This window comes from Neoarius graeffei, chromosome 22, assembly GCF_027579695.1.
Source record: "Neoarius graeffei isolate fNeoGra1 chromosome 22, fNeoGra1.pri, whole genome shotgun sequence".
Lineage (NCBI taxonomy): Eukaryota > Metazoa > Chordata > Actinopteri > Siluriformes > Ariidae > Neoarius > Neoarius graeffei.
In genome coordinates this window covers 40,989,705-41,130,500 of record NC_083590.1, presented here as the reverse complement: position 1 = coordinate 41,130,500, position 140,796 = coordinate 40,989,705, and the positions used below count along the sequence as shown (strand labels likewise).

At 41.9% G+C, this 140,796-nt stretch overlaps 1 protein-coding gene across 3 annotated transcripts; it reads left to right on the top strand.

Annotated features, from left to right (window-relative positions):
• The first annotated feature begins 70,359 nt into the window (after positions 1-70,359).
• On the top strand, positions 70,360-127,785 carry LOC132870878 (uncharacterized). 3 transcript variants are annotated; one of them, XR_009651214.1, is made up of 3 exons: positions 70,360-70,455; positions 126,817-126,867; positions 127,211-127,785. XR_009651214.1 is itself a non-coding variant. In XM_060904808.1 (2 exons), exon 2 carries the CDS (start codon positions 82,815-82,817, stop codon positions 83,478-83,480), a length of 666 nt encoding a protein of 221 aa, XP_060760791.1. In that variant the 5' UTR covers positions 70,360-70,455; positions 82,732-82,814; the 3' UTR covers positions 83,481-83,883. The 3 variants fall into 3 exon arrangements, 1 of the variants encoding a protein (XP_060760791.1); XR_009651215.1 differs by having other exon boundaries at positions 126,813-126,867; XM_060904808.1 differs by lacking the exons at positions 126,817-126,867; positions 127,211-127,785 and adding an exon at positions 82,732-83,883.
• Positions 127,786-140,796: the final 13,011 nt, after the last annotated feature.

Sequence of the window (140,796 nt, the reverse complement as noted above, 5' to 3'; positions counted from 1 at the left end):
GTCCACGATGCTCTGTATGTCACTGATTCAGTGAGCTTTTAAGCGGTAGTCTCACGACCCGAATAGTAAACAATAAACATGGAGGACATGGAGTCGTTAGTGTTGCTGGTCTTGGTGCTGTGGCTTGTTGTCACCGACAACGCGGACAGATACTGGCAAGAGCGTATAGATGAGGCGAGGCGCATAAGGCTTCAGAAATTCTCGTAATTCATAATTATTCTTCTTCCGGGTTTGCGGTGTTTACAGATCCCAGCGCGCTCGCGGGGCGTGTGTGGGCATGTGAGGACACGCCTCCTAACCAATCAGTGCACAGGGGAGTGTCTGCTCACGCCCCCAACCTCAGTCGGCACGGTTTGGCTCGCTTCAGCCCCACTCCAAAACGGTGCGAGTTTTAGGGGCTAAGCAGGGCTGAAACGAGCTGAGTCGTGCTGGTTTTTGGTAGTCGAAACGCGAGCCGTGTCGGGCTGAAGTGAGCTGAAGCGAGCTGAAGTGAGCTGAAAAAGGGTAGTGGAAAAGGGCCATTAGAGTGACACTTTGTGTTTTTGTCGAACATTGGAGCTTTGTATTCATTCTGAAGGTTTATTGTTAATATTGAATAAAAAGTTACTTGGATATATCATTGCTAATTATCATTCAAATTTTAGGTAAATTATTTTAATTTGCATCTTATATGGATTTTATAAGGGAAATACGGATTTTGGAGGTTGGTTATACAGGTTTGGTTGACCAAAGGTTGACATGTATGTGAGGTTAACAGGCTACTCTAAATTACCTGTAGGTGTGAGTGGTTGTTTGTCTCTGTGTAAGCCCTGTGATTTGATTGGTGACCTGCCCAGGGTGTACCCCGCCTCTTGCTCGAAGTCAGCAGGGTCCAGCTTCCCTTGCAACCCTGATGGATAAGCAGGGTGGATGGATAGCTGAAAGAAGTGGTGTAGATGTCTGATAATCTGTTGATCAGAAAATGTTCTGTATGCCTTTGTACAATGATGGCATTGTGACCTTTTTTATGAAAGGGAGAAACATGGCAGCATGTGATGGTAATAACTGGTTGAAGGCGAAGACAAGTTTACTTTTAAATATAATTAAAGATTTGGTTGGATGGGTACAAAGTCCACAACAGCAACTTGTTTAACCAAGTGTGGGAATGTTTCTTTCCAATTTTTAATGAAATAAAATAGATAAAAGAAACATGATTGGCAAAATACTCACCATGTCCATCTTTACGGAACAGAGTAAGGCAGCTATGTGGCACTGTGCACATATCAGAAATTCTATTCCAATTGTACGCATGAGACACAAACGCATGTCTATCTGATCACTTTCAATCGGAACAAATTCATTCCGAATGTAAAAAAAAAGACCTGTGCGTGTAAATGTAGCTACTGACAAGTCTATACAGGTCATGCCATCAGATCTCCCTCAGCACCACTCTTCCTGTTCATGTAGACTTTCCAGACCTTGAACTTGCATCTGTTGTTTGGCTGCTCGGGGTAGGAAATGGGTAATGAGAACATACCATGCTGCATAAGCTTAATACTTGAATATATGATTTTTTTTTTTTGTGGTGCTATAAAAATGAGCACCGTATATTGGCCTAATACAACCCCGATTCCAAAAAAGTTGGGACAAGAACAAATTGTAAATAAAAACTAAATGCAATGATGTGGAAGTTTCAAAATTCCATATTTTATTCAGAATAGAACATAGATGACATATCAAGTGTTTAAACTGAGAAAATGTATCATTTAAGGAGAAAAATTAGGTGATTTTTTTTTTTTTTTTTTCCATTTCATGACAACACATCTCAAAGTTGGGACAAGGCCATGTTTACCACTGTGAGACATCCCCTTTTCTCTTTACAACAGTCTGTAAACGTCTGGGGACTGAGGAGACAAGTTGCTCAAGTTTAGGGATAGGAATGTTAACCCATTCTTGTCTAGTGTAGGATTCTAGTTGCTCAAATGTCTTGGGTCTTTTTTGTCGTATCTTCCATTTTATGATGCGCCAAATGTTTTCTATGGGTGAAAGATCTGGACTGCAGGCTGGCCAGTTCAGTACCCGGACCCTTCTTCTACACAGCCATGATGCTGTAATTGATGCAGTATGTGGTTTGGCATTGTCATGTTGGAAAATGCAAGGTCTTCCCTGAAAGAGACATCATCTGGATGGGAGCATATGTTGCTCTAGAACCTGGATATACCTTTCAGCATCGATTGGTGTCTTTCTAGATGTGTAAGCTGCCCATGCCACACGCACTAATGCAACCCCATACCATCAGAGATGCAGGCTTCTGAACTGAGCGCTGATAACAACTTGGGCCGTCCTTCTCCTCTTTAGTCCGAATGACACGGTGTCCCTGATTTCCATAAAGGATTTCAAATTTTGATTCGTCTGACCACAGAACAGTTTTCCACTTTGCCACAGTCCATTTTAAATAAGCCTTGGCCCAGAGAAGACGTCTGCGCTTCTGGATCGTGTTTAGATACGGCTTCTTCTTTGAACTATAGAGTTTTAGCTGGCAACGGCGGATGGCATGGTGAATTGTGTTCACAGATAATGTTCTCTGGAAATATTCCTGAGCCCATTTTGTGATTTCCAATACAGAAGCATGCCTGTATGTGATGCAGTGCCGTCTAAGGGCCCGAAGATCACGGGCACCCAGTATGGTTTTCCTGCCTTGACCCTTGTGCACAGAGATTCTTCCAGATTCTCTGAATCTTTTGATGATGATATGCACTGTAGATGATATGTTCAAACTCTTTGCAATTTTACACTGTCAAAGGGCAATTCCATGTAAATGTCAACCTCACCATGCAAAATTAAAGCAACATGTAATACATCAAAACCACTCCCAGAGATATCACCTAGGCCTGTATTTTACAGATGTGAATAAGTTGAACCAATTTGTAACCAACCTAATATGTCACTGTCAGTCTTTCTTTCTTATAACGTAAAACCCAAGCTAAAACCAACTTTGATCATGTACAATTCTATATTATTGCCACAAGCCACAGAAATGTATGCTAAAATCCACAAAACAGCAAAACAATAGCCATTCTAAATATTATTTAAGAACTTTGATAGTTTTAGCTGATATTTAGAGAGTTTTTCAAAGGGTTATGGTGGTTAAATTGCTGATTTTCTAAACATATGCCATATCTATTTCAGACGCGTCACATCCATAACGGAATTTCGTCACATCCATAACGCTGACTTTTCCTTCCGAAACTCTGCATGAAATACAAAATATTTTAAACAAAGATTTTTTAATATTCACCTTGGACCCCTCTATCAAATGGATATCTCCATTTCGACATTAGGTTTACAATTTCACAGAGTTTGATAAAAATGTACAGTCACCCAAGAAAAGTGATACTTTTTCTGTCACATCCATAACGCATCTTTTATTGGCACTTTCTGGCATGCCCTAGATGTACTATGGGAATTGTTCTTGTTCTATCACTTCTTCAGTATGGTACAGCCTTAAAATATGCAACACCTGTTTAAATACTGGGAGACAATAAAACATGCACTGGGTCATTTGTTGCCATTTTGAGTTCAAGTGTCACGTCCATAACGCTGGAATTGCTCCAAACTCCTTTCTGATATTGCTCCACTATTTGTCGGCGCAGAATTGGGGGGATTGGTGATCCTCTTCCCATCTTTACTTCTGAGAGCCGCTGCCACTCCAAGATGCTCTTTTTATACCCAGTCATGTTAATGACCTATTGCCAATTGACCTAATGAGTTGTAATTTGGTCCTCTAGCTGTTCCTTTTTTGTACCTTAACTTTTCCAGCCTCTTATTGCCCCTGTCCCAACTTTTTTGAGATGTGTTGCTGTCATGAAATTTCAAATGAGCCAATATTTGGCATTACATTTCAAAATGTCTCACTTTCGACATTTAATATGTTGTCTATGTTCTATTGTGAATACAATATCAGTTTTTGAGAGTTGTAAATTATTGCATTCTGTTTTTATTTACAATTTGTACTTTGTCCCAACTTTTTTGGAATCGGGGTTGTATTAATCTAAATAGTATTGTTTATTTTGAAATGGACTTTATTTAATGGTCAGTCCTTTTTGTTGTCCAAACCCCATTTCCAAAAAAGTTGGGATATTTTTCCAAAATGCAATTTAAAAAAAAATATTTTTTTTAATTCACATGAAACTTTATTTAGCTGACAAAAGTACAAAGAAAAGATTTTCAATAGTTTTACTGACCAATTTAATTGTTTTTTGTAAATGTAAACAAAGTTAGAAGTTGGGACAGTAAGAAAAGTTTATAGGATATTCAAGTAACACCATTCTGGAAGATTCAACAATAAGCAGGTTAATTGGTAACAGATGAGGGCATCATGATTGGGTATAAAAGGAGCATGCACCAAAGGCTCAGGCTACATCCACACGACAACGGCAATGAGGTGTTATTTAAAAAAATATCGCGTCCAAATGGGCAACGATCAGTAAAATATCAGGTCCATATGGCAACGCAACGTTTGCTGAAAACGATGCAATACACATGCCACACCTCTAGGGGCACTGTAAGACGGTCCCTTCGGGGACACCAGAACAATAGAAGTAGTAAGGACACATGCGCATAAACTATTATGCGCGAGACTTCATATTAGCCACAAAGTCAGAAAAATCTGTTCGTAAAATTACATTATAATGACCAAATACAATGAAAAGTATTTTTCCAGTCTCACCTGTGAAAGGTAATCCCATGTGATCTCGTTTGGACGGCAAACCTCTTGGTACAGTTAAACGCAGCACATGAATGAGGCATCTTTATTCTCCGCTTTGACCCATCCAATATGGCGGCGAGGATGACGTATGATTCTACGCGGAAGGCGGTGTCTTTAATGGTCCGGAATAAATTGAATGCTACACGTTGATGGATTAATTTGTTCTTCTACGCCCTTTTTGAGGAATGTATTGTAGGACTTAAACCAACATCTGAAGAGGTGAGATCGCTCCTTTTTTCTCTATTTTTGCTGGCGGGATTGACTCTGCCCTAAGGGCTATTCTCTCTCTCTCTCTCTCTCTCTCTCTCTCTCTCTCACTTTGCACCATTACACAAATATTCACAGTGAAAAATATTTTGTAAGCGCGTTTCATGAACCAAGTTATAGGATTTGCTGACAACTCGCATCGAGTTCGTTACACTTCTACCCGGCGTGAAGCACTCACAGTCATGTGGTTGTGACGTCATCGTAAACAAATCAGTTCTACTCATCCAGACGACTTCACAACGGCAACGTTGCCAGATCTTTCCACTCTGGAACCCGTTCTCAAAAAGATTGCGTTTTGGGCACCCAAAACGCCGGTGCCGTGTGGACGCCAGGCCTAAACGATAAGCAGTTGTATCGGAGTCACCTGAATCCGTTGCCGTGTGGACAGGGCCTGAGGCTACGTTTACATTACGTCGAATCAGCGGATCATCAGATTAATGTTCTTAAAACGATTCGCGTTTACACTAAAACCGTTAGCCGTGCACACAGCAACGCCAATACGCGGATACGCTAATCACATGACTTTAGACGGTGCATAACATGATCCCAGTGCATTTCAGACGGCGTGTAACATGATCCCAGTGCATTTAGGGCATGCACAAGGCTCACCACTTGCAAGTAGAAGGATGGCAAGCCTAATACACGGATACGCTCGGATCCGCAGGCATCCTGCGCTCCAAATCACTCCGCCCTGAACAGCGAGTGCCCTCTGGAGGGTGCGCACTCCGGCCCTGCGCAGCTCACACAGCGCGCGAGTGAAGTGCACAAGCCACGATTCGGGACTGAGCCGCTGTGTGTGTGATCCCAGCGCATATCACTTATTACTTGCAAGTGGAAGGATGGCAAGCCTAAAGACAATCATAACTACACAATGGGCAGTATTTGCATCAGTATTTGCAGCACACACGGACTGGCCAGCGGGAGTTTTCCGGTGGTTCACTGTGGGCCGGCGGAGAAAAAAAAAAAAAAAAAAACAGTTGCGCGCTGGCCTTTAATATGATAAGCAATGTTAACAGTTTCTTTAAGAAACTGTTAACATTGCTTACCATATTAAAGGCCAGCGCGCAACTGTAATAAGCAATTTTAACTGTAATAAGCAATGTTAACAGTTTCTTAAAGAAACTGTTAACATTGCTTATCATATTAAAGGCCAGCGTGCAACTGTTTTTTTTTTTTTTTTGTTTGTTTGTTTTTCTCCGCCGGCCCACACTGAACCACCGGGAAAACTCCAGCTACTCCCGATGGCCAGTCCGTGTGTGATTTGCAGTATTTTCATACTTTTATACTCTTTAATGAAAGGTGATACAAGGCGGAAGTCCGCGCCGTTTTTCAGCAGTCGCCTCACATGACCAACGCCAGTGAATCAGGAAGGTGGATGTCACAGTGACGTTGTCCAATGAGATGCCAGCTAGAGCTCAGCACAGCGTATTCGCGTATTCTCAATGTTTACACAGCACCGGAGCTGACACGATCTGGATTGAATACGTGGACGCTGGCGGATTCCCGTTTCCTGGCTTTTCCAGGGGGTTTAATGTAAACGGACAGTGCATCTGCGAAGAAAACGAGACAGATACGGTCTAATGTAAACGTAGCCTGAGATGGTCAACAACCCATGTGACTTCAATGACTCTCCTTAGGGTTGCTTTTGGTCCACTAGAAGATAAATACCTGGAACTCTCCACTAATCAGACAGAACTGAAGAAGCCTTTTGGATGAGAGGTGAAAGATCATCAAGGATTTCAAGCAAGTCTGGTTGTCTTCTTTAGGACCTACAGTGCCAGGCCTCATATTGCACAGGCTACAACAGTGTGGCTTTGTAGACACACAGTGCGTTTACATGCACATAGAGAAAATCGAATTTCTGCCGTTGCTCGACTGAAATCGAAGTTCTAAATGCCATGGAAACACCTTAGCTCGGCTGAAATAGAACCAAACTTGATTTCTCGTAATCGAGCTACACGACCTAGATTATGCGATTTTAGCCGAGCTAAAGCTAAAGTGCATGTATATCCTATCAAGCTACGTAGTCGAGCTACTTACTTCAGCACTGCCCTTTCCAGAAGTGACGAGTGACGAGACCACAAGCGGGAAACACAACAGCCTCGGTCGGCATGACAACGGCATGAATCTTTTCTTTTTGTGGCATTGTTTGCACTGTTAAAATTTAGCTCACTTACTGTATCACCAAATACATCTGCACAGCTGTTGCATAGCTGTGAATTGTGTACATAAACAAGTATGCGTCCAACATCTGAAGGATGTCAATAAAAACAAAACAATTGAACTCTGTGTTTATTAAGACACAAGTTAAATTGTAAGCAAAAAAAAATATTTTTTTGTAAGCAAAAAATGGACTTTAGAAAAATATACAATTGTGCAAAATAAGTTGTCTTACAAAACAGTGGTCTGCGCAGGACAGTTTGTAGCCATACAGTCTGTTAGAGCAAGCCTAACAGCTTGAGCACGGAACTTGTGAACACGGAACTGCCAGTGTTGCCAGATTGGGCGGTTTTAAGTGCATTTTGGTGGATTTGAACATGTTTTGGGCTGGAAAACGTCAGCAGTATCTGGCAACACTGCTGATAACTTTGTTTATACTCTTGAATAGCTCTTCATGACGACAACCGGAAGTGTACCAACACGATGGGGCGTGTAGCGCCACCTGTGGCTCGGGTGCACAATGTACCTCACACAATAGCTCGATTTCCTTGTGTGCATGTAGGATTGGATTTCTCTGGCACCCCTGCTGGGACCCTTAGCTCGATTACCGACAGTAGCTCGATTTGGATGTGCATGTAAACGCACTGACAGAGTGCATGTGCTTGACTGGCCTGCTCCCAGTCCAGATATCTCCTATTGAGAATGTATGGCACATCATGGACTCGAGAACCAGACAACGGCGACCATGGACTGTTTGACAGCTGAAGTCTTGTATCAAGCAAGAATGGACAAATTCCAGTTGCAAAACTGCAACAATTAGTATCCTCAGTTCCCATTTGATTAAAAACTGTTATTAAAGGAAAGGTGTTGTAACCTCTGTCCCAACTCTTTTTTTTTTGTGTGTGTGTGTGTGTTGCAGGCATCAAATTCTAACTTAATTATATTTTGTAAATATAAATGAAGTTGTGATAAAGATACGTGTTTGGCATGCTTGAAACTGGTGCAGGCTGTTCTAATTGCTACTTGTTTTGGTTAGTTAAATCCTTGAGATTTATCTTCGCTCACACCAGGCTTGTAGTACTCAAGTCCAGGACTCGGACTCAAGTCTGACTCGTGCCCTAATTTTAAGGACTCGTGACTCGACTCAGACTTGAGCACTGATGACTTGGACTCGTGCATTAACTGCATTAAGACTCTGAAAATGGAGACGAGGACTTGGATTTTTTTCTTTATTTTTTGTAACATGCCATAATAATTTAGCATAAGATATTTATAACTGCATGAATTTTGTACTAATTTCGTCTGTGTCACACCTGTGCGCCTTGGCGCGTGCATCAGATAGTCTCTCGGGTGCACTCCGGACAGCGCGCGCATGCCATAAACGACTCACACCTGCACAGGATTAAGGTGCAAACAGCGCACCGATTTTAAAAGCTGTGAAAACACACTTACTTTGCGAAGTATTAAGTTGCGTTGCTGACACATTACCGAACCTTATTTCCTTGTTTGGTTTCCTGATCCCTGATTTCCTGTTTCTCGTTTTTGATTCTACCGAGTCTACGATAGCCTGTTTTACAATTTTGCCTGCCGTTCTGGATTGTTTACCTGTCTTAACTTGTATCTGTCTTCTAACCATTTCTGACAGAATACTTCAGACTCCCTGACAAAGAGACGCATATTCACCTGTTCATGCGTCATGTTCAGGAACAAGCGAGCATTAATGGGGCTAAAACAGCCACCGTCAAATGGTGTGGTTGGAGTGTTGGACTTGATTCGGACTCTTTTTTTTTTTTGGACTTGAACACTGGGGATTCGAGACTGGACTCGGACTCGAGGTTTAGTGACTGGACTACAACACTGGCTCATGGTTATGTTGACCTTTTTATAAGATTATGATCATGACAGGTGATGTAATGGTGTATATAATGTCTCTCTTCTTTCATAGTGTAGTCTAAACCAGTGATTGTAATGCTTCATCACCCATTTACATTATACATACCGGTAGATAACTTGGCTTCGTCAATTAAATCATCATCCAATGACAGAGCTACAACACATTCTTGAATGTGAATATATATTCATGTTTGTCCTACAATAAATTGAGAAACATCTCTGAGCAGCTACGTCTGTGTCAGAAGACTGCTCCCAGATCGATCCGTGAGGCAGAATCCCTTAGCCGGTAGAGGTATACATTCCTACATCATACTTTTGTCAATTCAACCTCCTTCCTTTACAGACAGATCAAAACCTAACAAGTTGGTCCGTAAAACTATTGAAAATCTTTGTACTTTTGTCAGTTAAATAAAGGTTCACATGAATTAACAAATCACAGATTTTAGTTTTGACTGCATTTTGGAAATGGGGTTAGTATTTTAACAGTGTACCGGTAGGCTCCTGTCTCAAAGTTTTGTTTTGTTTTTTTAAATCATACTACATTGTAAAGTGACCTAAGTGGCAATAGATGTAAGTAACTCAGTGCCAGGGAGGCAAAACTGCTGATGTCGTGATGAAATGGCAAGTTCATAGAACTCTTTCTTGTGTCATAGTATATAGAATCAACTTGCCTGACCCTTTTCCTCCATATTGCTCATCACCTGCATGAGTTCTCTCCTAAGTATTGCTGCCTGCCATCTCCAAACTTGCTTGTTTGATGTCTATGTAATTTTTTTTTTTTTTTTGTCACTGGCTGCTTTAACTGCTTATACTTTCACCTCTCTGTCCATTTGGATATCTTTTGTTTAATCATCTCTATCTTTTCTGCTTTTACCAGTCATTTCTCTCTCTCCACATATTCATCTCCATCTTTTAATCCATTTCCTTAATTGTCTCTTCTTTGCTTCTTTTCTGATTTCCTCCTTCTTTGCATTTATTCTTTATCCTTCTGTCAGGATACTAAAGGCATATTGGATACCGTCACTTGCTCGCCTCACCATTCCAGCCCCTGTCCTCAAAGCAAGTCCCAAAACTTGGCCACTCTGCCCACCATCTGCTCCTGTGCAGCTGAAGGTCTCAAAGGTCCAGAAGATGCCGAACCACAGACGTCATCATAAGGGAAAGCAGACCACCTCACAATTAACCAAGTCTTAACCAAACCTACGTTTTCAGTTCCAGCACTAGCACCTAGGCACATTCGTAGCTTGAGACACAAGAAAGACTCCAAGTGTCAAGATTCAAAATGCACATCTTGGCATGGATCACCTACTTAAAGACTTGAAGGAAGGAAAATCCTTATTCATTACAGAGCAATTGTAAATTAGCAGGCATGAAACTCTTTTTGATCTTTCAGGGCTTTTTGGAGTGCTTGAACATTACGTTGACAAAAAAAAAAAAAAAAGAAGCACACAGCCCTTCTGAAGGCTGTCAGAAAGCCAGATGTTTTCCAGATGTGTGGACTATGATATACATATTGATATAGAGATCATCATCTACTTCAGGGGTTCTCAACCTTTTGCAACCTGGGCCCCACCAAAGCTGGTTCATTGCAGTTGGGGGCCCCTCTTCTCGCCCCGCCCCCATCCCCCCCCCAAACACACTCACCCGCAGTGACGCCACCCGACCTACAGCACCTTATCGACCGATAGATAGATAGATAGATAGATAGATAGATAGATAGATAGATAGCCAGCCCTGGGCTAGATTATTATTATTATTAGTAGTAGTAGCAGTAGCAGCAGTAGTAGCATTATCCATTCCATAGAAATACATAGGCCTATTATCATTATTAGGCTATTGTTATAATTGGCAGTAGCACCACATTTCTAATCTGCTTTCGGGCATAATTATAATTATTATTATTATTATTATGGCCTATTATCATTACTAAGCTGTTGGCAGTAGTACAAGACTTATGTTCTTTCAGGCATTATTATTATTATTAGGCCTATTATTATTATTATTATTATTATTATTATTGCTGTTGTTGGTTGTTGATATTATTATTATTATTATTATTATTATTATTATTATTAGTGTTTTTATTAGGTATTTTATTAGGCTTATCATTAGCTGGCTATTGATATCATTGGGAATTGGGACCAGGCGTGAATTTAGGTTTTACTTTTTACTGTGCCTTTGTGATCTGCATTTGCGTTAATGCGAGACCTGAGCCTGCTTTGCCTTACAAAGATCCTCGATTCTTGGCGAAATGTTTGACAAGCACAGTCTCAAGTCATCCTCAATTTGCGCACGATTGCGATATTTCGTTTTGAGCGCAGTCATTTTTGAAAATCCTGCCTCACACAAGTAGGTCGATGCGAATGGGATGAGCAGTTTCAAGGCTACGTCACACAGTTGCGGGTACTCCTGCATCAATGCTGCCCAGAATGTCGAAAGAGGGCATGAGGTGAAGACTGCCTTAAGTCTACTGTCACTCTTCAGCTCAATAAGCTGTTCCTGCATGTCAACTGGAAGTTCGTCAGCAGTACACACAAATGGATCTCGAACCCACGCAAAAGAGCGATAATCCTCTGTGAAGTATGCCGCAAACTGTTTTCTCATTACCGACAGGTGCTCTGACGCTGCTTGAAAGACAGATGAGAAATCGTGGGAATTGCCTGCATTACTGATAAAGTCTGCAAGGCTTGGGAACATATCACAGTTCCCCCGACTGATGCGGCCACACACACAAGATTTTATGATAGATTGATGATAGATTTTATAATAGTATTGATTTGTATGTAATAGTCCAATGTCCTGCATTTTGACATGGGTAAATGTGTTGCATCTGCTTAGCTACTATAGCCTGTTAGCCCCAGATTTTTTTTTTCCTCCATACATGAAGCCTACTCGCGACCCCCCTGGAGTACCTCCGCGCCCCACCAGGGGGGCGCGCCCCCCCGGTTGAGAACCACTGATCTACTTGAATTATTCAGACTCTCTTCTGAGGTCTTTACTGATAGCGATATCCGATCAAATGGAACACTTTTGAGGTCGGTAGGTCACGCAGTGTGCTGTTCAGGTTGTTCAAATCATGGAAACACTAATGCCAAACTACTGGGAAATTATGAACACTGCATAAACCGGGTAACGTCTGAGGCTAATGATTTGGCTAACTAGTACATAGCTATTCAGTCTCTTAGACAATCAGTCACAATGAAAACAAGACAGAACAGTCAGGAATGTCAACAATTACCTCAGATGTGTTGGTAAATTACAACTGCTAACCAAGCTTCCATGGATGCCACCATGTTGAGAAACATCAGCACTATGACAAACAAGCATTCGCAAACAGTGGTCCGCATTTCACAGATTCCATCAGATCTACTGTTTGAGTTGATCACTTAGATTAGATTAGATGAGATAAAACTTTATTGATCCCTTTGGGAGGGTTCCCTCAGGGAAATTAAGATTCCAGCATAATCATTACAGATAAACAGAGAAAAGAAATGGAGAAAAACTTCTAGATAAATTAAAATAAATTAAGCATTTACATATACAAATAATAAGAACAAGATATGGGGAAGAGAGGAAAAAACAAACAGCTTATCGTTGTGCACCGAAACAGCAATGCAACAATATGCAACTGGAAAGTTTATTTAAACAGCAATAATTTATGATGAATGCATTTGTTGTGTATGTTGAATGAACTCTGGGATATCACTTGTATGGCCTTCAAGGCTAAGTTTTGGATTTTTTGCACCAAGTGCACCAAAACCAGCCTTCTTTATGCAAATGACTGTGCATGCTGGAAAAAAGACTGCTTGCATTTTGTTGTGTATCATGTTTTTTAAAAGAAAAGCATCCTAACATTTAGCAATAGTCTCCCTTATTCCTTAGTCACTATAGACTCACAATGGATCTTAGTTATTTTGTTATTTTAAAAGGATAAGACTGATCCAGTGGTATATGCAGGTGAAATATGCTGTCGTGTTCAGAAACTGTATACCAGGTTATGTGATTTCCCATGATCTCGTTTCACAGTATTTCATCATATTTAAGCCAATCATCAAGGCTGCTTTGTGTATTCGGGTGACGAAAAAGTATTTCTAGCATTCCAATATAAACTGTATGGATATGATTAGAGTGCAGATGGAATACCTTTATCCAGGTATGGTCTATTTAATATGCAATTTTAGTAGGAAATATATGGGTGCAGAACATTCATGTTTGCCTGATATTTTTTAACTTTGCGATACTTGCACAAATAAATTTAGAAACTCAATGGGCAACCAGATTTGGTGTACAAATCTTGTGTATTGTAGTGTAACCTCACAGAACTCACTAATGTGCCATTCATGTCATGTATGTTGTGTACTAAATTCAGTATGTGACTCTGGCATATGTGTTTTCTTTTTTCATTTCACAATTGATAATTATATTTCAGTAAGCTTAAAGCCACAGTCAGGGAACTTAGAATCACAAAGCTGGCAGTGCCTGCAACTAAAGCTTTTGAAAAGCAATTATGGGGTAACACTGGTGCTTCATAATTTCAGAGGCACTTTATAAGGACAACCTACCAGTGACGTGACCCATGTGGCTATATTGTTTGTAAGCAGATGTACTGAAATTATTTTTGCAGAGTACAAGCTTCTAAATTTGAAATACTATTTAACAATTATTCACCTCACCTTCGGTGAATATTGGTGAATAATAACGGAGATGAAGTCGAGGTTATTATTCACTGAGCCTGAGGTGGATAATTGTTTTAGTATAAATACACATGTGATTCTTTCAAATAAATAAAAAGGTTGTAATAAAAAAAATTTATTTCAATCTTCAAAAGCGGCATGCAAACGTAATAAAGGCGCAGCCCAGGTTTATCACTTATCTTTGCCGACTCACATAAAATACTTTTTGTTTTGAATAAATCAGATAAGTCACAACTCCACGTTACCTTTGAATAGTTTTAGACCAAACTTTGTAGCATCTTTCGTGCTTTTAGGAACAGCATTTTCTTTCATTGTTTGTAATTCCTCACAGTGCCAAAGCGATTGGCCACATTTTGCCAAGTCGCTCGAGGTGATTATCAAGAAATAGTCTGAATTTCTTGACCAATCAGTGAAAACGATTTCCTATAAATCACCTCCGTATTTATACTAATACACATTAATGACTAAGTTTTAATGAGATTGTGGGTTAATTCAAGTTACACAAGAGCTAATAAGTGGTGGTGGTGTGTGTGGGGGCTTTCTAGAATTTGGGATTGTTAGGTTTTTTCACCTCTGGCCCTCACCATCTCGAGATCAGTCCCCTCGTGTCACCCAGACGTCTGGGGGTGAGTCGCAGAAAAAAGAAAGGAACCCCACAATCTTTAGTTCGCAATCTTTATTCGCAAGTCCCCCAATACAACGAGAGAATACAGGGATTTTATATGTGTCTTATCTGTGTGGATGAAATGACATCACTGTTTGATATCTGTCTGTCTGTGTGTGTGTCTGTGTGGATATGCAGCTATGCTATGTGTGTGTGTGTGTGTGTGTCAAGATGGCCGCACGCAACATGGCCACGGTGGAGCGCGCCAGGGTTACCTGCACGCACCTGTGATTATCTAGCCACCACACCCGTTGTAACTGCCAGCGTTAATGTAGGGAAAAGGTCAAACTTTTGACATGGCTGACATAAGGCTTTTACTCTTAACAATGTGCCTATTAGCAATTGTGAAGAGCGCGTTCAAAGACGCTCTGCAGACTGGCAGAATCTACAAACGAAAATGGGCCATTCATGACCCCGTGCCTAAAAGCACAGGAGAGGGGAATTCTACTCACTCGGACCCTTTCTCCATGACGGTCAGAACACTGGACGAGGATGAGTGGATTACATTCCAAAACCAAGAGAGAGGGTTTCGAAAGTCCCGGGATACTAAACATTTCGAGGATAAACACAACTTCCTCTTCTCAGGAGAAACGCCTACTAAGTGGATAAAACTCTTCCGTATTTTGAACGGAGTTTACTTCAAAAATGGAATCTTTACTATCACCAAGAGGAACGGAAAGCCACTGGGAGTGCAATTTTTGAAATTCACAATCCGTATATTGAAGAAAATGCCAACAACCAAAACAAAGTTGCCCAAGGCCCAAACCACAGACTCCCTGGCTGGCTGGATTGAGGCGGAGCTGCGCTTTTTGCAAGAGGTGGTTCAGCCAGCGCTTGGAGCAGAGTGGAATGGAGGACACCAACAAAAGCAGGTGGGCAAAGAAAAACTGGTATATCTTTGGCAAAATAGAAAATCTAAGGCCATTCAGATTATTCTGAACAACAGCGTTTATCCAAACACACCTGCCTGCGTGAACGATGTACAAATTGTGCACGATTACTACATCTCCAAATGCGCGCCCGAAGGGCTCGAATCTGCATTAGACATGCCTCCATGGCCAGAGATTGTAACCCCGATAGAGTGCCACCAATTGAACACCACTGTTCACTGTCCCCGAGGTAGAGAAAGTAATTAACAACTTGCCCAATAACAAAGCTTGTGGACTTGATGGAGTCACATATGAAACATTAAAAACAAACAAAGGGGTATTGTGTCCAGTTCTAACCAACATATTTAACATCTGTCTGAGGAACGGTAAAGTTCCGGAATCATGGAAAGGGGCTTTGATTTATCGCATCCCCAAAAAAAGACAATATACCAAATGATCCCTCAACCTGGAGAGACATTTCCCTACTGCCAACAGTATATAAATTGTTTACGAAATGCCTTCTGTCTCGAATCCTGCCATGGTTAGTAGAGACTGAGATACTTTCACCAAAACAAAAAGCATACATTAACAGACAAGGAATGAACGAGCACGTCTTTTCTCTTAAAACTGGAATAGATGACTTTAAACACTCTTCTGCTAAACTTTTTACTGTTTTTCTTGATTTCCGTGATGCATTTGGTACACTTCCCCATAATGTAATGTATCATGCATTAGAAGAAATAAGACTGCCTCGACTGTATACGGACATTATCAAAGATATATACGAAAACTCCTTCATTCAAGTGATATGTGGAAATGCATTGACCAGTCCAGTTCCACTCAAAATTGGCATAAAGACTGGGTGCCCATGGAGCGCCATTAACTTTGTACTGGCAATAAACTCCTGGCTTAAGTGGATGTGCCAGTGCGCGCCAGCAGGTGCGCGCTCCCCGAACCCCATGCAAGGTTACGCAGATGACGTGGAAATATCATCCAGGGATGAGTGCACGATTCACAACATGCTCATACGCACTGAGCAGTTCATACAGTGGTCAGGCCTGGACATTAAACACACAAAATGCGCTGCATTCTATGAGAGGCGAAGTGGAGGAAATAGATGGTATAAATCAAAGTCTGATAAACCCCCTGCCTTTTCGATATTGAATAATCCCATTCGTGTGTACGAACGCCACGAAACATATCCTTATTTGGGACACAAATTCAATGTTGCTGGCGATTGGGAGGAACAAGTGATAGAGCTGTGCCAGGAGTACACTAAAAGGCTCGCAATGATAGATTCTTCTCCCCTTCCCATCTTGATGAAAATCGAGGCCATTAGTGTCATAGCCCTGGCTAAAATCCAGCATCTCTTCTCTAATGTCCATATTGCACAACAGACGCTGGCAATGTTGAATAATGAAACCGTGAGATTGACGCGAAAATGGCTTGGACTAAATAGTCATACGACAAGAGACATTATTCACCAACCGCGCAGAAGCGGGGGCCTAGGTGTCCCAAATATTGAATGGCTTTACACCTCGGTTAGAATTGCCCATCTGATTAATATGCTGAACAACGACGACCCAGCTGTCAGAGAGCTGGCGCGCGAATCGCTTCTCTTACATCTATAGCGACGCAAAATTCCTGTTGCCTCCCTAAATGAGCCCCAGTTTCTTGGGTTCAAACTAAAAGCAAACGGAAAGTTAGACATGAAGGCGGCTGGATTCGGTGTGCGCTCGGACTGGATCGATCTCAATGACCTTTGCCAACGTACAGGAGTAGAACTCTCCTGGCTAGGACCCGATGGAGCAGCAGCAGCGCTTGAGGACATCTTATCTAACCATCAAATCTCCACGCTGGTGGTCCTGAATACAAATAACGCCCCACCCTGTCATTTACATCTTAAAAACATTAGACATTCACTTCTACATCACAGACAAACACAAAGCGCACAACATTGGAAAAGTCTTAAATTACAGGGAAAGCTAGCACATTTACCATTTGCTGATCATTTAATTTCACATTCTGTTTTAAAAAACAACTTCATCTCAGAAGAAATACTTACCTTTACAATTAAGGCAAGACTTCAGTGCCTCCCAAGATATAACCTGGCAACATGGTATCCTTCCAAATATACCCCCAATTGCATACTGCACATAAATGATCAAGAAAATGAAACAGTAGCCCACATATTAACCGGATGTAATTACTACAAGGGACAGTATGTAGCCAGGCATGACCGTCTAGTCAGTTTGGTTGCAAATGATTTAAAAAATATAAATCAAGGAAATGATTGTAATGTTTTTCTACACAGTACTGTAAAAACAAACTGGTTTAATCAAAACACAGATAATGAATATTTCAAAAACATTCCAAATACCCCAGATATTGTGATTGTAAACAAATTAGAGAACTCTGTGCTTATTACAGAAGTGGGGTGCTGCTTTGATTCCTACATGGACACTTGCTATTATTCCAAGCTACTAAAATACCAACCATTACAGGAACGCATCCTCCAGCTGGGATATGAATGCAAGTTAATAGTATTGGTTTTTGGGAGCTTAGGTCATATACATAAGAATGTTGTTAGAGGATTGCAGATAGGGGGACTGCAAAAGGGGGGCGCAAAAGTATTGGCAAAATATTGTTCTGTTTCAGCTATCATTGGTAGCATGCAAATACGGAAACGAAGATGTTTTGTTTATCCTTGAAAGTCGATTGATTGATTAACAACAATATTAGTATAAGTGTGTAAACCATTAAGATCTGTCAGCCGGTCAATAACCTCTTCCAAGTTATTTGGATCTTGTATTCTTTGTTTTTCTCTTGGGTCCAAATAAAAATAATCTGTGTGTGTGTGTGTGTATGTGAATGTGTGTGTGTGCGTCGTAGGATGTCAGACTATGACAACAGTGACTAGGTCAGTAAACCTTGGACTGAGCAAAACATCTTAATAAGCAATATATTTCATATCAACGGATGTTTTTTAACAACTCAGCAACTCGGCATTTACGCACGTCAAAGCGTGAGATGTTTTTTTTTATGACAATTTTAAACAAAGACATGTTTATGTCTAGTGTAGCAAAGAAGTGTGTGTCTTCTCCACTGGAGGAAGGTCACACAGTAACTTTACAGGAAATTATACAGGAATAGGATCTAAGAGGCTAAAATATTAAATTCATAAAGTCTTAACAATCCCAAATCACATTCTGCATTCTAAAACTACAAAACTAACTTAAATCACTTAATGCAGCTTTAAATCATTCAATCATTTCAATTTCAAATTCAACACTGGAGAGACTGGTTAAATCTAACAATCCTAAATCACGTTCTGAAGCTATAAAACTAACTTAAATCATGGCTTTAAATCCTAACAGGGATACATTTTTTGCATCTCTGAGATAAACCTTTTTGTTATTTTCCACAAACAAAATCTTTAGTGAATCAGTTTTAAACAATAATGCAAATTGACACACTTTCACCAATAGCAGTGCTTGATGTAGATTTTAGGCCCAATTTATCCATAAAACATTACCTAAATGACTCCCACCTCTCCCCCCACATTATTGGTGGTCTTTGAACTACTGATTCAGACATTTAACTTGAATAAACATGAAGTGCTTCAGTCTCTAAATCTCCTTTTGGGGGCTTATTCTATTAACTGTTATAAAATCAATTGCATAGAAAATCTATTTTCTGTATTATGTGAAATTTCAATAATTAAAAAAAAAGTATTTTTATCTGTCCCAATGTTCTTGTCAGCTCTCTTAACTCTGTTATGAAACCACATAAAATCCACAAAGACATTTAATAATACATGACACCTGCACCGAGAGATGTCACTTCCTCTGGTGGGAAACTTCAGAAAGGCAGTGAGATGTTTCTTCCCTCATTAATTTGAACAAAAATGTTGAGGATACACTAACGGTAGATAAATTATTCATCAAATCTGTTACTGTTATGTTGGAGTGAATCTCTCATTATTGTTTTTAAAGGTCCCATGGCATGGTGGTTTGTTGATGCTTTAAACGGGCTCGTGGAGGTTTCCGGATGTTATATTCGCAGCCTTTCTCGAAATGAACCCTCGGCACATAGATATAGTCTCCTGGGAGAAAGGCCCATTTCAGCCCTTTTCCCAGTGCGTCGTTTTGCTAATAAGAAGCAGGAGGCGGGGAAGGGTAGAAGGTGGGGGCGGGTCTTATTAATATTCATGACATGTAAATGTATTACCTCTGATTGGCTAACAGCACTGTGACGCTACCTCCAGTGGGTCAGAACAAGTGGATGTGGGTGTCTTACTATGGCGAGAGAGAGAGAGAAGGAACAAACCGCGAAGGGAAAAATACCGCGCGCTGACGTCATTAAGGTGCGACGCGAGGAAATAAAATAAATTCAACAAATGTTTGGGTTTTTACTGAACAAACAAATAAAATGAACGAGTGACTTAAAAAAAAGAATGTGGGTGTCTTTGTAAAAACTGTTTTGATTGGCTTTTATAACAGAGCATGCTGCATGCTTTTTGGTTTTGTAGCGCAGAGTACCTGGCTAACTGCAGGAAGTGGTTAGCTGCACAGCTAATGTAGCCATTGCAAGGCTAACGTGGCACCGATTTTAAAACACGGCAAAACAACTTAACAGTTATACACTTACTTGTTCGCTGTTTGTTACTGATGCGGCAGGGATGCTTGGTACGGACCCAGGCTTCAGTGACAGTTGATGTGCAAAACCTGCCCTGTACTGTCCCAAGTTGTGGAAACATTCATCAGGAAAATGCTTCCGACAAACATACACCGTCTTAGGTAGACTCAACGGCGTATTATTGAAGTAAATAAAATTAAGCCACTGCGTCTTCAGGGGCTCTCCCGTCGGCAGTAAAAACAGACTCCTTTCTGTGTTGTCACATCCATGTACAGGGCAACTTTTGAGCTGGGCGGGCAATCCATACAGTGGGTGGGAATCCAGAGGGGGGGCGTGGGGATCATCTCCCTTGCTGACGTAGTAAAGGGAAGAGTTTATCAATGTGCCGTTTTGACGCGCCATTCTCAAATGTTGGGCATAGTTTGGTTTACACATTATGAAATTTCTAGCCACTGGGGTGACTTAAGAAGGTCAGAGGAACTCATTTTAACGTTAAAAAACCTCAGAAAGTGAAAATTTCATGCCATGGGACCTTTAAAAACAATAATATGATTAAAACCCATAAAATTCTGTTTTTATACATGCCATGTGGTAGCTAATTTGAGGTTAACGTGGAGTCAAGGCACAAAATGGTGGAAAACGTCAACTCTGTTATCAATTCTGTTAATGGATTGCCCCGTTTAACAATAACAGAGTTAACAATGACTAAGAGAGTTTCAACACTTGAAATGTACCCACAATCATAGAATGGGGCATATGTATAACAAACTGTGGTTCTATGAACTTCCAAGGCCTTATTGCAAACGCATGAGATGACCACATTACATAGTATTTCCTATAAAATACCATCATCAATGGGCAGCACGGTGGTGTAGTGGTTAGCGCTGTCGCCTCACAGCAAGAAGGTCTGGGTTTGAGCCCCGTGGCCGGCGAGGGCCTTTCTGTGTGGAGTTTGCATGTTCTCCCCGTGTCCGCGTGGGTTTCCTCCGGGTGCTCCGGTTTCCCCCATAGTCCAAAGACATGCAGGTTAGGTTAACTGGTGACTCTAAATTGACCGTAGGTGTGAGTGTGAATAGTTGTCTGTGTCTATCTGTCAGCCCTGTGATGACCTGGCGACTTGTCCAGGGTGTACCCTGCCTTTCACCCATAGTCAGCTGGGATAGGCTCCAGCTTGCCTGCGACCCTGTAGAACAGGATAAAGCGGCTACAGATAATGAGATGATACCATCATCAATGGCTATCTGCCCTTGAAACCTTCCTGCCTTGTTCATACCAGGTCAGCACTGATTCCAAGCAACAGGAAAGTCCTGGTGGTTATCTAGTTTTTGTAGAACCATGGGTAACCAGCATTGTGTTTCACTCCTATGGCAACTGGATCCAGTCATTCTCCTGGTCAGATCTAGGGCAAGTCAGTTCCTTCTGGCAATGTGGCATAGGTTATCCAGGTGTTCAACAGCACAGCCTGGTAGCTTAGGTAAAACTGGCCCAGCAATCTTTCCAGTAGTTACCTAGGCATTTTGTTAAACAAGTGCCTTTACTGACCCTTGCAACTTGTTAATAGTAGCCAGAAATGAAGAGAAATGAAAATAAATTGTAAATAGAAAAAATGTGTCCAGAATACTTGCATAAAAATGTTTACTAATTTGTTAGACAATTGTCCAAGAAGAAGGGGAGAGAAGAGACAGAGAGAGAGAAAAGTAGAGTGGGTAGTGTTAGTAGGCTTGCCACTAGATGGCAATAATTACAGCCAAATGACTTTCTGTTGTTGGTACAGAAATGGAAGATTAGATTAGATTAGATTAGATAAAACTTTATTGATCCCTTTGGGCGGGTTCCCTCAGGGAAATTAAGATTCCAGCAGCATCATTACAGATAAACAGAGAAAATAAATAGAGAAAACTTCTAGATAAATTAAAACAAATTATTTACACATACAAATATAAAAAGAATAACATACGGGGAAGGGGGGGAAGGAGGGGGGAAAGGGGAAAAAAGGGGGGGGTGGCGGTAGGAGAGATATTGCACTTTATATTGCACATTGTCTGGTATTGCTTATTGTTAGGCTAGGCTACTGCTCCTTCCCATCCTCTGTCCTCCTGTTACTCCTTCTCCCCCCCAGAGGGGAGTTGTACGGTCTGAATGTAATTGTTGTGTGGTGTTGTGAATTATAAATGTTTGTTTACTGCATCTGAACATTATTCTACATTCTCAATGTTCGTACACCATATTCAGTTATGAAATATAATGCAATTTACTATTATACATATTTTTTTCTTACAAGTGCCTTTATTATCTTTATTCAACTCTTCATAGGTCTACAGCAGTGTTAAAAGCTTTTTACGAAGATATATTTATTGAGATGTAAACATATATCGTTTTAATTTTTACAATTTTCAAACGAAACTGTGACCTGACCCCTTTCTTTTAGTACATATTACACACACATTAGTAGTGTGTCATCAACTCGTGGCATATGCATACATGCATTCATTCATCTTCAGATTGAGGTGGTCTGGATTGAGGTGGCTCCAGTGCTTAGTCTAGGACCACTGAGGCAGTAATACACCCTGGATGGGGTGCTATTCCATCACAGGGCATCGCCCACACATGCTCACATCCTCATTGCAATAGACAGGATTCAGGGGATGTGTGCTAATCAATGTGCAGGAGGATTATTTACAAAATCCAAGACAGAATCCAAAATCAGTGTCAAAACAATGGTGAAAATTCATGGATAGATCAGATAAAGGGCAAATCCAAGTGATCAATAAGGAAAGAGTTAAAATGCAGAATCACAGAATATAAGGCCTGAGACCTTCCATAGAATGTTAAAGTTGGTAAGATGCACATGGTTTGAATATTTGAATTGAATTGAATTGAATAAACTAGCTAGTCTGTAAGCATTGGGATTGAAGGATTGAGCGTTCTGGGGAGGGGGACCTCAGTAATGTTCTGGGTGGATGTGACAACCCCTTCCCCCAATAATTGCTGGTTCCCAAAATCAAACCACCCTGAAGATTGGGCTTGCCACTCTGTCTATAATGACCCATGAATCGCCCAAAATATCTTTAGTAGCAACCCACGATCTTTCCTGCCCCTCCCAGTCCACACGATAGAACATCTGGTTGCTCCATCACTTGGAGTCTGGCAGCATCCTGATGAGGTAAGTATGCAGTTGTGGGTGAGGCTGTTAATTTTGGTAGGTTTAGAACTTCTCTCTGCAGATAGCTCTTTGGAGTTGCTGCTTCTCAAGTTTGTCCACACCACCTCATCCATTTGTTGACTGCGAGTGATTCATTGGGTTCTCCAGACCACAGGAAGAGTGATAGCTGAGAATGCATTGGAATGCTGTGAATTTCTGGAATGTCTGGAGGGCTTCTTCATTCCATTTAAGATAATTAGGCTTTCCTTTTAGGACAGACATCAGAGGGGCAGCCATGGAGTTGAATCCTCTTATGAATCATCAGTAGAAGTTTGCAAACCCCAGAATCCTCTGTAGTGCCTTGGTTGTGCTGGATCATGGCCATGATGTTATTGCCTCCATCTCAGTTGTGTCAATCTCCACCTCATTCAGGATGTACCCTAGGAGTCTGACATAGAGGGGGTTCTCCAGTAGTTTCTGAAGTACCTGACAAATGTGGCTACCAATGTTGAGAGTATAGACAGTAACAAAATATTCAGAAATTCATGGAGCACTTCGTGAAGAAAAGCTTGGAAGTCACAAGACATGATGAGAATGAGGTTATATGCACTGCACTGTTCTAGCCAGGGGTTAAATTGGGATTGGTTATGTGGGGGGGCTCTGCCTCGTACCCGCCCCTGCCCCCGCCGCCCTGCCCCAATATACTTTTTGGAAAATAACCCTCTAATTTGATAACCATATCATATTGCACAGAGATATACACCTTATCTGTGTGTTGTAGGCCTATGTGTGTCTTGTAGTGCCCCCCTACACATTATGGCAGTTTGAATGTAGATTGGTTGGCCAATGTAACAGATTGTACAGGTTGTTGTACATTGGTTTAAAGGAAATGATTAGTGGGGGGTCTGGGGGTCCTCTCCCAGAAGTTTTTTTATTATCATACATGTTATTTGCTGAATTCTGGTGCATTTTAATAAGTTGTTGTCTTTAGCTGCTGACCTCTAAAAATCCAAGACAACAAAACAATTTATTAACCTTCTTGTATAAAAGTGAAATTGACTGTATCGACAGTTAATTAAGGCTAGAGCACAAGACGAGTGTTTTGTTTATGTTTGCCAAAGGTAGCTAACTTGAGGCAACGTTAGGCTCAACTTTTGGTCAATCTCAGTAGCTAACTTTAACTGACATCTCCCCCTTCCCCCTGGCTAATTTCTGTCGATAACTGGGGACTGTGGAAATTGAACTCGCCAAATGCACAGACAGTTCGTTCAAGCACCTCTGATGGATTAGGATCGTATGCAGGTAAAAGGGGAGACGGTGTACGGAGAAAATTATAAACAAGTCACAACGCTGAAACACAAGCCCCAAAACCCGCAAACCACGACTTCTGATTTTTTTTAAAGCGAGCTCACAAAAAAAGAAACCCAAAGTCGCTTATAAAAAGCGGAATTGGCAACCCACGCAGTGTTCCAGAAACCAGAATCTCTGATCGCAAGTTCTGTTCTAAATAGCTTTGACAGGTCGTCTTGTTATCAGGAAAACTATGATCTATCTCATAAAAGTCATGGGTTTATTGATTAATAAAACGATATTTAATTATTCAGAACTGAAAATCGTGAAAAGGGTTTGTTGCTTTTGATGTGTGCGTGATATGCCATCCGCTCCGAGCTTATGTGCCGGGGCTCAGCCCCGGAGAGCCCCGGCCCAATTTAACCCCTGGTTCTAGCTTAGTGAATATTTTTGCTCTTCTCACCTGTTCATTAGCTGAATAAACTAGGAGTGTATACCTGTATTTCACATTTACACAGATTAAAACCTTTATGTACAACATGGTCTGCACTCTCCCATCCCTTTTCAGCAATGGCTGGAGGGGTTGGGGATGAATATAGCTGAGGTTTAAGGCTTCCTTCTCATACTCTTTTGTTACTTTAGTTTCTGGGAATGACAAGGGGGATGCTCTGCTGCATGGAGGTGAGGAGCCAGGAAGGCAGTCAATGGCACAATCTTGAGAGGTGATGGGGTAATTCTTGAGGCAGTGTTTTGAAGATGATACATTGAAGATGCATATTCTGTGGATGTAGCATTCATTCACACCTAGGTGTAATTTAGCATTGCCAATCCACCTAGCAACATATTTTCCCAGCAGACATCAACATAGACACAGAGAAAGTAAGTACAACTTTACATAGAGAGTAACCCAGGATCAGGACTGAACCAGGAGCCTGGAGCTGTTAGATGGCAATGCTACTCCATGTGCTAGAATGATGTAGAACCAATGCTAGAAAAACCCCAGTAAAGGGAAGCAGTGAAGACTAAATTACATGTGGTCTAAGAAGTTTACACCGTTCACAGATAATTAAATACTTCACTCAGTGCCAATGTTACTAAATGAAAGGGTTAGCTCATATTATCCCAGATTACTTTGGCTAAGCATTTGTGACTGCCCTTTATCGCTGTTTTGTGCACACACTCATCTCTTATTCTCACGTCTCTCAGCTCTCACTCCAAGACAAGCCTGGGCATGCTGTGTAACTCTTCTGTTAGCTCCTCTGCTATGACTGATCATGGAGGAGATCCAAGGACTGCTTAGGTTGTAACTCAAACCTATACTACTGTTGTCTATGTTGTTTTATGCCCTGTCTGACTAGTTAAACACTACAAGAGGAGGTGCCAGGGCATTGAATGAGATCTTTAGAAAAATATATTACTAGTGCATCTCAAACAATTAGAATATTGTGAAAAAGTTCAATATTTTCCATTAGTTATTTAAGAAAGTGAAAATTTAATATATTCAAGGCTCATTACATGTGAGCTAAAATGTTTCAAGCATTTCTCTATTTTAAATTTGATGATTATGGCCTACTGTACAAAAACAAACAAACAAAAAACAACAAAAACCATATCTCAAAATATGATTTCATTTCGAGTTTGAGTAAATACTGGGTATCTCTCAGTCTAGTTCAGTGCATGCAGCCACAATCAGAGAAGACTGCTGCCTTGACAGTTGTCCCGAAGATGATGATCAACACCCTCCTTAACCCCTTCGGACACAAGGAAAAATGCTATGCAACTTCATGTGTACAATTGTACATGTTATGTCTGAAGGGGATAAGGAGGGTAAGCCACAGAATATCATTGCTGAAAAGGCTGACTAGAAAAGGTGCACAAGCAACAGGGATGACCACAGCCTTGAGAGGATTGTCAAGAAAATTTTATTCAAGATCTTGGGAAAGCTTCACAAGGAGTGGACTGAGGCAGGTGTCGGTGCATCAAGAGCCTCCATGCACAGATGTTTTCAGGAAAAGGGCTACAACTATCACATTCCTAATATCAAGCCACTCCTGAACCACAGACAATGTCATAAACATCTTACCTGGGGGGGGGCGGCACGGTGGTGTAGTGGTTAGCGCTGTCGCCTCACAGCAAGAAGGTCCTGGGTTCGAGCCCCGGGGCCGGCGAGGGCCTTTCTGTGTGGAGTTTGCATGTTCTCCCCGTGTCCGCGTGGGTTTCCTCCGGGTGCTCCGGTTTCCCCCACAGTCCAAAGACATGCAGGTTAGGTTAACTGGTGACTCTAAATTGACCATAGGTGTGAATGTGAGTGTGAATGGTTGTCTGTGTCTATGTGTCAGCCCTGTGACGACCTGGCGACTTGTCCAGGGTGTACCCCGCCTTTCGCCCATAGTCAGCTGGGATAGGCTCCAGCTTGCCTGCGACCCTGTAGAAGGATAAAGCGGCTAGAGATAATGAGATGAGAGATGAGATCTTACCTGGGCTAAGGGGAGAAAGAACTGGACCACTGAAAGAGCTCAGTGGTCTAAAGTCCTCTTTTCAGATGAAAGTAAATTTTGCATTTCATTTGGAAATCAAGGTCCTAGAGTCTGGAGGAAGAGTGGAGAGGCACAGAATCCAAGGTGTTTGAAGTCCACTGTAAAGTTTCCACAGTCTGTGATGATTTGGGGTGCCATGCCATCTGCTGGTGTTGGTCCACTGCGTTTTATCAAGTCCAAAGTCAACACAGCTGTCTACCAGGAGATTTTGGAGCACTTCATGCTTCCATCTTCTTTTTTTAACACTCTTTTTATTGGGGTTTTCAGAGTTTAACATACACACAATATTTGACATATCTGACATACCGATATCCATCAATGACACATATATACACCAAATAAAAAAACAAACAAACAAGAAAAAAAATACCCATGAGAAGCGACAGAAATAAAAGAGGATATCGAGTAGTTCAGTGCTGTCTTCATATTAACATCGGGCTAAATTGCAGGAAGTATTGGTTTACTTCTGTTGAAGTACAGTAATCTATCTTCACACCATCTCAATGAGAATTTAATTTTTTCTAACTGTAGATGTTGCATAACATCTTTCAAAAGGGCAGAGTGAGTCGGGGGTCGAGCCTGCTTCCAGTTCAGTAAAATCAGTCTGTGCGCTAGAAGAGATATAAATGTTATCATGTTATATTGAGAGCTAGACAGTACGAGACCAGGTTCTTTAACTCTAAAGATAGCTGTCAGTGGGTTAGGATCAATCACTTTTCCTATGATGTCCGAGAAAGATTGGAAAATCTTTTGCCAGTATATAATTATTCTCGGACAGTGCCAGAACATATGGGCTAACGAGGCTGGTGATTGACCACATCTGTCACATGCAGGATTTATACTTGGATACATTCTACAGAGCTTTACCTTTGAAAAATGTAATTGATGAAGTACTTTAAACTGCAAGAGCCCATGTCTTGCACAGACCGAAGAGGAGTGCACCTGCTTCAAAGCTCCTGTCCAAAGTTCATCAGTTATGACTGTTCCCAGGTCATTTGTCCAGGCTGTTTTCAAATGATCTAAGGAGGTGGCACCATTTAAACATGAAAGTGCATTGTAAAGAGTCGAGATTCCTCCTTTTGTCAATGGATTCAGTAAGAATGTAGAATCCATTGGTGTACTATCTGGTATGTTAGGGAAAGATTTGGTGTTTTTTCTGACAAAATCTCGCAGCTGCAAATACCTAAAATGATGTGAGTGAGGTAGATCAAATTTAATTCTTAATTGTTGGAATGATGGGAATTTATCCACAATAAAAAGGTCCCGAAAGGAGTGAATCCCTTTATTGCACCACTCACAAAACTTTGTATCAGAGAGCGAAGGAGCAAATAAATGATTTGCGATTAGAGGGGCCCGAAGTGATCCAAAGTGCCACCCAAAGTACTTTCTTATTGAAGACCAAATTCTGAGTGATTGTGAGACTATTGGATTGTTTACAGAATATGAATATGTGATGGGTAAAGCCGAAAAAAGTAGAGCTGATAAAGAAGTTGGGGAGCAGCATTTTTTCTCAATTTGAAGCCAAGCAGGTATATAATCTTGGGGCCAAAAGGAGAGTGCCCGTAAGTTGCATGCCCAATAGTAGAATTTGAAATGAGGTAGACCCATTCCCCCCTCCGACTTGGGTCTTTGCAAGAAGTCCTTCCTTATCTGAGGGGTCTTTTTATTCCATATAAAGCTGGAAATTAATTTATCTAGTTTTTTAAAAAAGGCATTATTAATATAAATTGGAATACTCTGAAAGAGAAATAGAAATTTAGGAAGGATGTTCATTTTAATTACATTGATTCATCCAGCAAGTGAACTAGGCAGATTCAACCACTTTTTAAAATCCTGTTCTGTACGTTCTAGAAGTTCAGCAAAGTTTTGTTTGAATAAAGAAGAGAAAGTTTCCGTGATAATGATCCCTAGGTAACGAAACTGATTTACGACCTTAAATGGGAGAGAACTGAATGCATGTCCCCGGGCACTAGCATTAATAGGAAAAAAAACACTTTTGGAAAGGTTGAGCTTGTACCCCGATACCTTGCCAAAGTCATCTAGTATAGGCAAGATGTTGGGAATGGATGTTGAAGGGTTGGTGATGTACAGTAATAAATCATCTGCGTATAACGACACCTTATGCTCCCTCTCTCCCCTGGTAATTCCTGTATAAATATCTGTGGTACGTAAAGATATTGCAAGTGGCTCGATAGCCAAAGCGAAGAGAAGTGGAGATAGAGGGCAACCTTGTCTGGTGGAGCGGTTTAGAGGGAAATATTCAGATCTGAACTTGTTTGTGTGGACAGAGGGTAAGGGTGAGGCATAAAGTAATCTTATCCAGGCAATAAATTTTGTGCCGAATCCAAATTTTGACAGAGTCGCAAAGAGAAAGTCCCACTCGACCCTGTCAAAAGCCTTCTCTGCGGCGAGAGATATTAGCACTTCGGGAATATGCGAATTTGAGCTGGAAGAATAAATATTTAATAAACGCCGGAGATTAAAAATAAATATCTATCTTTAATAAAACCTGTTTGGTCCCCAGATATCACTGTCAGGAGCACTTTCTCCAGACGTGTAGCTAAAATCTTGGCCAACAATTTCACATCTACATCTAGAAGGCTCACAGGTCTATACGAACCTGGACTGAGTGGATCGTTATCTTTTTTTTAAGCAGTAGAGAGATGCTGGCTTGATAAAAAGTTGGTGGGAGAAGACCTGTTCTCAGGGATTCATTAAATACTTCAAGTAATAAAGGAGAGATAAGTTCTATAAATGTTTTGTAAAATTCTGCTGTGTACCCATCTGGGCCTGGGGCTTTTGAGCTCTGCATGTTACGTATAGCTTGTCGTATTTCGTCCAGGGTAATAGCTAGCTTCCTCAAGATGCTCTTTATCTTCTGGAGTTATAGAAGGTATACCCAATTTATCGAGAAAGCCATCAATTAATCTGGGGTCACCGGCTGATTCTGTAGAATATAATTTGGAATAAAACTGTTAAAATTCGTCATTCATTTCTTGCTGATTTACCGTTAATAGCCCAGAACAAGTGCGAATCTCTGTGATTAATCTAGAAGCCGCTGATTCCCTGACTTGCCATGCCAGAACTTTACCCGCCTTGTCCCCATGTTCATAAAATCTGTGACGGGCTCGTGTCATTAAATTAGTTGTCTCCGAAGTAGAAAGAATATTGAACTCAGTTTGGAGTGAGAGTCTTTCCCTGTATAGATCAGATGAGGGAGAGATTGCGTATTGCCGATCTAAGTCGAGAATTTTATCAGACAGAACATTTCGCTGCTCATTTCGCGTTCTTATGGCTAAGGCTTTTAAAGAAATAATCTGGCCTCAGATATACGCTTTAAGGGATTCCCAAAGAGTGCTTTTAGAGACCTCCGGTGAGTCATTCATCAGCAGATAGAACTGTATTTGGGACTTTATGTCCTGCACAAAACCTTTGCTAGACAATAAAGAATTATCAAATTTCCAGGTCCTGGGCATATGTTTGTTAAGGAATGCTAATTTAAGAATAAGAGGGCTGTGATCCGATAATACCATTGCTTCATAATCACAGTGTCTCACTACAGAGAGGAGTTCACAATCAGTGAGAAAATAATCTATCCTTGTGTAGGTGTGATGGACGGGTGAGAAAAAAAAAGAATATGTACATTGATTTGGGTATAGAAATCGCCAGGGATCTGATATTCTATAGGTGTCTATAAATGTGTTTATCACTTTTGCCGACTTAGTAAGAGTCTGTGTTTTGTTGGATGATCTATCTAACCATGGATTGAGAACTAAATTAAAGTCCCCACCTAAAGTCAATTTGTGGGTATCCAGTTTTGGCAAGGTGGCTAAGAAAGAAGAGATAAACCGTTCATCATCATGGTTAGGAGCATATATATTGGCTAAAACTACAGGGATATTGTAAAGTTTGCCAGTGACAGTAATATATCTGCCATTCGTATCTGGGATAATATCATATGATATGATATAAAAGGAACATCTTTACTAATAATTATTGCAGTGCCTCTGGATTTTGAATTAAAAGAGGAGTGGAATACCTGGCCGACCCAGTTTTTTCGCAGGAGAGTATGATCTCGATTCTTTAAATGTGTCTCCTGCAAGAAAGCAATATTTGTCCCCAACTTCTTAAGATGAGCAAATATATTCCCACATTTTACTGCCCCATTTAGGCCTTTGCAGTTCCATGTAGTAAATTGCACCAAACTTTCCCTCCTTGTTTCAGTCAAACTAGCCATAATCTGAATTGGAAGAAAAGAAAGGAAAAGCACTGAGCATGGGTGTTGACAGATTTACGTATTTAAGAAAAAACAAAACAAAAAAAAAGACTACGGAAACACAGAAAACCCTGATAGAACAAACCCCTAACCCCTCTCTACCTTTCCCCAACTGAAAGGTATAGAAGAAAAACTTGAGCAGGTAACTAAACATTCTCTGTCTAAGACACGTTCAGTTAAACTACAGTAAGCACAAACTGGCTCTTCACTCCTAGTTGTAGAACATCAAACCCTCAAACCAAATATATATACATAAATATATATACACACACACACACACACACACATATAGTACAAATTGTAATTAAAAATGGAATGCAATGATATGGAAGTTTCAAAATTCCATATTTTATTCAGAATAGAACATAGATGACATATCAAATGTTTAAACTGAGAAAATGTATCATTTAAAGAGAAAAATTAGGTGATTTTAAATTTCATGACAGCAACACATATCAAAAAAGTTGGGACAAGGCCATGTTTACCACTGTGAGACATCCCCTTTTCTCTTTACAACAGTCTGTAAATGTCTGGGGACTGAGGAGACAAGTTGCTCAAGTTTAGGGATAGGAATGTTAACCCATTCTTGTCTAATGTAGGATTCTAGTTGCTCAGCTGTCTTAGGTCGTTTTTGTCGTATCTTCCATTTTATGATGCGCCAAATGTAATGGGTGAAAGATCTGGACTGCAGGCTGGCTCGTTCAGTACCCGGACCCTTCTTCTATGCAGCCATGATGCTGTAATTGATGCAGTATGTGGTTTGGCATTGTCATGTTGGAAAATGCAAGGTCTTCCCTGAAAGAGACGTCGTCTGGATGGGAGCATATGTTGCTCTAGAACCTGGATATACCTTTCAGCATTGATGGTGTCTTTCCAGATGTGTAAGCTGCTCATGCCACACACACTAATGCAACCCCATACCATCAGAGATGCAGGCTTCTGAACTGAGCGCTGATAACAACTTGGGTTGTCCTTCTCCTCTTTAGTCTGAATGACACGGCATCCCTGATTTCCATAAAGAACTTCAAATTTTGATTCGTCTGATCACAGAACAGTTTTCCACTTTGCCATAGTCCATTTTAAATGAGCCTTGGCCCAGAGAAGACGTCTGCGCTTCTGGATCATGTTTAGATACGGCTTCTTCTTTGAACTATAGAGTTTTAGCTGGCAACGGCGGATGGCACGGTGAATTGTGTTCACAGATAATGTTCTCTGGAAATAATCCTGAGCCCATTTTGTGATTTCCAATACAGAAGCATGCCTGTATGTGATGCAGTGCCGTCTAAGGGCCCGAAGATCACGGGCACCCAGTATGGTTTTCCGGCCTTGACCCTTACGCACAGAGATTCTTCCAGATTCTCTGAATCTTTTGATGATATTATGCACTGTAGATGATATGTTCAAACTCTTTGCAATTTTACACTGTCGAACTCCTTTCTGATATTGCTCCACTATTTGTCGGCGCAGAATTAGGGGGATTGGTGATCCTCTTCCCATCTTTACTTCTGAGAGCCGCTGCCACTCCAAGATGCTCTTTTTATACCCAGTCATGTTAATGACCTATTGCCAATTGACCTAATGAGTTGCAATTTGGTCCTCCAGCTGTTCCTTTTTTGTACCTTTAACTTTTCCAGCCTCTTATTGCCCCTGTCCCAACTTTTCTGAGATGTGTTGCTGTCATGAAATTTCAAATGAGCCAATATTTGGCATGAAATTTCAAAATGTCTCACTTTCGACATTTGATATGTTGTCTATGTTCTATTGTGAATACAATATCAGTTTTTGAGATTTGTAAATGATTTCATTCCGTTTTTATTTACAATTTGTACTTTGTCCCAACTTTTTTGGAATCGGGGTTGTGTGTGTATATATATATATATATATATATATATATATATATATATATATATATATATATATATATATATATATATATATACACACACACACACACACACACACACACACATATATATATACATACATACATATACACACAGTGGGGCAAAAAAGTATTTAGTCAGCCACCAATTGTGCAAGTTCTCCCACTTAAAAAGATGAGAGAGGCCTGTCATTTTCATCATAGATACACTTCAACTATGAGAGACAGAATGGGGGGAAAGCATCCAGGAAATCACATTGTAGGATTTTTAATGAATTAATTGGTAAATTCGTCGGTAAAATAAGTATTTGGTCACCTACAAACAAACAAGATTTCTGGCTCTCACAGACCTGTAAGGCTGCTGGGCCATAGAAGGTTCACGCTGCACGCTGCATGCTGCACACTACACGCGTGTAAAGAAAAGTGGACAAACGTAGCATGACTTGCTCTGGGCCATAGAACGGTGTTCACGTTGCACGCTGCACGCTGCACACTTCACGCGTGAAGCGTGAAATGAACATGCACACTTTTTTCTAGGCGTGAAGATGGAAATTCCAGTCAATGCATGCGGTCACCGCCGCGCCAGCCAATCAGAACGGGTCTAGGGAGATAACTCTATGCTTTCAGGGGAAAACTTCAGAAAAAATATAATTGAATGGTATAATTGAAAAATAGTTCTTCATCGGGATTGTCAAGCAGATTATAGAATGTTCGGTGAAATTCACCACGGGTTTCTCTCAGAAGGAAGTGTTCTCGGCTCCAAATTCTGTTCCTTTTTCTCTTCCTCCGTCTCAGTAAAAGCAGAATGAGGCAATCGTCGTCATCCGAAGAGTCCATATTGTTGGTTCCTCGGTCAAAGTAGAACAGACACAACACGTGAACATCCAAGCATGAAGTTTAATGGCCCAGGGTCCGGTTCTTCACGTGAACGTGTAGCGTGCAGCATGCAGCGTGCAGCGTGAACCTTCTATGGCCCAGCAGCCTAACTACTTCTTTAAGAGGCTCCTCTGTCCTCCACTCGTTACCTGTATTAATGGCACCTGTTTGAACTCATTATCAGTATAAAAGACACCTGTCCACAACCTCAAACAGTCACACTCCAAACTCCACTATGGCCAAGACCAAAGAGCTGTCAAAGGACACCAGAAACAAAATTGTAGACCTGCACCAGGCTGGGAAAACTGAATCTGCAATAGGTAAGCAGCTTGGTGTGAAGAAATCAACTGTGGGAGCAATTATTAAAAAATGGAAGACATACAAGACCACTGATAATCTCCCTCGATCTGGGGCTCCACGCAAGATCTCACCCCGTGGGGTCAAAATGATCACAAGAACGGTGAGCAAAAATCCCAGAACCGCACGGGGGGGCCTAGTGAATGACCTGCAGAGAACTGGGACCAAAGTAACAAAGGCTACCATCAGTAACACGCTACGCGGCCAGGGACCCAAATCCTGCAGTGCCAGACGTGTTCCCCTGCTTAAGCCAGTACATGTCCAGGCCCATCTGAAGTTTGCTAGAGAGCATTTGGATGATCCAGAAGAGGATTGGGAGAATGTCATATGGTCAGATGAAACCAAAATAGAACTTTTTGGCAGTGCTTAATTTGTGAAGTGGGAGGTCTCGGAACGCAGGAGGTGGGTCGGTCCGGCGACTCAAAAAAAAAAAAAAAGGCGGGGGCGGTTTACTATAACTTTACGCGCACATGCCTATTGCATGACATGTATTGCAACAGCACCAGTTATCAAATCCTGGACAACAATGGAGAACGCTCAGAATGTTCTCCAAACAGGCACTCAAGTTCACTCTCGCTCTCCACACATATGTTAAGGCACGGGTCAGGAACCTTTTTGGCTGAGAGAGCCATGAAAGCCACATATTTTCAAATACATTTTCGTGAGAGCCATATATAAAAAGTGACGCTGAATACAACTAAAATGCATTTTTACGTATGACCAACAATTTGAGTGTAATATATTCTTTTTCATAATGAAGAGGCTCTTGACATGCCGTCTTCCTCCTGTCCCCCGCTGAATATTTTGACGCAAACGTAGCTTGGCGTGTTTCGAAGTGCCGCTTTATTTCATTGTTTCATCGATGTAATCTTGTCATTGTATAGGCCTATTGGACACAAAGCAGAACCCTCTCACCCCACAAAGGTGAATTCCTCTGTCCATTCCTGTTGAAATGTACGGTAGCCTACCAGTCACCTTTTTTCCCTTTTCGCCATGTTCTTTGTCAAAAGGCTTTGCTTTGCGGACAGCTAACTGACTTTTTCATTAAATGGAGGCATACTTCTTGATCTCAATGTGAGCTGATTAATCTGCGAGCCAGATGCAGTCACCAAAAGAGCCACATCTGGCTCCCGAGCCATTGCAGACCCCTGCGTTAAGGCAACAACTGGATCAACAATTAACAAATCAAACACAGGTTACAATATATTGATGGCCATAATAAAACACAGCAGAGTAAAAACTTAATCTTGCTTGTGTATCTGACTGAGATTATAAAGAAAGTAAATAAATAAAACGGTCCTGGCACTTGCACCCACAACGCAGCCCCATAGACCGTAGAACACATTTGAACAATAGACCTACCACGTGTCGACCGACCCGGCAGTGGCCCCGCTTGGCAAAAATAAAAAAATAATAATAATATCAGACATTATGATCTTAGAAAATGCTTTAGTGATGAACAGTTACAGACAGTAATATGTCGTGATATTACAGTATGTTATAAAATATGATTTTTTATTAGGCTATATATTAAATTATATATTAAATTGATCTTCTAAAATAACAGACTGTACTCATATCACAACCAGTTTATTTCACCATTGGAGATCACTGTGTCCAACATCGTCCATTTTAGGTCGTTTAGGATCCGGTTGTCCTGGGACTTTGAAAAATTTTAGTAAGCTTTCTTGTTTTTTTGCCATTTTTTCACAGCGCAAGCTAACGGCTACAAAAAACCCGGTGTTCTATTGAGCGGAAGTATACACCCCATGTCCCCCCCTTCCCCTTTCGCATAGATTTTGTGGATGTCATAGGAGAGAAATCAACAACAGATATCAAAATCAAAACCGAACACTAAACAAATTTATTTACTTATTTATTTAATTTATTGTTTGATTTCTTTTTCCCTTTGTGATGGTCACGGAGGTGATCTGATCCATTTAAATAGCTGCCAGAACACCGAATGAAATGAAAGTAGCTGCCGGATCTGACGACGGAGGTTACGGATCTTGTTCCGTCATGTTCCGGCTCAAATTAAGCCCTGCTTTTTGGTAAAAACTCAACTTGTCGTGTTTGGAGGAGAAAGAATGCTGAGTTGCATCCAAAGAACACCATACCTACTGTGAAGCATGGGGGTGGAAACATCATGCTTTGGGGCTGTTTTTCTGCAAAGGGACCAGGACGACTGATCCGTGTAAAGGAAAGAATGAATGGAGCCATGTATCATGAGATTTTGAGTGAAAACCTCCTTCCATCAGCAAGGGCATTGAAGATGAAACGTGGCTGGGTCTTTCAGCATGACAATGATCCCAAACACACCATCCGGGCAATGAAGGAGTGGCTTCGTAAGAAGCATTTCAAGGTCCTGGAGTGGCCTAGCCAGTCTCCAGATCTCAACCCCATAGAAAATCTTTGGAGGGAGTTGAAAGTCCGTGTTGCCCAGCGACAGCCCCAAACCATCACTGCTCTAGAGGAGATCTGCATGGAGGAATGGGCCAAAATACCAGCAACAGTGTGTGAAAACCTTGTGAAGACTTACAGAAAACGTTTGACCTCTGTCATTGCCAACAAAAGGTATATAACAAAGTATTGAGATGAACTTTTGTTATTGACCAAATACTTATTTTCCACCATAATTTGCAAATAAATTCTTTAAAAATCAGACAATGTGATTTTTCTGGATTTTTTTTTCTCATTTTGTCTCTCATAGTTATGATGAAAATGACAGGCCTCTCTCATCTTTTTAAGTGGGAGAACTTGTACAATTGGTGACTGACTAAATACTTTTTTGCCCCACTGTACATATATATACACACACACACACACACACACACACACACACACACGAAAATAATTAGTGCAACTCAAGTGACCAAAATTAGGCGAAACAAAAAAAAATAAATTTAACCACCATCCCTAGGTGTGCAAGAGTCTTCTTTCTTTGTTTTGTTAAAGATATATAATTTTATTAGTCTTTACTGGTTTCTATTTCTTCTCATATGTAATGGTGTACCTATCTGTGTTGGACGAACTATATAAACCAAAATAACCACCTCAGGCCTGAGCTTACAACAAACTAATAGTTGTTTTGATTTTTGCTTTTCTTCCTTTCTTTTTGCACACCACTAATGTATGCTCACTTCAAGAAGATAAAACATAAAATCTATCTTTAGTTAAAGTGTCGGCCGTAAAAATAAATAAATTTTTTATATATATAAAATTAATAATAAAAAAAAAAGTAAATAAATCACAGTGGTTCGTCCATCCAAGCAGTGGTGAAGAAAAACAGAAAAAACAAGCAAACCAGTATGCCACTATTACAATCGGGCTTCCCCTAATGTCCCATATTATCCTTATATGAGAGTCATATCATTTCCATAATATCCACAAACTGTATTTTAACATTCTTAACAAAGTCTGTACATAACATCAGCTGTCGATCTAACATTAGCAGCAACAGGTACCAGGTGTTGATATGAGTCGTGGCCTCTGACCATGTATTGTGATATAAACTTACTAGCATGACAGCTAGCCAGCTGTCGTTACCTCAGAGTTTATCAGCCATCCTGTTGATCCGTCGGAGCGATCTTCTTATCATAGAATTCCTCCGCTGCCTTGGGAGTATCAAACGAGTACCTGACGCCATTCCGGGTGAGTGTGAGCTTGGCTGGATAATACAGGCTGTACTCAATCTTGGCGTCTCGGAGCTTCGCCTTCACCGGGTTGAAAGCCGCCCGCAACTTGCCGACCTCTGGACTCATATCCAGGAAGATGTGCACCGGAGCTCCTCTGTAGGTTAGGCGACCCTTGCTTTTGGACAAACCCAGAATTTTCTCCTTGTCCGAGTAGTAATGGAGGTGAACAATCATGGCACGGGACCTCTCTCCTCTTTTGGGCTTGGGTGCCAGCGTTCTGTGTGCGTGGTCGATCATCACCGGAGTCTCGAAATTATCCTCTCCCAGTACCTCGGGGAAGAAAGCTGCGGCAAACTTCGTCGGCTGACCGGCCTCAACTCCCTCCTCAATACCGATCAGCCTCAGGTTTTGTCTCCGGCTCCGGTTTTCAAGGTCCATGCATTTTTCCTGAAGTTTTTTACAATCTTTCGCCAGCAACTCTTGAGTTTCTTCTAGCGCTCCGACGCAATCTATGGTGTCACTCAGAGTTTGCCCATGTCTGATTGCTCCCTGGAAATGTCGCCCTGCAAAGCACGGAGTGAAGATAGCTCGTTTGCTAGCTCAGAGCGAATGCTACAAATGTCTGCTTTCGTTTCTTCATGGAGAGATGAGATGTCCTTCTTAATTTCTTGGCATAGGCCAGCTATTTCAGATTTAATTTCACTAAGCACTGCTTCTCATGACGATTGTAGCTCGGCTCTCAGGGAGATGGTTGACTCTGTTATGTCCGCCATCGTGAAACACTCAGAGGAGGCTGCAGTTGTAGAAAGCAATGGTTTAATCTTTTTCCCCTTGCCTGAGGCTCGATTCATAGCACGTACAGCTTCTCTGTCAGTTCAAATCCAGAGTTGCCCATCGAAATAAATGTTTTGGTCGAGATAAGATGAATACATTTATAAAATTAGAACAGAACTATCCCACGCTGCCTCTACTCCATCATGGCAGCCACCCCCCCTCCCCCATGCTTCCATCTTCTGACAAGCTTTATGGAGATGCTGATTTCCTTTTCCAGCAGGACTTAGCACCTACCCGCAGTGCCAAAACTACTACCAAATGGTTTTACTGACCATGATATCACTGTGCTTGATTGGCTAGCTAACTCACCTGACCTGAACCCCATGGAGAATCTCTGGATATTGTCAAGAGGAAGGTGAGAAACACCCAACCCCAAAATACAGACGAGCTGAATGCCGCTATCAAAGCAACCTGGGCTTCAATAATGCCTCAGCAGTGCCACAGGCTGATCACCTCCATGCCACACCACACTGATGCAGGAATCAATGGTAAAAGCCCCAACCAAGTATTGAGTGTAGAAATGAACATACTTTTCAGAAGTTGGACATTTTTGTATTGTAATTCCTGCTTTCGTTGATCTTAGGAAATATTCTAATAATTTGAGATACTGGATTTCTGATTTTAATGAGTGATAAGCCATAATCATCAAAATTAAAACAAAACAAGGCTTGAAATATTTCACTTTGTGTAATGAATATACATTATATGAAAGTTTACCTTTTTGAATTAAATTACAAAAAAATAAACATTTTCATGATATTCTAATTGCTTGAGATGCACTAGTGCATGTGCGTGTGTGTGTAATATATGAAGAGTAGTGTGAATTTGAGTGTGGCAAAGTCGCCAGGGTGATTCCTGTGTCAGGAACTCATTTCAGGCTGCATTGTCTGACCCACTTGAGGCCTATATCACAGCTTTTCATCACAGTAAACTGTGCACTCTTTGGTCCAGCTCAACTTACTCACCTTCTGATAAATAGGATCCACTGAACTCAATAATATCCAATTTCAGTGAGTAAACAAGCATGGAGTCAGATGAACCGGAATGACCCAGTTAATCAGGATACTACGTGTGACGTCATGCAAGATTAGCCCTGGGGCAAGGCTGCCTTTTTTCAGATCCGGATGCCACGATTTATTGATAGCTTTGTGCTTGATGATAAAATAACAATTTATATTATTTCACCTCCCCCCTGGCTCCATTAATTCATTTTGGTCATTACAAATGATATATATTCATTTTAAAGCATTACAATAAGGCATTTCATTCACTTTAAAACTTTATTGTGCAAAAAGGAAGCTTTTATTAACTGTGTCCAAAAGCACTGCCAACTTCTCTGGGCATGGACACATCTGGGATGGACCATCATACAGTGGAAATGTGTACTGTGGTCAGAAGAATCTCTATTCCAGGTCTTTTTTTGTAAGAATTGGACATTGTGTGATCTGGACCAAAAACAAGAAGTGTTTCCAGGCAAAACAAACCTCACCTGGTAGCACCTATGATGAATATGAAGGAAGATATAACAAAAAAAAAAAAAAAAAATAGGTACCCTATGGGTACATGTGGCTACTACTTATAAATAAAATTGTTTTCTGATACCATGTCCATTTAGTAAATATAGCATATATATTTACTCTATGAGGCAGTAGCCACAAAAATAAAGCGTAATCCAAAAATGAACAATTTAAAAATCACAAGTAAAATATACCAAGTGTCTGTACTTTATATTATTCTACTCTTACCTCTTACAGTTTTTGAAACTGAAATCTCCGAACCGAGGCTGACATACACACACTGTCGCCATGACCAAAACTCTTATTTCCTGGAAATAGCCCGGTGCTAGAGCTCAGTGGAACGCACTTTCCCTCTGTAATAAACATTAAACATGTCTGAAAGTGATTTCTTTAGTGTAGTCCATTTAGTTTGAATGGTGAACCAAATTGTATACACTCACCAGTCATTTTAATTGGAACACGTGTATACGCATGCACAGTGCACGATTGTTACACTCTTACAGCACGATGACATAGTGGCTAGCGCCTCTCTATGAGCCACAACAAAAACGATTTTGACCTGTTTGGTGACCTTGACCGGATGACCCTCAAAATGTTGGAGGTTCTATTTGAGACCAATGCCCATCTATCCTGAAAGTTTCATGAAGATTGATCCAGCCGTTTCCCCGTAATATTGTTAACAAAAAAAAAAACAAAGAAAGAAAGAAACCCAACCGAAAACTACCTTGCCCCCTGGTGGACTCCATCCTGGGAGAGATAAGAAGCACCATCCAGACTGTTACAAGCAACATGCCCTAAAGCCAGGGTCTGTCATGATATGGGGTTGTGTCAGTGCTCTTGGCAAAGGTAACTTACACTTCTGTGATGGCAGCATTAATGTAGAAAAGTACATCCAGGTTTTAGAGCAACATTCTGCCATTCAGCTGACGTCTTTTTCAGGGAGGTTCCTGCTTATTCCAGCAAGATACTGCCAAGCCACAGTCTGTGTGAGATTTTGCAGCAGCACATGCTGCTTTAAAGACACCATCTTTTCCAGGGACACTTCAACAAGACAATGCAAAAACATATTCTGCATCCATTACAAAGGCATTGCTGTGGAAGAAGAGGGTGCCTGTCCCCTTTGTCCCCAACAGAGTATGTGTGGTTTAATTTTGAAATGAAAAATATGACAATGATGACCCTGTTCTGTTGCACACCTTAAAGGAACAGTCCACCGTACTTCCATAATGAAATATGCTCTTATCTGAATTGAGACGAGCTGCTCCATACCTCTCTGAGCTTTGCGCGATCTCCCAGACGCGCTGTCACTCCTGTTAGCAATGTAGCTAGGCTCAGCATGGCAAATGGTATTTTTTGGGGCTGTAGTTAGATGTGACCAAACTCTTCCGCGTTTTTCCTGTTTACACAGGTTTATATGACCAGTGATATGAAACAAGATCAGTTACACAAATTGAAACGTAGCGATTTTCTATGCTATGGAAAGTCCACACTATAATGACAGGCATACTAACACCTTCTGCGCGCTTCAACAGCGCATGGATACCTTCACTCCTCTTCGGGCACGGCCAGCTCCGTATCAATGCGCTGTCGAAACGCGCAGAAGGTGTTAGTACGCCTGTCATTATAGTGCGGACTTTCCATAGCATAGAAAATCGCTACGTTTCAATTTGTGTAACTGAACTTGTTTCATATCACTGGTCATATAAACCTATGTAAACAGGAAAAACGTGGAAGAGTTTGGTCACATCTAACTACAGCCCCAAAAAATACCATTGGCCATGCTGAGCCTAGCTACATTGCTAACAGGAGTGACAGCGTGTCTGACTGACTGGGAGGTCGCGCAAAGCTCGGAGAGGTACGGAGCAGCTCGTCTCAATTCAGATAAGAGCATATTTCATTATAGAAGTATGGTGGACTGTTCCTTTAAAGGTCATAGGCAATGGTTGGAGGTGAAGCGTAGAATATCAACTTTATTGTCTAGAAGAATGACCCAAAAAGTGAATTCAATCTTCCTAGTGTCTAATGTGTACCCTAAAATTGAATAAAACAGTTAAAATATACTGTTTTGCCCAATTTCTGAAGGTTTATTTACATTTCACTTATGTGCACTTTCACCTCCAGGGAACCGTCGTCGTGATGTCATTTAAGGCAAACAGACTGGGAGCAGCTCTGTGTTTACTTGCGAACCGAGCACACGTGTACGGACTTTGGTCTTGAGAGGTTGTGTAAAATGTCTGAAAGCGATAACGATTTTGAAGTAGGAACTCTCCAAATTGAATATCGAGAGGTGAAACCATATATGTATGAACCTATGGCCATTGCAAAGCAATCAGTGAATGTGGCTCACTGGTTTGACCATGCAGCCTCGGAATCAGACAGCAACTTGGCCGACTCTGATCACGGTCTGAAGAAGACTCATGCCCAACCGATTTATCCTGGTAGTTATGATAAATTCCTACTTTTGTCGTAATACTAAATAAGATCCCTTTTGAAGAATAATTAAACCGCCCTTCGTAGTGGATATAGGCAACGATTACTTAACAGTGAGCCGGTAGGCCACATTAGCCTGCCATCCGTGGCATTATACTATTTATAGCCTACTCTAAGCGAGGAAATATCCCTTTGTCACATTTCCACAATGATTGTACAGGATCCCTCAGGATTCTTGACTTGTCAATTGCAAGCAAAAGTAAAAATGTTTACCTCCAATCTTCTCCTTTTTGCTTGAGCATTGCTGCTCCATTTCTTCTTTGACTGCTTGATTTTGTTTCATGCGCACAATCCACTCTCTCCGCCTCTTCTCCTCTTCCGGAAAAAAAAAACCATCTGGCTTCACGCGCACAATCCACTCTCTCCGCCTCGTCTCCTCTTCCAGAAAAAATAACCCTCTGGCTTCATGCGCACAATCCACTCTCTCCGCCTCGTCTCCTCTTCCGGAAGAAGCCAACCCGCTTGCTTCGCCTCATCTCCTCTTCTGGAAAAAAACAATCCACTCTCTCCACCTCGTCTCCTCTTTTGGAAAAAGCCAACCCACTCGCTCCGCCTCTTCTCCTTTTTCAGAAAAAGCCAACCCTCTCGCTCTGCCTTTTCTCCTCTTTCAGAAAAAGCCAACCCTCTCGCTCTGCCTTTTCTCCTCTTTCGGAAAAAGCCAACCCACTCGCTCCGCCTCTTCTCCTCTCTTGGTAAAAGGTAAAAACTTTTTCCTGAACCGGTCCCGTTGTTACAGTTCACTGCACAACAATAAGGCATGTTTTTTTTTTGGAAATTCCTGAAGGCACGTCTGCACTCAAGCCGAATGGCAATATAAGTAAATGGAAGTGGACTCAACTCAAGCGGTTTGTTTGTCTTAGGGCCCGTTTACACGAGGACGCTGTCGGGTAAAAACGACTAAATATTTTATCGGAAGTGCCTTTCGTCTACACGGGGACGGCGTTTCCGAGGCTGAAAAACAGAAAAAATTGAAAACGCCTTCCAAAGTGGATAAGTTAAAAACAGCTCCCGTTGCATATCCGTCTAAACTACCCAATACGCGAAACTCTGCTCGGATCTGCTCACGTCGGGTACGCGTTTACGTCATACATATGTCATATACTGTACATGCCAGCCTGGGAAGTAAGAAAGTAAGTAAAAAAGTAAGAGCATGTCTGATTACATCGATCCAACGGACCTTCAAGCTGCTCTGGCAGCTTTAATAAACGTCCAGGAGTCCTTCGAACATCTATACCGAATCTGCACATATACCGTTAATGAACAGAGGCGGGTATAGCATGCTCTTACTTTTTTACTTACTTTCTTCCTTACCATAGCCAGAGTAGTCAAAGCTTTCGCGGCGCAGATGTGCAGATCAGACAAGACGTAAGACGTTGCGCATGCGTGCAGACATAGCGGAGGTCTTTCACAGCACCGCCTGGCATGCACATCTGTGACAGAGCGCAATGCGTCTGTCACTAAACAGCGGTTCCTCCCGCTGGTCATGTTTCAATGGTCAAGTGCAATGGACTAAACCACAGTTGCAAAGACATTCCAAATACAATCTGTGTTGTATGTTTGTTGTGGGTTTGGTAATGGGGGCTTTACAAGTATGTTTTGTTACGGGTACATTTGTTACAACTTTTAGATATGTAAACCTGAAATGTTTGGTATATGTGTTCATAGTAAAAGACGCGACACAGGTTTAAACAGCGCAAGCATTTATTAGTTTTCACTATAAACAATAGCGTGTAAAGATTCATTAAGTACGCACGTTTAACATCTGAATCCTTTTCTGCTAGAGTTTACCTAACATCAGCCAGAAATGTTTGTCGCCATTTACCTGCGGTAGTCTTCTGGGTGCGGGACTAAACCAGAATGCAGGTCTGAAAGCGCTTTTCAAGGTTTCTTCTGCGATGCGCGGGAAAGCAGCTCATTAGAGCGGAGAGAAATGGTCTAAAAATCTTACGTAAGTGTTTGTTGTAATATTTAAGGTCTGCACATTGTTGTAGGAGTGTAATGCATGCAGTGAAAATGTTTAGAACTGTTAAAATCTGTCTAGATGTGTTGATTGATTTTGTGTTAAGACTGTGACGTAGTCTTTTAAATATGCGCTGCACTGTTCATTCAGGAGATGGCCTCGGCAGGGAGAGGACGCGTGACTTGAGCTCTGTGTGAGTAATGCCAGAGTAGCCTAGCTTGCGTGGGCATTTTGTCCCAGAATTTTTTTTTTTGTTGTTGTTTGGTTTTGTCATCAGTGTTTTTTTTTGTTTGTCCCGTTTGTGTTAACTGCCGGCTTAAGAATAAAAAGAAAACTATTTTTGTACAAGAATTTTCCTTATTTTGCTCATCATTCTGACTGACTACTCCATCCGCTCGGCACACTCTATTACAACATCCAATTGAATTCCACACATTTATGCGTCACCGTATAGACGCAGATTTCCTCCTTGAAAACGGTCGTGTAGATGCGGAAAAAAGTGAGAACGAAAATGGACTTTTGCGTTTTTGTTTCAGACCGTCCCCGTGTAAAGTGGGCCTTAAATGACGTCACGCGCCGAGTGGTCACGAAAATGGCCAAACAGAAATTCGCCACGATCCGTGCTAACTTATTTTAATTATTACTGATTAACAATACTTCTTGGGACCAGAAGAAAATTACAGAGGGTTTTTTAACATATAAAGTTTCAAATGTGCATAAAATTAAAACCGTTGCCTATGACCTTTAAGAGGTCTTAAGGTGTGCAACAGAACAGGGTCATCATTTGCAGGCAAAATGGTACAAAATAAACCTTGAAACACTTCATCACGTGGTGTCTTCAGTCTCTAAACATCTTTTAAGATTTATGAGAAGAAATGGTAACATTTATAAAGTGGTAAATGCTTTACTGTCCCAACTTTTTTAAACTGTATTTCTAGAATAAAAATTGAAACATTTATTTTGAAACAAACAAAAACAAACAAATAAAAAATCCATGAGGTAAAACATCAAATAATGTGCTGTTTTAAGTGCAATACAGATCAAAGATTATTTACAAATCATTGTTTTAAATTTCAACATACCGTCCTAACTTTTTTTTTTCTAATTTGGGATTGTATTTTTAAAGATCTATTAAGACCTGAATGATGGTGTCAGACTCAAATACTGCAACCTACTTACTGGTTACTGCACTTCACTTACTGATCTCCCTTTATATGCTATATAAGTATACATGATTTACACTTTGGTCTTAATCTAAACAGTGAGATTTACTTTGTCAATAGTACCTCTTTCCAAGAGGAAATCCCTTCAGATCATAACAGCAAACTCGATGGGGCTAAATATTGACAAGGCCCTGAGCCCCAAAAGCTAACTTTGCAAACTTATGCCGCTTTTCCACTACCAATGCGGCTGAGTTGGGCTGAGCCGTGCCGTGCTGAGTTGGGCTGAGTCGAGCTGAGTGGGGCTGTTGGAGTTGCATTTCAACTACAACCGCGCTGAACCGTGCTGGCTGGAAGTGGGTGGACACATTGGGTGGAGTTAGCGAAAATGGGTGGATGTCACATGATGTCGTTAGGTGGCACAAACAGTGACATCAGTGACCTTTTAAGCGGTAGTCTCACGACCCGGATAGTAAACAATAAACATGGAGGACATGGAGTCGTTAGTGTTGCTGGTCTTGGTGCTGTGGCTTGTTGTCACCGACAACGCCAACAGATACTGGCAAGAGCGTATAGATGAGGTGAGGTGCATAAGGCTTCAGAAGTTCTCGTAATTCGTAATTCTTCTTCTTCCGGGTTTATGGTGTTTACAGATCCCAGCGTGCTCGCGGGGCGTGTGTGGGCATGTGAGGACACTCCTCCTCACCAATCAGTGCACAGGGGAGTGTCTCCCCACGCCCCTAGGCCCACTCAGCTCGGTTTGGCTCGCTTCAGCCCTACTCCAAAACCGTGCGAGTTTTGGGTGCTGAGTAGGGCTGAAGCGAGCCGAGTCGTGCTGCTCTGAGGTAGTCGAAACGCAAACCGAGTCGTGCTGCTCTGAGGTAGTCGAAACGCGAGCCGTGTCGGGCTGAAGTGAGCTGAAAAAGGGTAGTGGAAAAGGGCCATCAGTGGTCAAGGGCATAGTATGGCAAAGGAAGATCACTCATCAGTGCTCACAGGCCTGCAGGTCACTAGATGCTGGGTAATGTGACAAACACAGATCAACAAAAGGAAGATCCCTCTGATTGAGAGACTGGGAGGTGAGTGCTGTAGTGAGCAACAATAAAATTTGTAGCTAACTCACGGACACCACAGTCAGTCTAGCAAGTTGATGAGGGAACTCAAGTGAGCACCTATGTAGAATGAAAATTACAAACACCACAACTAAAGAGATGGTGATGAGAGATGAAGGGTCTATGGCCAGCTTTGGAGGACAGGGTGCATCTAGCTCAGAATGTAGTCACAAACTGTTAGACAAATAACTCCATAAGCTGTATGGCTATGGTATCTGTGGTATTTATTGCAAATATTATTTGTGTTGAATTTGTGGCATAAAGATATTGAGGTGATATGGTGAAATTGAACTATTTCTATAACTTTTCAACCAAAATCAAACACAGTAGCCATTTGTGTGTGTGCGCGTGCACAATGTGGTTAATTACAATGTGGTACAGTTGTGGTCAGAAGTTTACAGACAGTGACATGAATGTCATCTTGGATATGAATGTCATGGCAATATTTGGGCTTTCAGTAATTTCTTTGAACTGTTCTTTTTCTGTGGCAGAATGATTGTACAGCATACAGCTTTAATTAAAAAAAAAACACTAGAATTTGGTACACAAGTTTTAATTTTCTTTGGGTTTTCTGAAATCAACTCGGGGTCAAAATTATACATACAGGGTCAAAAATGTACATACAGCACACCTAATATTTGCGTAAAATGTCTCTTCGCAAGATTCACCTTGATCAAACTTTTTTGTTTACCATGAACAAGCTTCTGGCAGAATTCTGGTTGGATATTTCATGACTCTTCATGGTAGAATTGGTAGAGTTCAATTTTTTTTTTCTTGGCATGGACTCAACTTATAAGCACGGTCCATATATTTACAACAGAGTTGAAGTCAGGACTTGTTTTAAGCTTAATGTTAGCCTGCTTTATCCTCCACAACCAGCTCTGATGCATGTTTGTGTTCATTGTCCTGTTGTAAGTCCCAAGTTGTGTTCAAGTTTCGGATGGTTTATGCTGAAGAATTCTGAGGTAGTCCTCCTTCATTATTCCATCCACTTTGTGCAATGAACCAATTCCACTGGCAGCAAAACAGCCCCAGAGCATGATGATCCTACCACCACCAGTTGGTACAGTGTCCCTCTGTACATGGTGGTCATTGTGGCCAAACAACTCAATCTTTGTCTCATCTGACCATACAACGACCGGTATCCTCCAGAAGGCTTTTTTCTTTTTCCGTGTGGTCAGCTTCAAACTTTAGTTAAGCTTGAAGGTGTCAATTTTGGAGCAGGGGGTTATTTCTTGGATAGCAGCCTCTTTGTCCATGGTGATCTAAAACTCACTGAACTGTACAGTGATCCATCAGCTTCCAGTTAATGGCAGGGCTGTGCCATGCTGGTTCCCAGGTTGTTCCTGACCATCCAAACCAATTTCCTTTCAGCTGAGGGTGACAGTTTGGGTTTTCTTGAAGCGAAGTGGCTTGGCAAAGTGACTACACCTCACAATAACTTGCATATACTGTAATTGTTTGAACTGATCTTGGAATTTGCAGTAGTTTAGAAATGGCTCCAAGAGACATTCCGGAGTTGTGTACACCTGCGATCCTCTTTCTCAGATCTGCACGGAGCTCCTTGGACTTTCCCATTGTATTGTGTGTTGGTCAATCCAGTGAGTGCTGTAAACAAACCCTTGCTATGAAGGCACAGAGAAGCTACCAGCTGTAGTCAATCATGATCACTAGCAGGAAGTTAAGAGGCCTTGGCAAAATAGAAGACATTTTGGAAGTTTCAGCACTTCTGAATTAATAGTCTAAGTGAGCATATGTAAATTTTTCACCCTGTGTGTATAATTTTGACCCTGTGTTGATTTCAGGAAACCCAAAGAAAATTAAAACTTGTGCACCAAATTCTAGTGTTCTTTTTTTTTTTAATTAAAGATGTATGCTGTACAATCATTCTGCCACAGAAAAAAAACAGTTCAAAGAAATTACTGAAAGCCCAAATATCGCCATAACATTCATATCCAAGATGACATTCATGTCACTGTATGTAAACTTCTGACCACAACTGTAGAGGCTTATTATACCAGCCACTGTCCTCCAAGAAGGAGAGGAGAAAAAGTTTGAAGGTCCTAGCACTGACAACCAGTCCTATGTGACAGTTCTAGCTACTCCACCAGAACTAACATGCTCTGTTTGACCAGGAAGTTCACGTTTACTTCATATAAAACCAACAAACTATGCCTTCGGTAGTACATTGTACAGTCAACAAATAATAGTGTTTTGCTTTAAGTGTTTGCTCATTGCTCATATTTATGGACTTATGGAAGCTGCCACAAGCCCAACTCAGTTTCCTTATTCAGTCAAACTATGACACCCTCCCCTCCCCCTGCAATCTGCACCAGTGGCTGGGTACAGAGAAAGCCTGTGAGCTCTGTAGGACCACCAGTGCCTCCCCCCAGCACATTATGGCAAGCTGCAGGACTGCTCTTACACAGGGCTGATTCAGGTAGAGGAAACAACCAGGTGCTCAGGAAGCTTGCAGAGGTGGTGGAGAGAAAGAGGCAAGAGGTGAGCCAAAGGAGTCAGACAAGGACCCAACAGTGGATCCATTTCCAGAGGCAAGGGGAGTCCACAGACATCAGCAGGAGACCAGCACCCTTGCTCCTCTCTTCTGGGACAGAGTGGAGATTGGAGGTCAACCAAGGTAGGCAGCTCCATTTTACAACAGAGATCTGCAGCACAACACTGTGACCAGACATGGTGCTCTGGTCAATGACCATAAAATCAGTGTTGCTGGTGGAATTGATTGTGCCTTGGGAGGAGGGATTGGAGGCAGCCTATGAAAGGAAGAGGGTGAAATATGCAGACCTGGTTGCAGAGTGCAGGGAAGGCAGTTGGAGCACAAAACTCTGTCCAGTGGAGATTGGCACAAGGGGCTTTGCTGGAAGCTCAATACTACACCTGCTCTGAGCCTTAGGGCTATGGGGCAAAGAGCTACGCCAAGCCATCAGAGAGCTTTCCAAAGAGGCAGAGAAGGCCAGCTTCTGGCTATGGCTCAGAATACAGGACAATATTTGGGGAGCCAGCAACACCTGAGGAAGGTTAGCTGTGGGGAGTGTCAAGGAGACATCCCTATTCATTGCCCCGCCACCAGGAGGTGTTCCAGGATAAGGGGCAAAACATCTAGGAACAGTCGTCTCCAGCTGATGACCCTGCAGCTAACCAGACAGGCACCGGTAGAGGTGCGGCAGGCCTAGAGCCTAGCAGGTTAACATCTACCTGTACAAATCAAAGCACAATAAGTCAACAGGTAGTGTCCACATATCATAGTGGCGTAGGTCTGTATTTATAATTGACTTTATCTCCTCCAACATCAGCTCCCACAATTCATTCATGTTCCTAGCAGTTAACCAGGTCTTTCTCATGCCTTTTATGCAATGTGAGATTCTCCACTGCTATTGTTTCACTGTACCTCAGGGGTGAGGCCAGAAACTTAAATGGGTTGACTTTTGTGAAATAGGGTGGACCAGTTATCTGGGCTATCCACTGGGGGTGCAATTTGATCATGTTCTCTGTGTGTCAAAGCACATACTTCAAGTCTCCCAATCATGTTACATTGGTGGGGGGTGTTGGTGTGTTGGGATGTTGTGATTATAACTTGTATCATATAAAGCATCTATGCAGGATATTTAATCCATTGCATTTATTTACTGTTAAAATTATTCTGGCATGCAGTTAGAACCTATTAGTTTTTTTAAGCTCTAATTTCCAAACCATATTCCAACACTTTTAATTGGATGGGTCAGCTGCCGATCTGGGCAGCATTGGCACATCTGGCCTTTATATGGCCTTGCTACTGCTTTACCCAAGACTGTGTTTAAGCTCTGTGCCAGTGACATGATTTATGTTGAGTATACTTGTATGCTACAAATTTGGTGCACCTGAATTTGGGGCTTTTTCTCTCATTCCTGTCTGCAGACCACCCCCTGCCCTCCCCAAGCTCTGTCAGGTTACTTAATGCAAGATTTGACAAGTTGCATAATAGTCTCGAGTTACTTTCTAACTAAAATGTATATGTAAATATTGAAATATTGTAGAAGAGCTGTAGGTGTGATCAGAACAGTGTGAATTCACCTCACTGTGAGTTATACAGGATGCTTGATGTGTTGTGCAGGAATGTTGTATCATGTGGAACTGATTGTATTGTAAGGTTTCTGTAAACTAGAAGGCTGCACATCCCAAAGAGGCTTGATTATGGCCTCCAGTCCCTGGAGTGCAACCCAGATGCAATGAAAGCTGTTATTAGAACCATCTGGAGACATACAATGATGATCAGATATCAGGGCTATGAAATGTGCCAGTAAACCATTCATCACACTGTTAGGACCAGCCTGTCCTGCTGACACCCAACAGGATGATTCTTGATATTTTGATCAGCATGATACAAAGGTAACCTTAAATCTTCTGGTCAGCATTTTTATGACCTTGTTCTTAGTAGAGACATATTTTATTTTATTTTGCTGATTCAACAAACAACAACAACAACAACAACAACAAATAATTGTGCATTCTCAGAAGACATTTTTTCTCAGCAGTGTTAAACTGAATATGATTTGCCTGGGTGCATGTACTGTATAGCTCATAACGAGTTCTGTATCCACCTTATTCACCAGAAAAATTATGCTTTCAAGCAATTTAAGAAAACAAAGAACCATGTCTGGTATCACAAATATGTCCAACTTAGAAATACTGTACAGTGTAAAAAGGTTGAAGCCAAGTCAAGCTTCTTTGTGAACAAGGTGGAGGAAAATAAAAATCAGCCCAAAAAGTTATGGCAGACATTAAAAAGCCTTGGTACTTCTTCAAAATTTAAAGCCAACAGTGGCAATATTGGCCTCAAAATTGATGATGAAATTTATTTCGACAAGTCCAAGGTTGCCGAAATATTCAATCAGTATTTCTCCACCATTGCCTCTTCGTTCCTCAGTAAACTTCCATCTGGTACTGGCAAATACGGTTCTGATCATGTGCATGAATTTTACAGTCACCTTTATATTTCAAATATTTCATTTAATTTCTAATAAGTCACTGAGGACTCTGTCCATAGGATCCTCCTCTCTCTAAATTCGAACAAGGCTACTGGTTTAGACCTAGTACCCGCGCATTTCCTTCAGGACGGAGCCAAGTTCACAACAATTCCACTATATTCTAAATTTGTCCCTATCCACTGGGGTGATCACTGTTGAACTCAAGTCTGCTAAGATCACTCCTATACACAAGAAAAACAGTAAAACTGAAGCTGTTAATTATCAGCCTGCGTCTATTCTCAGTATTGAAAGCAAAATGATTGAAAAGGTTGTCTATGACCAACTAAATCAGTACCTCACAGATAAACTCTTATACGAGTACCAGTCAGGTTTCCAGTCCTCTTACTCCACAGATACTTGTTTAAGTCATCTCACTGACTATATTAAGTCTGAACAAGACAAAGGCGATTACACAGGCATGGTACTTCTAGATCTACAAAAAGCCTTTGATACTGTGGATCATAGTATTCTTCTTATGAAGCTTGAAGCCATGGGGCTTCAGAAACCTGCTGTTAACTGGTTCCATGCCTATCTAAGTACAACCCCGATTCCAAAAAAGTTGGGACAAAGTACAAATTGTAAATAAAAATGGAATGCAATAATTTACAAATCTCAAAAACTAAATATTGTATTCTCAATAGAACATAGACAACATATCAAATGTCGAAAGTGAGACATTTTGAAATTGCATGCCAAATATTGGCTCATTTGAAATTTCATGACAGCAACACATCTCAAAAAAGTTGGGACAGGGGCAATAAGAGGCTGGAAAAGTTAAAGATACAAAAAAGGAACAGCTGGAGGACCAAATTGCAACTCATTAGGTCAATTGGCAATAGGTCATTAACATGACTGGGTATAAAAAGAGCATCTTGGAGTGGCAGCGGCTCTCAGAAGTAAAGATGGGAAGAGGATCACCAATCCCCTAAATTCTGCACCGACAAATAGTGGAGCAATATCAGAAAGGAGTTCGACAGTGTAAAATTGCAAAGAGTTTGAACATATCATCATCTACAGTGCATAATATCATCAAAAGATTCAGAGAATCTGGAAGAATCTCTGTGTGTAAGGGTCAAGGCCGGAAAACCATACTGGGTACCCGTGATCTTCGGGCCCTTAGATGGCACTGCATCACATGCAGGCATGCTTCTGTATTGGAAATCACAAAATGGGCTCAGGAATATTTCCGGAGAACATTATCTGTGAGCACAATTCACCGTGCCATTTGCCGTTGCCAGCTAAAACTCTATAGTTCAAAGAAGAAGCCGTATCTAAACATGATCCAGAAGCGCAGACGTCTTCTCTGGGCCAAGGCTCATTTAAAATGGACTGTGGCAAAGTGGAAAACTGTTCTGTGGTTAGACGAATCAAAATTTGAAGTTCTTTATGGAAATCAGGGACGCCGTGTCATTCGGACTAAAGAGGAGAAGGACGACCCAAGTTGTTATCAGCGCTCAGTTCAGAAGCCTGCATCTCTGATGGTATGGGGTTGCATTAGTGCGTGTGGCATGGGCAGCTTACACATCTGGAAAGACACCATCAATGCTGAAAGGTATATCCAGGTTCTAGAGCAACATATGCTCCCATCCAGACGACGTCTCTTTCAGGGAAGACCTTGCATTTTCCAACATGACAATGCCAAACCACATACTGCATCAATTACAGCATCATGGCTGCGTAGAAGAAGGGTCCGGGTACTGAACTGGCCAGCCTGCAGTCCAGATCTTTCACCCATAGAAAACATTTGGCGCATCATAAAATGGAAGATATGACAAAAAAAGACCTAAGACAGTTGAGCAACTAGAATCCTACATTAGACAAGAATGGGTTAACATTCCTATCCCTAAACTTGAGTAACTTGTCTCCTCAGTCCCTAGACGTTTACAGACTGTTGTAAAGAGAAAAGAGGATGTCTCACAGTGATAAACATGTCCTTGTCCCAACTTTTTTGAGATGTGTTGTTGTCATGAAATTTAAAAATCACCTAATTTTTCTCTTTAAATGATACATTTTCTCAGTTTAAACATTTGATATGTCGTCTATGTTCTATTCTGAATAAAATATGGAATTTTGAAACTTCCACATCATTGCATTCCGTTTTTATTTACACTTTGTTCTTTGTCCCAACTTTTTTGGAATCGGGGTTGTAATAGGCAGCAGTGTGTGGAAGCTGGTGGTGTACTGTCTACACCTGCTAATGTGATCTGTGGTGTTCCACAGGGCTCAATATTGGGCCCTTTGCTTTTCCTTATCTATGTTAATGATATGCCCTCTGCAGTAAATAGTAAACTGCTATTATACACAGACGACTCTGCCCTCTTGGTGGCTGGAAAGAATGCTGTTGAAATACAACAGTAGCTGTCTTCTGAACTTCAATCTGTCCATGACTGGCTTATTGATAATAAGCTATCCTTTCATCTTAGGAAGACAGAATCCATACTCTTTGGCTCCAAACGGAGACTCCATAGTTTTGAGTCTATAGACGTCACCTGTGATGGTCAAACCCTTGCCAGTAAAACCTGTGTTAAATAAATAAGCATTGTTCTTGACCAGTTACTATCAGGGAGCCAAATTGCTGACACTGTCATTAGTAAATCCAATGCTAAACTTAAATTCCTGTATAGGCGGACCAGACAATTTGACATAGCTACCAAAAAGCTTTTAGTGTGAGCTCGAATACCGGGTCATTTTGACTATGCCAGTGCTTCTTGGTACTCTGGTCTTACCAAGAAAAAGCAAGATCGTCTGCAGACCACTCAGAACAAAATAGTTCGATATCTACTCAGTGCCCCTCCTTGAACTCTTATAGGTCATATAGACTTTGAGCAGGTCAAGATGTTGCTAGTGAGCCTTCGAGTCAAACAGCTTAAACTAAAATCACATGCACAACATCATTCATGGTAATGCTCCACAATATCTAACATCTGCCTTTATTCCAAAGTCTTCCTGCCATAATACCCATTCAGACCCCCTCTCTCTGCTTATCCCTTCTGTTAGATCTTTTGGACAGTCCTCTTTCACATACAGTGATGCTTGAAAGTTTGTGAGCCCTTAGAATTTTCTATAGTTCTGCATAAATATGACCTAAAAGATCATCAGATTTTCACACAAGTCCTAAAAGTAGATAAAGAGAACCCAGTTAAACAAATGAGACAAAAATATGATACTTGGTCATTTATTTATTGAGAAAAGTGATCCAATATTACATATCTGTGAGTGGCAAAAGTATGTGAGCCTCTAGGATTAGCAGTTAATTTGAAGGTGAAATTAGAGTCAGATGTTTTCAATCAATGGGATGACAATCAGGTGTGAGTGGGCACCCTGTCTTGTTTAAAGAACAGGGATCTATCAAAGACTGATCTTCACAACACGTTTGCAGAAGTGTATCATGGCATGAACAAAGGAGATTTCTGAGGACCTCAGAAAAAGCATTGTTGATGCTCATCAGACTGGAAAAGGTAACAAAACCATCTCTAAAGAGTTTGGACTCCACCAATCCACAGTCAGACAGATTATACAAATGGAGGAAATTCAAGACCATTGTTACTCTCCAAAGGAGTGGTCGACCACCAAAGATCACTCCAAGGGCAAGGCGTGTAATAGTTGGCGAGGTCACAAAGAAGCCCAGGGTAACTACTAAGCAACTGAAGGCCTCTCTCACATTGGCTAATGTTCATGAGTCCACCATCAGGAGAACACTGAACAACAATGGTGTGCATGGCAGGGTTGCAAGGAGAAGGACACTGCTCTCCAAAAAGAAAATTGCTGCTCATCTGCAGTTTGCTAAAGATCATGTGGACAAGCCAGAAGGTTATTGGAAAAATGTTTTGTGGACAGATGAGACCAAAATAGAACTTCTTGGTTTAAATAAGAAGCATTATGTTTGGAGAAAGGAAAACACTGCATTCCAGCATAAGAACCTTATCCCATCTGTGAAACATGGTAGTATTATGGTTTGGGCCTGTTTTGCTGCATTTGGGCCAAGACGGCTTGCCATCATTGATGGAACGATGAATTCTGAATTATACCAGCAAATTTTAAAGGAAAATGTTAGGCCAGCTGTCCATGAACTGAATCTCAAGAGAAGGTGGGTCATGCAGCAAGACAACCTAAGCACACAAGTTGTTCTACCAAAGAATGGTTAAAGAAGAATAAAGTTAATGTTTTGGAATGGCCAAGTCAAAGTCTTGACCTTAATCCAATTGAAATGTTGTGGAAGGACCTGAAGTGAGCAGTTCATGTGAGGAAACCCACCAACATCCCAGAGTTGAAGCTGTTCTGTACAGAGGAATGGGCTAAAATTCCTCCAAGCTGGTGTGCAGGACTGATCAACAGTTACTGGAAATGTTTAGTTGCAGTTATTGCTGCACAAGGGGGTCACACCAGATACTGAAAGCAAAGGTTCACATACTTTTGCCACTCACAGATATGTAATATTGGATCATTTTCCTCAATAAATAAGTGACCAAGTATAATATTTTTGTCTCATTTGTTTAACTGGGTTCTCTTTATTTACTTTTAGGACTTGTGTGGAAACCTGATGATGTTTTAGATCATATTTATGCAGAAATATAGAAAATTCTAAATGGTTCACAAACTTTCAAGCACCACTGTATACTGGTGCTTGCCTTTGGAACGGTTTACCTAGTCATATACAGTCTCAGTCTTCCAAAAGTGCTTTCAAATATCTAGTCTGAACCTTTTTATCTCAACAGCTTTTAGAGGAAGAACTCAACCCTTTTATTGTCATCATCTAACTAGTCCTCTGTTTTTATATTGTCTCTGTCCTGTTAATTTTTACACATGTATTTGTTTACTTGTATTTTGCTCCAAGTACTTTTGTACAGTATTACCTGTTCATACTTATATTTATTTATACTACTCATATTGTTTGTTATTAACATATACCATTTTTTCTTCATACTAATTTTACAGTCTATATTTCCCTTCATTTTGTCTTTTGATTTTGGTTCCTCTCGAGGTTTCTTCCTCATGTCGTCTGAGGGAGTTTTTCCTTGCCACCGTCGCCACAGGCTTGCTCATTGGGGATAGATTAGGGATAAAATTAGCTCATGTTTTAAGTCGTTCAAATTCTGTAAAGCTGCTTTGCGACAATGTTTATTGTTAAAAGCGCTGTACAAATAAACTTGATTTGATTTGATTTGATTTTATGGACCACAATGGAAATAAGTGTTTTCACTTTCTTGTCATCCATGTATTTTTAATGTAGTTACAATTGTTTGTATGTATTTACATTGAACTTACTAAATAAAATCAATCAAACAGTATCAACCTGGACACTGTTATCCACTCTGTTACCCTTATGTCTTCAGTGCTATTAAAAATATGTAGCAATTGTTTTAAATGCATCAACTTAAAGGGTACCCACAGCTAAAATAAACATAGGCTAGAAATATTACACAATTTGTACAAATGCATTTTTACTACCTTGTGTTGTCACACTGTGTTACATAAAGCAGTGCTTTAAAAATTCTTTTGTATTCTCGCTCACTTAAGTTCCACTTCAGGGTACAGCCATTTTGCCAATTTGTGAACAGTGTCAAAGGTTAGTATGACATAGAATCATTGATAGCTTTCCTGTATCTTGATTGGCTTGCTGCTCCTGACACTGTGATGTAGCCAGATGTACAAAACATTGTTGAAAAACGTGGGGTGCAAAGCCTATGGTTGCAAAAACAATAAATGTGATAAGGGAAAGTATTTTTTCTGTATTCCACTGCCGACAACCAAGCAATGTAAACAACTTGCTAAGCAGTGACTACACAACTTGGGAACAGGTCACACTTTAGAAACACTCTTTTTTGGTAGAAATTCTGTTGTTTACAAGGACCATTTTGAGCCCAATTTCTTTGAAAGGAATCTAAAGGCTGAGCTCTTGGGCAATCTGATGCTATGGCAACAGTATTCCAACACCATCCACCACGGAAAAGGGATTCAGGCCATGCAAGCCGATTAACTCGAATAGTGTAGACATTCAAAGCTTTTATATTGTGTGTGTGTGTGTGTGTGTGTGTGTGTGTATGTATGTATGTGTGTATGTATATATATATATATATATATATATATATATATATATATATATATATATATATATATACACACATAAAGTGTATATATGAAAGTGAAAATGTCTACACATATATATATATAATGTGTGTGTGTGTGTGTGTGTGTGTGCGCGCACCAGGTTTTCATACCAGATGCTCAGATTATGGATTTTGAGTTATACCTGCTACATTACCAAGCAGGAAATACAAACCAAAGTGAAATTGGAGAAAGGGAAGTTACAGTAAATGTGACATGAAATCATGTGTGCTCAACCCAAAATGGTCCATTTTCCAGGAAGAAAGTCTTCAAAATATCCATGATGCACATGATGTTTCAGCTCGGTCTAAAGTGTATTTTTGGACCAGAATGACACTACTTTTACTAGGGATTTGCAAAACAGCTATAGGTAACTTAATTTGATGCCTCATTGATTAGTTGGCATCATGCCAAATTCATTTTTGGCACTGTGCCAATTATGTCAGCATATTAGTTGCCGATACTCTGTTTCTAACATGGGACCAACTTTAACCTGTACAAAATGTTACCAACAAAGCTAGAACTGTTGTTGATACAAGATAGTCATAAAATGTGTTTTTATTCCTTCTAACCTCTGAACATGCAGTGTTGAAAACATGGAGACCAGGACTCAGGATCAGTCAGTACATGTACTGTCGAGTGTTGACTCATTTCTGGTTCTGGACAGTAACTACACAGTAGTCATTTAAAACAAGGCCCTGTGTCAAGTCCTCTAGAACCAGCCTCAGTCCAACAAAGTCGTGGATGATGTTAAAAGTGGTAAATGTATTCCACAGGGGTGCTATCGAGGTGATTATTTGTTGATAGTTACTGGATCAGCCAGCGAAAATGGTGCAAAATATCGTGCGCTTTCCAATGCCGTTTCTACACATTCTGTAAACAGAGCATCTAGTATATGAATCCTGTGGTGTGACATATTTAGGCAATGCCTAAAAGTGGAGCACCTGATGAGTGTTAAATGTGTTACTAAATAATCCCACATTATTATTATTAAAATTTTTATTAGTTGCAGAGACAGTACATAACTGTGGCAGCGGGGGCATGGTCAAGCGTCGGTCTGTGACCAGAGGGCGGAGCCAGGGAAGGTAAGTGGCAGAATCACTGCACCTGATGTCAATTAACCTGTGTTTGTGTGTCTTCCCCAGTGACCGTGCCCTATATAAGGAGAGAGGGAGCAGAGGAAGGGAGCTCTCTCCCCAACCAGACGACTGATGCGTGTGTGCATGTCTGTGTGACTGGGAGATTGAAAAGCTGCAAATAAAGAGTTTTTTTTGGAACTCAGTTCTGGCCTGCCGTACTTCTGTGCTCCACCCACCTGCTCAAAGTCCTACGGTGGTGCCGAAACCCGGGAAGGAGCACAGAGGAGAACAGCCCCATGGAGTCCTCCCCCTTCGCGGACATGATCCACGCCCTCGCCACGGCCCAACAGAGCCAGCACCAGGTGCTGGTCGCCCTCCGAAAGGAGCAAGCACAAAGGTTCGAGGCCCTGGTGCTGGCACAACAGGAAGATCGTCAGGCGTTCCGGCACCTCCTCGCGTCGGTGGGGTCCACCACCTCCACGGGCCCTCCCCACCTCATCCTAACGAAGATGGGCCCGCACGACGACCCCGAGGCCTTCCTAGCACTCTTCGAGCAAGCAGCAGAGGCCTAGGGCTGGCCGGTGGAACAGCGCATGGCGCGCCTCCTCCCCCTGCTAACGGGCGAGGCACAGCTGGCTGCGCTACAGCTCCCCGCCGACAGCCGGCTGGTCTACTCAGACCTGCGCCGGGCCGTCCTCCAGCATGTGGGGCGCACCCCAGACCAACAACACCAGCGCTTCCATGCTTTATGCCTAGAGGAGTTCGGCCGGCTGTTCATGTTTGGCCAGCAACTCCAGGATGCCTGCCGGAAAGGATCGTGGAGTGGGTCCAGTGCCACTGCCTGGCGTCGCTGGATCAGGCCATTGAGTTGGCAGAGGATCATCTGGCGGCTGTTCCAATGGCAGGATCACAGATCGCCTCTTCTCCTCTCTTTCTCTCCCCCTCCCTTTCTGTATCTCGTCCTCGCCCCGTTCCCTCACGGCGGAGGCGGGGGCCGGCTCCACCCCAGCCAGCCCGCCGCACCCGCGGTGCCCTCCCGTTTCCCACTTCTGTGTCTGTCTCTCCCCCCCCCCCCAGGTGAGTGAGCCCCAGAGCGCCAGTGCAGAGAGAGAGAGAGCCCGGGCCAGTTTGCTGGCGCTGCGGGGAGCCGGGGCACCTCCAGCATCAGTGCTCGGCAATGGAGGTGGGCATGGTGGTCCGGATCTAAATCCAGCGGCCATTCCAAAAGTGCCTTTGCCCCCTCTACCATTAATCGAGACCCCGTTCAAAAGAATTGGGATGGATCTTGTCAGGCCATTAGATCGGTCAACACGAGGGTATCACTTTATTTTAGTTCTGGTTGACTATACAACGCGATACCCGGAAGCAGTGCCTCTTCACAATATCTCAGCATGTAGTATTGCGGAAGCACTCTTCCACATCATCTCCCGAGTTGGAATCCCCAAAGAGATTCTAACTGATCAAGGCACTTCGTTTATGTCACACACTGCGCGAACTGTATGGGTTACTGGGAATTAAGCCGATCCGCACCAGCGTTTATCGCCTACAAACGGACGGTTTAGTCGAACAGTTCAATTGCACCCTCAAGAATATAATTAAGTTTGTATGTGAGGACGCACGCAATTGGGATAAATGGCTCGAACCCCTATTATTCGCGGTGTGAGAGGTCCCACAAGCCTCCACGGGGTTCTCCCCATTTGAATTATTATATGGGCGTAAGCCGCGCGGCATCCTAGATGTACTGCGGGAAAATTGGGAGGAGGGACCTTCACCAAGCAAAACTGAAATTCAATACATTATCGACCTGCGTGCAAAACTCCACACACTCACACACATAACCCTGGAGAATTTGCGGCAGGCCCAAGAATGGCAAATCTGCCTGTACGACAGGGGTACACGCCTTAGGGAGTTTGCACCGGGAGATAAAGTACTCATACTGTTGCCCACGTCGAGCTCCAAATTGATCGCCAAGTGGCAAGGACCCTTTGAGGTCACACGGTGAGTCGGGGACGTTGACTATGAGGTGAGGCGAACGGACAGGGGTGGGGCGCTACAGATTTACTACCTCAATCTGCTCAAACTCTCGAACGAGGAGGTCCCTGTGGCATTGGCGTCATTGGTTCCGGAGAAGGCAGAGTTGGGGCCGGAGGTTCAAAAGGGAACATTGACATCGCTTACCTCTCCGGTCCCCTATGGAGACCACCTCTCCCCGACCCACCTCACGGAGGTTGTCCAGTTGCAGACCGAATTTTTGGACGTGTTTTCGCCCCTGCCCAGCCGCACCCACCTCATAGAACACCACATTGAGATGCCCCCAGGGGTTGCAGTGCGCAGCCGCCCTTACCGACTGCCTGAACACAAAAAAAAGGTGGTTCAGAAAGAACTCGAGGCCATGCTCGAAATGGGCATCATCGAGGAGTCCCACAGTGACTGGAGCAGCCCGTTGGTCTTGGTTCCCAAGGCTGACGGGTCGGTCCGGTTCTGTGTGGACTATAGAAAAGTCAACACGGTGTCTAAATTCGATGCGTACCCAATGCCTCATATTGACGAGTTGCTGGGCCAACTAGGCACGGCTCGCTTTTATTCGACACTGGATTTGACAAAGGGTTATTGACAGATCCCCTTGACTCCACTATCCCGAGAAAAAAACGGCCTTTTCCACACCGTTTGTGTAAAATATGTGTAGGTAAAATGAATTCTGGCTACTAATCCTTTAGCAAGCTCTACAGGTTGTCCAATCAGAACAATGATGAGGGAGAAGTATTTCCAAGCAAAGGTCTTCTTTATTTATCTTTACACCCACAACACACATGAATAAATTCTTCTTTCTATCAAAATAAACATTGTCTCTGTGCATGTGTGTGGTTCTGAAATTAAGGAAAAGATACAATTTTCTTTACCATCATGGTAATAATTACTGCCTAAATGTAACAGTACTAGCTAGCTAGCATGACACAGCAAGAATTACCAATCAATATCAATTTAACAAAACCAGATTAATTTGGTACTTACAAGACTCATATATAACTGGTGCAGTTTAAACACCCAACAAATTTCTAATATTAATAAAGGCACTCACCAGTAGATGCACGCACACAAAACTATGAAACATCTATGAAAAACTGCAAACATGATCCAACTGCTGCTGCCACCTTGATCTTATATTCTGCTACTGACAAATGCAAAAGGGGGCCTAAAAGGGTCCTCAAATCTAAAGGGTGGCCAATTAACTGCCTAACTAAAATAGGAAACTGGATAATTGGCATAACATAAAAGGATATCAGATGGACTTTTGTACAGTTTGGCTTACACCAATTTGTCACACTTCCTTTTGGGCTGTTTGGGGCACCCGCTACGTTCCAGCGGCTTATGGACCGGGTCCTCCGCCCCCATGCCACCTATGCGGCCACATACTTAGACGACATCATAGTCTATCGTAATGACTGGCTGCAGTGTCTGCAACACCTGAGGGCCGTCCTTAGGTCACTGAGGCAAGCGGGTCTCACCGCCAACCCGAAGAAGTGTGCCATTGGGCGGGTGGAAGTACGGTATCTGGGCTTCCACTTGGGCAATGGGCAGGTGTTTCCACAAATTAATAAGACAGCAGCGATTGCGGCCTGCCCAAGGCCCAAGACCAAAAAGGGGGTGAGACAGTTCCTGGGGCTGGCTGGCTATTATCGTAGGTTTATACCTAATTATTTGGATGTCACCAGCCTGCTGACTGATCTCACTAAAAAGGGGGCACCAGATCCGGTCCAGTGGACGGAGCAATGCCATTGGGCTTTCTCTGAGGTGAAGGCTGCACTGTGTGGGGGGCCACTGTTACACTCCCCTGACTTTTCTCTCCCCTTTATGTTGCAGATGGATGCGTCACACAGAGGGCCGGGGGCTGTTCTGTCCCAGGAGGTGGAGGGGGAGGATTGCCCAGTGCTGTACATCAGCAGAAAGCTGTCGGTGCGTGAGGGGCGCTACAGCACCATAGAGAAAGAGTGCCTAGCCATCAAGTGGGCAGTCCTCGCCCTCCGCTACTACCTGCTGGGACGCCCTTTCACCCTCTGTTCGGACCACGCGCCCCTCCAGTGGCTCCACCGCATGAAGGATGCCAACGCGCGGATCACCCATTGGTATCTGGCACTCCAGCCCTTTAACTTCAAGGTGATCCACAGGCCGGGGGCGCAGATGGTCGTGGCGGACTTCCTCTCCCTTCAAGGGGGAGTCGGCTGCAGGCTGGACTGCTGCCCGGCCTGAGTCGGGCAGTGGGGGTATGTGGCAGCGGGGGCATGGTTAAGCATCAGTCTGTGACCGGAGGGCAGAGTCAGGGAAGGTAAGTGGCAGAATCACTGCACCTGATGTCAATTAACCTGTGTTTGTGTGTCTTCCCCAGTGACTGCGCCCTATATAAGGAGAGAGGGAGTAGAGGAAGGGGGCTCTCTCCCCGACCAGACGACTGATGCGTGTGTGCGTGTCTGTGTGACTGGGAGATTGTAAAGCTGAAAAGCTGCAAATTAGAGTTTTTTTGGAACTCAGTTCTGGCCTGCCGTACTTCTGTGCTCCACCCACCCACCCACTCAAAGTCCTACAATAACATACAGCACAACATGTTTACACCCTCTTTTAGGTATTAACAAAAGGCTGAAAAGGAAATAAAATAGCAAGGCTTATTGTCTATTTACTTAATCCAAGGAGGGTTAGTCCTGGAGAAAAAAAAAAGTAGTAATAATCTTAGTGATATTAGTAAAAATAAAAAAAATACTTAATGAAAAATCTATCAGTAAGTAACAAATACAGTACATTCAAAAGAAAATGTATATACAGATATGGAATCTTATACGCACAAACATACAAGCCCTTGCACCCACATACATATATATACCCATGCATACCGGTACATAAATCCTTATATAGACACATATCCAGGTACATACCTCCACATATCTGTACATATATAGATAAAAAAAAGAAAAATAGGAAAGAGGATTGAGCTGCATATCTACAGTGGTGCTTGAAAGTTTGTGAACCCTTTAGAATTTTCTATATTTCTGCATAAATATGACCGAAAACATCATCAGATTTTCACACAAGTCCTAAAAGTAGATAAAGAGTTAAACAAATGAGACAAAAATATGATACTTGGTCATTTATTTATTGAGGAAAATGATCCAATATTACATATCTGTGAGTGGCAAAAGTATGTGAACCTTTGCTTTCAGTATCTGGTGTGACCCCCTTGTGCAGCAATAACTGCAACTAAATGTTTCCAGTAACTGTTGATCAGTCCTGCACACCGGCTTGGAGGAATTTTAGCCCATTCCTCTGTACAGAACAGCTTCAACTCTGGGATGTTGGTGGGTTTCCTCACATGAACTGCTCGCTTCAGGTCCTTCCACAACATTTCGATTGGATTAAGGTCAGGACTTTGACTTGGCCAGTCCAAAACATTAACTTTATTCTTCTTTAACCATTCTTTGGTAGAACGACTTGTGTGCTTAGGGTCGTTGTCTTGCTGCATGACCCACCTTCTCTTGAGATTCAGTTCATGGACAGATGTCCTGACATTTTCCTTTAGAATTCACTGGTATAATTCAGAATTCATTGTTCCATCAATGATGGCAAGTCGTCCTGGCCCAGATGCAGCAAAACAGGCCCAAACCATGATACTACCACCACCATGTTTCACAGATGGGATAAGGTTCTTATGCTGGAATGCACTGTTTTTCTGTCTCCAAATATAACACTTCTCATTTAAACCAAAGAGTTCTATTTTGGTCTCATCCGTCCACAAAACATTTTTCCAATAGCCTTCTGGCTTGTCCACGTGATCTTTAGCAAACTGCAGACGACCAGCAATGTTCTTTTTGGAGAGCAGTCGCTTTCTCCTTACAACCCTGCCATGCACACCATTGTTGTTCAGTGTTCTCCTGATGGTGGACTCATGAACATTAACATTAGCCAATGTGAGAGAGGCCTTCAGTTGCTTAGAAGTTACCTTGGGGTCCTTTATGATCTCGCTGACTATTACACGCCTTGCTCTTTGAGTGATCTTTGTTGGTTGACCACTCCTGGGGAGGATAACAATGGTCTTGAATTTCCTCCATTTGTACACAATCTGTCTGACTGTGGATTGGTGGAGTCCAAACTCTTTAGAGATGGTTTTGTAACCTTTTCCAGCCTGATGAGCATCAACAACACTTTTTCTGAGGTCCTCAGAAATCTCCTTTGTTCATGCCATGATACACTTCCACAAACATGTGTTGTGAAGATCAGACTTTGATAGATCTCTGTTCTTTAAATAAAACAGGGTGCCCACTCACACCTGACTGTCATCCCATTGATTGAAAACACCTGACTCTAATTTCACCTTCAAATTAACTGCTAATCCTAGAGGTTCACATACTTTTGCCACTCACAGATATGTAATATTGGATGATTTTCCTCAATAAATAAATGACCAAGTATGATATTTTTATCTCATTTGTTTAACTGGGTTCTCTTTATCTACTTTTAGGACTTGTGTGAAAATATGATGATGATTTCGGTCATATTTATGCAGAAATATAGAAAATTCTAAAGGGTTCACAAACTTTCAAGCACCACTGTATACTCCAACAGAAAAAAATTATAGCATCACAAATAAACTATATACAGTTAGCACCTGAGTAGTTCAACTGAAACTTGGTGGGAGTGGTGTATTACTTTCATCTATTTGGGTCAAGAAAATCAGATCTATGTGAAGATACATAGCTAGTCCTAGGTATCCAACAGCTTTTAAACTTCTCTTGTTCAAGTCTCAAAATAAATGTAGTTTTTTTCCATAACATAAATGTCATGAATCACATCAATCCAGTCCTCAACTGTGGGTGACGCTGTTGTCATCCTTTTTCTTGTAAGGGATTTCTTACTTGCTCTCAACAAAATATAGTGTCTTGCAAAAGTATTCATCCCTCTTCGTGTTTGTCCTGTTTTGTCGCATTACAAACTGGAATTAAAATGGATTTTTGGGGGGTTAGCACCATTTAATTTACATAACATGCCTACAACTTTAAAGGTGAAAATTATTGTTTTATTGTGACAAGCAATAATTAAGATGAAGAAACAGAAATCTGGAGGTATTTCTCTTTTCATTCCGTATCTTAGATTTGGCACAGTTTTAAGTCGGATGCCCTTCCTGACACAACCCTCTCCAATTTATCCGGGCTTGGGACCGGCACCAAGAGTACGCTTATGCACCCCCAGTGGCTGGATTTCCCCAGTGCAGGAAAATGGGGGCTGCAATAGTGAGGTGAGAAAGAGAGTTCAGGCAGGGTGGAGCAGTTGGAGAAGGATTTTGGGAGTCATTTGTGATCAGAAAGTCCCAGCAAAAGTGAAAGGTAAAATGTATAAAACAGTAGTGAGACCAGCTGTGATGTATGGATTGGAGACCGTACCCTTAACAAAGAGACAGGAGGCAAAGTTGGAGGTGGCGGAGTTGAGGATATTAAGGTTTGCGATGGGAGTGACAAGGTTGGACAGGATAAGGAACGAACACATCAGAGGGACAGCACATGTGGAGAGCTTGGAAATTAAGCTAAGAGAGATGCAGAACATGTGGGAAGGAGAATGTTGAGGATGGAGCTGCCAGGCAAATGAAAATGAGGAAGGCCAAAGAGGAGATACATGGATGTGGTGAGAGAGGACATGGAAGTGGCAGGTGTGATAGAGAAGGATGTGGAAGACAGGGAGCAATGGAGACGAAAGATCCGCTGTGGCGACGCCTAATCAGGAGCAGCCAAAAGAAGAAGAAGAAACAGATATCTGGAGTGTGCATAGGTATTCACCCCCCCAAAGTCAATACTTTGTAGAGCAACCTTTTGCTGCAATTACAGCTGCAGGTCTCTTGCGGTATGTCTCTATCAGCTTAGCACATCTAGCCACTGGGATTTTTGCCCATTCCTCAAGGCAAAACTGCTCCAACTCCTTCAAGTTAGATGGATTGCATTGGTGTACAGCAATCTTCAAGTTATGCCACATATTCTCAATTGAGGTCTGGGCTTTGACTCGGCCATTCCAAGACATTTAAATGTTTCCCTTTAAACCACTCCAGTGTAGTTTTAGCAGTATGTTTAGGGTCATTGTCCTACTGGAATGCGAACCTTCGTCCCAGTCTCAAACCTCTGGCCGACTCAAACAGATTTTCCTCCAGAATTGCCCTGTATTTAGTGCCATCGAGCTTTCCTTCAATCCTGACCAGTTTTCCTGTCCCTGCAGGTGAAAAATATCCCCACAACATGATGCTGCAACCACCATGCTTCACTGTAGGAATGGTGTTCTCAGGGTGTTGGATTTGCACCACACATGGCATTTCCCATGATGGCCAAAAAGATCAATTTTTGTCTCATTTGACCAGAGAATCTTCTTCCATGTGTTTGGGGAGTCTGCCACATGTTGTGAAAACTCCAAATGTATATTCTTAAGCAATGGATTTTTTTTGGCCACTCTTCCAGAAAGCCCTGCTCTGTGGAGTGTATGGCTTAAAGTGGTCCTATGGACAGATACTCCCATATCTGCTGTGGATCTTTGCAGCTCTTTCAGTGTAATCTTTGGTGTCTGTTGCATCTCTGATTAATGCCCTCCTTGCCTGGTCTGTGAGTTTTGGTGGGCGGCCTTCTCTTGCCAGGTTTGTAGTGGTGCCATATTCTTTCCATTTTGCTATAATGGATTTAATGGTGCTCCCTGGGATATTCAAAGTTTGGGATATTTTTTTCCTAACCCAACCCTGATCTATACTTCTCCACAACTTTGTCTCTGATGTGTTTGGAGTGCTCCTTGGTTTTCATGTTGCTTGCTTAGTAGTGTTGCAGAGTCAGGGTCCTTCCAGAACAGGTTGATTTGTACAGGCATTATATAACATCATGTGACACAGGCATTATATAACATATCATGTGACACTTTGCACACAGGTGGATCTTAATCAACTAATTATATGACTTATGAAGTTAATTGGTTGGACCAGCTATTATTTAGGAGTTTCATATGAAAGGGGGTGAATACCTATGCACACTCCAGATTTCTGTTTTTTCATCTTAATTATTGTTTGTGTCACAATAAAACATCAATTTGCACCTTCAAAGTGGTAGGCATGTGTGAATCAAGTAGTGCTAACCCTCCAAAAATCCATTTTAATTCCATCTTGTAATGCAACAAAACAGGACAAACACCAAGGGGGATGAATACTTTTGCAAGACACTGTATTAAACAAATTTATTTACAAAACCCTTAATAGTGTTAGGTCTCACACCCAGGTATAGTGTTTTGAAACTGAATGGAATTGCCATTTTAAATACCTTTTCCATAATAATAATAATAATAATAATAATAATTAGTTATTATTATTATTATTATTACTATTGCTGCTGTTGTTGTTTCCAGTAATTCAGGAGCAGTGGGCAGTGCCAGAACACATGGAAATGATTTGCCTTTTCTTCTCCATAGGACCTCCAACATGATGTGTTCTTATTTAAGAAAGTCTGTTGTACAGGTGTTAGAAAGAATCTTATCAGGTTCTTCCACCCAAATTCTCTCCAGGACAGGGCAGATGTGCTTTTTCCACTGTTGTTTATTTAATTTTTCCCATGTTTCCCTTTGCAATGTGATATTACCTTCTTTTTCCTATTTTTCATTTCTATAAATTGTCTCTTCTCCACTTAGCTCGTTTAGCCCACTATATAACTTTGAAATGTTTCTAAGACCCAGATCTGAGTTATATCCCATTAAAAAGATCTTTACAATGCCTGAATTTGTCTTGTTTAAGTCTTTCTTACTCATTGTTTTTTCAGTGTAATGTCTAAATTGTAAAAACTTATAGAAGTCTGAGTTTGTTAAGCAAAAATAATTTTTTTAACTCCTGGAAGTTTTTGAGTGTTCCATCTTGATAAAGATTACTGTATCTCACCAGCCCATTCTCCTCCTAATTCTTAAATCTTATATCTGACCTGTTAGGTATCGTCAGGGTATGGGCTCTTACAGATGCAAATGCAGGGGAGAGCAGGTGCGTTGCAAACTGTAAACAAAGCCAAATTGGGAAACTGGAGACATAGTCAGGGACAGACAAGGGTCAGTCAATTGGCGAACAGAATATCAGAGATCAGACGAGAGAATGAAGTCGGAAATAAATGTAAACAGAGTTCAATAATAGGAAGTCAGGCAGATAGCTTATATAGGGAAGGTGACTGCCAGTAAATTAGAGACAGGCGTTGAGGTTAGAATTCTGGTGACGAGGGGTGCTGTAGTGCTTGAGAAGTGTAGTCCGGAGTGGTCATGTTTGGAGGCTGCTCTGAATTCAGTTTTCCAGTGCTGTTACTGACAGAATCCCTCCCCCTGAGGAGCTCCCTCTAGAAGCAACTTCTTTTCTTGGGCAACCTCTCTTCCTTGGGAAAGAATTGTCTGGGTGCTCCCTGTGGAACTCTTGAGTGAGGATGGGGTCTAACATGTCCCTGGAGCTAACCCACCTGTGCTTTTCTGGGCTGTACCCCTCCCAGTTGACCAGGTATTTGAGTTATCCTTGTCTGTGTTGGGAGTTGAGGATCTTATTGACTTGGTAAATGGGGTTGCCTTCTAGATCTGGGGAGAGAGGTTCTTAGGTGGGTGTGTCTGTGGCTAGGGGACCATGGATGGCAGGTTTTAAGCATGATATGTGAAATGTGGGCGCCATCTTACAGTGAGGTGGGAGCTTGAGCTTGTAGGAGACCTCATTGACCTCGTGCACTACCTTGTATGGGCCGGTGTATCGGGCTTTAAGCTTCTTGCAGGTGTTGGGTTCCCTCAAGTCTTTAGTGGATACCTACACTCGGTCCCCTGGGGCATATTCTGGGGTCTCCCCTTTGTGCTTGTTGGCATATTTGTGCTTTGAATTGACATGCTCCAGTCCCTGATGGACCTCCTCCCATAACTATTGATTCCTATTACTTCCTGTTTCCTGAGTTGTTCGCGCCGAGTCCTTTTTCCCGCGAGTGCCGGCGTTAATTACTAATCCTTTTTTAACTTTTTTTCTATAAATAAATTTCCAGTATCGTCTTCATTTTTATTATACTGTCGCTTTCATTTTTGTACTTTTCACTTTCGCTTTCCTTTTTCCGGTTTTTTTTTTCCGGTTTTTTCTCTTTCTTTTTTCGGAAGAACGCCGAGACCGGAAGCTTTCTTTTTTTCTCCTCCTGTGTAAAGTCCACAAGCGGAGGCCATCTGATCTGCTTTAATATCAACAGATCTTCATTTAAGGTACGTGAATCTTTTCATCATGGCACCCCTTCAGCCTGTTCAGTGTGCTGAGTGCAGGATGTTTAGTCATTCTTCCTCCGTCACTAGCGATAGCTCTATTAGCTTTACTTGTGATAAGTGCAGATTAGTTAGCTCTCTGACGGAGAAGATTTCAGTGCTAGAAACGCGTGTCCAGGCTTTAGAGCAGGTTAGTGAGCGTGAGAACAGTGTAGTTTCTGTTAGGGAAAGTCTGGACGCCCTAGGTGGAGTTAGCAATCCCCCAACTCCGGCATTAGAGCCCTTACAGCGGGGCGAATGGGTGACGGCTCGGCGGCATAAGCGTAGAGCCAAAGCTACCGCTGAGGCTCGCCCACGGGAGCACCACTCCTCTCCGCGTCACGTGTCGAACAGGTTTGCTCTCCTTAGTGATGCACCCACTGAGAAACCTGAAAGAGTTCTGGTTATAGGGGACTCTATCATACGGCACGTGAAATTAGCTCAGCCTTTAGGGGCACCAGCAGCTTTAGTCAGGTGTATACCGGGAGCCAGGGCGCCGGACATAGCAGGTAATCTTAGGGTCCTAGGCAAGCACAGGTTCTCAAAGATAGTTATCCATGCAGGAGCTAATGATATACGCCTTCGTCAGTCTGAAGTTACTAAGAGTAACTTTGTAGAGGTGTTTAAATTAGCGAAGGCGATGTCCGATGCTGTAGTATGCTCTGGCCCCATCCCAATGCGGCGTGGCGATGTAGCTTACAGCAGGTTATGGTCGCTGAACTGCTGGCTGTCCAGGTGGTGCTCTGAAAACAGTGTGGGCTTTATAGATAATTGGGCTAATTTTGAGGGCACTGCTGGCCTGTTAGGGCGGGACGGTATCCATCCCACTCGGGAAGGTGCTGCTCTCATTTCCTGCAGCATAGGTCATAGTCTCAGAACAGGCCTAGTTAATTTCTGACAATCCAGAGCCAAGGCCAGGGAGCAGACGAACAGGCTAAACCGACTGTCTGCTAGCTGCACAGAGTCGTCACTCAGGGCCCACTACATCGAGACTGTGTCTGTTCCCCGAGCTCAACAAAAAGGTAGAAGTTTTCAGAGAGTTTGTTCCAGTAACCTAATCAATATAAAATTAGATCAGACTGACTGTACAGCTGCTGCCAGCACCTTTGATCTAAAGGTGGGGCTATTAAATATTAGATCTCTTACATCTAAAGCGCTAATGGTTAATGAACTCATTACTGATCAGGAGTTTAATGTACTGTGTTTAACTGAAACATGGATTAAGCCAAATGAATATATAGCATTAAATGAAGCGAGTCCTCCTGGATACAGTTATATACACCAGCCTCGTCTAATTGGCAGAGGAGGAGGCGTCGCGGTTATTTATAACGATTATCTAGGTGTAACACACAAACCTGGTTATAAATTTAATACATTTGAAGTTCTTCATACTCATATAATGTATGTAGCCTCGAAAAATAAGTCTACCCAGTTAATTCCATTGCTTATTATTTACAGGCCCCCGGGGCCATATTCTGAGTTTCTTTCTGAATTTGCAGATTTTATCTCAGATTTGGTTATTTCCTTAGACAAAGCTTTAGTTGTCGGAGATTTTAATATTCACTTTGATAACCCAGAAGACCCTTTAAAAACAGCGTTTGTGTCCATCTTAGATTCAGTCGGGATTAAGCAGAATGTCATAGGACCGACCCATAATGGTGGTCACACCCTTGATCTAATACTAACATTCAGATTAAACATAGACAATATAGTCATACTTCCACAGTCTGAAGTTATCTCAGATCATTGTCTCATCTCATTCAAAATATGTCTGAGTAATAATATATGCACCTCACCACGCTACTGTATTAAACGTACTTTCACGTCAACTACTGCACAGAGCTTTATAAATGATCTCCCAGAGCTGTCAACTTTGATTGGGTCACTGTCAGCCCCTGCAGAACTCGATCAGGCAACTGAATGCTTAGAGTCAACATTCCGCCATACTTTAGATAATGTAGCTCCTCTAAAAAGGAAAATGGTCAGAGACAAAAAATTAGCACCCTGGTATAATGATGACACTCGCACATTAAAACAGACCACTCGAAAATTGGAACGTAAATGGCGTCAAACAAAATTGGTAGTGTTCAAATTGGTGTGGAAGGAGAGCTTCCTGAAGTATAGAAAAGCTCTTAGTGCTGCGAGATCAACATATCTCTCCTCCCTAATAGAAGATAACAAAAATAATCCTAGATTCCTATTTAATACTGTAGCAAAATTAACCAGGAATAAGTCCACTATCAACACATGCACACCTGCAGTATGTAGTAGCAACGACTTCATGAATTTTTTTAATGACAAAATTGAGAATATCCGACAAAAAATTCAAACTACTAATTTAAGGTTAGACAATGAAAGTGACCTTGTAGTTAACAATATAACTGTATCAGATCATCAGTTAGACTGTTTTACTCCCCTAAAAGAAACTGAATTACTTTCATTAATCTCTACATCAAAAGCCTCAACTTGCGTACTAGATCCCTTACCGACACATCTATTCAAACAGATAATGCCTGGAGTAATTGAACCGCTTCTAAAAATAATAAATTCTTCTCTTATGATTGGCTATGTACCCAAATCCTTTAAACTAGCAGTTATCAAACCCCTGATTAAAAAACCTGACCTTGATCCCTGTCAGCTGTCCAATTATCGGCCAATATCAAACCTCCCCTTTATCTCCAAGATCCTTGAAAAAGCTGTGGCACAGCAGTTATGCTCATATTTACATAGGAATAACATCCATGAAATGTATCAGTCAGGATTTAGACCTCATCATAGCACAGAGACAGCACTGGTTAAAGTAGTAAACGACCTACTGTTGGCGTCTGATCAGGGCTGTGTCTCGCTACTTGTGTTGCTTGACCTTAGTGCAGCATTTGATACCATTGATCATTCCATTCTTCTGGATAGACTAGAAAATGTTGTGGGAGTTAAGGGAATGGCCCTCTCCTGGCTCAGGTCTTATCTAACTGATCGTTATCAGTATGTCGATATAAATGGTGATATTTCTAGACGTACCGAGGTAAAGTTTGGTGTTCCACAAGGTTCTGTCTTGGGTCCACTGCTTTTTTCTCTATATATGTTACCTCTGGGCGATATTATTCATAAACATTGTATTAGTTTCCACTGTTATGCTGATGACACACAGTTGTATGTCTCTGCAAAACCTGATGAGAGACACCAGCTTAATAAAATTGAGGAATGTGTTAAGGACATTAGACACTGGATGCTTATAAATTTCCTTCTGCTTAACTCTGACAAGACTGAAGTACTTGTGCTAGGACCACATACAGCTAGAAGTAAGTTTTCTGATTACACAGTAACTCTGGATGGCCTTTCTGTTTCTTCACGTGCAGCAGTAAAAGACCTCGGAGTGATTATTGACCCCAGTCTTTCATTCGAAACTCACATTGATAACATCACCCGGATAGCTTTCTTTCATCTCAGAAATATTGCAAAGATAAGAAATTTAATGTCATTGCATGATGCAGAAAAACTAGTCCATGCTTTCGTTACCTCCAGGTTGGATTATTGTAATGCCTTACTGTCTGGATGTTCCAATAAGTGCATAAACAAGCTCCAGTTAGTTCAAAATGCCGCAGCAAGAGTCCTTACTAGAACTAGAAAATATGACCACATCACGCCTGTCTTATCCACACTGCATTGGCTCCCAATCAAATTTCGTATTGATTATAAAATACTACTATTGACCTTTAAAGCACTAAATGGTCTCGCACCACAGTACCTGAGTGAACTTCTGCTCCTCTATGACCCACCACGCCTACTTAGATCAAAAGGTGCAGGCTATCTGCTGGTACCTCGTATAGTGAAGGCTACATCAGGGGGCAGAGCCTTTTCTTACAAAGCCCCACTGTTATGGAACAGCCTTCCAAGTAATGTTCGGGAATCAGACACAGTCTCAGCATTTAAGTCTAGGCTGAAAACATATCTGTTTAGTCAAGCCTTTTGTTAATGGTGTTTATGAGGTAAAGGAGTAGATCTGGAGGGTCCTCAGACATAGAGTGTTTTGGTAAACTGGGATGTATGGATGCTGTCAGTCCCCACTCGCTTGCTCACTCGAGTTTGTTGACGGTGCAGTGGCTGGCTGCTTTATGTCCCGGGGCTCCCTCATGCCTGTGTTACCTTCTGGCTCTCTCCTTTTAGTTATGCTGTCATAGTTAGTTGCCGGAGTCCCTGCTTGTACTCGGTGCAATATGTATACTGTTCCTACTTATTCAGGTGACATTGGGCATACCTAACCACCTGTGTTTTCTTTCTCTCCCCCCCCCCCCCCAAATCTGTCCCTCTGAGTTACATGGAGTCAACAGGAAATCTTTTGGTGGAGACGGTGGGGACCTCGACTGGCTATCGTAGCCTGCAGGGAATCGGCCGTCAGACATTCTGTCGCATGTCCCAGACCCGGTGAAATGTAACTGAATTGTCTTGGCCAGGCCTAAGGGTCCCATCTGCATCTCATCATTGCTGAGGAGTGTGCTCCCATCACCCAATCAAGCATCCAGCCAGAGCAGGTCATGATATATTTTTTACCATATTAACATGCCATTGTGCGTCATGCCTGATGTAAAGACTCTCGTCTCTGCGAGCCTACCACACAGATTTAATACTTGTCATTTTTAGGGCATACCTAACAACGTGTTTTCTTTCTCTCTCTCTCTCTCTCTCTCTCCCCCCCCCCCCCCCCCCCCCCCCATCTGTCCCTCTGAGTTACATGTTGATCCTGGGATTGAGATGCTGGCCTCTTCTGCCCCTCGGACCTGCTTGATCCATCCTGGTGCCCTGTGTCTGGTCGGAGTTTTATCGCCCCACTCCTGTGAAGGACGGCCCCATGAGGACAGTTGAGGGTTATACCTGTTAAAACTGTTAATATTATAGTCAGGCTGTCTGTTGTTGCCCAAATGAGGATGGGTTCCCTTTTGAGTCTGGTTCCTCTCGAGGTTTCTTCCTCATGTCGTCTGAGGGAGTTTTTCCTTGCCACCGTCGCCACAGGCTTGCTCATTGGGGATAGATTAGGGATAAAATTAGCTCATGTTTTAAGTCGTTCAAATTCTGTAAAGCTGCTTTGCGACAATGTTTATTGTTAAAAGCGCTGTACAAATAAACTTGATTTGATAAACTTGATTTGACTCTAGAACCAAGAGTCTACTGCCAGGATCTGAGTGGGTGCATCGTCTCAAGGGAAAAGTGGTGGTTGAGAGCCTAGAACGCACTGGAAAGGGGTTAATGGAGTAGTAGAGAGTTTCAGCAAGTTCTGTGCATATTGGGCCCAGGGGAGGAATTGTGCTCAGTCTTTCTGGTTCCTCATGCAGAATATTTGGAGGAAGCAACCCATCTCTTGGTTCATGTGCTCCACCTGGGCATTGGATTGAAGGTGATATCCTGAAGTGAGACTTACTGATACGCCTAGCCTACCCATGAATTTGGACCACAGTCTGGAGATGAACTGGGAACCCTGGGCACCAACAATGTCTTCAGAAATACCATAATAGCAGAAAATGTGATTGAACAACAGTTCTGTGGTTTCAAATGCTGTGAGTAGGCTGGGATGAGCTTGAATGCCTTGGAGAACTGGTCTGTGATCACCAGAATGACTGTATTGCTTTGGGATTGAGGTAGGTCAGTGAGAAAGTCAATGGTGATGTGTGACCAAGGTCATTGGGGCACCAGGAGAGGACAGTTTACTGGCAGGTGGCACTCGAGGTACCTTGGCTTGGGCACAGGAGACAAAGTGGTTGATATTGGAGACCATGCTTTCCCACCAATACTTGCTCCTCAGAAGCTGGTAAGTGTGATGGCTGCTGAGATGTCCTGTGGCTGAAGAGGAGTGAGCCCATGTGATGAGTTTGCCTCTGTGTCTTGGTGGCACATGCATGAGTCTGGGAGAACAGTTCTCAGGTGGGTTAGCTGGTTGAGATTGCCTGATTTTTTTGTTGATGTTCCAAGTGATAGCTTATACAAAACAGGCTGGTGGAAGAATGGGAGTGGGTTTAGATGTGTGAGTTGACGCATTATGGATTCTGGAGAGGGTGTCAGCCTTAGTATTTCTGGAGCCAGGGTGGTAGGATATCATGAACTGGAATTGGGTGAAGAATAGGGCCCATCTGGCTTGGCAGGGATTCAAACATTTAGCTGTCTTTAGGTACTCCAAGTTCTTGTGGTCAGTGAGGATGGCAAACGAGTGTGCAGTGCCTTCCAACAGTGCCTCCATTCCTCTAGCGCCAGTTTAATGGCCAGGAGCTCTCGGTTTCCAATGTCATAATTTCATTTGGTTGGGGTGAGCTTCTTGGAGTAGGTGGTGACAGGATGTAGCTTGGGCTTTTCCCCATGATGCTGAGAGAGAACCCCTCCTACTCAGTCTCTGAGGCATCTACCTCTATGACAAACAGCTTTGTAGGGTCTGAGTGTTGCAAGATAGGGGCTGTAGTGAAGGTGGACTTGAGCTGGTTGAATGCATCTTTGGCTGTTGGGTTCCACTGGAGGTGGTGTGGTCCATTTTTCAGCAGGGTCATCAGAGGATTGGCGATCATGCTGAATCCACAAATTAAGCATTGATTAAAGTTTGCGAACCCCAAGAAACGTTGTAGCTCCTTCACTAACATGGGAGTGGGCCATGACATGACCACCGAGACTTTGCCCTGATCCATGCTCACACCCTCTGAGCTGATGATATATCCAAGCAACAAGGTCTGGTTGATGTGGAACTCACATTTTTTGGCTTTGACATACAGATGATTCTTGAGCAAGTGGTTGAGCACTGACCTAACATGTTCATCACGGGCATCCTCATCTGGGGACCGGATCAAGATATCATTGATGTAAGCAATTATGAACCTCCCCAGCATGTCCCTGAGCACGTCATTAATGAGGCACTGGAAGACACCTGGCATGCAAGAAAGGCCATAAGGCATGACCAAATGTTATCAGTGAACCATGGTGGTGCTAAATGCCATCTTCCATTCATCACCCTCTTGAATCCTGACCAGGTTATATATGCTACGGAGATGTAGTTTGGAGAAGATTTTGGCTGTTCTTAACTGTTCCAGAGCTGAAGGCACCAATGGAAGCAGATAGGGGTATTTGACAGTGATCTGATTGAGGCCTTGATAATCGATACATGGGTGAAAACCTCCCCCTTTCTTCTCAACAAAGAAGAAGCCAGCTGAAGCTGGAGATGTTTTTGGTCTAATATACCCTTGTTTCAATGCCTCTTGAACATACTCCTCCATAGCAGGTTGTTCAGTTATGGACGGGGGTAGATATAGTTGTGAGGAGGAGTTGCACCTGGGAAGAGGTCTATGGCACAGTCATAGGAATGATGAGGAGGCAGGCCACTGGCTTTACCATTGCTGAACACTCCTTTGAGATCTAGGTAGCATGAAGGAACATTATCTAATGAATCAGGCAGAGGGCTCTCCACAGAGGTGGAAGAGAGCATGAGCCAGGGAGTTTCAGGCAGTTCTGGAAACAAGATGGGGACCATTGGAGGATTTCCTTTTGTTGCCAAGATATTAAAGGATCATGAAGCTGAAGCCACGGGAATCCCAAAATAAGGTCATGATGGGCAGTATGGGTGACAAACAGGGAAATGAGCTCAGAGTGGATTGCCCCCACCTGAATTTCAAGGGGTGACATGCATGCAGTAACAAGCCCATCACCGATGGGGCCCTGTCAATGGCTTTTAATTTGAGTGGTCTTTCGAGTTTGTCAGTGGACAAGTGGCATTTCTGGACGATTGAGCTACTGATGAAATTTCCTTCTGCCCCCGAGTCTATGAATGCAGAGAGAACATGGGTCGAGTCTGGCAGTTGTAACATAACAGGTACCTTAAATAAATGAGACTTGTGAATAGCTTTGGAACTCACTGGGCTAGGAAGACTGGTTATTTGGCGGGTCTGATTCTCCCATGGGCAAACAGGGCACTTAGCAATCTGATGACTGGACTCACCACAGTAGAAACAGAGGCTCTCATGGCATCTCCTGTCTCTCTCAGACTGTTGTAAGTGAGCGCAAGAAACCTCCATGGGAGTTGGGGAGGCCAAAGTAGGAGAGGATGCTGGAGCTGGCTGTAATGAGGGCCTGTTCTTGATGAGGTGATCCAGATAAATAGCCAGATCGATCAGGGAGTCAAGGGAAAGATGTTCATCACAGCAGGCCATTTCACTGAGCACTTCAAAAAAAAAAATCAAGTTTATTTGTACAGCGCTTTTAACAATAAACATTGTCGCAAAGCAGCTTTACAGAATTTGAACGACTTAAAACATGAGCTAATTTTATCCCTAATCTATCCCCAATGAGCAAGCCTGTGGCGACGGTGGCAAGGAAAAACTCCCTCAGACGACATGAGGAAGAAACCTCGAGAGGAACCAGACTCAAAAGGGAACCCATCCTCATTTGGGCAACAACAGACAGCCTGACTATAATATTAACAGTTTTAACAGGTATAACCCTCAACTGTCCTCATGGGGCCGTCCTTCACAGGAGTGGGGCGATAAAACTCCGACCAGACACAGGGCACCAGGATAGATCAAGCAGGTCCGAGGGGCAGAAGAGGCCAGCATCTCAATCCCAGGATCAACATGTAACTCAGAGGGACAGATGGGGGGGGAGAGAAAGAAAACACGTTGTTAGGTATGCCCTAAAAATGACAAGTATTAAATCTGTGTGGTAGGCTCGCAGAGACGAGAGTCTTTACATCAGGCATGACGCACAATGGCATGTTAATATGGTAAAAAATATATCATGACCTGCTCTGGCTGAATGCTTGATTGGGTGATGGGAGCACACTCCTCAGCAATGATGAGATGCAGATGGGACCCTTAGGCCTGGCCAAGACAATTCAGTTACATTTCACCGGGTCTGGGACATGCGACAGAACGTCTGACGGCCGATTCCCTGCAGGCTACGATAGCCAGTCGAGGTCCCCACCGTCTCCACCAAAAGATTTCCTGTTGACTCCATGTAACTCAGAGGGACAGATTTGGGGTGGGGGGGGGGGGGGGAAGAGAAAGAAAACACAGGTGGTTAGGTATGCCCAATGTCACCTGAATAAGTAGGAACAGTATACATATTGCACCGAGTACAAGCAGGGACTCCGGCAACTAACTATGACAGCATAACTAAAAGGAGAGAGCCAGAAGGTAACACAGGCATGAGGGAGCCCCGGGACATAAAGCAGCCAGCCACTGCACCGTCAACAAACTCGAGTGAGCAAGCGAGTGGGGACTGACAGCATCCATACATCCCAGTTTACCAAAACACTCTATGTCTGAGGACCCTCCAGATCTACTCCTTTACCTCATAAACACCATTAACAAAAGGCTTGACTAAACAGATATGTTTTCAGCCTAGACTTAAATGCTGAGACTGTGTCTGATTCCCGAACATTACTTGGAAGGCTGTTCCATAACAGTGGGGCTTTGTAAGAAAAGGCTCTGCCCCCTGATGTAGCCTTCACTATACGAGGTACCAGCAGATAGCCTGCACCTTTTGATCTAAGTAGGCGTGGCGGGTCATAGAGGAGCAGAAGTTCACTCAGGTACTGTGGTGCGAGACCATTTAGTGCTTTAAAGGTCAATAGTAGTATTTTATAATCAATACGAAATTTGATTGGGAGCCAATGCAGTGTGGATAAGACAGGCGTGATGTGGTCATATTTTCTAGTTCTAGTAAGGACTCTTGCTGCGGCATTTTGAACTAACTGGAGCTTGTTTATGCACTTATTGGAACATCCAGACAGTAAGGCATTACAATAATCCAACCTGGAGGTAACGAAAGCATGGACTAGTTTTTCTGCATCATGCAATGACATTAAATTTCTTATCTTTGCAATATTTCTGAGATGAAAGAAAGCTATCCGGGTGATGTTATCAATGTGAGTTTCGAATGAAAGACTGGGGTCAATAATCACTCCGAGGTCTTTTACTGCTGCACGTGAAGAAACAGAAACAGAAGCACTTCAGGGTGTAGACCTTGATGAAATGTGGCTTTTAGCGCTGGCTTGTTCCAACCACTGCCAGCGGCCAGTGTGCAAAAGTCCAATGCATCTTCAATGACTCTTCTATCTCTCTGTCTGATGCTCTTGCCAACTTCAACTCCTTCAGGCTGATGATCAAACACTTGCTTAAAAAGCTCTATGAACTGGTCATAGGAGGTGGTAATGTTCACTCCCAATCTTCCATGCAGTGCTAGCCCACTGTAAAGCCTTGCCTGAAAGGAGATTGATGAATTGAGCAATCCTCTGTTGTTCTGTGGGTCCTGTGAGAGCGGAGAAATATAGGGAGCATTGGAGCAGGAATCCCTTGCAGTTAGACACTTTACCTGAATACTTTTCAGGATGTGGAATCATCTGAGGGGGCGGCATGGTGGTGTAGTGGTTAGCACTGTCACCTCACAGCAAGAAGGTCCTGGGTTCAAGCCCAGCAGCCGACGAGGGCCTTTCTGTGTGGAGTTTGCGTGCTCTCCCCGTGTCCGCGTGGGTTTCCTCCAGGTGCTCCGGTTTCCCCCCACAGTCCAAAGGCATACAGGTTAGGCTAATTGGTGGCTCTAAATTGACCATAGGTGTGAATGTGAGTGTGAATGGTTGTCTGTGTGTCAGGCCTGCGATGACCTGGCGACTTGTCCAGGGTGTACCCTGCCTCTGGCCCATAGTCAGCTGGGATAGGCGCCAGCTTGCCTGCGACCCTGTAGGACAGGATAAGTGGCTACAGATAATGGATGGATGGAATCATCTAAGAAGTACCACCAGAAGATGAGGGGCATGTGAGGATGGCCTGTGACATGACAGCAGTGAGTTGCAACATCCTGATGTTGAGATCGCTGGTCATCTGCTGGTGTTCTCCTAACAGATGTCCCTGGGTGTTAATCACAGTTTACTTGGCTTTCTCTGCTGCATCCATTGAGGGCGAAGTATCATGTCAGGGTGCAGGCACTTACCAATGCAAATGCAGGGGAGAGCGGGTGTATCACAAACTGTAAACAAAGCCAAATTGGGAAACTGGAGATGTAGTCAGGGACAGGCAAGGGTCAGTCGATCAGCGAACAGAATATCAGAGATCAGGCAAGAGAACGAAGTAAAAAAATAAATGTAAACAGAGTTCGATAATGGGAAGTCAGGCAGATAGTCAAATGGCTCAGTAAAGTCAGGCATGGGGACACAGAACAATACTTCTCAAAGTCAGAGTGTGAGAGCTGAGCTTATATAGGGAAGGTAATTACTGGTAAATTAGAAACAGGTGTTGAGGTTAGAATTCTGGTGACAAGGGGTGCTGTGGCACTTGGGAAGTGTAGTCTGGAACAGCCATGTTTAGAGGTTGCTCTGAACTCAGGTTTTCAGCACTGTTACTGACAGGTATGAAATATGAATCATAAGACATCTACCTCATCAAATGGTAAGGTTCCTTGGTTCAGTGTGTTCTTTTTCCACCTGAAACCATATTTAACTGACGTCATAGCCCAAGGATTTACCTCTTTTACGTGTTTGATCAAAGCGCTGTCACCTATTATGGCTTGTAACGGAATATCACTTGATATCTTACATTCTATCTCTTTCCACTGAGCTATATAGGATGGATTACATATATCAACAAGGACTTTAATCTGTGCAGCTCTGTAGTAATTTCTAATATTTGGAAGGGAAAGATCGCCTTTCTCCTTAGATAGCTGGAGAGTCTTAAACCTTATCCGAGGTTTTTCCCCCTGCCAAACAAATCTTGAGATCATTTTATCTAGTAGTTCTAGGAATTGACCATTTGGGGGTTCAGCTGGGATGGTTTGAAACAAATACAAGAGTCTTGGTAATATGTTAATTGTTATTGCTTCCACTCTCTGGGCTAAACTTTGGAAGGGTAATAGATTCCATCTTGATAGGTTGGATTTAATCTTCAAAACTAAGGGAACATGGTTTATTGATATAATTTTGTCCAGATTGTTGGTGATATTCACTCCCAGATATCTCATCGTTTCAGAATCCCCTTTTATTTTGAACGTGTTTCTGATAGACTGGCTGGGAGAGTAATTAAATGTTAGTACTTGACATTTGTGAGTATTTAGTTCATAGCCAGACAATAGTTCATAATCCATTAAGGTTGTAATTAAGACTGGGAAAGAAGTATTAGGGCACCCTAGGTATATTAAAATGTCGTCTGCAAATAATGCAATTTTTTGTTCCCCTTGAGCCATCAAAATTCCATGTATTTTGTCATTTTGTCTTATCCACTGACTTAGTGGCTCTATGAAAACTGCAAATAGAAATGGGGACATGGGACAATCTTGACAGTAGCCTTGCTCCAGTTTGAAAGAGTCTGATAATGTGGTGCAAGGACAACAATCTCCGTCTGAAAGTGGAGAAGACGAAGGAGATTGTTGTGGACTTCAGGAGAGAGCACACCCAGCATGCTCCACTATCTATCGACAGTGCTGCAGTGGAGAGGGTGAGCAGCAACAAGTTTCTGGGTGTGCACATCTCTGAAGACCTGTCCTGGAACAACACCGCATCACTGGCCAAAAAAGCCCAACAGCATCTGTACTTCCTCCACAAACTGAGGAGAGCAAGAGTCCCGGCCCCCATCATGCACACATTCTACAGAGGCACCATCGAGAACATCCTGACCAGCTGCATCACCGTGTGGTACGGTGCCTGCACCGTGTCCTGCTGCAAGACTCTGCAGCGCATCGTGAGAGCAGCTGAGAAGATCATTGGTGTCTCTCTCCCTTCCCTTATGGATATCTATAACTCCCGCCTCACCCACAAAGCCGTCAGGATTGCAGGTGACCCCACCCACCCATCTCACAGCCTCTTCAGCCTGCTGCCATCGGGGAGGAGACTGCGGAGTCTCCGGGCCAAAACCAGCAGGCTCAAGAACAGTTTCTTTCACCAGGCGGTCAGGAGGCTCAACTCCCTCCCTGTTCTGCCCCTCCTCCCCCCTCTGCCCCCTGCCACAGATTCTGCTTGCACACCCCCCTTCAGCATCTGACATGTCATCCTCACAGTCCCCCCCCCCCCCCCCAACACACACACATACACATACATCTCATCGTTCATTAACACACTGAACTCAGGGACCACACATCTCACTTTACCTCGCCCATTTGCACTATTCCGCAGCACTACCTCACCTTAACAGCTGCTAGTTTGTTTATTCTGCTTATTTCATGTTTCATGTTTACCTGCTATACCTCAAGTGCCCTTGACTGTTTGGTTATTTGTACCAATTTATGTGTGTGTGTGTGTGTGTGTGTGTGTGTGTGTGTGTGTGTGTGTGTGTGTACATGAGTGTTTAGTTAATATCTAGTGTTTATACTGTTTATATTGTTTGTTTGTTTAGTCTGTCTTGTTCTTATCTAGTGTTTATACTGTTTATTTATTCTGTTTATATTGTTTGAGTGTTTAGTCTGTTTAGTTCCTATCTAGAGTGTTTATATTGTTTGTTTTTTCAATTATTCTATTTTTATTTATTGCACTGCCAGTTTGCACTGTGGGTCAGAGAGGACTGATATTTCATCTGTGCTGTATGTCGAGCATGTATAGCATATTTGACAATAAAGTTGACTTGACTTGATAATACTCTGTTAATCTTTATCTTTGCTGATGGTTTGTTACACAAAGCTTTTACTGTCAGTGAATTTTTCATTAAAATTAAACCTAAGTAATACTCTGTACAAGAAAGACTAGTCCACAGAATCAAAAGCCTTTCTGGCATCTAATCCTAATAAGACAGCTTCCATACTGTTTTGTTTGATGTGATTAATTACATGTAGGGTACATCCTATATTGTCCCGGGTTTGCCTCTGTCTAATAAAACCTATCTGGTCTAAATTGATAATGTCCAGGAAACTATTTTCTAGTCTCTTTGCTAGGATTGAGGCAAAGAGTTTATAGTCCTGATTTAACAAGATAATTGGCCTATAGTTAGAGCAGTCTAACCTGTCTTTCCCTTCCTTTGGTGGTATTGTGATAACTGCCTCTCGCCATGATGGGGGAATTTCACCATGTTCAAGTATCCAGTTAAATGCTTTTAATAATGGTGGTGTCAATGACTCTTTGAAAGTTTTGTACCACTTGGCAGTAAATCCATCAGACCCTGGAGATTTATTTGTTTTCAGTCACGTTATGCCTTTTCCAGTTCATCAGTTGTGACATTAGCCAGCAACGTTGTGTTTTGTCTGTCTGAAATTTCGGGGGAGATTGAGTGTGTTGAGGAGAGAGTCTGATGCGCTTGTCTCCTTTCTGAGTCTTCTTAGAGTAAGGTTTTTTATAATAATTTTCAAAGACACTTTGGATTTCCTGAATTTTATGTTTTACTTGTTTAGTTATGGGATCTTTAGTTTTGTATATTAGTCTCTCTGATTTGATGTTTCTATAGTTTGTAAGCCAGGAGATTGGTTGATTTGTTACCATAGTATCTTTGTTTCAGAAATATCAATTTTTAAAAAAATTTCTAGTGAGTGTGTTTCATTTATTTGGTTTCAGATCTCTAATTTTTTTCAGTAGTGTCTAATTCAATAATTTTTTTTATTTTTCCTTTCTAGATTAGTCAGTTCTAATTCTGTTTTTTCCATATCTAAGATTTTTTTTTATAAGTGCCAACTTTGCTATAATTTTCCCTCTCAGCACTGTTTATAGGCAACAGGGAAGTTTCCCCCATTATACTGTACAATGGGATCATTGTACAGTATAATGGGGGAAACTTCCCTGTTGTCGTTGTCTTCTAAATATGTCCAAATTTCTCTCTACAATTCTTGTTTCGTTGGTCCTTTAATAATATTTGAGTTCAATCTCCATAAAAAAGTATTTGTCTTATTCTTAATATCAAGGTCCAAGTAGACAGGGTCAGACAGGTCCATTATTCCAATTACAGTGTCTTATTCTACTAATGTCCTTGTTGTACATAAAAATAGTCAATCCTAGAGAAGGATGAATGCTTTGGTTATCATTAAATTAAAAAAAAATGCTTATAAAATGCCCACTTAGCCCCTGGAGGAGCATACATTTAGCAGAGTGATCTGCATTCCTCATAACCTTCCAATGACCATAATATATCTTCCCTCTTTATCTTTAAGTTCTTAGAGTCTCTCAAAAACAACCCCTGTGGATATTAATGTTGCTACACCCCTCCTTCACCCTGCGACATATGATGATGAAAAAACTTGATTGAAACCCAGCTTTCTAAGTTTGGCATGCTCTTGCTCTGTTAAATGCTATTTCTGCCTTATCTTTTCTCAGTTTATGTAGAATTTTACTCCTTTTTACAGGGTTGAGGACACCTTTTACGTTGTAAGTAACTACTCTGACCGAGATTGTCTGCATTTCCATATAAGTTTGACCAACTGTATTACTCTTATCCAAAACGTTCCCCCGTCACTACTCAAGCTTAAATAGAACACAAACAGAACAAAACAATGAACAGTGAACTCTTTGGATGTTACAAATAACACATACTAATACTATAAATAGTTTTATAAGGTTTTCTTTGTGACCTTGAAGGAGCAGAGACAATACAATGGCTTAGAGGGATATTCTCCACACCATTCAGGTTGTGGAGAGCCCTCCCCATTGCTCTGTTTTGGACCATGCATGTACTTGCTCCTTTAAGCCCTGGCAATTATCATTATCATGTCTCTAGGGGAGCATCAGTATATTCTTGCCTTGCTATCTGTTTCACCACATCTCAATAAGTTCAGAGTTTAGTCCCCTCAGGGTCTTTAACAGTAGTGGCTCAGTGGTAGAGGGTGCTAAGATGCCTCCCTACTTGAAAGCAGTGAAACCCCAGCTTTTAAGCCAGGCATGTCTGCATATTAACATTACTGTTTCTTGAAAGCCTCCAGCTTCTTCCTGTACCCCAGACGAGTGGGTTCTGCAGGATCCTCTCCTCCTTTTGAGGCCTGGGGTGTGTGCCACATCAAAGTTTTAATATTGTCTGACCAGGTTGTTGGCGGCTTGTAGATAGTCACCGGGAGCCCTCACCTCACCATGTATTTGGTGGCCTTGGCTGCCGAGTTGTACACACACATCTCCTCCTTGTAAAATACCCTCAGCTTGGCTGGGAACAGAGTTTGGAAGCAAAATTTACTCTCTCTCAGTACTCTCTTTGCCTCTGTGTACAAGTATTCCCGATGCTTCCTGAGGACTTCAGGAGCATAGTCGTGGTCTAGTATCACTTTTCTCTTGTGGTGTGCAAATCCTTTTTTCTGTCAGGCCAACTTTAAAATTTCCTCTTGGATTGTGAAGCTTGAGAATTTGACCACTATAGATCTGGGGGGGGGAGGCTTGGGTGGCGGCTTCGGTCCCAGGGACTGGTGTGCTCTCTCAATCTGGAGCTCAGTGAATGCAGGAATGTCTAGCTTCTCTCTTAGCAAATTTTCCACAAATATTGACATTGTTGGGTAATTATCGTCGGCTCTTTCTGTTATACCATAGAGTCTTATGTTTTCCCATCTTGACCACCCTGCTTGATCCATGAACCTGGCCTCAAGTTCCTCCTGTAGTTTTAGCACCTCCAACACAGCTTCTTCCAGCACCTGCAACCTTTCTTCTGCTTCTACAGTATGATTTTCTGCCTCATCAACTCTTCTGTTTGTAGCCTTAATATCTTCTTTAACTTCCTGGAGAGTGTCTTAATTTTCCTGCCGAAAGTCCCATAATCCCTGGAGTATCATCTGTAGAGTAGCCATAGCATCACTTTCCTGCAGCATTAGTTTATCAGACTTGAAATGTCTGCCGTTGCTTGCCTTGTCTGCAGACTTTTCTTTAGCTGGAGTCTTAATGAGTTTTTTTAACATGTGCTGTGTTATTCCATCTCCCCCTTTCCATATCCTCAACACCTTAATATCACTTAACTTTGACTAGATTAAACGTCAGAAAGTCAGCGTTTTGGAGCCAGGGTCATGGAGCTCTGAAGTTAGACTACTACCGTCATGGCCACTTGACATCCTGCTGCACGTTATTTTTTAAAAAGCAAATTAAAAATAAGTGCTGAATAAAAATCCGTTTATCTTATGTAAATAAAAATACAAATTTCATTGTACAGTGCTCTGCACTTCACTCCACTCCACTATAAACTCACACTCGGTTTTGAGTTGTCACTAGCCCATATTTAGACCATATAAACTATTGTTGCATATTGCATGTCTATACCTGGATTCACACATGCAACAAACAAACAAACAAACAAACAAACAAAACAGGGTTTATAGCTAGTATGGACATACACATACATAAACATGCACACACACTGAGTTTCTCCTGATAATAGGCTGCTTACTGACATGTGAGTTCTCCATCTGGTGCTAGACCTCTCACATCAGGCTACCATGCTATCATGCTACATACAGGCTATCATGGTTTGTATACAGGCCATTTCCAATGCAGGTTTGTGTGTGACATATGTTTCCAAACTGGGTTTATCTGTGAAACAATTCAATGACTGTGCCTGTATTGTATTGCATAAAAATTTGTGGTCTTTACAACACACACATTCAATGCCAGTTTTCCGCTTGACACACTTTCTAAGTCAGCACCAGATAGCTGCCGAACCCTTTTTTCTTGTCTTCCTGACTTTGCACTTGCAAAGCACCACTGATTTCATCATTAGAATCATCTGATGATTCGCTGCTGAAATCATTTACTAGCTGCAGATGGTTCTTTTTCTGAGGTTCATACAGATATCTGGTTTCTCTGCTATCTATACTGGATCGCATACCTTTGCTATCCAAAGGGTGTAAAAGATAACTCTTTTACACCCTTTAAGGTTCTCAAGATGACTGTGATAATAGTGTATACAGTTAAATAGTAACTGAACTGAATGTATTATGATGACCAAAAGCTTCAATTACTTTGTCATACAGAACAAAAAGTGAAAATACTGTATTTTGGAGTCACAGTTTTAGTATCAGTCAAAATGTATGAGACTATGTTCATAGATGCTTGATTGATTGAAACGGTCAAATATTTGATTGACCTATTTATTAACTTTTTTCATCAAATCTTCTTGCTTTTGTCTGAATTTTATGGTCCTATAGAGACAAGTGCATTGCTTTTTCCAAGGCTGGGTGGCTGTCTGTCTGGAGTATTTATCTGAAAAATGTTTTGTTTATCCTGAGTGCATGTGGATTTGTGGACGCTCTTCTTTGTAAGTGGATAGTTAGTTTTATGGCAGCAAAGAGATTTTGCAACCAAATAACATGCAGCAAAGGCAAGACAATACCTTATACTTCAGAAGTTCTGTAGCATATTATGGCCCAAACTTCTATTTTCTCCCTGTCTCTGCTTTCAGTGTTATAAAGAAATAATGCTTGGTTTTCCCATCATTTCACTTTTCCTCCCGTCCCTTAGAAACATCCAGTGTCAGGAAGCCTTAATAGTATGCTGATGGAAACTGTGATGGTAGACCTTCACTAGATATGTGTGTGTTTATGTGAATGTGTGCGTTTGTGTGTAAAATTTGGGAAGCCATTGCCTTGTGCAGTTAAAGATAGGCAGGAAAAAGTCTGGGCTTTTCCTCTTGGCTCTCCATCACACCCTATGATTAACGTAGCTTTGGCTTTCAAAGCTATTTTGTGATAGAATTCCAACAGACAATTGTGGTGATATGTCTTAGAGACTGGAAAAGCAGTTCTCAGAATATTCTGGTGTCAGCTACATCCTCCTGGTCATGTAATGTTCAATTTTTTTTTGATAACCTTTTACATTACTGGTATCTTTAGGTTGTTAGAGAGCTCAGGTTTTCTTCTGCTCAACATCTGTTGCACAGCAGAAGAACACTCATAGTAAAAAGTTTCTTCTATGTGAACCTTGTAGAATTAATCTTAGTATGCTTTAGATACACACTTAGAACTTTGAAACTCTAGAAAAAACCACAATATATCGTGGGGCTGCTTATTCTTATTTTTATTATTATCTACATTTATTATACAGATATGAGTGTTTTACTGGGAAACATGCCCCTTTTATTTTTTTTTTGTGGTCCGGCTTCCATTAAATCATGTGCTCTGATTAGCTCGGGAGCGGTCCAGAATTCTACGATATGGACCCTGGTTATGGACCTTTGGCGACTCACTCGTTCACAATAACAAACATAGTAGGAATTTTTTGTCAACATTTATTTTTGCATTTCTCAGTATAATAGCATTAATTTTACAGCATGGATAGCGATAACAACAGTGTTCACAGCGAAAGCTTGTTTTACTACCCTGATGAAGACAAAATTAAACATTTCAGGAGAAAGCTGAAAACCTGTAACTGTTGCTAACACCGAGCAAATCCAGCAGTTTATTGAGGAGCAAAGGGTAGAAAATACAACAAAAAAGATGACCTATAACCTCAATGTCTTTGGGAAGTTCTGTCAAAACCTAAATGAAGGTCGAAAGGTGGAAGACATACCTGGCGAAGAACTAAACATGTTGCTGTGCAACTTTTTTATGTCCGCAACAAAGAAAAATGGCGATGTGTATGAGCCGTCCTCGCTCACGTCTTTCCAGAGAAGTATCCAGCGCTATCTGAATCAGTCCAGCTTGAAACTAAATATCTTCATGGACCCTGAGTTCAACAAGTCAAGAGAAGTCCTTGTGGCCCGTAAAGGGCAGTTGGTCGAGGTTTTCGCGAAGGGAAACCGTCCATAAGCAGCCAGGGAGTGTTTTTGATGAGCTTGTAGCAGGTTTGTTTGAAATATGGTTTCCCTTTCGGGTGCTCTCATTTTCTGTTAGAATTTGGAAAGAAAAAAATAAATACATTTACCAGCTGAAGGTCGGTCTGTATCGTGAAATACCGTGACCTTGGCCTTGAAAATACTGACCTTGGCCCAGAGGCCCAGCTGGTAAATTTGATATATATATATACACAACCCCGATTCCAAAAAAGTTGGGACAAAGTACAAATTGTAAATAAAAACGGAATGCAATAATTTACAAATCTCAAAAACTGATATTGTATTCACAATAGAACATAGACAACATGTCAAATGTCGAAAGTGAGACATTTTGAAATTTCATGCCAAATATTGGCTCATTTGAAATTTCATGACAGCAACACATCTCAAAAAAGTTGGAACAGGGGCAATAAGAGGCTGGAAAAGTTAAAGGTACAAAAAAGGAACAGCTGGAGGACCAAATTGCAACTCATTAGGTCAATTGGCAATAGGTCATTAACATGACTGGGTATAAAAAGAGCATCTTGGAGTGGCAGCGGCTCTCAGAAGTAAAGATGGGAAGAGGATCACCAATCCCCCTAATTCTGCACCGACAAATAGTGGAGCAATATCAGAAAGGAGTTCAACAGTGTAAAATTGCAAAGAGTTTGAACATATCATCATCTACAGTGCATATCATCATCAAAAGATTCAGAGAATCTGGAAGAATCTCTGTGCGTAAGGGTCAAGGCCGGAAAACCATACTGGGTGCCCGTGATTTTTCGGGCCCTTAGACGGCACTGCATCACATACAGGCATGCTTCTGTATTGGAAATCACAAAATGGGCTCAGGATTATTTCCAGAGAACATTATCTGTGAACACAATTCACCGTGCCATCCGCCGTTGCCAGCTAAAACTGTATAGTTCAAAGAAGAAGCCGTATCTAAACATGATCCAGAAGTGCAGACGTCTTCTCTGGGCCAAGGCTCATTTAAAATGGACTGTGGCAAAGTGGAAAACTGTTCTGTGGTCAGACGAATCAAAATTTGAAGTTCTTTATGGAAATCAGGGACGCCGTGTCATTCAGACTAAAGAGGAGAAGGACGACCCATGTTGTTATCAGCGCTCAGTTCAGAAGCCTGCATCTCTGATGGTATGGGGTTGCATTGGTGCGTGCGGCATGGGCAGCTTACACATCTGGAAAGACACCATCAATGCTGAAAGGTATATCCAGGTTCTAGAGCAACATATGCTCCCATCCAGATGACATCTCTTTCAGGGAAGACTTTGCATTTTCCAACATGACAATGCCAAACCACATACTGCATCAATTACAGCATCATGGCTGCGTAGAAGAAGGGTCCGGGTACTGAACTGGCCAGTCTGCAGTCCAGATCTTTCACCCATAGAAAACATTTGGCGCATCATAAAACAGAAGATACGACAAAAAAGACCTAAGACAGTTGAGCAACTAGAATCCTACATTAGACAAGAATGGGTTAACATTCCTATCCCTAAACTTGAGCAACGTGTCTCCTCAGTCTCCAGACGTTTACAGACTGTTGTAAAGAGAAAAGGGGATGTCTCACAGTGGTAAACATGGCCTTGTCCCAACTTTTTTGAGATGTGTTGCTGTCATGAAATTTAAAATCACCTAATTTTTCTCTTTAAATGATACATTTTCTCAGTTTAAACATTTGATATGTCATCTATGTTCTATTCTGAATAAAATATGGAATTTTGAAACTTCCACATCATTGCATTCCGTTTTTATGTACAATTTGTACTTTGTCCCAACTTTTTTGGAATCGGGGTTTTATATATATATATAATTTTTTTCTCATACAAACTACATCTGGTACATTGAGTAGCATATTTTCCAATATCCACACTCGTGATGGATCGATGAATTGTTTTGAAAACACACACACACACACACACACACACACTACCAGTCAAGAGTTTGAACACACCTACTCGTTCATAGGTTTTTCTGTATTTTGAGTGTTTTATACATTGCTGAAATATATATTTCTTCTTAATGCATTTGAAATCATCAAAGAGTAAATAATAACATTACAGTAAATAGCTCTATTCCACAATTGTAGTAATCCATATTATGTCAAAAACTACTCAACTAACCAAAGAAAAACAACAGTCCATCATTACTTTGAGACATGAGTCTTTTAGTGAATATAAAAGGAATACACACACACACACACACACACACACACACACACACACTTTACTGTCATTTTTAAATTTGTCATTCTTCCACATACACAGTATACAGAAGAATGAAATGTCGTTCTCAATGGACCAAAGTGCTCCAACAGTGCAAACAAGTATCACGACTAAGCATCCATCCATAACCACTTATCCTGTGCAAGGTCACAGGTAAGCTGGAGCCTATCCCAGCTGACTATGGGCAAGAGGCAGGGTACACCCTGGACAAGTCACCAGGGCTGACAAATAGAGACAAACAACCATTCACACCTACGGTCAGTTTAGAGCCACCAATTAGCTAAACCTGCATGTCTTTGGGGGAAACCCACATAGACACAGGGAGAACATGCAAACTCCCCACAGAAAGGCCCCTGTCGGCCACTGGGCTCAAACCCAGAACATTCTTGTTGTGAGGTGACAGTGCTAACCACTACACTACCATGCTGCCACGACTAAACAGTAAACATGAAATAATACAAGAGCTAAGGGAGGTGTGATGAGTGTGAAGAGGTAGAGATGTAAGAATAAAGTGCTAGTGCATAGTTAAAATGACTATAAGCAATTGTGTGCTAAATGTCCGTTGTGCAGTTTATGTATAGAATTTGCATTGTCCCTTTTTTGAGTGATGGAGCACAGATGCTTGAATTGTCCATTGTCTATTTTGTGTATGGTGTGGGATGCAGGAGGCAGGGCTCTGACACCTTGCAGGAAGAAGCTGTTGCTGAACTTTGCAGTGTGGGTCTTGATGCTGCAGAACCTCCTGCCTGACGGCAGAAGGTCAAACAGACTGTGGAAGGCATGAGAGGAATCCTTCACAATGGCAGAGGCTCTGCATACACAGTGTGCCTGGAAGATGTTCTTGATGGAGGGCCCTATAATCCTCTTAGCTGGCCTCATTATGTGTTGTAGGGTCTTGCATTCCAGTGTTTTGCAATTCCAGAAACAAACAGTGATGTAGGATGCTCTCCACAGTTCCTCTATAGAAGGTTGTGAGGATGGGTGGTGGGAGGCTGGCTCTCTTCAGCCTCCACAGGAAGTGAAGATGTTGTTGTGCCTTCTTCAAAGCAGACTTGGTCTTGATGGACCAGGTAACGTCATCAGAAATGTGCATGCCAAGAAACTTGGTGCTTCTGACTCTCTCTACTACAGAGCCACTGATGAGTAGGGGAGGGTTGTCAGCCAACCCTCATCAGAAATCAACAACAATCTCTTGTTTTGTGTACATTAAGAGATCGATTGTTGTTGTGACACCAGATCACCAGTTGTTCCACTCCTCTCTATATGGTGTTTCATTGTCATTGCTGATGAGGCCCACTCATGTAATCAGTGAACTTGAGAGTGAGATTAAATTCTGACTTAGTTGTGGGTGAGCAGTGTGAACAGCATTGGGCTGAGCATGCAGCCTTGGAGGTCACCTGTGCTCAGTGTGATGGTGCCTGATGATCTGCTGCTGATGCACACCAACTGCGGTCTCTCTGTCAGGAAGTCAAGAATCCAGTTGCAGAGTAGAGTGTTGAGGCTCAGTAGAGACCCAGATGGTGTCCCAGGACGGGTCCTCAGAGATTGTGTTATGGAATTAACTGAGGTATTTACAAATATTGTCAACCTTTCCCTATCACAGTGCACTGTCCCCACCCCACCTGTCTGAAGACATCCACCATCATGCCAGTTCTCAAGCAGTCCATAATAACCTGCCTCAATGACTACAGGCCAGTAGCTCTGACACCTATATTCATGAAGTGGATGAAGAGACTGGTACTCAAATACATCAAGGATGCTCTCCCACCTACTCTGGACCCTCATCAGTTCACATACAGAATGAACAGATCAATGGATGACACTATCTCCATTGCTGTCCACACTGTACTGCACCATCTGGAACAACAAGGAGAATATGCACGGTTGTTGTTTGTGGATTACAACTCTGCATTTAACACAATCATCCTCAGCAGACTGTTCCACAAGATGTCCGACCTAGGCCTCAATCACAACATCTGCCTGTGGACACTTGGCTTTTTAAGTAACCAACCACAATCAGTCAGGATGGGCCCTCACCGCTCCTCCACTCTCTCACTCAGCACAGGAGCCCTACAGGGCTGTGTTTTGAGCCCTTTTCTATACTCTCTGTACATGCATGACTGCATATGATCGCACAGCACAAACACCATCTTAAAGTTTGTAGATGACACAACAGTGGTGGGACTGATCACTGGTGTGGGACTGATTTCTGTTCAGAGGCTGACAGACTGGTGTGTTGAGAACAACTTGGCTCTGAATACCAAAAAGACCAAGGAGCTGATAGTTGATTTCAGAAGACATCAGGATATTCATCTGCCACTGAGCATAAACAGAGAAGAGGTAGAGAGAGTTTCCAGTTTCAGGTTCCTGGGTTCACACATATCAAAGGACCTGACATGGACATACAACACACACTGCCTCATTAAGAAAGCACAAGAAAGACTATATTTCCTGAGAACTCTCAGGAAAATCAACCTGTCCCAACACCTGCTGATGTCCTTCTACCACTGAGAGTGTCCTCATAAATGGCATCTTGATATGGTATGGTAATAGCTCTGCAGCAGATAAGAAGGCACTTAAAAGAGTCAAAGACTGCAGAAAAAAATCATCAACAAGCAGTTGCCTACGCTTGAGGACATATACATGTCCTGCTGCCTGTAAAAAACACATTGCATCCTAAAGGACTCATCCCACCCCACCCATCATCTGTTTGAATGTCTGCCCTCAGGCAAGCGTTACATAACAATCAAAGCATGCACCACAAGACTCAAAAACAGTTTCTCTGTCAAATCTATCACAACACTGAACTCTACTCTGAAGTCACACGCACACCATGATCGATAACATATCAATCTACCTACATCTTGTGCAATATTTATTCTTATGGTTGTTTATCTATTATCAAGTGCATTATCCTCTGTTGTGCAATATATATTATCACAATATGTATGACCAAGTGCAATACCTATTACCAAGTGCTCAGTCTATGACATGTGAATGTCTGTACATTGTATATCTTTCTCGTTTGTAAATTCTGTCCATATCTTGTAAATTTGCAAACCCTTATGTCTGTATATCTTCTTGTTTGTAAATCCACCCATCCATTATCTGTAGCCACTTATCCTGTTCAGGGTCGCAGGCAAACTGGAGCCTATCCCAGCTGACTATGAGCAAGAGGCAGGGTACACCCTGCACAAGTTGCCAGATTATCGCAGGACTGACACATAGAGACAACCATCCATTCACACTCACATTCACACCTACCATATGGTCAATTTAGAGCCACCAATTAGCCTAACCTGCATGTCTTTGGACTGTAGGGGAAACCGGAGCACTCAGAGGAAACCCACACAGACACAGGGAGAACATGCAAATTCCACACAGAAAGGTCCTTGTTGGCTGCTGGGCTCGAACCCAGGACCTTCTTGCTGTGAGGTGACAGTGCTAACCGCTACACCACTGTGCTGCCTGTTTGTAAATCTTGTATCTTTTATGTAAATCTCTTATGTATGTATATATTGAGGACCGTTTCGTAAGGCAGTGTACTGAATTTCATTGCATATCTTACACAATGACAATAAAGCAATCTTGAATCTTAGACAGTTTCCTCACTGGGGGATGGTTGTCTTCCATGCTGAGCTGAAGTCGATGAACAGCATTCTAACATATGTGTCCTTTGTGTCCAGATGTGATAAAACAGAGTGCAGGGTGTAGCAAATAGCATCATCGATGGATGGTTGGGATGGTATGCAAATTACAGGGGGTCCAGTGAAGTGGGTAGAGTGGAATGAATATGTCTCTTTACCAAATGCTTGAAGCACTTCATCATGATTGGAGTCAGTGCTACTGGGTAGTAATCAATAAGACATGTCACCATTGACTTCTTCGGGACTGGGATGATGGTGGTCTTTTTGAAGCTCATAGGGACCACAGCCTGGCTGAAGGAGATGCTCAAGATGTCTGTGAGGATACCTGCCAGCTGGTCAGCACAGTCCCTGAGTGCTCTCCCTGGTATGTTTTCTGGGCCTGCAGCTTTGCGTGGGTTGACTCTGGATAGTGTCCTACTCATATCAGCTGGGGCCAGGCAAAGCACCTGCTCCTCAGGGGTGGGCATTGACTTGCATGCCTGCATGTTGTTCAGAGCTTCAATCCATGCTCAGAAATCATATAGCATGTCAGGGAGATGGTTGTCACTGTTGGCATGTGGTATGATTTTATAATCTGTTAGGGCCTGAATGCCTTGCCACATACATCTGGGGTCCTTAGTATTACAGAAGTGGTTGTTAATCTTCTGTGCATACTGGCATTTTGCTTTCCTGATGGCCTTGGAAAGCTGAGCCTTTGCTTGAAAGTAGCATCACTTGCGCTGAGCAGTGGATGGACCTCAGCCATCAGGGACAGCTACTGGTTGGCACGTGTGGTTATGGTCTTTTCAACAGTGACATCCCTGGTGTACTTCTTTATGTACCCAGTCATAGAGTCTGTATATTCTCCCAGGCAGATGTGCTGGTCATAGGTGGCAGCTTTCCTGAACATGTTCCAGTCTATGCTCTCAAAGCAGTCCTGTAGGGCTGAAGTGGCTCCTTCTGGCCAGACACTGAAGGTTCTTTGTACTGGACTGGATCATTTAAGCAGTGGCCTGTATGCTGGGAGAAGCAGGACATGGAGGTGGTCTGAGTGTCCCAGGGGAGTGGGGGATAGACTTGTGTGATTCATGGATGCTGATGTAAAATAAGTCCAGCATGTTGTCTCCCCTTGTGCAAGTTGACAAGCTGGTAAAACTTAGGTGCTACAGTTACCAGCTTGGCATGGTTGAAATCCCTGGCAACAATGAAAAACCCATCGGAGTAGACCATTTGTTGCTTACTGATGGCATCGTGGAGCTTATGCAGTGCTTCGTTAGCATTAGCACTAGCACTGGGAGGGATGTATACTGCTACTACTATAATAGTGATTAATTCCCATGCTAGATAAAATGGTTGGCATTTCACTACTAAAAACTCTAGCTGTGGTGAGCAATAGGTAGCAACTGCCGAGGTATTAACACACCAGCCATTGTTGATATAAACACAGAGTCTGCCACCATGGCTTTTAGCATAAGTCTCAGTGCTCCTATCCACATGGAAGAATGTAAGTTTTTGTAGTTGGATGGCTGTGTCGAAGACATTATTCTGCAACTACGTTTCCATGAAAATAAATACATAGCAGTTCTTTGTTTCAGACTGGGTGGTCAGTCAGAGTCTAATGTGGTCCATTTTATTATCATGAGCATGCACATTAGCCAGTAGTAATGAAAGGAAAGCTGGTCGGCTAGGGTTAGCCTTTAGCCTTCAGCCACATTTTTAAACTCCAAAACCAGGACCCTTCAGTGTACCACATGTTCATGCACGCGCACATGTACGCGCTTATCTGCACCATTGGCGTTTTCATAAAGATGGGAACAATCATTTCAGCACTTAGCACGCCTACTGACTGCACCTTTCAACATCATTCACAAAAACATAGCATGTTTGAAAACTGTATAATAGCGCTACAGTAAAGACAAAACACAAGGATTGCACTGATGTAATAAAACATTTATTGATACCCAAATACCTTTCAAAACAAAAGTGTGCATATTTGTAAATGTGCACAAGCACTGGTTGCCAGCTTTTTTTCCAACAAAATAACAAACAAATATCTTAGAATAGCCTATAAATAACTAAAGTTTTTTTTTTTCCACAATTTTTATACCATAAAAATAACTTTAACTTACATCCTTACAATGCAGTGTCACCAGCTGGCCACAGTGAGTTTTATGCTGCTCTCAGCTCCATAAGTTTCACAAAATCAACCTAAAAATGATGAGTTTACAAAGATTAAAATGTCAAAACATTAAACCAATAATTGCACCTTGCTAACAACAAACCATGAAAGAGCCATTAAAGAAAGATATCTTTAAGATGATCAGATGGCAGACAAAGGTGCCCTCCTGAGCAGCCCATTTCAGATCACTGTCCCTGGCGTTTACCTGCTGAAGTTGGCTGCAATGGTGCAACTTCCCACTTGTAGTCACCGCTTATGTTTGTCTGTCTTAATGTGATCTTTTATGTTGGCTTTTCTGCTGTGTGAGACCGAAAATGTGCACTTGCAGTGTGTGCAGAACGCAGCACTTTCGTAGTTGGCTACTTCACAAAGAAACAGGTAAACCTTCTGGAGGGCTTTAGAAAAGTCTGACTTTTTCTTTGACATGATACCAAACCGGGCGGCATGGTGGTGTAGTGTTTAGCGCTGTCGCCTCACAGCAAGAAGGTCCAGGTTCGAGCCCCGTGGCCGGCAAGGGCCTTTCTGTGCGGAGTTTGCATGTTCTCCCCGTGTCCGCGTGGGTTTCCTCCGGGTGCTCCGGTTTCCCCCACAGTCCAAAGACATGCAGGTTAGGTTAACTGGTGACTCTAAATTGACCGTAGGTGTGAATGTGAGTGTGAATGGTTGTCTGTGTCTATGTGTCAGCCCTGTGATGACCTGGTGACTTGTCCAGGGTGTACCCCGCCTTTCGCCTGTAGTCAGCTGGGATAGGCTCCACCTTGCCTGCAACCCTGTAGAACAGGATAAAGCGGCTAGAGATAATGAGATGAGATGATACCAAACCATTAGTAATATTCTGTCAGAGAGAGCCACAAGCGTCATAGCAACAGCCACGGATTGATTGACACACATTCAGACAAATCAGTGTTGATTTCAGACGCGTGGTGTATTGTTTGTTTTTTGATTGGGTTAGGTAATAATGAGTGGGACAGAACAGGATGCATGCATGTGAGCACTGAAAACAAGTATATTATTATTGTACAGATTAAAGTAAAAAGCGCAGCAGAGAGGGGTTGGGTGATCCTGGCACAATCAGGCTGGTAAGGTGCATCATCAGCTCAGGGACCCTTGCCCCCTCTACATGCAGCCCAGACAGCAAATGGGACTAGCTCCCAGGAAGTGCTGCCTAGTCACACCCACCAAGAACTTTCCTAAGGATACGGAGGCTCCCCAATATGGCAACCTTCTGCATTGTCCACAGAGTGAGAAGAGCTGTGGTCCTGGTGGAAAACCCGGACACACTCCTAATCTGCGTCAAGGGATCAGGAGGTACCAAACCTAGAGCACCGAGAACAATGGGGAGTCTGACAACTTTGTACCTGGGATACAAGTGAGACATTGCATATGTGAGGTCCGCATACTTTGAGTGCTTCTCCTGAATCATGTCAATCACATTGGTGTCAAAAGGGACAGAGAATTCTATGATTATTATTATTATTATTAACTGTGGTGAAAACCAGACAATTTATTGGTGAATGTTGAAAACCAGGAAATTTTAGTGTTTTGCAGATATTTGTTGGGAATCGGGATGCCCAGCTCAAAACCAGGACAGTCCCGGACAAACTGGGACATCTGGTCACTATGCTCCAATGAACACCCGCTCGTCTGCTGTCCAGTTCCTCTCACACAACTTGCTGTGCCTCCTTATTCAGATAGCTAAATTACATGACGCCGTGTTGAGCCTTTGTCTGCATAGATTTTCTCTGAGTCCTAGGCCATATAGCTTCTCTCTTAGTGATTCCAGTGTTGCAAAGTTGCTCTTTGAGCCCCAAACCATAAGGATTTACAACTGTAATTATGAGAGATACCAACTAAACTACAGTCTCTATGCCAGACATTAGCACCATTAGCTGGAGCTGCAGAAGCCACTGCATGCTTGCACACTGCCATCTTGGACATGTATAGAGGATATTACATGGTTGCATGAAGATATGAAGTTTATCTTTGAGTGGTGAATATATTCACGAGTGAGCGAAGCGAACTAATGATATATTTTTCAACACGAGAAGATAAACTTCATATCTTTGCCCCACTGTGTAGTGTTCTTTATATTATATGGACACATCCACAAAAGAAAATAAACAAACAAACAAAAAAATGCAGATTAATCAAAAGAATTTTAACTTTGAACCAGTTCCCCATTTGGTCTAGTCAGAGGGAAAACATTGGGAGTGACATCATCAGAGTGAAATATCAAGAATTATTATACATACGGGCCACTTTTTCCATGGAATAAAAACATGTATTCTATTCCCTTCTAGCAGGTTTATTGATGGCATGTAATATTGTTATCATATCGCTTATCCTCTGTGTATTACGCCACTCTCCCCAATGGAGAATGAGTGTGCAATATTGCTATAATATTGTACATTGTCAAGACAACCCGACGTCACACGCGAAGATTCGATGACAAAACTTTTCTGGTGCTCATATGCACAATAATTTCTTTGTCAGCCGGGAAGGAGAGAAGTCGAGGTTAATTCAGTCCTAGGTTTAAGCACTAAATAAATAAACTGAAACTAAAAGCGAGTTGAACACCCGGAAGGCTACTGTTGCCGGCCTCAGGCCTAGGGGTACCTGGGCCGGTGACAAACCTGCTGTATGACTGTGATACAGAACAGAAGAGACAAACACGTTCAGCTGGTATTAATGTCACAGCAGGAGAATTTATTCTTTCTTGTAAACATACTTCAAGTATCAACATATCTGTTGTACTAAATGGCTTTGGCTTCAGTCCTGTTTTGCACAACATAGCCACTTAACTACATTGTGCTAAAATAGCAACAATTCCTTCACATGTTCATTTACATTAACAAAACAATAACTCAATTAGGCTACTTGGACCCATTCAACACATTCACATTACTTCAGTATTCCCAGGAAACACATTCTCTTAAAATTAAACATATACCGTACAACCAAATACTCTTGAATTCTGATTTAGCACATCTTCACAGTATGTAAGAAATGATAAAACTGTCCTCACAGTTTAATCCAAAAAAATTGATTTTACTCTAAAGGCAATATAACCACTTTTGTTCTGGTTACATCCTCTTAAAGCAAATATTTCGCTTTGTCCCAAAACAACACATTCACAATAACTCAAAACAAAATTACTACATCTGCTCTGTTAATGTCGCCGAGTCTGTCTATTGTTGTGCAGTCGCCATTTTAGTGTGCTAAACCACTTTCCAATGGCGTTTTCAAGTTTTAGTAATAAACTACAATTATGTCCATTTGACAACAAATAGTAAACAGGAAATACCTTCTCGTATAACAAATGTATCAAAAATTACATACCTAATGAATTAAGTGCACTTAATGAATTCCCTGTAGTTTTGAGTTAACTTTCCCCATACACACTCACCCATACTCTACACGTCCGCTAGCATTAGCAAGTTAGCATATAGCCCCTTTATCACGATTCACAGAAGATTTTCTAACAAAACGTTTCATTGACCAACATGTACAAACGACCTTATAAGGTGCATGTTCCACTCTTAAAATCCAGCATGTTCACTATTTTTAAGGGATAATTACCAACCTGTGATACAGAATAGAAGAGACAAACACATTTAGCTAGTGTTAACTTCACGGCAGGAGAATTTATTTTTTCTCCGTGTGTATTTGTGTGATATTCTATACCACGCTGCATAATGCACCATCTAGTGACCAGTTTTAGTATCACAAGTGTAACAAGTATAGCACAATGAAATTAGTCTTTAGTCACTGTTGAGGATACAATAAAAATAAAAAAAATATATGTATGGGTGTCTGTTTTTAAACATATAACTTATTTTAGTCATGAACTGTGCCCTAGTCCCATAATGAACTGTAATGTCTTTTAATACCATTCTTTATTCCTGTATAAGGTTTTAGCCCTTTACACTACCAAAACTTCATTATATATTCTTCACGCATATTTACAAGAGAAAAACATACCAATGGACATCGAAAAACTGGAAAAGAGACACATCGGAGATGTAAAACTTTCGCACTAGCGAGTGACTGTGACATTTTGCACACAAACATGACCGCGAGGTTTGCTTGATTAAAAGCCAAAGATTTAAAGAGAAAGATGCGCTGAACTCCTGAAAGGCTACCAAAACTTCCCTGGATATTCTTCACACATTTAATCTTCCACATTAAATATATGGAAAAACTGGAAAAGACACACGTCAGAAATGTAAAACTTCTGCACTCACAAGTGACTGTAACAGTTTGTTCACAAAACTAGCTGCGAGGTTTGCTTCATTAGAAGCCGAAGATTTAAAGAGAAAGACGTGCTGAACACCCGAAAGGCTACCAAAACTTCATTATATATTTGTAGAAACTGCCCGGATGTGGGTGGAGCACAGAAGTACGGCAGGCTGTAATTTACTTCAAATTCACTTTATTTGGCTTTTCAGTGCAACTCTTTTCATTTGGGGACATACACAGACACTCATACACACACTGACACCATTGTGTTCTGGTCCCCGATCTCCCCTCCACTATTCCTCTCACTCCTTTTATAGGGCGCCATCACTGTAAGAGACACACAAACACATGTTAATTGACAACAAGTGTAGCAATATGACCATTCACCTTCCCCAATTCCACCCTCCATTCACAGACTGATGCTTGGCCATGCCCCCGCTGCCACATACCCCCACTGCCTGACCCAGGCCGGGGAGCCGTCCGGCCTGCAGTGGACTCCCCCCTTGACAGCCACCACCATCTGTGCCCCCAGCCTGTGGACCACCTCGAATTTGAATGGCTGGAGGGCAAGATACCAACAGGTGATCTGCGCGTTGGTGTCCTTCATGCGGTGGAGCTACTGGAGGGGCACATGGTCTGAACAGAGGGTGAAAAGGTGTCCCAGTAGGTAGTACCAGAGGGTGAGGACCACCCACTTGATGGCTAGGCACTCTTTCTCTATTGTGCTGTACCTGCCTTCCCGCATTGACAGCTTCTGGCTAATGTACAGCACAGAATGTTCCTCCCCCTCCACCTTCTAGGACAGAATGGCCCCCAGCCCTCTATCTGATGCGTCCGTCTGTAAAATAAAGGGGAGAGAAAAGTCAGGGGAGTGTAACAGTGGCCCCCCACACAGTGCAGCCTTTACCTTAGAGAAAGCCTGTTGGCATTGCTCCGTCCACTGGACCGGATCTGGTCCTCCCTTTTTAGTGAGATCAGTCAGTGGGCTGGTGACGTCCGAATAATTAGGTATGAACCTACGATAGTAGCCAGCCAGCCCCAGGAACTGTCTCACCCCCTTTTTGGTCTTGGGCCTCAGGTAGGCCGCAATCACTGCAGTCTTGTTAATTTGGGGACACACCTGCCCATGGCCCAAGTGGAAACACAGATACCATACTTCCACCCGCCCAATTGCACACTTTTTTGGGTTAGCTGTGAGACCCGCATGCCTCAGCGACTTTAGGATGGCCCTAAGGTGTTCGAGATGCCACGGCCAGTCATTGCTGTAGATGATAATATCATTGAGATATGCAACTGCGTAGGTGGTGTGGGGGCAGAGAACCCTGTCCATGAGCTGCTGGAATGTCGCAGGAGCCCCAAATAACCCAAAAGGAAGTGTGACGAATTGGTGTAAGCCAAACAGTGTGGAAAAGGCCATTTTCTCTCGGGACAGAGGAGTCAAGGGGACCTGCCAATATCCCTTCATTAAATCCAGTGTTGAAATAAAAATGAGCAGTGCCTAATCAATCGAGCAGCTCATCAATGCGAGGCATTGGGTACGCGTCAAATTTAGACACTGCGTTGACTTTCCTATAGTCCACACAGAACCGGACTGACCCATTGGTCTTGGGGACCAGGACCACTGTGCTGCTCCAGTCACTGTGGGACTCCTCGATTATGCCCATTTCGTGCATGGCCTTGAGTTCATCCCGGACCACCTTTTTCTTGTGTTTGGGCAGGCAGTAAGGGCGGCTGCGCACCACCACCCCCGGGGGCATCTCAATGTGGTGTTCTATGAGGTGGGTGCGGCCGGGCAGGGGCAAAAACACATCGGAAAATTCCTTCTGCAACTGGGCTACCTCCATGAGTTGGGCCGGGGAGAGGTGGTTTCCACAAGGGACCGGAGTGGTTGGCGATGTCAATTTTCTTTTTTGAACCTCTGGCCCCAGCTCCGCCTTCTTCAGGATTACTGACACCAATGCCATGGCGAACTCCTCATTCCAGCGTTTTAACAGATTGAGGTGGTAAATTTGCAGTGCCTCACCTCTGTCTGTTCACCTCACCTCATAGTCGACGTCCCCAACTCGCTGTGTGACCTCAAAGGACCCTTGCCACTTGGCGATCAATTTGGAGCTCAACGTGGGCAATAATACAAGTACTTTTTCTCCCAATGTGAACTCTCTAAGGCACATGCCCCTGTCATACAGTCGGACTTGACGTTCTTGCACCTGCCGCAAATTTTCCTGGGTTAAGTGCGTGAGTGTGTAGAGTTTGGCGTGCAGGTTGAGAATGTATTGAATCTTGTTCTTACTGGATGAAGGTCCCTTCTCCCAATTTTCATGTAGCACATCCAAAATGCCAAGTGGCTTACGCCCATATAATAATTCAAATGGTGAAAAACCTGTGGAGGCTTGTGGGACCTCTCGTACTGCAAATAACAGGGGCTCGAGCCACTTATCCCAATTACATGCATCTTCACTTACAAACTTCCAAATTATGTTTTTGAGAGTGCAATTAAAACGTTCCACTAAGCCATCAGTTTGTGGATGATAGACGCTGGTGCGGATAGGCTTAATTCCCAGTAACCCATACAGTTCGCGCAGTGTGCATGACATAAATGTGGTGCCTTGGTCTGTCAGGATTTCTTTCAGAATCCTGACCCGGGAGATAAAGCGGAAGAGCGCTTCTGCAATATTGCATGCTGAGATATTGCAGAGAGGCACTGCTTCTGGATATCATGTTGCATAGTCCACCAGAACTAAAATAAAGTGATATCCCTGTGCTGACCAATCTAATGGCCCATCAAGATCCATCCCAATTCTTTCAAAAGGGGTCTCGATTAAAGGGAGAGGGCACAAAGGCGCTTTTGGAGTGGCCATAGAATTTACTAATTGGCATTCTCGGCACGCCGCACACTATCGACGGACATCCCCGCGAATCCCTGGCCAATAGAACTGGGCCATTATTCAGGCTAGTGTTTTGTCCTGCCCTAAGTGTCTGGCCATGGGATTAAAGTGAGCCACCTGGAATATGAGTTCCCAACGACTCTTTGGGATTAATAACTGTATTATCTTTTTAACAGTTTGAGTGTCCTGCATCACTTGGTATAACCTATGCTTAATAATAGAAAAGTAGGGGAAGGCCGGTGTCACATTTGGCTGAGAATTTGACCATCAATTACTCTCACTTGGTCAAATGCATGCCTCAGAGTCCCGTCTCATGACTGGTCTAACAGAAAATCCCCAAGGGAATCCCCGAAAGAGGGAGGAGGGGCAGCGTGCTCCTCACTCCGTGTATCACCCTGACGTGGTGCTGACATAGACGGCTCTGCAACAGCTTCTCCCACCGATGCTAGTCCGGGGTCTTCCCCAGATGGATTACTGCAGGACCCACTCCTTACTATGTGTGTCATTAACTCCTTAAATCCTGGCCAATTAGTCCCCAAAATCAGTGAGTGGATGAGACGAGGGTTAACTGCCACCTATACAGTATGCTTTTCTCCCCGAAATAGAATGTGGACGGACATTAAAGGGTAATTGTGAACATCCCCGTGTACACACAACACCTTCACCACTCGTGCTGTCCCCAATGCCTCACCTTGTACCAGGCTTTGGTGGATTGAGGTCTGGTTACAGCCAGAATCCACCAAAGCCTGGTATGTATCCCCTTGGACACTTACCGGTATATGATTCGCTCTGGCCCAATCGAGGGTGGTTTCTGGCACATTGGGGACCCGGACCACCACGCCCACCTCCATTGTGGAGCACTGATTTTGGAGATGTCCCAGCTCCCCGCAGAGCCAGCACACTGGCCCAGGCTCTCCCTCTGCACTGGTGTTACAGACATCACTCACCTGGGGGGGAGAAGACACAGACAAGGAAGGGGAAAATGGGAGGACATCATGAGCGCGCCAGGCTGGCTAGGACGGAGCCGGCCCCCGCCTCCGCAATGGGGGAATGGGGAGAGGATGGGAAGCAGAGGGAGAAAGAGAGAGACAGGCAAGAGGAGAAGGAGAAGCACATCTTCCTGCAGTCGGAACTGCTGCCATGTGGTCCTCTGCCAGCTTGATGGCTTAATCCAGTGATGCCAGGCGATGACACTGGACCCACTCTGCCGTTCCTTCTGGAAGTCGCACGATGAACTGTTCCAGTGTCACCAGGTCGATAATTCCCTCGGCATAGCGGTTGTCTGCCCTCAGCCACCGCCAGCAGGCGTCCCGGAGTTGTTGCCCGAACGCGAATGGTCGGCTGACCTCCTCCAAGCTCAGCAAGCGGAAGCACTGTCGCTGTTGCTCTGGGAAGCGGCCGACATGCTGGAGGATGGCTCTTCTGAGGTCAGTGTATACAAGCCGGCTGTCGGCGGGGAGCTGCAGTGTGGCAAGCTGCGCCTCACCTGTCAGCAAGAGGAGGAGGCACGCTGCGCGCTGTTCGACTGGCCCACCCCATGCCTCTGCTGCTTGCTCAAAGAGCGCGAGCAAGGCTTCTGGATCATCGTGCGGACCCATCTTTGTTAGAGTGAGGTGGGGAGGGTCCGTTCCAGTGGTGGTCATGGACCCCGCCGATGTGAGCAGGTGCCAGAATGCCTGGCGGTCTTCTTGTTGGGCCAGCATCAAGGCTTCGAACCATTGTTCCTGCTCCTTCTGGAGGGTAATCATGCTGGTTCTGCTGTGCTGTGGCAAGGACATGGATGAGATCTTTAAACAGCAAGGACTCCATGGGGCTGTTCCCTTCTGCACTCCCGGGTTTTGGCACCACTGTAGAAACTGCCTGGATGTGGGTGGAGCACAGAAGTACAGCAGGCTGTTATTTGCTTCAAGTTCACTTTATTTGGCTTTTCAGTGCAACTCTTTTTGTTTGGGGACATACACAGACACTCATACACACACAGACACCATCGTGTTCTGCTCCCCGATCTCCCCTCCTCTATTCCTCTCATTCCTTTTAGAGGGCACCGTCACTGTAAGAGACACACAAACACACGTTAATTGACAACAGGTATAGTGATACGACCACTCACCTTCCCCGACTCCACCCTCTATTCACAGACTGACACTCGGCCACACCCCCGCTGCCACAATATTCTTCATCCATATTTACAAGAGAAAAACATACCAATGGACATAAAAAAACTGGAAAAGAGAGCAATAGAGGAAATATAAAGTTCTACTTGAAGGTGAGGAAAAGTGACCGAGACTTTTACAAGAGGACTTCACTCATGGACTTCACTCAGGAAAGCCCTTTTGTTTTGAACAACTGCAATATAACAATTAACTACAACCAAAAGTAACTTTGAACTTGAACTGTCAACATGTATAGAGCTTGTATATAAGTTGGGTTGTTGTTCAGGCTTTTTGGACTTGTACCATTTTTATTGTTAGAAATTTGACTTTGTAGATTGGATTGACAGAACATTGAATTACATTCGATCAGAATCAGCATTCGATATTGGTAAGTTACTCCCCTGTTCTTAACTTTTTGTAAAATCTATAATTGTTCCATCGAGCGTGTATGTATAATAATAATACTATTGGCTGGCTTTTTTCATGGTATCTCAGATATATTCCACTCAGCTACTTGTCTTCGACTCGTTCAGTATCATGCTAGCTGAATGGAATATATCTGATATACCAATCAATGCCAGCCAATATTATTTAAATATGTCACTCAAATCTGCGATGCATTTTTTCTGAAAAATGTGAGTTTTTCAACATGAGAAGATAAACTTCATATCTTCAAGCCAACATGTGATTTTCTTTTTATTATATAGACACAGTCACAAACAAAAAGTACCCAAATTTATCACAACAATTCATCAATTTTCTTGCGAGTGACATATTGAGATTTATGTCACGGTCTTGGTTCTCGATGTCCCGGATGTAGCTCGTATGAAGAATATGAGTGGTGTATTTCCCAGTAAAACACTCATATATATATATATATATATATATATACACACACACACAAGTTATATAATACATAAGGAGTGTGTGTATAATATATATATATATATATATATATATATATATATATATATATATATATATATATATATTAGGGTGCATCAGTTGCCCTCACTTTCATAAAATCTGATGCATTTTTGTTTGGGTGTTCCTTTTCACCAATAAAGACATCCTGTAAAATTTTTTGACTATATTCAAAAGTCTAATGGTGGCACCATGAGGTTCATTTTTTGCCAAAAAACGCTTATTTTATGTTTTCGCGTAAGGTTTGAATCACAATGTTGGACTCCATTTATTGATTTCTTTTGACCCAGAGATCATGTTAAGAACCTTTGCAAGGGATTGAGAAGCATTAATGTGATTCATAATACATTTGTATTGTTTAAAAGTAGTTGAACAATGATTCAGTGAATAGCTAAAACTCAAACTGTGCTTGATAATATATTTAGAATATGTACTAAAAATGTGTATCTAAGATATTTGGTATACTCTTTAAGGTGCCATAATGTTTCATGAAAAGTGATCAAAATTTTGTTATAAAAGTCATAAAATAGCAGCTTTTTCCATAACTTTGAGCTCCTGGTGCCACCATTAAACTTTTGAATTTTGTCAAAATATTTCACCCAGTGTGTTTTCTTACCAAAAGGAACATAAAAACAAAAATGCATCATGATCAGAGGAACTTTTCATTTTTAGGGGGCAACTGATACACCCTTTATATATATATATATATATATATATATATATATATATATATATATATATATATATATATATATATAAAAACACACGCCTTCTTTTGCACCAGCTATCTTTTTCATTTTGTTTGTGTAATATAGTTTGCCTTTGGAGACAATTTGAGTCTTGAGTTTAGTCTTTCAGTAGCCATGTCTACTTCCTGGAGAAATCCTCGGAGTACCCAGAAGCAAAGAAGTAAAAAAAAAAAAAAAACACTTACCCTTTGGACTGGAAAAGGGTTCCAAAACTTGCATGTATCCCAGCATTGAGAGGACGATGGTACAGAAAACTATATCATATTGTACATATAATAATAATGCATGGTTTCATTTTCTTTTTTTACTTTAATGTGTCACACAAAAGTGTAAATGTATGATTATTTGGTCAAGAAGTTAATTGTTGAATTAATCATTCACAAAGTATTTAAGATGCCTCAAAATGAAACAATCGAGCATGCAGGGCCACATAGCTATACGCTATGTGTCTTCTTGTGAGGGAATCCCACCTACTACCTGCCCCTGACATATCACTGTACTTTCTTCTGAGAAATTATCTCAATGTGCCTCTCCTACTTGACAAAGTCTGGTGAAGGGAACCAGATCTGGGCTCTCCTCTGAACCCTCTTTGTTGGTTTGTTTTGGTCCAGTGTAATATTAGGTTTAGTCTTTCATGCTATGATGAATGGCATTTTGTGTGTCAGTTGCTTCTGTTTATTTCCCTTGTGTGGAACTGTTACGTAATGTGCTTTTCACTAGGGAAACCTGAAAGGACAGCTGAAAGGCTTATAGCTGCTGAGATATGAAAGGTTATCTAGTGAAGCAAGATTAAGAGAAGCAAAACTTGAATAGTGGGGAAGATACAATATTAATGCCATGTCCTGAGCTGTGCTACATTCAGGCTCATTGTTTGACGGAAAAGTGACCAGTCAGCATGATGTAGTTTCAAGTAGCATGGAGACTTTTACTCCCCTCTTAGGCCAAGTTTACATTAGACCGTATCTGTCTCATTTTCTTTGCGGATGCACTGTCCGTTTACATTAAAACGCCTGGAAACGCCGGGAAACGGGAATCCGCCAGGGTCCACGTATTCAATCCAGATTGTGTCTGATCCGGTGCTGTGTAAACATTGAGAATACGCGGATACGCTGTGCTGAGCTCTAGCTGGCGTTGTCATTGGACAACGTCACTGTGACATCCACCTTCCTGATTCGCTGGCGTTGGTCATGTGACGCGACTGCTGAAAAACGGCGCGGACTTCCGCCTTGTATCACCTTTCATTAAAGAGTATAAAAGTATGAAAATACTGCAAATACTGATGCAAATACTGCCCATTGTTTAGTTATGATTGTCTTTAGGCTTGCCATCCTTCCACTTGCAAGTGGTAAGTGACGCGCATGCCCGACATGCACTGAGATCACACACACAGCGGCTCAGTCCCAAATCACTGCTCGTGCGCTATACTCTCGCGCTCTGTGAGCTGCGCAGGGCCGGAGTGCGCACCCTCCAGAGGGCACTCGCTGTTCAGGGCGGAGTGATTTGGAGCACAGGATGCCTGCGGAGCCGAGCGTATCCGTGTATTGGCGTTGCTATGTGCACGCGAATCGTGTATTGGCGTTGCTGTGTGCACACTAATCGTTTTAAAAACGTTAATCTGATGATCCGCTGATACGGTCTAATGTAAACCCCACCTTAAGCACCATGAGGCACTAGAAACTGCTGCACACTCCCTAAATAGGGGTCCTCCAACTAAGATGCCACTCAATGCATAGTTTCCTTATCAGGACAAAGTGTATTGCCAGTGTGTCTATGGGTGCATTCGGAACAGGGAAAGTGCTGCCTCAGGAGGATGTCTAACAAGACAGCGAGGCATCAAGGACCATTTGAAACTCATCAAACTCTTGTTTCCTGTCTTTTAAGAAGTAGAACTTTATTCATCACACACTTGTGAAATTCCTCTCTGCATTTAACCCATCTGAAGTAGTGAACACACGCATACACATGAGCAATGAGCATACACACATACCCAAAGCAGTGGGCAGTCATATTAACAGTGCCCGGGGAGCAGTTGGGAGTTAGGTACCTCGCTCAAGGGCACCTCAGCCCAAGGCCATCCCATATTAACCTAACCTGCATGTCTTTGAACTATGGGGGAAACCAGAGCACCTGGAGGAAACCCACGCAGACACGGGGAGAACATGCAAACTGCACATAGAAAGGGCCCTGCCGGCCACTAGGCTCGAACCCAGAACCTTTTTGCTGCAAGGCGACCCGTGCTAACCACTTACACCACCGTTTTAAGATTCCTTCAAACTGGCCCCAGTTGAAGGCAACATCGATGTGTTTTTGATGCTACCTATAAATCCATGCGGCAGCAGATGAAACTCAACAGAAAAATGATTTTGTGTACAAATATAAGTTTTTGGGCTTTTTTCTCTTAGATTTTTGCAAAGATATGAAGAAATAAACATAGTACTATATTATAACCCAGTGACCGTAACAAAATGCATTTCTTTGATATGATTTGTGAGGCATCTGCTCACCAACTAGCTAACTCTTTGGTTTAGTTACATGGCATGCTGATGTCACAGGTTACAATAAATGCTATCTTGAAAGGTCATTCGAAACGAACATCCTTAGAAGATGCCTTCAGTCAAAAGTTCTGCCTTATGAGACACCTGCCTGTTATGGTAGCATGGCAACAAGGGAACAACCTTCTGTTTCACACATAGCCTTCATGTATTATAATAGACAGGTAAAATATTTAAAACAAATCATGTCAAAGACTCTGGAAATAGCTTGGGTGGCAGGACAAAGTGATTCATCCATCTTACCCTTGTTTCAAATCTCCAGGTATGGATATGTTATGGTGTGCATTTCCAGATAGGGATAATGAATGAATAGAGGCTTTGAGACAAAATTATAGGGTTTTAAGTTAGAGAAAGTGGCCCTGCAGTGAATAGACCACCCCTTGATAAACCACAGTTTCCATTTAGGTTTTAATTAATGCAAGTTATGCTGATTTCAGTGAAATGGCACCAAAGCTGTGTATTTAATCATTTCTTCATCTCCTTCTTCATCATCATCATCGTCTCCTTCTGTTTATCTATATACTGTATGTATGCAAATGAATCACATCAAGCTTCAGCAAAATCACAAGATTCTATAAAACCTGTCAGATATGTCTTTAAGAAAAAGTAGGATTGACTTCAAAGCTCTGTGGTATGTCAGTGATATGATGCATGCCTCTTAACCTCACTTCAAACACAACTGCTTGTGATAAATTTATGTGACTATAAAAGTATCTAACATCTGTGCTTAATTTTTGGCATAGTGTGTAACAGGCAGCATGTGGCCTTTGTTCTCTCTTGAGACCAGTGTGGCTGCCAGGTATGGATCGTAAGGTACAAATGCCAGCTGAAGCACTGCTGAAATCTGTAGTGCAACAATATTACGCATGTTTCAGCACTTCTCTGTGCAATAAACCTGTGGATATATAAACTTGGAAGAGGAGTTGTTTCTGTGTATTGTAATGTATTAAAATAATTGTTACATATCTATTTGTTTTTAAATATGATCAATGTTAAACATGACACTTTCAAAATGTTTTTCATCATATGTACTGTATTTAATCAAGATTTAAAGCTAGACGGCCTTTCGATTTCATAAAATCAGTGAAATTTAGTTCCCTCTGAAATTTGGTCACTGTGATATATGTTTATTTCTGTAATATCTAAAACACAAAAAAACAGGTCATTCTGTGGCTTGGAAGTTATTTAATTTGAGGGGATTAAAGCAAATAATGTGCATGAAATCGCTGGCTTAGCGCAGTCAAGCAAACAGAGGAAGTCTGTGTGCGCATGCACAGGTTTACCTGCTTCTTCTTCAGGGTTTTATGGCAGCTGGCATCCAGGATTTCATTACTGCCATCTACAGGTTTACTTTGACCGTGCACTGACAGTTCCATCATTCTGTCGCTAAACGAACAGCTGATCACACCGAGGTGCTCGCTGACCACAGATATTTTCTAGTTTGGTCCTGCACTGACAGTGCAGCACTTCCTTTCCTTCACAACATAACGTCTTTTCTTCTCACTTTCTATTACTGTAGTCGGTCTTTCACGTTTCATTTGCGTCCTCCATTTTCCTCTTCCGTTTTAAATTTGTATCCCACAATGCATCTGCATAATCACGATCTGGATTGAATACATGGACCCTGGCGGATTCCCGTTTCCCGGCATTTCCAGGCGTTTTAATGTAAACGGACAGTGCATCCGCGAAGAAAACGAGACAGATACGGTCTGATGTAAACTTGGCCTAAGTCATCCTGTAGGTGTTAGGGTCACTGGAGGCCGGGTGTGAACGGTGTTAGAAGCCTAGAGGGATCTGTGGGTCGTTGGCTCTCTCTGCCATCATGTGAGTCATTGAAGTTAGCTGAGTGGGTGTATTAAATGTGTATTCAGTTTGTATTCAGTTTGGATGTGTATTCAGTAAACTGAATACACATCCACACCAAGACTCAGCTGACTTCAATGTTTGTTTTTGTCTTTTATTTCTGTTTCTGTTACTGGTTGAGAGTACGCTGTGCGCATTCTGGCTGCCACTTCTCACTGGAGCTTTTTATTTTATTTTCCCTTTTGTTTTTCTTTGTGTAGTTTGATGTTTTTTTTTCTGAGTGTTTTGTCCGCCGGTTGTGGCATAGCTCCGGATCCAGTTTTGGGCGTAGGCTACCTCCAGGCCTTGGTTCATCATGGATGATGCCTGTGCTTCTCACTACAGTTCATACCGTATATGAACTGTAGTGAGCTTGTTGCTCTTTTAACATTGGGGTTGTCCATCACTCTGTGCCATGGTGCTTTTGTGCTTGTGTTCCGAGTGATGTTGCTCGATGGCATCGTGGCAGCTGTACAGGCAATTTGGGACATACCAGCACGCTGCGTGCTTCTGTGCTGGCTTTGTGGATCCATGGTGCGGTGTTCCAGGCTGTGTTGCCTGGCGGTGTTGCAGCAGCTGTGCAGGTGGTGTGGGACTTGTTTTTGTGTGCCTTTTGGTGGGACTGTGGCTGATGCACCATTGGAATGACATCCTGACCTTTATTTGGTGGACTCTATTTTTTCTTTTCTCCCCCTTTCCTTATAATTGTAAAGCGACCTTGGGTATGAGAAAGGTGCTATATAAATTTAACTTATAATAAGAATAATAAGAATAATAAGAATTTTATTATTATTATTATTATTATTATATTTGTTGTTAACTCTGCTTTTCTCCTTTAAAATAATGAACTGCTCTTATACAGTTATATTATTCCATATAACTTTCCCCTCTAGGGTGGCACGGTGGCATAGTGGTTAGCGCTGTCGCCTCACAGCAAGAAGGTCCGGGTTCGAGCCCCGTGGCTGGCGAGGGCCTTTCTGTATGGAGTTTGCATGTTTCCTCCGGGTGCTCTGGTTCCCCCACAGTCCAAAGACATGCAGGTTAGGTTAACTGGTGACTCCAAATTGACCATAGGTGTGAATGGTTGTCTGTGTCAGCCCTGTGATGACCTGGTGACTTGTCCAGGGTGTACCCCGCCTTTCACCTGTAGTCAGCTGGGATAGGCTCCAGCTTGCCTGCGACCCTGTAGAACAGGATAAAGCGGCTAGAGATGATGAGATTACCACCTTTTTGTATAGTGCTTTTATATTTTTTATTATAGTGTTCTATTTCCTAACATTGTATTGTGTAGTCTTTCTATATTTTATATTTTTTATTATAGTGTTTTATTTCCTAAACTGTTGACTGAGAGAACCCTGCACAAAAATTCCAATGTGTCTGAACTGTTGGTATATGCACAAATGGCATATAAAAAAACCTTGAACTTGACCGACCGTATGGACTTGAACTTTATGATGGTGAATCCATGAATCATTGTCCATATGCCAGGAAGTGATCAGAGAACAGGCAGACAGTATAACGTAAGCAAGTGTCCATAAATCATGAATGAGCACACAGTATAGTAAATATTTGAAACCAGGAAGCACATAGACATAACTCCAATGATGAAAAACGATACTACAAACTATGGCTCAGTAACACACATGGCTATGAGAGCCACAAAGCATGTTTAAACCTATTGAGACCACTTTATGATCACATGCTTTACAATACACACAAGAACCACTTTTTTCATTTATTTATAGTTTCATATTATGCAGCAAATCTGCAGTAACTGGTTAGGTTAATATGGGACGGCCTTGGGCTGAGGTGCCCTTGAGCGAAGCACCTAACTCCCAACTGCTCCCCGGGCGCTGTTAGCATGGCTGCCCACTGCTCTGGGTATGTGTGTGTGTGCGTTCACTGCTTCAGATGGGTTAAATGCAGAAAGGCATTTCATAAGTGTGTGATGAATAAAGTTGTTCTTTCTTTCTTTCTTTCTTTCTTTCTTTCTTTCTTTCTTTCTTTCTTTCTTTCTTTCTTTCTTTAGGGTCTTAGCTTTTGCCTGTGAAGGTTGGCAAGATCAAAATTAAAACACAGGATCTGTAGCATCTTGGGTTTCTCCTTCCTTCCATTGCTGATGTGAGGTAGAACTATTACCATATAGAAATTTAATACACTAAAATAGAATATGTAAAATGCTAAAAATTCAGATCATTTCACGCTCAGACTCAAAAATGATGAGTGAACAGGAAATAAGTCACAAACACGAAAGTGACTTCTTCCCTTTTCACTTAGCAATGAATCTATTGGAGATGAAATTTACAGTACCAGTCAAAAGTCTGGACACACCTTTTATTTCAATATATTTTCTTTATTTTTATTAATTAAAAGACACTTCATGTCTTAAAGTAATGATGGATGTCGTTTCTAATTCCTCAGTTGAGCAGTTCTTGATATAATATGGATTACTACAGTTGTGGTGTTGAATAGGGCTATTTACTGTATGTTTATTATTTACAATTTACTGTTTGATCTCAAACGCATTAAGAAGGTAAGAAACTCATCCATTAATTAACTTTTGATGAGGCACACCTGTTAACTGAAAAGCATTCCAGGTGACAACCTCAGGAAGCTGGTTAAGATAATGCCAATAGTGTGCAAAGAGTCATCAAGGTAAACACTGACTTTGAAAAATCAAAAATATGAAGCATATTTTGTTTTTTTTTAAACATTTTTGTTTATAACATGATTCCAGATATGTTCCATATGTTATTTCATAGTTTTGATGTCTTTAGTATTGTTCTACAATGTAGAAAATAGACTGGTAATGTATGTCATTTTCTGTAAGCCTCAGATCATATTCACTCATATAAGACTGTAATATTTCATGTCAACAATTTATGTGGAATAGGTTTTCATTTCATCTTTTCATCCAAACAGCTGTAATGCCACAGAGGAAGGAATGTTTGGGCACAACATCTGTAGATCAGTGCATCTGGACTATGGTGAAAATGGAAATCTTTAATTAGAGAAAATAGTGTGTAATCTTTATTTGATGGTAAATTATAGTGGGTTAAAAGGGTGGCGTCTTGTCATTTCATGTACAACCCCAATTCCAAAAAAGTTGGGACGCTGTCTAAAGCATGAATAAAAACAGAATGAGATAATCTACAAATCATGGAAACTCTATATTTCTTTGAAAATAGTACAAAGACAACATATCAAATGTTGAAACTGAGAAATTTTATTATTTTTTGAAAAAATATATGCTCATTTTGAATTTGATATCAGCAACAAGTTTCAAAAAAGTTGGGACAGGGGCAACAAAAGAATGGTAAAAAAAAATAATGATAATAATTTGGTTAATTGGCAACAGGTCAGTAAGATGATTGGGTATAAAAAGAGCATCCCAGAGAGGCGGAGTCTCTCAGAAGTAAAGATGGGGTGGGGTTCACCGCTCTGTGAAAGACTGCATGGGCAAACAGCGCAACAATTTAAGAATAACGTTCCTCAATGTTAAACCACAAAGAATTTGTGGATCACATCATCTATGGTCCATAATATCATTAAAAGATTCAGAGAATCTGGAGAAATCTCTGTATGCAAGAGACAAGACTGAAAACTGACACTGGATGCCTGTGATCTTCAGGCCCTCAGGAGACACTGCATTAAAAGCAGACACGTGTCTGTAGTGGAAATCACTGTATGGGCTCAGGAACACTTCAGAAAACCATCATCTGTGAAAACACTTCATTACTGCATCCACAAATGCAAGTTAAAACCAGATATAAACAATATCCAGAAACACCGCCCCCTTCTCTGGGCCCCAGCTCTTTTATGATGGACTGAGGCAAAGTGGAAAACTGTCCCGAGGTTTGACGAATCAAAAGTAGAAATTATTTTTAGAAATCACGGACACCACGTTCTCCAGGCTAAAGAGGAGAGGGACCATCCAGCTTGTTATCAGTGCATAGTTCAAAAGCAGAATCTGTGATGGTATGAGGGGACATTAGTGCACATGACATGGGTAGCTTGTACATTCTGGGAAGGCATCATTAATGCTGAATGATATAAACACGTTTCAGAGCAATATGCTGCCATCCAGACTAAATCTTTTTCAGGGAAGGCCTTCTTTCTTTCTTTCAGCAAGATAACAACAAACTGCTTTCTGCACATATTACAACTGCATGGCTCCGTAGTAAAAGAGTCCAGGTGCTAAACTGGCCTGCTGCAGTCCAGACCTGTCTCCCAGTTAAAACATTTGGCGCATTATGAAGTGCAAAATACAACAAAGGAGACCCTGAACTGTTGAGCAGCTGAAATTGTATATCAGCAAAGAATGGGACAACATTTCTCTTTCAGATCTACAGCAATTGGTCTCCTCAGTTCCCAAACGTTTACAGAGTGTTGTTAAAAGTAGAGGTGATGCAACACAGTGGTAAACATGCCCCTGTCCCAGCTTTTCTGAAATGTGTTGCTGATATCAAATTCAAAATGAGCATATATTTTTCAAAAAACAATAAAATTTCTCAGTTTCAACACTTGATATGTTGTCTTTGTACTATTTTCAATTAACTATAGGGTTTTCATGATTTGCAAATTATCACATTCTGTTTTTATTTACAGTTTACACAGCGTCCCAACATTTTTGGAATTGGGGTTGTAATATGTTTCCATCCTCTTATGTTTGTCTTTTTTTTCTTTTTTTTTAGTGTGGAAATTTTTTGACAATTATAGGCTACAAAACTGTCCAGTATTAATCAGTCGACTGTTGATCAGTTCTGTCTATTCTACAGTGGCATGCAAAAGTTTGGGCACCCTTACTGAAAATGTCTGTTACTGTGAATAGTTACCGTAAGTGAGCAGAAGATGAACTGATCACCAAAAGGCATAAAGGTAAAGACAAGACATTTTCTTTTCAGCATTTTCTGCAAGATTTGTGTATTATTTTTGTTTTGTACAATTTGAGAGTGAAAAAAGAAAAGGAACACCATGCAAAAGTTTGGGCACCCCAATACATTTGAGTTCTCAGGTAACTTTTACCAAGGTTCCAGACCTTAATTAGCTTATTGAGCTGTAGCTTGTTCAAATTCTTTGTTAGGAAAGGTCAGATGATGCAGATTTCAAAGCTGTATAAATTCTCTGACTCCTCAAATTTGTCCCTAAAATCAACAGCCATGGGCTCCTCTAAGCAACTCCATCGCATTCTGAATAATAAAATAATTGATGCTCACAAAGCAGGAGAAGGCTACAAGAATGTAGCAAAGTGTTTTCAGGTAGCCATTTCCTCAGATTGTAATGTTATTAAGAAATGGCAGTTAACAGAAACAGTGGAGATCAAGGTGAGGTCTGGAAGATGAAGAAAACTTTCTGAAAGAACTGCTCATTGGATTGCTGGAAAGGCAAATAAAAACCCCTGTTTGACTGCAAAAGACCTTCAGAAAGATTTAGCAGACCCTGGAATGGTGGTGCACTGTTCTACTATGCAGTGACACCTGAACAAATATGACCTTCATGAGAGAGTCATCAGAAGAAAACCTTTCCTGTGTCCTAGCCACAAAATTCAGCATGTGAAGTTTGCAAATGAACATCTAAATAAGCCTGATGCATTTTGGAAACAAGTCCTGTGGACTGATGAAATCAAAATAGAACTTTTTGGCCACAATGTGCAAAGGTATGTTTGGAGAAAAAAGGGTGCCAAATTCCAGGAAAAGAACACCTCTCCAACTCTGAAGCATGGGTGTGGACCAATCATGCTTTGGGGTTGTGTTGCAGCCAGTGGCACAGGGACACTTCATTGGTCGAGGGAAGCATGGATTCAAATAAATATCAGCAACTTCTGGAAGCAAACATCACACCATCTGTAAAAAGTTGAAGTTAAAAAGAGGATGGGTCCTACAATAAGACAATGATCCAAAACACACCTCAAAATCTACAATGGAATACCTCAAGAGGCACAAGCTGAAGGTTTTGCCATGGCCCTCACAGTCCCCTGACCTAAACATCATTAAAAATCTGTGGATAGATCTCAAAAGAGCAGTGCATGCAAGACAGCCGAATAAAATTGTAGAACTGGAAGCCTTTTGCAAGGATGAATGTGTAAAAATCCCCCAAGTAAGAACTGAAAGATTATTAGCTGGCTACAAAAAATGTTTACAAGCTGTGATACTTGCCAAAGGGTGTGTTACTAGGTACTAACAATGCAGGGTGCCCAAACTTTTGCTTCGGGCCCTTTTCCTTTTTTGTCATTTTGAAAATGTAAAAGATGAAAATATTTTTTTTTGCTTTAAATATAAAGGGAATGAGTCATCTGATCATTTCATCTTCAACTTGCTTAACTGTTCACAGTAACAGCAATTTTGACCAGGGGTGCCCAAACTTTTGCATACCACTGTACATACTGATCCCCAGCATCAGTGGCAAGTAAAACAAGGCAGAAAAGTTTGCAACATACCTAAACATCTTGATGGATAGCTGTCAAACAACCTTTTTTTTTTTTTGCTTCAGGAAGGTAATGATGTCATTTCCTAAAACACCTAAAGCATTGCTAAATGAACATTTAAAGCTAGATGGCCTTTCGATTTCATGAAATTGGTGAAATTTAGTTCCCTCTGAAATTTGGTCATTGTGATACATGTTTATTTCTGTAATATCTAAAAAAAAAACCAAAACCCAAATCTGTGAAGATACTCAGTCATCCAGGTACATAGTAATCTGTGGTTGGTAGAAGAGAGCAACTGGACTTGCTTGAAAAGTCTTGAAGACGTTTCGCCTCTCATCCGAAAGGCATCCTCAGTTCTGTCTGTCTAATAGGGAGTATCAAGTATTTATCCTCTCATGGATCATCATAGAATCCGAATCAGAATGCTGATGGCTGCATTGTAGGTGGCTGATAGATGTCATAGATACCCACCTCTGTTCAGTGATGGTCATTCCAGGTTGACAAAAATGAACAATCCTCTCTGGCTAAGATGTCTGCCAGTTTTCTTGAAGTCCTCTCATACTCCCGCACCAGTCAAAGGGAACTCATCCCAAAGTGCGTAGAAACATATCTGTGAAGATACTCAGTCATCCAGGTATATAGTAATCTGTGGTTGGTAGAAGAGAGCAACTGGACTTGCTTGAAAAGTCTTGAAGACATTTCGCCTCTCATCTGAAAGGCATCCTCAGTTCTGTCTGTCTAATAGGGAGTATCAAGTATTTATCCTCTCATGGATCATAATAGAATCCGAATCAGAATGCTGATGGCTGCATTGTAGGTGGCTGATAGATGTCATAGACACCCACCTCTGTTCAGTGATAGTCGTTCCAGGTTGACAAAAATGAACGATCCTCTCTGGCTAAGATGTCTGCCAGTTTTCTTGAAGTCCTCTCATACTCCCGCACCAGTCCAAGCAAGTCCAGTTGCTCTCTTCTACCAACCACAGATTACTTTGTACCTGGATGACTGAGTATCTTCACAGATATGTTTCTACGCACTTTGGGATGAGTTCCCTTCGACTGGTGCGGGAGTATGAGAGGACTTCAAGAAAACTGGCAGACATCTTAGCCAGAGAGGATTGTTCATTTTTGTCAACCTGGAACGACCAATCACTGAACAGAGGTGGGTGTCTATGACATCTATCAGCCACCTACAATGCAGCCATCAGCATTCTGATTCGGATTCTATGACGATCCATGAGAGGATAAATACTTGATACTCCCTATTAGACAGACAGAACTGAGGATGCCTTTCAGATGAGAGGCGAAATGTCTTCAAGACTTTTCAAGCAAGTCCAGTTGCTCTCTTCTACCAACCACAGATTCCCAAAACCCAAACAAACAAACAAACAAACAAAAAAAAAACACAGGCTAAATGCACAGAATTCTGTGGACAGTTCTACATCTGTTTTGTCACTGTTTTTAATTATTTTGGGAATTCTGAAGAACCATTTCTCTGACACGAGTAGCATTTACTACAATTATATCCCGCACACAAAGGAGGCATTGCCTTTCTTCAACGGCAATTAACTCAAAAGAAAATCACTAAGCGTTGCAGCAGCTCACACGTGAAGCACTGCTTCCTGGTTATTTATCATCCGACATGGCGGACTTCTGGATTGGGACATCAAGCGTGATGTCACTTGCACATGAAGAATTAGTGTAGCAGCAACATTTATAGGCATGCCGGTAATATTGTGAGTATAGCGGTAAGGAAACATTACGTATCAGCCCGATAGGCTGAAAAGGCTTGGTTAGAACCCTGACATCATCTAAGACTAATAATGAATGTGTTTAAAAGCATATTATTTAACAAAGAAAACAATATAATTGGTATATTGAAGCTTTCTGTAAGTAGATGTTTAATTAATACTGACAGAAGTCTTGATTGTCCACGCTTTGTAAAGGTCAGTAAATTTTCCAACATGGGGAAGTCTTCTGTTCAAAAGCTTTCCGATTTCTCTCACTCTCAAAAGAGGTGTTAAAAACAACACATATTTAACACATCAGCGTGTTTATATAAGGACAACACAGTTTGTGTTAATAAATGTGTTGAACTCTATAACACAGTGACTGTGTTGAACTATTTAACACACTAGTGTGTTAAAACAACACAGTTTGTGTTTTATTTATTTATTTAAATAAAACACCAGGACGGGCGGCACGGTGGCGTAGTGGTTAGCGCTGTCGCCTCACAGCAAGACGGTCCGGGTTCGAGCCCCGTGGCCGGCGAGGGCCTTTCTGTGCGGAGTTTGCATGTTCTCCCCGTGTCCGCGTGGGTTTCCTCCGGGTGCTCCGGTTTCCCCCACAGTCCAAAGACATGCAGCTTAGGTTAACTGGTGACTCTAAATTGACCGTAGGTGTGAATGTGAGTGTGAATGGTTGTCTGTGTCTATGTGTCAGCCCTGTGATGACCTGGCGACTTGTCCAGGGTGTACCCCGCCTTTCGCCCGTAGTCAGCTGGGATAGGCTCCAGCTTGCCTGCGACCCTGTAGAAGGATAAAGCGGCTAGAGATAATGAGATGAGATGAAAACACCAGGACCTGAAGCGAGCAGTTCATGTGAGGAAACCCACCAACATCCCAGAGTTGAAGCTGTTCTGTATGGAGGAACGGGCTAAAATTCCTCCAAGCTGGTGTGCAGGACTGATCAACAGTTACCGCAAATGTTTAGTTGCAGTTATTGCTGCACGAGGGGGTCAAACCAGATACTGAAAGCAAAGGTTCACATACTTTTGCTACTTACAGATATGTAATATTGGATCATTTTCCTCAATAAATAAATGTCCACGTATAATTTTTGTCTCATTTGTTTAACTGGGTTCTCTTTATCTACTTTTAGGACTTGTGTGAAATTCTGATGATGTTTTAGGTCATCTTTATGCAGAAATATAGAAAATTCTAAATGGTTCACAAACTTTCAAGCACCACTGTACACACTGGAATGAACCATGCAGGAAGCAGATCCAATAACATGAAGCTGGAACACTACTATAGCCTCAGTCACAACCGGCCGTATGTGCTTGTACGGTCTACGTGCAAAAAACGCAAGAAACACACGGAGGGCACACGTGAAACGCACGGAGGGCGCGCGTGTGACGTGCTGATTTTCGAGCCGTAGACTGGCTGCAGAGGTTCTTTGTCATGTCAAACAAACTCTACGGGTGCTTACATTTTTTTCAGGTTGCAAGACAAACTTATGGCCAACGTGCGTCTTTCTCCATGAACAAAAAAACCACAGCGATTTGGGAAACGCCAAAAATTGCACGGCCAAAAAATCGTACGTCTGGTTGTGACCTAGGCTTAAAACAGCAAGCCAAGTCAGAGAGGGAACTGGGAACTTTAAATAAGGATACAACCTTCAGTCAGTCTCAAAGAAAAACTACTCACACACCATTCATAATTAGAAGAAGTCTCCTCTCCCCAAGTGAAATTGCTGACAAACTGTAGTACAATGCAATTGCCATGACACAAATACCATTTAGCTGCACACAGATTATACAAAATATTCAAGACCTCATTGATCTTCTAGTGCTAGAATGCAGACACCAAGATAAAGAAGCTGAAATGTACAACACTCAAGTACAAAGACCAATAGAATACAGTGGGATGTCCATTGTGGGGCTCTAGAGTCTGATAAACAGTCCTGCCAGCCAGACTGCAGAGATGCATGAAAAAAATGGACTACATCAATGCCCTCTTCATGAAAGAACCATACAAAGTGTACTCAATGTATTCATTAATCTCTGAACATTCATGTAAAACACTGATAACACAGTTACAAAGGTTAACTAAAAGCAGAAGAACATAAATAAAAATGCAAATAGAAAATGAATAACAGATAAAATAGGAAAACTTACTGAACCTGTGAAATGAATGGACTTGTGTCTTCCAGCATAGGATGTAAATGTCAATAGAGATCAGATCCAAGATTCTTCCATGAGTCAAGATGGCACAGTCGCTCCAACAAGATCTTCCCCTAGATCCTTTCTCTGTCACCCTACTTATACCTCACCTCTTTGAAGCATAACTTTATATATAATGACCAGTATATCAAATGGGACATATCCTTTTACATGAGCATGAGATTGTGTCCTGACCTCACCACCCAGGTTTCTAGTTTGACCTGTAAGTAAAGGACCTCCTGAGCTGAAGATGATAAGAACCATCAGTTGACCTTTGGAAAGTGGCCTTTTGAGCAGCCCAGATGGCTTTGGTATGTGTGAAGATGTCACACAGAGCAGAAGACAAATCTAGCAGAACAGAAGCATATCCTGTAAATATTACTTCTTGAATCTTTTTTATTTATTTTTCCTTCTCCCCCTCCCCTTCCTCTCTTCCCCATATCTTATTCTTTTTATATTTGTATATGTAAATACTTAATTTATTTTAATTTATCTAGAAGTTTTCCTCTATTTCTTTTCTCTGTTTATCTGTAATGATGCTGCTGGAATCTTAATTTCCCTGAGGGAACCCTCCCAAAGGGATCAATAAAGTTTTATCTATCTAATCTAATCTAATCTAATCTAATCTAATCTAATCTAATCTATACGGGCCACTTTTTCGGTTGGAATAAAAACATGCATTCTATTCCCTTCTAGCGGGTTTATTGACGGCATGCAATATTGTTATCATATCGCTTATCCTCCATGTATTACGCCACTCTCCCCAATGGAGAATGAGCTTGCAATATTGTTATAGTATTGCATGTTGTCAAGACAACATGCCGTCACACATGAAGATTCAATGACAAAACTTTTCTGGTGCGCATGCGCAGAGTCATTCCTTCGTCAGCCGGGAGAGAGAAAAGACGAGATTAATTCAGTGCTAGTTTTAAGCACTAAATAAGTAAACTAAAACTAAAGATGCGCCGAACACCCGAAAGGCTACCAAAACTTCATGATTAATTCTTCAGGCATATTTACAAGATAAAAACGTACCAACAGACATCGAAAAATTGGAAAAGAGACACATCAGAGATTTAAAACTTTTGCACTAGTGAGTGACTGTGACAGTTTGTTCACAAACATGGTGGCGAGGTTTGCTTAATTAAAAGCCGAAGACTTAGGCTACGTTTACACTAGACCGTATCTATCTCGTTTTCTTTGCGGATGCACTGTCCGTTTACATTAAACCACCTGGAAAAGCCGGGAAACGGGAATCCGCCAGCGTCCACGTATTCAATCTAGATCGTATCTGGTCCAGTGCTGTGTAAACACTGAGATACGCGAATACGCTGTGCTGAGCTCTAGCTGGCGTCCTCATTGGACAATGTCACTGTGACATCCACCTTCCTGATTCGCTGGTGTTGGTCATGTGACGCGACTGCTGAAAAACGGCGCGGACTTCCGCCTTGTATCACCTTTCATTAAAGAGTATAAAAGTATGAAAATACTGCAAATACTGATGCAAATACTGCCCATTGTGTAGTTATGATTGTCTTTAGGCTTGCCATCCTTCCACTTGCAAGTAGTAAGTGATGTGCGCTGGGATCACACACACACAGCGGCTTAGTCCCGAATCGTGGCTTGTGCACTTCACTCGCGCGCTGTGTGAGCTGCGCAGGGCCGGAGTGCGCACCCTCCAGAGGGCACTCGCTGTTCAGGGTGGAGTGATTTGGAGCGCAGGATGCCTGCGGAGCCGAGCGTATCCGTGTATTGGTGTTGCTGTGTGCACGGCCAACGGTTTTAGTGTAAACGCGAATCGTTTTAAGAACGTTAATCTGATGATCCGCTGATTCGACGTAATGTAAACGTAGCCTTAAAGAGACGTGCTGAACACCCGAAAGGCTACCAAAACTTCACTGGATATTCTTCATGCATAATTACAAGAGAAAAACATTCCAACAGACATCGAAAAACTAGAAAAGACTTTTACAAGAGGACTTCACTCGTGGACTTCACTCATCAAAGCCATTTTGTTTTAAACAACTGCAATATAACAATTAACTACGACCAAAAGTAACTTTGAATTTGAACTGTCAACCTGTATAGAGCTTGTATATAAGTTGGGTTGTCGTTCAGGCTTTTTGGACTTGTACCATTTTTATTGTTAGAACTTTGACTTTGTACAGTACATTGGATTGACAGAACATTGAGTTACATTTGATCAGAATCAGCACTCAGTATTGGTAAGTTACCCCCTTGTAAAAAACTTTTTGTAAAATCTATAATTGTTCTATCAAATGTGTATGTATAATAATAATAATAATAATAATAATAATAATAATAATAATAATGTTGGCTGGCCTTTTTCGTGGTATCTCAGATATATTCCATTCAGCTCATCTTTGACTCGTTCAGTATCATGCTAGCTGAATGGAATATATCTGATATACCACTCAAAGCCAGCCAATATTATTTAAATATACACTGATTAGCCATGACATTAAAACCACTGACAGGTAGTTGACAGGAATAATATTGATCATCTCATTACAATAGCACATGCCAGGGAGGGGTGGGATATATTAGGCAGCAAGTGAACAGTCAGTTCTTGAAGTTGATGTGTTGGAAGCAGGAAAAATGGGCAAGAGTAAGGATCTAAGCGACTTTGACAAGGGCCAAATTGTGATGGCGAGATGACTGGGTCTGAGCACCTCCAAACTGGCACATCTTGTGGGGTATTCCTGGTATGCAGTGGTTAGTACCTACAAAAAGTGGTCCAAGGAAGAACAACCTGTGAACCTGGTGACAAGGTCATGGGTGTCAAAGGCTCATTGATTCGCATGAGGCACGAAGGCTAGCCCATATATGGGTCCAGTCCCACTGAAGACCTACTGTAACACAAACTGCTGAAACAGTTAATGCTGACACCTTTCTGTTAAAGCCAGGTTTCCGCCCAGAGGACTTACTGACAGACCCTTCAATGCTTCGTGGGCTGAGTAAGTTGAACTTAAGTTTATTGACTATTTAACTCTTAAGATTGCTATATTTTAACATATTATTATTGAATAGAGACATTGTCAATGTTATTTATTGTTTTGCTGATACTAGATAAATATTAGCAAAATAACGTTAAACGCAATTAATGCACGTGCTTTGTGCATTTGTTAGTGTTATGGCCTCTCTCAGCCACTGTCCTGTGGTATTCAAGTGATGATTAATATTAATGGTCCTAAAGTGTTCCAAGAAAACATTCCCCACTGTTGACAGAAGGCAGGGTGGGTCCACAGATTCATGCTGTTGGCACCAAATTCTGACCCTACCATCTCTATGCCTCATCAGAAATCAAGATTCATCAGACCAGCTATGTTTTTCCAGCCTTCAACTGTCCAGGTTTGGTGAGCCTGTGCCCACTGCAACCTCAGCTTTCTGTTCAATTGTACAGAGTGGCTGTCTGAGTTACTGGAGCCTTTCTATCAGCTCAAACCAGTCTGACCATTCTCTGTTGACCTTTCTCATCAAAATGGCATTTCTGTCTGCAGAACTGGAGCTCACTGGATGTTTATTTTCTTTATTGCACTATTCTGAGTAAACTCTAGAGACTGTTCTGCATGAAAATCTCAGGAGATCAGCAGTTATAGAACTGGCACCAACAATCATGCCATTGTCAAAATCACTGAGATCACATTTTTTGCCCATTCTGATGGTTGATGTGCACATTAAGCTAACATGAAGCTGTTGGCCCGTATCTGTATGATTTTATGCATTGCGCTGCTGCTATATGATTGGATGATTAGATAATTGCATGAATGTGTAGGTGTAAAGGTGTTCCTAATAAAGTGCTCAGTGAGTGTAAATGCAAAACAGGAATGCAGTGAAGTTACGAAAACTCAAAATAATCACCCAGAACAGGAAAAAGTAACCCACAGAAGTCCAATACAAGTCAAAACCTGATGAACCTAGGTCTCAGAGACTGGTGATGTAACTTTTGCAGGAATTAAGCATGTTAAGAATTGTCCAGTCCTGGTTTATGCAAAGTGGTTTGGGAAAAAAACAAAACAAACCAAAAACAACTTCTGTGACTTTTGCTTGAGGTGGAATATCTAATGAACATTTGGGTCCAACATTTAAATGGTTAGAGGCATTTTGGTCTGCTGCCTGTATGTAGTCAGGAAAAAAATAAATCTTTCTTAAAGCATATACGCAGAGCCATGGCCTCACTTTCGTTTATAAATGCCTTGAGACCTCAAGAATGGCACAGGAATAGTTTTAAGCATTAACAATAAATCTAATGTAGTAATTTTTATGATTAAAGTGATTTATATAGGTAGCGGTCTGAGCGAATGACCTTGACGTCCGTAACGTCACAGCAGGAAGTCTATCGGTCTCATCGCCATTTCCGCTATACTAAAGCACAGAGCTGACTGCAACGCCGATCCTCCATTTTGAGCTAATTTATCACCATGCCACTTAGATGTGTTTTTGGCCGATGCAGCAACATGACAGAAGGTGGATTTACGTTGCGTTCATGGCCAAAGAATGTTCAAACTGCAAAGATTTGGACGTGTTTTGCGAGAAGTTCACGGGCACATTGGGTGCCTACGAAGTGGTCTCTCCTCTGCTCTGCACATTTTACTGAAGACTCGTACGAGACTTCTGATCTGTTGAGGAGTGTTGGCTATAAGCCCGTACTGAAAGAGGGTGCAGTACCAACAATTAAAGAAAAAGAAAACTACAAGAAAAGGAAAGTATTCTCATCTCATTATCTCTAGCCGCTTTATCCTTCTACAGGGTCGCAGGCAAGCTGGAGCCTATCCCAGCTGACTACGGGCGAAAGGCGGGGTACACCCTGGACAAGTCGCCAGGTCATCACAGGGCTGATACATAGACACAGACAACCATTCACACTCACATTCACAGCCACGGTCAATTTAGAGTCACCAGTTAACCTAACCTACATGTCTTTGGACTGTGGGGGAAACCGGAGCATCCGGAGGAAACCCATGCGGACAACATGCAAACTCCGCACAGAAAGGCCGCGGGGCTCGGCCGCGGGGCTCGAATCCGGACCTTCTTGCTGTGAGGCGACAGTGCTAACCACTACACCACCGTGCCGCCCAGGAAAGTATTTATTTATTTTATTTTATTTTAAAGGAAAGTGAGTTCAGTTGCACCAGTCCTCCTGGAGTGAGCCGAGGGTTGTTGGTAAAACCCGGGACAGAACGGGATGGGACATATCACTCGGGCAGTGGCCTCCCCTCAGTTGTTGCTAAAACCGGTGACATTCTGCTCCATCCTGGGTTTAATAATTGCCTGAGCCCAGCAGTAATGGCGGACTACACAGTATGAAGAAAAGTGAATGAGTGGAGCAGCCATCTGATTTCTAAACTGGATATTGCTGCCATTTCTCCCTTATGTGGAAGAAGCGAATGAATGGAGAACTGAACAAAGAACTGAAAGTCAGATTGTTTCAAAAACAATCGGCCTTCAAGAAGCGAGAACACTGATGGGTAAGCTCCAACTCTCATTTCGATTAAATATATTTTTTTATTCCCATTTATGCAGCATACAAAAGTCAAGGATGGAGATACTATCCACTCAGAAATGTATTTAAAAATAAAGGCTCTGCGTATCTCCTTTAAGGTTTGTGTGTGTGGAATTCTGCGCATTCTCTTTGTGTCCAGGTGACTTTCATCCAGGTTCCACTAAAACATGCTGGTTGGTGTACTGTCTACTCTAAAATGTCCCTAGGTGGTAAGAAGTGTGTATGTGTGTGTGCATGGTGCCCTGCAATAGAATGGAGTCCCATATAGCATCACGCCCAGCGTTCCTGGGATAGGCTCCAGATCCACTGCAATACTCATCTCATCTCATTATCTGTAGCCGCTTTATCCTGTTCTACAGGGTCACAGGCAAGCTGGAGCCTATCCCAGCTGACTACGGGCAAAAGGCGGGGTACACCCTGGACAAGTCGCCAGGTCATCACAGGGCTAACACACAGACACAGACAACCATTCACACTCACATTCACACCTACGGTCAATTTAGAATCACCAGTTAACCTAACCTGCATGTCTTTGGACTGTGGGTGAAACCGGAGCATCTGGAAGAAACCCGCGCGGACACGGGGAGAACATGCAAACTCCACACAGAAAGGCCCTCGCTGGCCACGGGGCTGGAACCCGGACCTTCTTGCTGTGAGACGACAGCGCTAACCACTACACCACCGTGCCACCCCCACTGCAATACTGACCAGGATAAAGAGGGGAGGAATGAATGACTGAACAATAGTGCTGCAATGATTCACTAAGACACCGATTTAATTTGATTCACGATTCAGACTCTTCGATTCGATTCATTTCGATTCGATTCTGCAACTAAATATAAAGGACAAACAAACCTCGGATTTTAAACTTTAATTAACAAATTCCTATTGAAATTTGTCTGGAAAAATGAAAACTTTCCAAATGCTGACTAGGGAATAGGATATGTAAATATAAAGTGCTTAAAACCAAACCAAAACAAAATATATGAAATGAGTTAAAATAAGGATATTTTGGCAACTTGAACTGATAAATTCCTGAGCATTTGCAGAAATATGTCCTATTAGGAATGGAATATCTTGGCTCAAGGACATTTATCATGGTTTAAAATCCATCATTCTGTACTGTAGAGTATAGCCGCATATCATAGGTGAGGGAGCCACCAATAGCCTTCGAAATAGCTTTATTTCTAGCTTCATTCAGTTTTGGTCAGTTGACAACATCAGTCAGTTTTAACTGTCCCTGCGTACCTGGTTTTACTACTTTTGTCACACTTTCAGTTTTCAATTTGATGGCACTTACTTCGTTTACATCCATGTTGTGTTTTCGCTTTAAATGATGTGCGAGGGTTATAGTTCACCCTCCCTTATACTTCACATCAGCATAACATATGCGGCATGTTGCAATGTCCTTCGTGTCTTCTCGAAACCCAAAATGTAGCCAAATTTTCAATTTAAGATGAGACGAAGGATCTTTAAGCTTGGCTTCTGCCATTTTGGTGCCCAGCAACAGCGGTGCCATGTAAAGTGTTGGTTACTCTGATTGGACAAGAGCAAGGACCCAAACCAATCAATTTGCATGTTTTATTTAGAAGCAAAGCTGTGCTCTATTCTGGTCAATCGCTTTCTCGCATCAATTTAACAATGTAAGTGTCATGGTTACGCAGTAAAAGTGTGTTTATAAATCAGGAAACATTGAAATAAAAAATGTCGCCGAATCAAACTGAAAATACAGCTACATGGATTGATAATCGGTACGGCAGGTATGAACTCAATTTTCGGTGCATCGTGGTGAATCGTTGCAGCCCTACTGAACAAGTGAGTGAATTTTAGGTATGAATGGTAAAAGAGGTTTCAGAATTGAACAATATAGTTTCTTAGGGTGGTCAAGTTTCTAACAACAAACTGGAAGGGTTGTAAGAAAGATGCCCTACAACATGCAATTACCAACAAAATGCAGTGTATGTACTGCATGGTTATGACTGGAATCACGTGTTTTGGTCAGATGAGACCAAAACCTGATACACACTATGAAGTACTTGGTAATTGGAGGATTGCTGTTTTGTGGCTGGTGATTCAAGAACTTTTGTAAAGATTGATAGTGTCGTGGATTCTAACAGTAGGATACTTCATAGCTAAAACCTGGTTCTGCCAAGATGTTACAACTTGATAATAAAAAAGATCATGTCTACAAACATACTGGAAGAAGGCATGAGAATCTAAAATATAAAATATTCTGTGTATATACAGTACCAGTCAAAAGTTTGAATGCTTCGACTCATTCACAGGTTTTTCTGTATTTTATATTTTCTACATTGTAGACCAACACTGAAGACATCAAAACTATAAAATAACATACGGAACATAGATGGAATTATGTTATTAGTGAATGATCTAATTATTTGAATTATTAGCTTCATGAGGTAGTCACCTGGAATGCTTTTCAGTTAACAGGTGTGCCTCATCAAAAGTTACTTAGTAGACGAGTTTCTTGCCTTCTTAATGAGTTTGAGATCAAACAGTAAATAATAAAAATACAGTAAATAGTCCCATTCCACAACTGTAATAATCCATATTATGTCAGGAACTGCTCAACTAAAGAGAAATGACATCCATCATTACTTTAAGACATGAAGTGAATTTTAATTAATACAAATAAAGAAAAAAAAATTGAAATCAAGGGTGTGTCCAAACCTCTGACTGGTGTATATATATATATATATATATATATATATATATATATATATATATATATATATATATAATATAAATAACAGTTATTCCATGAAATCTAGTTGCACATGTCAAGTCAAGTCAAGTTTATTTGTATAGCACTTTTAACAATAAAAAATAAGTTATTCCATGAACTCGAGTTGCACGTCAAGTCAAGTTTATTTGTATAGCACTTTTAACAATAAAAAATAAGTTATTCCATGAACTCGAGTTGCACATGTCAAGACAAGCTTATTTGTATAGCGCTTTTAACAATAAACATTGTCGCAAAGCAGCTTTACAGAATTTGAACAACTTAAAACATGAGCTAATTTTATCCCTAATCTATCCCCAATGAGCAAGCCTGTGGCGACGGTGGCAAGGAAAAACTCCCTCAGACGACATGAGGAAGAAACCTCGAGAGGAACCAGACTCAAAAGGGAACCCATCCTCATTTGGGCAACAACAGACAACATGACTATAACATTAACAGTTTTAACATGAAGTCAGTTTCACTGATGTTATAAACTCTTCATTGATGGAAACTTGAGTGCAAAACTGTTCATGACAACTGCAGTCCTAAAGTTATCAAGTCAACTGTAGTACTCAGCCATAAAAGCATTACTGTAAGAGTCCAGAGCGTCCTCCAGGTGTGACTTTCAACTGTCCACATGGGGCCGTCCTCCACAGGAGTGATGTGATGAGACTCCACCCAGACACAGGGCACCAGGATGGATCAGGCAGGTCCAAGGAGCAGAAGAGGTCAGCATCTCGATCCCAGGACCGACATGTAACTCAGAGGGACAGATGGAGGGGGAGAGAAAACACAGGTTGTTAGGTATGCCCCATGTTACCGGAATAAGTAGTAACAGTATACATATTGCACTGAGTACAAGCAGGGACTCCAGCAAAACAAACTATGACAGCATAACTAAAAGGGGAGAGCCAGAAGGTAACACAGGCATGAGGGAGCCCCGGGACATAAAGCAGCAGCCACTACACCATCAACAAACTCGAGTGAGCAAGCGAGTGGGGGACTGACAGCTTCCATACATCCCAGTTTACCAAAACACTCTATGTCTGAGGACCCTCCAGATCTACTCCCATACCTCATAAACACCATTAACAAAAGGCTTGACTAAACAGATATGTTTTCAGCCTAGACTTAAATGCTGAGACTGTGTCTGATTCCCGAACACTACTTGGAAGGCTGTTCCATAATTGTGGGGCTTTGTAAGAAAAGGCTCTTCCCCCTGATGTAGCCTTCACTATACGAGGTACCAGCAGATAGCCTGCACCTTTTGATCTAAGTAGGCGTGGCGGGTCATAGAGGACCAGAAGTTTGCTCAGGTACTGTGGTGCAAGACCATTCAGTGCTTTAAAGGTTAATAGTAGTATTTTATAATCAGTACGAAATTTGATTGGGAGCCAATGCAGTGTGGATAAGACAGGCGTGATGTGGTCATATTTTCTAGTTCTAGTAAGGACTCTTGCTGCTGCATTTTGAACTAACTGGAGCTTGTTTATGCACTTATTGGAACATCCAGGCAGTAAGGCATTACAATAATCCAACCTGGAGGTAATGAAAGCATGAACTAGTTTTTCCGCGTCATGTAGTGACATTAAATTTCTTATCTTAGCAATATTTCTGAGATGAAAGAAAGCTATCTGGGTGATGTTATCAATATGAGTTTCGAATGAAAGACTGGGGTCAATAATCACTCTGATCACTACATGAGCTGATAGCCAGTGAGACATGTAGCACTGAGTTGACTATTAGCCATGTACAACGAGATTGAGTGGAATAACTGTTTTATTACATCCACAGTCACTGGATTTTGAGAAACTGAAGATTTTTTTTTTGCAAATTCGATAAATAAAAACTTTATATAAAATATCTGATACAATCATTTCTGCTTAGAATGTAAACAAACCACCAAAATGACAGGAGCAATTTGTGAAAATGCTATAATAATAATTCTTGAAAAATAAAATAGATACGTTCTTACCATCAAATACTTTCAGTCCATATTTTGTTGCTTTTTTTATTTTTGGGGGTTTTGTTTTTGAGTAGAGTTTTTATTTCATCCTCGGTTGGTCCAGCAACATGCTCCGCCATTTTATTTATCTCTACTCACAGTATATGAGCTGATGTCCTAGTAGTAAGTTGAGTACCCAATTAGAGCACGCGATTGCTCATATCCAGTGAATGTGGATAGAATATATATATATATATATATATATATATATATATATATATATATATATATATATATATATATAAATTGGCCATATGTAAGAATATATGAAGATGTTTGAATTTGTGCTGGTCTCAGAAACAAATGTCAGTGTTAAAAAATTTAACACCCTTGTTCTGCAATGCTGGCTGTCCCTTTTACACAGATGTTGCTTCCACCTCTGTTACTATCAAAAATTCCAGCTTAGAGGTGGAACAGCACAGATCTCCCATTCCAGATTTGGAAGTTTTATACAGAACGCAAGGCAGAATAAAGACACAAGATTGTTTGTTTTCTTTGATTATTGTTAGACTGAAGACAATAAGTCCACACCTAGTCAGAGACAGGGAAAATCTCATAATGGCAGGAGTAGAGGATGAGGAATGAGATGTCAAGGAGCATGAGGGAGAGAGAAAGCAACTAGGGCAGCACGTTCAAGAGCTAACCTTGCACAAAGAGTGAGGGAATATCACTGAGAGACGATGGCTGCAACACTACAACAAACCTGTCAGTTATAACAGGACCAAGATAATCAAAAAGCTACACAAATGCATTATCAGCATTACAAGGTTTTCAAGTGTTAAAGCACATATAAATAAATTAATTTAACAAACACATAGTGATTTATTAAGCCTGAAAGTCAGTTTGAAAATGTATTAAATGAATAAAACCCTTTCTACCAGTTCAAAACACAAGTCAACCATTATTTCGTTCCATGTTCTTGAAATGATGTTTCAGTGAAAGAATCCTGTTCCACATTTACTACCATGCTATACACAAGAGTGCAAGTATTCTCCCTTATAAAAGAGAGTTTAGTGAGCTAGATGTTTAGCGAAACCTCTATGCCATTCTTATAACATGAAAATAACTTTTTGGAAGCAGAGCTGGAAAGCACATCATGTGCAGTGGCAAATCCTGGCACTGTTACAAGAGACCAAAGAATATTGTGCAAATAAATACTCAGTGTCTCATGCCTACTAAGTTTTACTGGCTATAATAACATTACTTTGAAAGGCTTTCCTTATGCAAACCAGGTTTCATCCAAAATGCAAAGGAAAGCAAAAGTCAAGTAACTAGAAGCGGCTGTTTTTGAGTCTCACCTCCTCTGTTTTTCCTATTTATTCCTATTAAAGAAGAATAAATAGGCTGACACTGGATCATTCCTCATTTACTGTCTCTTGATTCTGGTGTTGTTGGTTTTGGAAAGATTTGATACTGTTTCTATCTTTATACTCTTTTTTCATTAAAGACTCTCCTTTTGACGTTACTCTGTGAAACTGCAACCCCTTGATAAATAATTTGACCTTTTTGTGCTCTATAAGAGTTAATAAGAAGTGCATTTCATCCCTTCGGCCTGGATGACTATGAGCCTTGTGACGCAGGTGATGTAACATTACATGACCAGGACAGCTACAGTTGCCAGGGGAACAGAGAGTGATACTCACCCACTACACATTCTCTTACAATCTCTTATCATCATTTCTCAAAAGAATGACTCCTCACATATCAATCTATCAGTGGTAGGTTTCGTGTGTGGAAGTCGTGTGTGGTGTATTTTTCCCCACGTGCATTTTCACATATATCAATTTTTACAGCACATGGAAAAAAACAAACAAAAAAAACTTTGGGTAAAATTGTCATTTAATATGTGCATTTTAAAAAGAAAATAAGACATGGCCAAAAGTATGCAGACACCTGACCATCACACTCATATGTCCTTGCTGAACATCCCATTTCAGATTGATTTCCCTTTTGCTGTTCTAATAAGCTCCACTCTTCTGGGAAGGCTTTCCACTAGATTTTGGAGCATGGCTACAGGGAATTGTGTTCATTCAGCCACAAGAGCATTAGTGAGGTCAGGCACTAAGGGGGCATGGGGTGGGGTTGAGGTCAGGGCTCTGTGAAGGATGCTTGAGTTCTACAGTTTAGTAAAAAAGGAAAGAAGGAGAGATGATATGTGCAGAAGATAAATGTATTCAGCTATGCCATCTCTTTATGAATATAATATTATCCATCCATCATCCATAACTGTTTATCTTGTACAGGGTTGCAGGCAAGCTGGAACCTATCCCAGCTGACTATGGGCGAGAGGCAGGGTACACCCTGGACAAGTTGCCAAATCATCAGTGGCCCCCGTTGGCCACAAACCCAGAACCTTCTTGCTGTGACACAACAGTGCTAGCCACTACACCACCATCCATTATCTGTAACTGCTTATCCTGTGCAGGGTCGCGGGCAAGCTGGAGCCTATCCTAGCTGACTATGGGCGAGAGGCAGGGTACACCCTGGACAAGTCGCCAGATCATCGCAGGGCTGACACATAGAGACAAACAACCATTCACACTCACATTCACACCTACGGTCAATTTAGAGTCACCAATTAACCTAACTTCTATGTCTTTGGGGGAAACCAGAGCACCCGCAGGAAACCTACACAGAAACGGGAAGAACATGCAAACTCCATACAGAAAGGCCCCTGTCGGCCACTGGGCTCAAACCCAGAACCTTCTTGTTGTCAGGAGACAGTGCTAACCACCATGCCACCCCAGTATAATGTTATGCACGCCATAAAATAAGCCAGTATAACACTTATGTTTGTTAACCTATGTTGCTAATTTTCTTGCTATGCTATTACACATAGGTGACAATATCACATTTTCTGTCCAACTAGCTTACACATTAGATATAATTCCACACAGTTTCATTATGGTAATGTGTGTAGCCTGCAGCAAAATGATTACAACCGAGATGAACACATTATTGATTTGGTTAACTTTCATTGAGGTGACATCATAAAGGTTATCTGTGATTGTATTGACTAGGTCCTGAATTTCCAATTACTTAATGTCAAACAAAACCCCCAAATAATTGCCATTTGCCAATCACAGGAAGTGCCCTGATGTGCCCCCACTGCACATTTAAATTAAAAATAAAACATGATAACAACGGGCAGCACGGTGGTGTAGTGCTGTCGCCTCACAGCAAGAAGGTCCGGGTTCAAGCCCCGTGGCCAGCGAGGGCCTTTCTGTGCGGAGTTTGCATGTTCTCCCTGTGTCCGCGTGGGTGCTACGGTTTCCCCCACAGTCCAAAGACATGCAGGTTAGGTTAACTGGTGACTCTAAATTGACCGTAGGTGTGAATGTGAGTGTGAATGGTTGTCTGTGTCTATGTGTCAGCCCTGTGATGACCTGGTGACTTGTCCAGGGTGTACCCCGCCTTTCGCCTGTAGTCAGCTGGGATAGGCTCCAGCTTGCCTGCAACCCTGTAGAACAGGATAAAGCGGCTAGAAATAATGAGATGAGATGAGAGATGAGACATGATAACAACAATGATATTGCTAAAAATAAGCTTACCTGGATGCAGCCATTTGTGCTGAAATCAACTATCCTCTTGTGACCTTACCAGTTCACTAGTATGCTGTTTCCCTTAGTAATACAGAGCCATCAAATAAAGTGGAGACTTCTAATTCTGAAAAAAAAAATCCCCAGGCACTACTGCGCTCTCTCTCTCTCTCTCTCTCTCCCTGTGTGTGTTCACTGCTTCAGATGGGTTAAATACAGAGAAAGAATTTCACTGTGCTATAACGTATATCTGACAAATAAAGACTTCTAATTCAAATTTTTTTTCAGAAGTTTTCTGTAACCATGTGATTTTTATGTGATTTTTACTGGCAACAAAATACGCAAATCAACAGAATTCATCTCATCTCATTATCTCTAGCCGCTTTATCCTTCTACAGGGTCGCAGGCAAGCTGGAGCCTATCCCAGCTGACTACAGGTGAAAGGCGGGGTACACCCTGGACAAGTCGCCAGGTCATCACAGGGCTGACACATAGACACAGACAACCATTCACACTCACACCTACGGTCAATTTAGAGTCATCAGTTAACCTAACCTGCATGTCTTTGGACTGTGGGGGAAACCAGAGCACCCGGAGGAAACCCACGCGGACACGGGGAGAACATGCAAACTCCACACAGAAAGGCCCTCACCGGCCCCGGGGCTCGAACCCAGGACCTTCTTGCTGTGAGGCGACAGCGCTAACCACTACGCCACCGTGCCGCCTCAACAGAATTCACTTTTATGAAATTTAAATGTCACTCAGCTTGACAACGCATACGCAGTACTGACACAAATACTAGTAAACAATGACCGTCGGTATAGCAATGTGATTCTTGCCATCTAAAAAGATTGCTTTTCTCAGTGAATAAATACAAATGAAAGTATGTCACATACAACCCCGATTCCAAAAAAGTTGGGACAAAGTACAAATTGTAAATAAAAATGGAATGCAATGATGTGGAAGTTTCAAAATTCCATATTTTATTCAGAATAGAACATAGATGACATATCAAATGTTTAAACTGAGAAAATGTATCATTTAAAGAGAAAAATTAGGTGATTTTAAATTTCATGACAATAACACATCTCAAAAAAGTTGGGACAAGGCCATGTTTACCACTGTGAGACATCCCCTTTTCTCTTTACAACAGTCTGTAAATGTCTGGGGACTGAGGAGACAAGTTGCTCAAGTTTAGGGATAGGAATGTTAACCCATTCTTGTCTAATGTAGGATTCTAGTTGCTCAACTGTCTTAGGTCTTTTTTGTCGTATCTTCCATTTTATGATGTGCCAAATGTTTTCTATGGGTGAAAGATCTGGACTGCAGGCTGGCCAGTTCAGTACCCGGACCCTTCTTCTACGCAGCCATGATGCTGTAATTGATGCAGTATGTGGTTTGGCATTGTTATGTTGGAAAATGCAAGGTCTTCCCTGAAAGAGACGTCATCTGGATGGGAGCATATGTTGCTCTAGAACCTGGATATACCTTTCAGCATTGATGGTGTCTTTCTAGATGTGTAAGCTGCCCATGCCACACACACTAATGCAACCCCATACCATCAGAGATGCAGGCTTCTGAACTGAGCGCTGATAACAACTCGGGTCGTCCTTCTCCTCTTTAGTCCGAATGACACGGCGTCCCTGATTTCCATAAAGAACTTCAAATTTTGATTCGTCTGACCACAGGACAGTTTTCTACTTTGCCACAGTCCATTTTAAATGAGCCTTGGCCCAGAGAAGACGTCTGTGCTTCTGGAAAATGTTTAGATATGGCTTCTTCTTTGAACTATAGGGTTTTAGCTGGCAACGGCGGATGGCACGGTGAATTGTGTTCACAGATAATGTTCTCTGGAAATATTCCTGAGCCCATTTTGCGATTTCCAATACAGAAGCATGCCTGTATGGGATGCAGTGCCGTCTAAGGGCCCGTAGATCACAGGCACCCAGCATGGTTTTCTGGCCTTGACCCTTACGCACAGAGATTCTTCCAGATTCTCTGAATCTTTTGATGATATTATGCACTGTAGATGATGATATGTTCAAACTCTTTGCAATTTTACACTTCGAACTCCTTTCTGATATTGCTCCACTATTTGTCGGCGCAGAATTAGGGGGATTGGTGATCCTCTTCCCATCTTTACTTCTGAGAGCCGCTGCCACTCCAAGATGCTCTTTTTATACCCAGTCATGTTAATGACCTATTGCCAATTGACCTAATGAGTTGCAATTTGGTCCTCCAGCTGTTCCTTTTTTTGTACCTTTAACTTTTCCAGCCTCTTATTGCCCCGTCCCAACTTTTTTGAGATGTGTTGCTGTCATGAAATTTCAAATGAGCCAATATTTGGCATGAAATTTCAAAATGTCTCACTTTCGACATTTGATATGTTGTCTATGTTCTATTGTGAATACAATATCAGTTTTTGAGATTTGTAAATTATTGCATTCCATTTTTATTTACAATTTGTACTTTGTCCCAACTTTTTTGGAATCGGGGTTGTAAAATACAAGAAAAATTAAATTTTTTGAAAAGGAAAAAAAAAAAAAAAGACACTGCGAGTAGTGAGTAATGTAGAGTTAATAGGCAGCAAAAGGCTCCCAAAGGCTGGGTATGGGTGTGCTCTCTGTTTACATACATACGTGTGTGTGTGTGTGTGTGTGTGTGTGTGTGTGTGTTTACTCATTCAGTGTTCGGGCTTATTTTTACAGCCAAACGTTTGACATTCTGGTATCTTCAGGGTTGTTTATAACAATTTAGAAGTGATGTATCCACTTGATCTCAGCCTTGGAAAGTCATATGGCACGTGAGTGACGTCAAAATCTTGGATTCTCTCTTGAAATTTGTACCCAGTGCGCAATATCTAAACCTTGGAGACAGTAAGATGCCTGCACCCAGGTAATTTTTTTTTCTTTTAAAATAAAATCTGTCCACAGTATACAGGTACAAATATGAACAAATGAACACTCAAACATGTCTTATGTCTGTGAAGGTTCTCAGTCATCCAGGTCATAGTAGTTGGTGGTTGCTAAAGAAGGCAATTAGTCTTGCTTGAAATTCTTGAAGATGTTTCACCTCTCATCCAAAAGGCTTCTTCAG

Bases quoted from the DNA above. Each gene is read 5' to 3' on its own strand.
- LOC132870878 (XM_060904808.1), top strand. From the start codon at position 82,815: ATGTGGTGCAAGGACAACAATCTCCGTCTGAAAGTGGAGAAGACGAAG.